Source organism: Odocoileus virginianus, chromosome 3 (genome assembly GCF_023699985.2).
Source record: "Odocoileus virginianus isolate 20LAN1187 ecotype Illinois chromosome 3, Ovbor_1.2, whole genome shotgun sequence".
NCBI lineage: Eukaryota > Metazoa > Chordata > Mammalia > Artiodactyla > Cervidae > Odocoileus > Odocoileus virginianus.
Window position 1 is genome coordinate 4,478,234 of NC_069676.1, and position 109,191 is coordinate 4,587,424.

A 109,191-nucleotide genomic window follows, 5' to 3' on the forward strand; every position below is an offset into this window, starting at 1 on the left:
CCCACATGCTGAGCAGCAGCTAAGCCCGTGCGCCACAGCGACAAGCCTGTGCTCTCGAGTCTGTGAGCCGTAATGAAGCCCAAACGCCTTCAAGCCTGTGCGTGGCAACAGGAGAAGCCACTGCAATGAGAGACCCATGTACTGCAGTGAAGAGTAGACCCCAGCTGGCCGCAACTAGAGAAAGCCTGCATGCAGCAACGAAGATCCAGCTAAACCAAAAATAAATAAAATTATTTTATAAAATCTGTGTAGAAGTGAACCCATGCAGTTCAATCCTGTGTTGTTCAAGGGTCAACTGTATTAAAATTATAAAAACATCATAAGACTGGCTGCAAAAAAAGGGAAAGCTGATCATTTCTCTGCCCCTGTGAGTCAGGTTTGCCCAATCATTTCAATATTCCTGATCTATAAACCTGTTTGTTCTTTGAATATCTGACCAGTTGCCCCTCATAAATCATGAAATAAATAAAATCTTTAACATGTATTCATTTTACACCAGCATGAGAGCCATGACTTTTTCCCCTTCTTTGAAACTTTTCCTATAACATGCCCTGTTGTTCTTAGATGCCTCAGCCTGGGACTCTAACTCCAGATCTTGTTGCTGTCTGGGTCTTTTCACACTTGTTCCCCTTCCCTGGAGCTCCATGACTTCTCCCCAGTGAACATATTCTTTCAAATTCCCCAGACAAGCTCACTGCCCCACCTGCGGCCTTGCATGACTCCAGTTACCACCTTCTGGCTTAACCCATAACACCTAGTGTGGGGCGGCGAAAAAGAGTAGCTAGGGATGTGTGTTGATGTAACAGATATAGTTTCTGCCTAATGAACTCCTAGTCACCCTTCAAAACCCCAGCCCTAATGTCCCTCCTTCCTATGAAGAACCTTCACTTCTCCTCTGGGCTCCTCTAGTGCCTCCCTCTCTGGCCCATCCCTGCCCCCATGGGACTAGGGTTATCTGTCTGGCTCCTCATCCCCGGGACAGGGAGGTTCTCAGGGGTCCCAGCATTGCGCAGATCTGAAAAAAGGAGATTTGCTGAATCACAAAATCCAGAAGTGTTTATTAAGTGAGTTTTGATGTAGCACCATTCACAGTGAGGCAAGATTCTTTTTTTTTTTTTTTTTTTAGGCAAGATTCTTGATCCTGGGGCAGAATTTTGAGAATAGGTAGAAGTAGTGGCTTTGCTGAGTCAGGGATCAAAAAACAAGGACAGGTGTGATTTCGTTCTTCTTGCACCAGATCCCTCCCAGGACACCGGCTGTCAGTCACTTGAAGTGGACTTGCTTGGACAGGTGAGCTGTGGGTTGGCAGACATCTGGCTTCTGGCCCTGGAGAAGGTGGCCGTGAGTTAGGGTCCTGAAAGGAGACCCTACCCTACCCCTGCCAGCCAGATCCCTCCATTCCCTGCCTAGCTTACCTGGTACAAGCGGCAGACAAGGGGTAGGAGATGCTCATCTTCTTTCATGTGTTCCTGAACAAGCAAGACACGGGGTTAACAGTTCCACTGGCCCCCATTCTGGCCCTTGCCGCCCGCCTCCCAGATCAATGTACACGCCCATCAGCCTGGTTCCTGCCTGGGGGCCCCAGGAGTTCTTACCCCATTGACGACGACCCAGGGCACGTATGTGTGGGGTGGCCGCAAAGCATCCGTGAGCTGAGCATATTTGTGCAAGAGCTGCGTGCCACGGTCCCCTAGAGCACACTCCATGATGGAATCCGGGGACACCTTTGGCGCATAGATCTGCAGGCACTGACAGCAAGTGGGAGCTGGTCAGCAGGGGCATTGCCTCAGCTTCCTCCCTGTTATCTCCCCAACAGTCACCCTTCTAGCAACCCCCACTCCCCCAAGCCCAGTTTCTGCTTCCTCACTGACAACAGGAGACAGTCTGGTTTCCAGGGATGCAGCAAGTGCTTAATACATGTCTGAGTGGAGGCCCCCGGGGCAGGGACTTGGGCTGCTTCTGCTCAGGCTGTCTCCCATAAGACCAGACCTGCAGCTCCAGCTCTGCAGGGTCTTATTTTCCCCAGAGCATCCGTACTTGCTGTTCCCTCTGCCGGGAACACTTTTCCTCCTCCTTCCTCTGAGTCTCCTGAGTGTTCCCTCCTCCTTTGCACACCCCCCAGCCACACTATGACTCTGCAGGGCTTGGAGGTGTCTCAGGGAGGCTTCAGGTCTCTTGGGTGGCCCAGATGCTTGATGAATAAATAAACAATCAGGGCAGATGAGTCACCTTTTGGAGAGTTATTTTTCATAATCCTCCAGGGAGGGAGATGGGCCAGGTGTATCCTCTCCATACCCCAGAGAAGGATCACTGTCTGTGTCCCTGAATATTCCTGTTCAACCAAGCCCAGCTCAGAGGCACCTCGTCCAGGAAGCCCTCCCTGATTTACCAGGCAGGCCCACAGAAGATCTTGGTTCTCTCCATTCAGAGACTGAATCTTTGAGAAAGGACACTGTATTCCTGGGACTGCACAGAGAGTGGCAGCCAGGGCCAGGACTCGAGCCTGGGTCTGTCTGGATGCAGGGAGGCCAAGGGCCCCCAACCCAGGCTGAATGAGGGGTGTTACTCACTGGCTTCAGATTTTGCTCCATGTCAGTCATTTCCTCTAGGCAGACAATGGTCAGGAAGGCTGTTTTCGGCTCCAGCTGGTCCAGCAGGCAGGCCTGGGGGTGGGGGCAGGCAGGCAAGGATGTGAGTGGCTCAGAGCACCCTCCACCCCAACGACCACCCCAGGAATAACCACGAGGTGTCCACCAATCAAGTGGAGAACAAAGACATGATTAAAAGGAGGCTCACAGGCAAGGCGCAGAGCTGTTTGCAATCCCTTCTGAGTCACGATCTATCAGGGCAGTGGCCCCAGCCTCTGTGCCCCTCCCTTGGGAACTGGGAGAGAGGGGAGCTGCTCACCTCCACTTTGTTAAGCTTGCACTCCCGCTCACCATGCTGGCATGAGAACTCCCACTTGCCACTGACGTTTCTTTCCTGAAAAGCAACGAGGTGAGTGTTGGCTGCCCCCTCCCCCAGACCTCCTTCCCGTGGCCACGTAACTCCGTTTCCCCGGTCCCCAGGCACCTGAGCGTTCCCATAGGGCACCAAGGTGATGTTGAGGATTTCCCACACCATCAGCCACGTCGGGAAGAGCTCTCGCATCAGGAACATCCGGCAGCCAGGGCACAGCGCCTCATAGTAGAGGCTCACGTTGACCAGGGGAACTTTAGGCTTCTGGGGCGATGCCTGCAGGCACAGCTCACCGACCTGCACAGGAGGAAGGGGTGTGAGTCAAGTTAAACTCTCGCAGGAAGGAAGCTGCAGACAGCAGGTGCTCCATCTCACACTCCTTCCCCTCCTTGTCAGGTGGGAGTCTGATGCTGAGGCTTCACCCAAAGCCTAAATCTTCCTAAAGATCAGATTGCAAGATTGATGTGACACAGATTTGCAAACAGTAGGCAGTTAATGGAGGCACAAGGTTTGCTTTCCTCCAGAAGTGAAACTTCTCACCCAGGGGGCGACAGGGTGGAAGAATTCCTGGCCTTCACCCATCTGGGTCTCCGCGGCCAGCCCTGCCTTCCGGCGGTGCGCATCACCCCCGCGTGCTCCTCTGTGGCCCCTTCATCCCCTCGAGCCGCGGCCTCGGGCTGAGCAAGGCCGCACCCCGCACTGACTCCTTATTTACTCTTCCTATCCACCAGTCCCTTGAACTCCTCCCAAGGCTACCGCGGAGGCGGCGCCTAATAGGTGCTGACTTCCGTCTCCAGCTGAGGGGTGGCGGGCGCTCGAGTCTGTGAGCAAGTGGTTTAGCCTCCGGGGCATCTGCTTACTCCGGACCAGAAAAACGCGCGCTCTTCCCGGAACGAAACGCACCCTCGATGAGTGCCCGTGGCCAGCGGCCGGCAGCTCAGCTGGTCTGGGCTTCCTTCCCCTGGCCTAAAAGAGGAGACTCTGATTCTCGCTCCAGATGTACACAGTTGGTGCTCAGTGCATCGTGGGGGGAGGAGGGGGTTGCGGGAGGATGGGGTGGGGGACAGCTGAGGGACTCGGACTTCAGATAGGAAAGCGAAAGGGAAAAGAAAGTATGGCCAAAATGCAGGATTGAAGGGTGGGGTTGGGGAGGGGGTCGCCACCCCCTGCCCCCGGGTAGCATCCTTTCCGGACCCCGGTGGTCCCCGTCGAAGTGGAGGGCGGTGGGAGGAGAGGAGCGGCCGGCCCCCGCCCGGGGCGCGGGTCCCCGCTGGCCCGCCCGCTGCGCCGCAGACGCTACCTGGCAGGGGGCCGCCCCCTCGGGGAGTGCTTCCAGCGAGGACCACCGCGTTGCGGCGGGGACCTCCGGCGGCAGCAGCAGCAGCAGGAGCGGCAGCAGCAGGAGAGGCGACGAGGCCATCACAGCGGCGGCGAAGGCGCGACGGCGGGGAGCAGTGGCCCCGGGAAGAAGCCGCCTTTAACTCGGCGGTGGCCCGGCCCCCAGGCGGGACCCGCCTCCCGGTGCCCACGCCCCTCGGGGGCCCGGGCTGGTGCCTCTAGGTGTCTCTACTTTTCTCTCTGGGCCTTTCTTCCCATCCCAGCCCCACCCCAGCCCCATCCCCCCGCCCCCCCCCCCCCCCCGCCAGGTGTTGGGCCCCCAGTCACCTGAACAACGCGCTGCCCTTCCGTCTCCCCCAGCCCTTCCCCGCAATCAGCCCGGCCCAGTCCTGTGAAGCTGAGGCTGAGCACTTTGAGCAGAGGTGAGGTCGGGGCTTAGAGACAGAAACAGAGAGATCGAGAGATAGGAGGTCTCTATGCGCCCACGGAGCCCTCTGAGGGCCGTTAGAGCAGTCCCGCCCCGCCCCCACCCGCTGGACCCGGCGCTCCGACCTCCCTACCCTGTGTTCCCATGGGAGGTGACCCTTTGCCCCGCCGTGGGCAGCCAGGCCCCTCTCATTCCCAAGCTTCACCCTTTCCCTTCTCAGGCTCCCCAACCCTGACAGCGTCCCGTGGAGCTGACTCAGGCTTGACCACAGCAGGGCCAGAAAGCAGAAGCCAGTGCAGGGAGGGGCACCCCCATCCCTGGCTGGGGGGCGGGAAGAGAAAGCTGGTGTTCCTTCTTGCTGCTCTCCCGGGCTTGAGGAGGGGTGCACCCCTGCCCTCTGCCAGCTCCTTTGGTAGAAGAGAAGCCTGGGTTGGAGCAGTCATTATTTGAAACCTGTACAATATACATGGGATGCGGGACTAGCCCTGTAGAACCCAAATCCAGGGGAATCAGGCAGACCCAGGTTTGCTCCAGGTGTGCTGGACACCTCAGGTGATGAAGCCCCAACTTCTTCTTCTATAAAGTAGAAGTGAGGTTTAGGGACTAAAGCTATTATGAATGGCTCAGAACAGAGGGAGCATTGCCCCAGGCTGGGGGCAGGGTGGAAGGTGTTCGCAGGACAGCTAGAGCGGGCAGAGAGAATAACCCAGATAAAGGCTTGGAGGGTGGGAGTGTTGGGGAAGTAACTGACACATTCAGACTTCGCAAGGCAAAGATTTGGGCCCCACGGGAGGGAACGCTCCCCACTCTTACCTGGAAATCAGCCCAGCCCCAGCTCTACAGCCCATGTCCCCCTCCAGTTCTGGGGAAACCCCAGTCCACATGGCCACATTCAAATAGCAGCAGGTTCCGGAGCTGGGATTCCCCTGAAGTCCCCATAGCTGGACGATCCCCCCTCATTCTTTTGAACCCTTCACAGAACCCCTTTCCTTTGTGAAACCTCTGCAAGGCTAAGCCACGCGGCTTTGGGGAACTTAGTCTGTACTCCGTCCTGTACTGGGCTGAAAAAATAGCAATAAATATAATTGCTACAATTTTTCCGGTGGGTATTAAGCACCAGCCGTATTTGGAGGAATTCCTAAAGGTAACCTCACCCATTTGACCATGAAATCCTGAGATGCCCAGTGGCGGCAGCAGTAGAGTCTGTTGGCCCTACTTGGTAAGAGAAAATGGGACTGGAGACGGGAGGTGGTGTTCCCAAGGAGACACAGTTGAGTGTGGAGACCAGCTAGAGGCTATGTGGGACGTTCTCTTCTGTGCTCAGGCTCCACTCGGCGGGGCTCACGGGACTGAGAAGGTGAGCTTTACCCTGCTTCCACTCGCACCGTGGGTGAAGACCTCAGTGGGGGCAGAGTCTGGGCTGGAGTTATTTAGAGGGTCAGTCACTCAGGTGGGGTCAGTGCTTGGGGAGGGCCGCAGCTTTGAGGCCAAGGAAGGGAACCCCTGTCCCTCTAAGCGCCCAGGGGAGATGGACCAGATAGCGCCTCCTTCATCCCCTGGGGGCTGTCTTAGCCGCTTGGGTCCTGACAGGTGTGGTGGACTGGGGAGGAGAGGAGGTTCCAGCCCTGGGGGTGTGTGAGGGGAGGGTTGAGAGACAGGGACCCTGGGGAGGGCGGCAGGGAATGGTGAATAAGAGTCCTGGTCAGTGACACCATGAGGACCCAGCTCCGTGTCTCTAGAGCCACGGCAGGCTTCACCGGGCAGGTGTGGAGAGAGGGGGTCAGTGGAAGAACAGCAGAGGGGCTGACACGGGGGATCCAGGACACGGGAGACCCCTCTGGGTGGCATGGGAGGGGGTATGACAGTCTTTTCTGCCTGGCTGTGAGGAAGCTGCACATTAGAGGAGTGGCGATTTTCTGGGGCCAGGGATGGTGGCTGAGCGTCGGAAGTCAACATCAAAACTGGGAGCTATGGTCTGGGGTCCCCGCAGCAGAGGTTGGGCTCTGAGCCTCTCTGCTGGGTGACATCAGGCAGGTCTCTAAATTTCTCTGGACGTGAGCAATCTAGACTGCGATGGGGAGGGAGGTGGGGGAGGAGGCAGGGGTTGGCAGCCTTTATTTGGCAGCCCAGAGCTAAAGAAGCCTGTCACTGAAAACAGAAGCATCCATCGAGTTCAATGTTTTATATCCGTATCAGTATCAACGTACCATACAAAACCCGCCTGCCAGCGTAGCCAGACAGGCAGGAAAAGGGGGGTGGGGTCCGTGGGTGGCATAGAAAATCAGGGCTCTCGTCTCAAAACAGGAGAGAAAAGAGGGCTTTAGGTATACTTAAGGAAAAATAAAATCAGAGCCCAACATGATGGGAGAAGCCTTGAGTCTGCGTTGACTAGGGTGCTGTGGGCAGCGTTATGTGCTGGCTGCCCCAGAGGTGCTGGTGGCCTCAGTTCCTGGGAGGCCTGGGGTCAGCCTGTGAGTTTATTTTTAATTACTTTCTTTTTCAGGGGTACTTCTTGGCAGCAGCCCCATGGTGGGGACAACCCGGGGCCGGGTTTCACTTCAGGGTTTGAAGGGGAAGTTGGGGTCTATGGGGCAGGTCCCGCCTGGCCCCAGACGTCACGGCTGAGGTTCTTGGAAGTGGCCAAGCGAAGTTCCTTCCTGCCCTGACCCCAGGTCTATGGCTTAAAAATCGGGGCACCTGGCGGGGGCCTCGCAGCCCAGGGGCCTCTGTAAACACGGCAGGTGCAGCCAGCTGGGGCTCTGGGGACCCCCGGAGGCCTGCGGGGGTCAGGGCACAAGGCTGTGGGTGCCAGAGCCGTTGGAGGGCAGTGATTGTGGGGCAGGGCGTGTGGAGGTGGGGAGGCGGGACCCCCAACACAGATACACAGAGACGGGGAGGGAGAGAGAGAGCGAGGACGGACAGAAAGAGCTAGAAAGAGACAGAGTGACAGGGGGGACAGAAAGATGGAGAGAGAGGCAGACCCAGAGGAAGACAGAGACAGCACTGCAGAGAGAAAGAAACAGATACACCTGGAGAGATTCACAAAGGAGAGAGGCGGATCAGACAGACTCGGACGCGGTGGCAGCCCAGCCTCCGGCCGGGCGCTGGGGCGTGGCTCCGCGCTCAGCGCGCCGCGGGCGGCGGCCCAGGGCCGGGGGCGCGCACGGGATGGGCGAGCGTGACGGTCAGCGCGTCGTTGTGCTGCACCAGGGAGGCGTGCTGGTAGTGCAGCACCAGCTCCTTCAGGGACCCGTACAGGTTGTAGGGCTCCGCGAAGCCGAAGCCCGTGGCCGTGCGGTAGATGACGCAGTGCTTCGTATCGCCGTCCACCCTGCGGGGCCGGGCCACAGGCTGGGTCAGAAGGGCTCCCGCCCTCGCAGGCTTTCCCGACTTCGCCCCAGGCTCCTCTCAGGGGACCCTGCCTGGGGCCCCTACTTCCCCACCTCCTGGGTGCTGGCTGCCGACCTGGCCCCGGCCTTGCCATCTCCTGCTTTGATCCGGCCCCAGCTTCCTCCCCTGTCCCCGAGAACCCAGGGCTTCTCCCTGGCTGTCTCCCAAGGCGGAACATACAGGTGGTGCTCAATGAGAGCCCTCAGAAGGAATGGGTAGATCCCCCTCCCAACACTCAGCCATTCTCGGTTCCCTGGCCAGGCACTCACACTACAGAACAGGCGTAGCAACCCCGCTGGCTGCTCTCGCGGATGAGGAAGGTACCGTCCCGCTTGCCACTCAGCATTTCCTCAGCTTGGGTGCGGTTGATCTTGCCTACATACCACGTGCGTTCCTCGTGGTGGGGGAGGTCATCCTCATCCTCCATCAGTGAGTACTGGCTGTGGGGGAGGCAGGGAGGAGCCCTGGTCACTTACTCACCACCCTCCAAGGCCTCCGTCACCTGGACAACGCTCCCTCTCTGGTGAACTCCTATTCACCCTGCAAAACCCACACAAAACGGCCCCTCCCCTAAGAACACCCCTCCACCCCCCGCCCGAAGCGGTCACTCACTCCTCAGTCTCGTTCTTGATCCCCAGCCATTCGTTGATTTTCTTCTGCCGGGCACCTTTCTGAGTGAGCCACCTGGAGGGAAGCGGAAAGGTGGGCTCCTGCTGCTTGGCTGGGAGGGGAACAGCCGCTGCAGCATAGGAAAGGCAAGCGCTCCGTGGTCCTGGGCAGCCAGGCTGGAGGCAAGGGCTGACCCGAGGAGGTTCTGGGTGCAGTACCCCCGGATGCCACAAGGGGTCAGCCTCGGCCCAGGCAAGGACAGCTTCAACTCTGGTGGACTGCCCAGGCTCTCCTGTATGTTTCTGTTCACACTTTTTGAGACCCCAGACTGTGCCAGGTACAAGGTGTTATCAGCATCGCAGGCTCAGTCCAGAGGGCTGCACACTAGTGTGCCTTTGCACACGGCAGCTGTCTGTTCTGAACCTGTTTCCCCCACCTGCAAAAGGGAACGGACGGTATTTCAGAGGACCAAGTGAGCTCATGCATGCACGGTGCTCAGCACACACAAGGTGCACGTAAGCGTCAGAGGCCCAGGTGGGAAGGGGAAGCCTCCATAGGTCAGCAGGCAGAAGCGGGACCTTGGGCTCAGGTTGGGCACTGCATGCCGGGTCACGGAGTTGGCATTCATGGAGTGGATCCTGGCGGGGGCTCCCAGTGACTCAGCCGTGTAACAGCAGTGCTCCCGTCCCACAGCTGAGGCTGAATGAAGCTGCTGTTCAGGGAGCCCTTTTTTTGGCAGCACCAGGCTTAGTTCCTCGACCAGGGATCAAACCCGTGCCCCCTGCCATGGAGGCACAGAGTCTTAACCACTGAATCACCAGGGAAGTCCAAGAGCCCTTCTGAGCGGGCCAGGAGGGGCTGGGTCAAGAGGGAAGGGGGCTGGTGGACAGATGAGGGGGTAGGGAGATAGATGGGACTACCTGGAGGAGAAAGTGGAGTGAGACACATGCAAAGGTCACGGCTCCAGACGCGCCTGCATTAACAGGGCGGGGAGGGGGGGCCCACAGGCAAGCGCAGAGCCGGGCACTCACACCAGGTACTGGTCTCGGATCTTGCGCAGCTGCATGAGGTCCGGCTTGAGGCTGTTCATGCGCTTGTCGATCTCCCGGTTGTCGGAGGCCTGTGCCCGCAGCTCCTGCTCCAGCTTTGTGCGGCTCTCGTGGATCTCGGCAATGCGGGACTTGAGCCGCTCGGAGTTCAGCAGGATCCTGAGGGAGAAGTGGCTCGGAGGCCTCAGACTGGCTCCAGCCTCGAGGCCTCGGGCAGGCTGCTCCCCTGAGTTCGCTTTCTGGCAAACTCCTATCCATCCTTCACAGTGACCCTCTCTCCCCACCCGGAACCCAGGCTGCCCACTCTGTTTCCTTTCTTTCCCCACTTGTGCTGTGTTGGATCAGGGTGCGGTAGGGCAGAGAAGAGGAACTGGACTCACCTCTGCATTTCTTTCTCATTGCCCTCACGTCGGAAGCGCTCCAGATATTCCTTGCTGCACTTCTCCTGCGTCTGGCCCTGCTCTTCAAAGATCTTGATGGTCTCATTGAAGGCTTCGATGGCTGTGCGCTTCATCTGCAGTTCCTGGAAGAGGGGGTAAGTCTGAGCACCTCCTGGGACTCCCGGCAAGTCCCTCATGAGAGGTAAAGGCAGATCCCAACTCTGATATGGAGACATTGCTCAAGCTGCTCCCTCCACCAGGTGCACTGTTCCTCCAGCTCCAGCTGCACCAAACGAACTCCTATTCAGCCTTCAAAGCCCACATACCCCAACCCACTCTTCTTTTAGATTTTCCTTTGGGCATCTTACAAAACAACGGGGTGCATGAGCACTGCTGAGAATTAATGATAAATCTGGTTGCTACAATTTGTGGGGCTCCTTCTCAGGGTAGATGCTGCACCAAGCCCCTTTCATGCATCCTCTCATCAAACCTCCCAACAGCCTATGTAAAGTCAGAATTGTTAATGGGGAAACTGAGGCTCCGGAGGCCTAAGCCATTTCCAAGGTCATGATGCTCCTAACTGATCCCAGACAGTTGTCCTGTCCACTCAGAACCTCAGGTGACCCATCTCTAGAAAGGAGACAAGAGAGATTGCTCAGAGACCACAGGGGAGACAGAGAAACTCCCTGATGGAGATGGGATGTTCAATCTGAATCAGTCGCATTTCAACTTACAAAAGAAGTTTAACATAGTTCTGGAGTGATAAAACCTTTCCCCACTTGCTGGTCTTTAAAAGATACTGCTCTTTTCCATGACCTCCTGACCCTCTGTCTTAGGCAACTCTTGGTGAGGTGGTTACCACCATTTTGATAACATCCAGGTTGAAGGGGATGGAGAAGGAAAGGAACTAAACTCATGGTTCCAGTTTCCAGGTGGGGAGACTGACCCAGAGACTCAACCAAGACTTCTCCCGTGGCTGAGCCACTCGCGAGGCTGCGTGGTACCTCCTCATCTGTGTTTTTGTTTGTTTTTTTAGAATCACATATATTGATTTCTGGGCTTCCCTCATAGCTCAGTTGGTAAAGAATCTGTCTGCAATGCAGGAGTCACAGATTCAATTCCTGGGTCAGGAAGATCTTCTGGAAAGGAAATGGCAACCCACTCCAGTATTCTTGCCTGGAGAATCCCATGGACAGAGGAGCCTGGCAGGCTATACAGTCCATGGGATCACAAGAGTCGGACATGACTTAGCAACTAAACCACCACCGTGTTCATTTCTCTGTTTTCAGGGCAGTGCCTGGTGCTAAGAGCCTGCTCTGTGACCTAGAAGTGGACGTCTGGCCCTGTGACCTGAGCACTGCCCTCCGTGCCTAGGCCTCCCTGGGGTGTGTTTGCCCGTGGTACCTGGGAGGTGCGCGTATACTCTTCGTAGAGTTGGTCGTACTCGCGGCTCTTGTCCTGGTACTGCTGGTGGTAGACCTTGAGCTGGGCACCCACCGCCTCCACGCTGTCCTCCTTGACGATCTGGTCCTGGAACACCCGGGGCCATCAGGCAAGCTACCTGGGAAACTGAGGCCCAGTGCCAGCCGGGCACCACCAACCCCCACCCCCAGCGCCCACCCCAGCCCCCGACCTGTTGATACTTGGACACTGGGTAGAGAAGCCGTGTGTCCAGCTTGGCGTTGTACTGGGCCAGGGACTCGTGGCGGTAGTGGGTGATGAGGTCCACGACGGAGCAGAAGGTGAGCGGCTCTGAGAAGCCATAGTGCCCGTCTCGGTGGAAGACCTTGATCAGCTTATTGTTTCCGCCTTTCCTAGGGGTGGGTAAGAGAGGGCGTCAGTGCCCAGCAGCAGATCCAACACGTGTCCCACTGCCTGTGCGACCCCCAGTCCTCTGACCTGAGTGTCCTCCCTCCCACCCCTCAGCCCTGGTCTCCCTGAAGCCACAGGCCCCCACCTGAGGGTCAGCGTGTACTCTCCCTGGATCTTGCTGGAGGCATCTCGAACCAGGAAGGTGCCATCAGGTGTGTCCCGGAGTTTTTCGTTTACCTCCTCCCTGTGGAGACAGCCAGGATGGGGGAGGCCCATTGGGAGACCCTGCCCCTCGGCTTCTGTGGCCCTGCCCAGCAGTCCTACCTGGAGATGTCACCCCAGTACCACTCGGCATCCTGCAGGGAGGGCGGGCTGCCCCCATTGGCCAGGCCTGTGGGGGCTGGCTTTGTCTTGGGGGGTTTTGGTGGCAGTGCTGGGGGACAAGAAAACAAATACGCATTGAGCACCAACTGTATACCAGGGTGAGCTCCCCTGGCAACTGAGCCTGCTGATACTGGCAGGGCCCCGAGTCGGCATTCTCATCCCCAACAATAAGAGCTAATCCAAGGGGGTGGGGGTCACCTGGAGGGGCCACCTCCTGCTCCTCCAGATGTTCCTGAAGCAGCTTCTCCACCAGCAGCGCAGGAAAGTCGGGGGTGGGCTCGGTCCTGGGGGAAGGGGAGTGTGGTGAGTGCTGGTGTGCGCTTGCACACCTGGCAGGGGGTACGTGTGAAAGCACGCGAGTGGGAGAAGAGTAGATGCTGCGGGCAGGCGTGGGAGACCCACCACTGTTTCTGTATATGCAGCAAGGGATGGGCAAGTGCTCATACAACTAACACCAGGAGTCCAGCACGTGGGGTGGGGACGCAGAGAGGAGGTACAGACACAATCCACTTGCCTGCTCTCTGGTCCAAGCCCCTTCGCCTTGTCCCAAGCCCTGATGGAGTCTTCTTGGAGCTCAAGTCTCACCCCCCGTTATCTTTCCTAGCCCGCCCATCACGACAGCTCTGGCCTCTTCCCCATGGGGCCCTCATCCACACTCCGCTCTCCTTTCTAGACCCCACCCTGGCTACGTCTCCAGCCACACCTTCCTCTAGAGCCCCACCCCTTTCTGCTCCGGCTCAGCCCCGCCCCCCAGCAGCGGCCTCTCACCCGTCGGGCGCGCCCCCTGGCGGCGGAGAGGGCGGCGGCGGCGCGCGCAGCAGCAGCGGCCCGAAGGTGGCGCCCAGGGCACGGACCGCGGGGCCCGGGGCTGGGGCGCGCCGGGCCACCCGGCCCAGGTGCTGGAGCAGGAAGCGCAGCGTGAGCGCATGGTGCAGTGGCAGCGTCGGGGGCTCCAGCGCCGGCCCCACGGGCCCCGCAGCCTCTGCGGACAGATGGCCAGGGGGAGGGTGAGCCAGGGCCTGCGCCAGCCTGCCCCAATGCCTTCCTGGGCTTCCCGCCAGATTTACCCCGCAGGGCTCGGTGTGCCTCGGCCGCGGCCTCGGGTGTCACGAGGGGCGCCGGCAGCGCCAGCAGGAAGCCTTTCACACCATCTGACAGGGCTGCTGCATCCCACTGCTCCACATCACTCAGGGACCAGTCTGCAGGTGCAAGGGGAATACCTCGGTCCAAGGCGGGCGCAGAGAGGGGACGCATCCGGCCAGGGCAGGCTCCTTTCCCACTCTCACCCACTGAAGCTTGCCCTCACCTGTGCGCACGGCGGGTGGCTCAGGCCTGTAGCTGTCCAGCCCTGGGGGGAAGGGATGGGGTAGGTCAGGGCCACCCTAGGTGCCAAGGCCAGCTCTTAAATGCTGCCCCCACCCCAAGTGGGGTCTGGGGTGGCTACTCAACCTCCCAGAGGTAAGGAGGGAAATGGTAGCAGGGGCATGGCACATGCTATGAAGGGGTCCACATTCCCTAGGGAGTTACTCCTTCCCCAACTCAACATGGAGACCCAGAGCATCCAGACTCAGCCTCTCCATGCAACCTGAGCCCAGGGAAGAGGAGGAGTTGCCCATCCCCAGAGGTGAGCAAGCAGAATCCAGGGGCTGCAGCCAGGTCAAGGCTCACCTGTCCGTTCAATGGCCTCCACCAGCTTCACCAGGATAGGGGGAGCCACATCAGGGGGGGAGAACTGCTCGGGTAGGTCAGGGAGTGTAAGGCCTGGCAGGAGGGGACACAGTGTTGGCAGGGTCCCTAGAAGGACCCCAGCCCCATCTTTGCCTGCTGCATCTCAGCCCAAGGGCCTGGCATCTGGATCAGCACCCTGGGGGAGACAGAAGGCCCAGGTGGTGGAGCTGGGAGGGCTGAGTTGGTGGGAAACAATGTTCTGGGTTAAAATATCAGTTCACACAACTTTAGACATGAGGTGGAGTGGGTTGACCAGTGTCAACCAAATGGGATGTCCACTTCCTAATCTCTCAGGTATAATTAAGATAAGGATTTCACAATGAGACCATCTTGGATTAAGGGTCCTAAACCCAAGGACTGGTGTCTTTATAAGAGAAGGCCATCTGAAGAGAGAGGCAGAGATTGGGGTGATGTAGCAATAAACCAAGGTATGCCTGGAACCCCTAAAAGCTGGAAGAAGCAAGGAAAGCTGCTCCCTTAAGGTCTCTGGAGAGAGCACAGTCCTGCCCACACCTTGGTCTTAGACTTCTGGTCTCTAGAACCACGAGAGAACATGCTCCCGTTGTTTGAACTACCACTGGTGTGTGGTAGTTCATTCCAGCAGCCACAGGAACTCATGCAGCAGGGTTAGGACTCCGCCATTGCCTGCTGGGCAACCTCCGGCACAGGACCTACCCTCTCTGTGCCTCAGATCCTGCAACTGAGCAACTGGTCAATGGCATCATCCCTCCTTTCTTAGCAGGAACAACAAAGCAGTTGAAAAGAATACAAGGAAAATATCTCATGGGGGTCAGGACATCTCATCCCAAGAAAATTTCTCCTTTTTCTAAGTCATTTTGTTTAAAAAAAAAAAAAAAAAACAATGTCCCCCCTTTTAAAAATGGTCACCCCTTTCCCTGTCCCAGCCCCCTCCTGGCCCCACGTCTCGCCCCACCCAACCTTTTGTGTTCAGGCGCTCTCTGCCGGCACAGCCACCATTTGATGCAGCTTTGGCCCTTGGCGGGGACGCCCTGGCACACAGCAGGGGCAAGCCAGGGCCTGTGGGGCCTCCCTGAGTGATGGGCCAGGTGGTGCTTGAGCTGCAGAAAGGCCCAGCTGTGTCAAAAATGAAAAAAAAAAAAAAAAAAAAAGAGCAAACAAGGGGAGGTGGGTGACATCCAGCTGGTAAGGGGGCCACAGTTCCGAAACTCCACTCTGAAATTTGCCTGTCTGCAACGCAGGGAGGGAGATCCCATTAGAATAGGCGTCACCCCCCATTTTACAGATGAGAAGCCGAGGTTCGGGAAAAGAGCAACCTCCCCTAGATGCACAGGCCGGTGGGAGCCCCAGTGACACCAAGGCTCGGCACACGGCTCCCCGTGCGGAGCTGTGTGGAGGGAAGGCAGGCAGCTGCAGCGTGGTGCCTAGTGGTCCTCGGAGGGTCTGGGCTTGAACAAAAGGACCAATACCCCCCATTTCCAGATGAGGAGACTGAGGCCTGGAGAGGGCTGGTCCTAGCCCATGTCACGTGGCCCTGGGAGATTGGGAGGGCGGAGCTGGGTGGCCGCCTGGGAGTGGGGATGTGTGTGGTGGCTGGACCCAGGCCAAGCAGAGGAGGGAGGCGGCTGTTACCAGGGGGAGAGGCAGACTCTGGCGGGGAGCCCGGATGGGGCCGCCTCCTGCTCCTCCAGGCTGAGGCGGGACGCAGGCACAGGCCCTGGAGACACCAGATGCTGCAAAGCCCAAGCCTGCAGCATGCCACCTCGGCACCCCGCCATCCCACACCACGCTGTGGGGGCTCTGGGCTGACCCTCTTTGGGCATCAGAGTCCCTTGGGCACAGACCCGGCCGGGCCACCGGGTGGGGCCGCGGTGCCTCTCAAGGCTTTGGCCTTCACTGGGCGACTCCCTGAGTGAGTGGTTTGACCGACTCCCTGGCACCTTGTTCTCCCCATGTGTACACGGGGCCACGCTGGGCCACCGAGTGTCAAAGCAGACCATGCTGGGTGCTTAGCACTCATCAGCCTCCTTCCTACAACTTGTGCCTCAGTTTCCCTGCCCAGCATACAGCCCGGCGTGCAGTCACAACGTGTGTTCAGTGCCCTAGTTCTCCACTCCCAGCATGCTCTTTGGAGTAAGGGGTGGCCGAGGGTCTCTGAAAGGGATGGCTCATCCTCACATGCCACTGCGCTATGTGGCCTCGACTGAGTAGCCCACCTTTGGGCTTTTTGGCTCCCATCGTTCTGGAAATCAGAAAACCAGGGTTACAACAAAGTTGGGGGGGGGGGTTTCTCAAGGGATTCCATCTGCAAACCACAAAATGAAGTTACATTGAGCCTCTGAATCTTACTAGACACTCCCTATTGTCTTCAAAATCAACCCCAAGAAATCCAACCCGGCCCCTTCCTCACTCTGCTCCACTTGTCAGGGCTGGTTCCCTGAACCTGCTGTGACATTCCCTCAGGGCCTTTGTCTTTGCTATGCCTGCTGCCTTCTCCCCCTACTCTCCGAGAGGCTTCTTTCTCTTCGCATCTGTCATCACTTAATCACCTTCTTCACACCTCTTGAACCAGAAGCCCTGCTCTGCTTCTGGGTGCCCAGCCACGAACTGCACCCAGCCCTCCCTCGCAATGTGATTGATACCTGCCAACCAATCAGATAGCCTTATTCCTCCTCTCCGGGGAGATGCACCTCATGGGAAGGAAGAGGAAACTGAGGGTCTGAGGGCACTCCCGCTTTCCCTCGTCCCTGCCTGGGGCCCAATCTGCTGCTCACCTGGCTCAGGGGGCCCATCTCGGGGCCTGGCGGGCAGTGGGCGGGGGCCTCGTGGGCGAGGGCCAGGCCGGGCCAGGGCCACAGGCCCCAGGAACTCCACGTAGGTGCCAGGGAAGTCGCCGCGTTGCCGGGTACGCTCGTTGAGGCCAGGCATCCAGCCGACGCTCTGCGGGCAGCGCTCGTTGCCCTCGGCCACGCCCAGCGCCTGCAGGGCGGCCCTGCTCACCACCAGCACATCACCCGGAAGCAGCTCCAGGTCCTCCGGCCGCTCCCGGCGGAAAGGGTACAACGCACGGTATTGGAAGCCCTCAGGGCCAGCCATGGCTGGCAGGGTGGGGTCTGGATGGTCAGGTGGCTGCTTGGGGCCCCAGTGGCCCCATCAGCCCGGGGTGGGGGGCCGGGAGGGTCCACGGGGCGGGCTTGGGGACTCAGGCTTCGATTTCCGCCAAGAAGTTACAGGTGACCACGGGATGCTCACGCTTTGCTTCCCACCATTATTTCAAGACCCTAACAAGGGTCCCTCGTTGCTTGTTCCACCATTCGTCAACTGGTGGGAGGGGGTCGGCAGCCTGATCTCAGGTCACTCAGCTGCTGCGTCCCCCCTCAATCCGTAGGGCGGGGCCAGGTTGCTCACTCCCTCACGTGGGGGGCCATCGGCTCCCGAGGCTGGCGGCTCTTCCAGCTGCGCCAGGCGAGGGGGCCGAGGGCACAGGCTGTCACCATGCTCGGCTCGGGACACCAACCTAGGGGGAGAGGGGTGGGGCATGAGTCGGTTTGAACTCCTGCCACCCTCAACTCAGAGCTGAACCCAAATCCCAGGTTGGAATCCCCTGACTAACTGGGTACCCTTGGGTCAGTCCCTGCACCTCTCTGGGCTTCCGTTTCCCCAGCTGTAAAATGGGTGAATAGCCCTCCCTTGGGGTTGTTGGGGGCAGAGCTCCCAAGAATCTGCCCTGGGCATACTGCAAGTTCAGTAAACAAGCTCTTCTTCGCCCCTGTTAAGAGATGGGGAAACTAAGGCTCAGAGTAGGCAGGTCTTTGTTGGACCATTCATTGGGCCAGGAAGCCAGGACTGAAAAGCTCAGAGCTGCCCAGTTTCACAAGGCCCAGGATGCATCCATCCCAAATGGCCAGTTAAACCCTGAATGCTCAGGGCGTAATGGGTGATGATGCTCAGTGTGCTGTGGAGCCCTGAGCAGGGGCTGGGATGGCTGAGCACAGTAAGAGGCAGTAGGGGTCAAAAGGGATAGGGAATGAAGTCCAAGCAGAAGTCATAATTTGTGAGTCCAAGCAAACGGATCTCTGATCTCTGCGGGGGGAGAAAGAGGCAGGGGCGTTCCTGACAGGTCTCAGCTTCAGGCCCACAGTAGGTACTTAAAACAGAAGAGGGTTGGTGGGAGGCCAAGAGGACCTTAGCCCCAGAACAGACATGGAGCTGGGAAAGGGCAGAAGGAAGGAGGGCACTGCAGCTGCCAAGGGGGTGGCTGCTCTATGCAGGGGGCAATGATCACCCCCAAGGATCACCAATCTCGCGAGACACAGCCCAGCACAGTCACATTCTCACTCATGGCCCTGCAGGTTGGATCTTCCTGAGAGACTGGGGGTGGGGTGGGGTGGGGGGACGGAGCTTTTCCAAAAGGCAGGTCCTCACAGAGGACAGGAGGAGCACTGGTCAGAAGGACTAATACAGGCAAAGGCTTGACAGCAAGAAATGCTTGTCAAGAGTTCAGGGCGGCCTTAAGAAAGCCACAGGCCATGCAGGGCCTTGGGTGCCAGGTAGGGGGTCAGGCTTTATCCGTCGACCACGGGGAACCGCAAGAGGTGTCCAAGTACTGGGCACAAGCTCCACATTACAGGACGCCCCAACTTATCTGCTCCTGGCCCCTGGGCCCCCATTCTACAGGTGGGGAAACTGAGGCCCAGCGACAGGGACGTCCAGAAAACCACCAGAATCCGCTTGCCTGCCCGCCTCCGCGCCCCGCCGTGCACACGTTTGCACACGCCCCGGTGTGCGCGCCTGGGAACCAGCGCTCCCCGAATCCAAGAGGCGGGGTGGAGGGGCCAGGCCTGGCTGGGGGCTTGGCGGGGGACGCAGGGCCTGCGCGCTCACGCGTGTGCAGACGCGCACTCGGGCCTGTGTGGACCCCGAAGCCCAGCTCGGGGGCCGGAAGCGCAGTCTACCCTCCACCGTCTTGCACCCCACCACCCCACTATGCCCTACACAATGCCTGGGCGCCCCCTCTTTACTGCTCGACGCCCCACTCCCGGCAGGGCCTCCCTCAATTCAGGGCCGCGGCTCCAACCCCTTATTTCTGCCTACAGTTCGCTGTTCCACCCACATCTTCCAGGGCAGGCTGCACCAGAGCCAGGTCGAGCCCGAGGCCTCCCGCTCCCTGCGGCCCCCAGTTCCCGCGGGGCCCGATGCAGCCCTGCTCGCGTTCCGGCTTCCACCGCGGCCCCACACTCTGCCTGGGCGCCCCGCATCTGAGCGCACCCCCAACCTGGCCTGCCACGCGGACAGCTCGCACTTACCTGGTCGTGGCCGCCACCGCTGCCGCCGCGACCACCGTCACGCCGAACCGAGCCAGACCCGTGGCTTCACCGCGGCCGCCGTCGCCGCAGCCGCGGGATCCCCGCCTCCGCTGCTGCCGCCGCGGTTCCGAATGGTCGGGCCCGCCCCCCGGCGGAAACGGCCGAGTGCATTCGGGTCGGGCGGGTGAACTGGAGCCGAGGGTTGGCCAGAGGACGCCCGAGTGCTTCCGGGAAGAGCCGAACGTACTCCCGCGGGACTGGAGGTTAACGTTGGGGGAACGTGCCCCGAGACAGCCGATCATTTCCGGAAACAGCCGAGCACATTCGGGTCAGATGAGTCATTCGGAGGCTGGACTCGGCTAAGCTCGGCTGTACAGAGATGCCCGAGATTCCGGAAAAGGCCGAACGCTCTCCAGCCGGACCCGCAAAACAGGCTGGGCCCCGAAACTTCGGAAACTTACTGGGAAGAGCCAAGTGTGCTTGGCCCCAAATGAGGCCCTGAGAACTTAGATCCCTAGGCGACTACCCAACTTCCGAAAACTGCCGAGGCAGGGACGGCTCCCGAGAGCAAGTGAGGTGGCCCTGAGCTCAAGGAACTGAAGGTGGCACTTAGCGGGAAGGGGCTCGCCACAGAAAGCTGAGCTTTTTAGGAAACAAGCTGAGGGCCGAGAAGGGATCAGGCTTCAAAGCCGGGGTTTCCATGGTAGCCCACAGCGTCTAGAAACCACTGAACTAACTCGCGGGCGGGGAGAACTATCGGAATGCGGGCTCACAGGCGTACGACTGCTTCCGGAAATAGCCGAAAACACTCGGAAACAAGGGGCGTGGCCAAAGCTTTCCGACCTTTCCGAATACTTTAGAAGTAACTCGGACGTGCTCAGGCTGGGTTCCGACGCGATGCAGGAAGTTTTAGGGCACAGCCCAAGCGAAGACCAGTATAAAAAGGTCACAGAGATGGTTTGTTTTATTATCACAGCTTCAAGGCCCAGACGGTGTCTGTATGAAGCTTTTAGGGACAGAGCCCATGATAGGTACTCAATCGGGAGAGGGTAGCAGGAGCTCTGGATCAGAGAAGGCATCAAGAAGGATCTCAATGGTCAACTCCCAGCAGCCTTCAAAACCCACTTCGGGCGACTTTGAGTCAAGGGTCTATTTTCATCCCACCCCCACCCCACTCTTCCCTTACCCTTTTCTCGGCCCCTCAGAAATCCAGACATCGGACCTCCTCTTTGTAAATGTGAGCTTTTATTCACTGTCAGCTCCAGGATGGAAGGCGGGAGCAAAAGTCATGCACAGCCTTGATCTAGCTCCACCACCAGGCAGTGCTGTGTGGGTGTCTCCGGAAGGAACGCAGAGTGGGCTCCAGAGCCTGCAAAGTGCCCTTGTCATGTGGGACACAGCCGTCATGTTAGCCATCTCCCAATGAAAACGGAGGCTCTGAGATGCCCGGTGGGTCACACAGCATTTCAGGGGAGAGGGTTGGAGCTGGAGTCTGCTGTATCTGACAACAGATTCTCCACAGCTCCCTTGACAATGCCCAGGACAGGGGCTGGCTGCATGACTCTTACCAGGAAAGCGTGGGGCATGTCTCCACCCCTTGCCAGGCCTTAGTTATGGGGAGGACAACACTACCTCCAGCCTTCTCAAGGCTGACTGAGGGAGAAGCCACAAGTAAAAGCGCTTGGCATACAGTAGGTGCTTAATAAATAGTCATTAGTATTAGTTTTGTAAACACAAGGAGACTGAGGCACAGAGTGGGGAAGCCATTTTCCCAGAGCCAGTGAAGCCAAGATTTCAACTGGGGCCTCACTGCCCCCAGTTGGATTTTCTTATTCAGATTCCATCCCAACAAGGCTCTGACATATCGAGGGCACTTCCCAGGGGGTGTTTCAGACACATCATGGTCAAGTTCTCACCCTGGTAGGCATCAAATACAAAAAAACCTTGTGTCCAGGGTGGACATTCTTCCCCTACTGGCAGTGCCCTTTGAGGCCTCTGCCTCCTGGGGCACAGTGTCTGCCTGTGAGGTGGATGACTCCTCTGTCTATGTTTAGTGAACTTCTACTCATACATCGAAGCCCTAGTTCCCACAACCCCTAAGCCTATAGGACTGGAGGCAGACTCTAGCAAGGCTGGCCGAGAGATGGAGGCCATGATGGTGGGAAGTAGCCTGCAGAATCCAGTCCATCACCAGAATTACTTTGTTTTGTGGTGGAGGGGAATTGTTTACAGACTCTCCAAGTCATCCAAACTGGGCCTGGACTGATAAGCTAGGCTGCATCCCTTCAAATGTATGGGTCTTGAGTCAGGGATGGGATCGAGTAACACACACATACAAAACTTTAAAAGAACAGAAAACCATAAAACACGAACACGTGTTGACTTGTCCAAAGTGCTTCCTTCTCAGCCCAGGTGGGCAGGGTTTACAAATGGGTCCCAGGTGCCTGGGGCAAGACCCGGGCAGCCGCCTTAAGGGTGGCGACTCAGTCTGACTATCGCTTATAAAAAGTAATAAATTAGTTGCAGGGATTTGCTGCTATTTACAATGCCACCCTGGTCTCCCATTCCTGCCCCTACGGGCCCCTGATCGACCAGCTCCAAAACACGAAGGAGGCACTGTCTCCGCCTTCCGCCAAGATCTGCGGTGGCTTCTCTTCTTTCAGGTGTCAAAGGCTGGTGGCTCACTCTCCATCCGGGTGTCAGTTATGGAAAACACATTCCACGGAAAACGCATTGACTGCCAGGCCAGGGGGAGGCCAGGTAGATTAGTCTTTCCCAGAGGGTCCAAAGGCTCCTGACACAGCCTCAGCGCCCTCCACGGCAATCTGCGGCACCAAGGTGGGTGGCCCAGTGGCTTCTTCCAGTGGCTCATCAAAGCTCACCTCCTGCACGGCCTCTTGCTTCTTGAAGGAGTCTCGGCGCTCAGACAGATGCAGCCGTCGCATGATCACCAGCTCAGAGTCCGGCCCGCGGCTGCGGCGCCCCAGATCCCCGTCCAGTCGCTCACCTGTACCCAGCTTGTCAGCTGACTGGCCTCGGCGCAGCCTTGGGGATCGGGCAGGCACGGGTGGGTGCCCTGGCAGGGGTGAGGGTGAGCGGGGTGGGGGCGCGGGCACAGGTGGGCAGGCCAGCGGGGAGGGCGGGATGCTGCTGGTGGACTTGCGGCGGCCGGCTTTGGGGCGAGGTGGCCCGAGCTTGGCGGCCAGGCCGTGCAGGGAGCTGGGGCGGGTGTGGCCAGCGGCAGCTGGAGATGCAGGGCTGCTGGAGCTTGGGGATATGCTGGGTGGAGACGCTGTGTCTGTGGGTGACAGGGGAGAGTCAGGCCACCAGTCTCAATGTCCCAGCCTTGAGGTGGGGCCCTGGGACTGACTGCAAAGCCCACATCACTTCCAGGCATGTGGTCACCTATCAGGCCTGGTCTTCCCTTTGTTTGCACAGGTTCTGCCTTTGGCTTAGATCTGGTAAACTCCTATTCATTCATCAAAGCCCTAGCACCTTTTCACCCACTTCTTATCTAAATGTTCCACCAAATCATTTGGCCAAAGGTACCTGTCCATTGTCCATCCGTCCATCCCATGAGCCATCTACCCACTGGTTCAGGAAGTTATCCAATAAGGGCCCTGCCTCTGCCTGTACCCACTCTCCACCCCTAGGCCTCAGCCTCAGAGGATGTCTGGTCTAAGGAGGGCAAAGATGGCCCAGATACCCCCAGCCCCTTGAGGTCAGGGTAGGCTAGAGGGAGAGATAGCAGTGGGTTCCTCAGAAGGCAGGGCGGGCTTCCTGGGAGAGCAGCTCTGTGGCTCTCCTCTAGGATGCCTTCCTTCTCTGTGGATTGCCCCAGCCTCTCTCTCCCTCTAGACTGATGTTAACCCAGTGGAAAATAGGGGTGTCCATCTCCGGCTGTCTCTCACAGACTGGGGAACCTCAGGGTTGAACGAAGTCACCATCCTTTCCTGCTCTAGAACTATCCTTCCATATCCTCTCTGGCTCACTCTCTGTGGCTCCCTATTGCCCGCCCCCCCCCCCCCCCCGCCCCATTTAAGCCCAGCTCTTTGGCTTGATCCATCCCCCAATCCCCTCTCCCTAGCCTCCCTCTAGCTTTCACATCCCTCTTGTCTAGATCTCCTTTGCTTATGATGTTCCCTTCTGCTGGACACACCCTTCCCTGCCCTTACACCTGCCCTGCCCACTCCAGGCTGCCTTTGAGGCTGTCATTCATCATGTCACTCCATCCTTCCAACTCTGTTCACCCCCCTCCCTGGGCCAACCACTGCAGCCCTGTGTGGCCCTTCTTCCCAGGGTGGTCCTGGGGTGTGCACCCACCTGCTGGGGCATCGGGAGCCGGGCTGCGGCAGGGTGTGGTGGGGCTGGGGGACAGGCTGTGGGTGGGGGAGCCTGGGAGGCTTTCACTGGACGACAGGGACTGGTGGAGACCGGAGGAGAAGCTGCGGCTGGTGTGCAGCACGGAGGACTGTTTTGAGATCTTCTTGAAGAGCGATTTCCGCCTAGGGGTTAGAAACCAGATTCTTCACAAGTCCCATCCCTGTGCCCAGGACTGCCCAAGCACATGGTGCATCCCGCATCAGCCCCCGTGGGGGCCGGCCCCCTGCTCACCGGTCCTGCCTCCCGCATCAGCCCCTGCGGGGGCCGGCCCACCACTCACCGGTCCTGAGTCTCCCGCCGGCGACTCCGCTTGCTCCTGCGCGCCATGCGGCCCTTGGTCACGTTCTTCCGGGCGGGGCCCACCTTGATGGACGTGTTCTCCAGCGCTGTGGTCCGAAGGGCGATCTTGTTGCCACTCTGCAGGAACGATGGCGAAGGGTCGCCAGTGTGCCTCCTAGCCAGTGAGCCCTCCACCCACCTACTCGTCCATCAAAAGCCCTGGATCCTAACCACCCATTTTTCAACTAATGACCTCCCCACTCACTGGGCCAAAGATGGATGTGTGCCATCTGTCCATCCATCCAATGAGCCACCGACTCACCCACTGGTCCCAGGAGCTATCCAATCAGCGGCCTGCCTCCTCACCTGTGCCCACCTTCCCTCCTCTGGGCCTCAGCCCTTGAGGAGGCCAGAGGCAAAGATGGCACAGATACCACCCCCCCCAGGGTCAAGGTGGGCCAGAGGGAAGGTCAGGAGTGGGGCCCCAGGGGGCTTCCTGGAGGAGTGGCTAAGAGGGGTGATATAAGGGGGCTAAAGAAGGAAGCTGGGACTCTCCTGGCTGTCCAGTGATTAGGACTTGCAATGCCACTGCAGGGGGTGCGGGTGTGATCCCTGTTCAGGGAACTAAGATCCCGCATGCCACTTGGCCAAAAAAAATAAAAAAGAAGAAAGAAAAAGAGAAGGAAGCAGAGGGGAGGAGGAACACAGGGCCCAAGTGAAATACTGTGGTTGGAGGGGGAGAACCACACAGAATCTGCAGCTGAGACAAAGGGGAGGGGACGGAGGTTACAGGATCAGGGCGGGGAGATCAGGGTGCTCTGAGGATGGACCAGGGGTGGGGGCTTGGAGTCCCATGGGGAGGCCGGGGCGGGGGGCGGGGGGTGGGAGTGGTGGGGGGAAGGGCTGCACCTTCAGCAACAGCTCCACGACATCCATGTGCACCAATCCCAGGACGGACTCCCCGTTGATGTGGGTGATCAGGTCCCCGGCTCGAAGGCCCGCCTCCTGGGCGGGGCTTCCTTCCTCCACACTCTGGGGTGGGGGTAGCGGGGGGTCAGTGGTCCAGGCCCCACAGACAAGAGACCCCAGCCCAGCTGAGTCAGCCTTGGGCCCCCAGCAAGCTGATGCTTCCACGCTGCCTGGTTTCCCCGCTTTCCCAGACTAACAAACGCAGCTCCGCAAGGGAAGCCCCCCGCACCAGGGCAGCGCGGACTCCAACCAGGCCCGGCTGTTCCTGCCCATCCCAGGGCCAACTCACCCACACCACGTGGTGCACGGTGTAGACGTCACTGTCACCCATGTAGACACGGATCGCCCGCAGGTTGAAGCCGTACTTCTTGCCTGAGCTGTGGATGACGATGGGCGGCCGCAGGCTGCCACACACGGGGGAAGGGTCTCGGCTTGGAGAGGAGTCGCGGGACGATGGGTTAGAGGACAGTGAGCGTGGGGACAGGGGGCTCATGAGGGGGCCACCGCTGCCATCATCTGCAGGGACAAGGTTCAGGGAGGGGGTCACTGCCTTGGGGGGCCCCTCACAAGGCACTTTCCCCTCCCCCTCCACACTGATCGCTTAATGTTTCTGTTTTTTGATCACACCACGCGGCCTGTAGGATCTTAGTTCCCTAACCAAGGGTGGAACCATGCCCCCTCTAGTGGAGCAGAGAGTCTTAATCACTGGACCATCAGGGGATTCCCATACTGATCACTCTGGCAGCTCTGCTGCTGCTGCAGTGCCCCCAGACACCTTCTCCCTCCCCTTCGAGTCTTGGCACGTGCAGTGCCCACTGCCAAGAATGCCAGCCCCTCCCCTGCTGCTTCCCCTCTCCCAGGCTCAGCCCTCAACAGCAGCCCCCACATCACCTGGAAGGACCCCTGCCAGCCACCTCCGGCCAAAACTGCCTCCACCCTGTGGTTAAAAATGGACGTGGGCAGGCACGCCAAGACAAGGCTGGGCCATGGGTGTTACCTGCGGTGATGATGAGCGACAGGGCAGACACCGAGGCTGACTTGGGCACACGGCCTCCGCTGGGGGAGGTCCTGGATTTCTCCGGGGCAGAGTCCCTCGAGCTCCCGAGGCGGCGGCCCCGGCCGGCATCCAGGGCCCGTGGCGTGGAGTGTCGTGCACCGGTGCTGTTGCTTCGGAGGCGCGCGTGGCTGAGGGCGGCGGTGTCAGCTGTGAGGGACAACAGGGTCGGGGATTAGTCTGCCCCCCCCTCCAGCTTACCATGTGGCCCTTCTGACCTCAGAAGGCAAAGCCCCTTCCTTCCTGGTCAGCGTGCACACAGTCCAGTCTCCTGGCTGTTACACAGGCCGTTCCCTTTTCTTGCACACCCTTCCTGCACTGCTCTCCCTGGGAAGCTCCATTCTTCAGGTCCCCTCCTTCACGAAGCCTTCCCCTCACTCCAGTTAGATCCCTACTCCCACTCTCAGAGCTCCCCAGTTCAATTCCTCTCTCCTGATCCACTGAAGCTGAGGGTATCATCCCTAGACTGAGGCCTTTGTTAGCCAATGACTGTTCTCTCTGGAGAACTCCTACTCATCCTTTAAAACTCATCTTAAATAGTCCCTCCTGTGGGAAATTTGCCATAAGACTACCCCTCCCATCCTGGATTCTACCTACCAGAAAGGCTGGAGGGCTTGGGTATCACTGGGGTGGCTTCTGGGGGAGCATCGGGCTCCCCCAGAATGAAGACGGGCCTTTTGGGGCCCACAGGACCAGGGCCAGCTCCCTCATCCTCTGATGAGAAGGCAAACTTGGGCATTGTGTCCAGGCTGATGGTGTTCAGGAGAGATGGGCTAGGGCCCCGCTCAGGCTGGGAGGAGGATGAGTGGCAAGATGAACCAGAAGATGTGCAGGATCTCAGCCTGTAGTGGGGAAGAGCCTGCGTCACACTTGCCAGATGCCCTCACCCCAGAGCACCCAGTCTCCCCTAGTGGCTGCATCTTAACCCTCAGCCTAGAGTCAGAGGTAGTCTGTAAAGACAAAGTGAGTGCTCCATCCTCTGTGACTGCCCAGAAAACTCCTATTCGTCTTTTAAAACCCAGCTTCCAATACCCCTCCTCAAGCAGATATTGATCATTCGTGTTGAGTCTGGACTCTGACAGATGAACGAGGCTTTGTGAGCAGGAGCAAAGGGCATTCTGGGCAGAGGAAGCAAGCAAAAGCCGACCAGCGTGACGGTGCATGGCTGCCTTGACCTGCAGTGTGGTTAGGAATGCAAATCCACAGGGAGTGATGATAGAGGCCAGGCTGGCAGGGGTCTGACAGGCTGGCCAATGTGTTTGACCCTTTTCTACTGGGCCACTGGGCAGCTCTTTCCAATATTAGGCTTGGTGGCTCCACTCCCCAGCCCACCTACCGGACCTCGGTGGTGCTCAGCCGGCGCCCATAGTCCCCCTCGTTGCTGCGTTCCCACCCTTCCTCCCGGTCCTCACTGAAGCTCCGTTCAGCGAAAGTTGGGGTGGGCTGGGCGGCCAGGAACTCAGAGCTGCTATAGACCTGGGAAGCAATTAAAAATAACAGTCACAACAACTGTATCCCTGGGGGATGGCTTAGTTGAGTACTTCCTACATGCCCAACGCTTCTGAGTCATTTCCTCAAATCTTTTCTCACCACTTCTTTAAAGACACAGTGTCTTTAGCCTACTGTACAGATGGAGGACTGAGGCTTGACAGGCCTGGTTACCAAGGGGCCACAGCTGAAGTTTCCCGCCCGTGGGGCCCAGGCCCATAAACAGTGCAGGTTTTGGGGGGGTTTTTGGTCATGGTGCACGGCATGCAGGCTCTTAGTTCCCCCACCAGGGACTGAACCCATGCCCCCTGCAGTGGAAGCTTGGTGTCTTAACCACTGCACCGCCAGGGAAGTCACTGTGGAGGTTTTTTGATCCAATTATAAACAAAGGAAGGAACTTAAGTGAAGCTGATGACGCTGTAAAATAACACCCAGCATGGCAGGTCTATTCACAATTGCCCCAAAGTGGAAAAAAACAAGATGGTTCATCAACTGATGAGTGGATAAACAAAATTGTGGTCCAGTCATAAAGTGGAATATTACTCAGACATAACAAGGAGTGAAGTACTGACACGCTATCGCATAGATCAGTCTTAAGAAGCCAGAAACAGCCAATTCCCTAGTGATTCAGTGGTTAGGACTCCCGAGTTCTCATTACTGCTGGGTTCAATCCCTGGTCGGAGATCTAAGATCCTACCAGCCATGCAGGGAAGCAAAAAAAAAAAGCCAGGGGCTTGGCTGGTGGTCCAGTGGGTAAGACTCTGAGCTCCCAATGCAGGGGGCGCAGATTTGGTCCCTGGTCAGGGAACTAGATCCCACGCACTGCAACTAAAAGCCCACGCAGCCAAATAAATAAATATTAAAAAAAAACCCAGCAGCAGCCAGACACAAAAGCCCACAGAATGCATGGAGTAAAATGTGGAAAGCGGCTGCGGAAGGAATCCCTCCTGAGGTGCTGGGGTTTCTCTGGGTGTCGGGATCTCAGGATCCAGCCGAGGGAAGATCAGGGCCTAGGTCCTAGCCCTAGCTTGGTTCCCCTCGGGGCTCTTAAACAATGGCTGGTTTTCCCCTCCCATCTTTGTGGTTCTGCACTGGCCAAGTTTGGGTTCATAACTGGCCCACGGGGTCATGGCAGGTGGGGACCAGCAGGGCTCAGCCAGCGTCTGCAGGAGGCATCCATGAAGTCAAGCAACACCCGTTCTCCTGGACGCTGGACTGGGCGACACATGATGTGTGTCACATACACATATCATGTATGTGATATGTGCAGAGCAGGTAAATGCAGATGTTACAAACGCAAATGTTACCTGCAGAAACAGAAAGCAGATTACTGGTTGTGGGGGTGAGGGAGGGGGAAATAAGGAGTGACTGCAGACAGGTACAAAGTTGCCCTTTGGGCATGATGGAAATGTTCTGGAACCAGATAAATGTTGTGATGGTTGCACAACACTGTGAATGTACTAAATGTCACCGGACTGTACAGTTTAAAACAGTTAAAATAGTGTTATATGTATTTCACTGCAATGGAAACAAAAATTAAAAAAAAAAAAAAAAGCCCAAATAGGCCTCCCCTGATGGTCCAGTGGTTAAGAATCCGACTTGCAATGCAGGGGGCATGGGTTTGATTCCCAACTTGGGGAACTAAGCTTCCATATGCCTCAGGGCAACTAAACCCGTGAGCAGCTGAGCCCGTGCACCTCAACTAGAGATAAAGCCCACAGGTTGCAATGAATATTCCACATGCCGCAACTCAGATCTGACGCAGCCAAAAGAATCAAAACAACTCCAAACAAACATCTTGCCCTGTTTCCGGAGTGCCAGCGACACACACCCAGGATCCCAGGCTCACCTTGCTGAAACGGTGGGAACAGGACGAGAACTGGGGGATCTCTGCGGATGACTCCTCATCGTTAGTCTCGTCATCTTCAGAGCCCAGGTGGCGGTAACGTTCCGAGCGGGCTATAGGGGGAAAAGGCATCGCCCACCTGAGGCCTGGCGTGGACGCAGGGCTGTGGGGTGATGTGGGGGGGGCTCCTGGGCAGGCAGACACTGTCAGGGCACAGGCACTGGGGTGGGATGCTGCCCGGTATGTTTAAAGACAGATTTGGTTGCTCAGTGGTGTCCGACTCTTTACAACCCCATGGACTGCAGCCCGCCAGGCTCCTCTGTCCATGGGATTTCCCAGGCAAGAATACTGGAGTGGGTTGTTGTGTCCTCCTCCAGGGGCTCTTCCCCACCCAGGGATCAAACCCATGTCTCCTGAATTGGCAGGCGGATTTTCTACCTGTGAGCCATCAGGGAAGCCCTGGCAGATTTAGTGCCTGGGAATAAATCCCAGGTGTGTCCCTAAAAGTTGTGGGGCCGTGGATGGGAATTCCTGTGTCTCAGTTTCCTCACTCTTGAGATGGGTCCCCTAGAGCTGGGTAACGCTGCACAGCTCAAACATAAAAGATGTTCCTCATTTTACAGAAAAGGAAACAGATGTTCAGAGAGGACCTCTGACATGCTCCAGGTCACACATCCAGTTCTGGAGGAGGCGCTGGAAGCCAAGGGCATTACTCTGGGATTGGCCAGAGCCCCATGTAGGGAGAAGGAGATTTGTCTGAGCCCACCTGAAGTGCTTGAGGGGACCCCCTCCACCCAAGCTGAGCAAGGCAGCCCACCCTCCTGTGTGACAGGCAAGGTTCCATGCCTGGTCACGGCTGAGACTCAGGAGGCCGAACCAGCTGGGGGATCCCAGGAAACAGTCTGCCACCCTAAGTAGCTTGGTGTCCCCCCCGCAACCCGAGGGGGTGCTGCAGTACCTGAGCTCAGGTGCAAAGGAAACCCTAGCAGGGGTGTCTGTGGGGGGGTGGGCTGGGGGGGGCAGCCAGCACACACATGCCCAGAGTCCTGGAAAGCTCAGGAAGTCAGCAGCTCCAGGCCCAGGGTAAGGCATCGAGCTGGGATGGGGACCCCGGCAGAGACATCTTACCGCCCTCGGAGAGGGTGGGACAGCAAAGCCCGTCTCCTGGGTCCCCGCTTACTGTCGAAGTAGCTGGTGTCGTCCTCTGCTTCAAGCTGCGGCACGAACTCGGCCTTGTGACGCAGAAGCCCGGCCCAGTCCAGCGTCCAGAAGAACGGGTGTTGCTTGACCTCATGGGTGCCTCCTGCAGACACGGATGGCTGAGCCCTGCTGGTCCCCAACCCCCACAGCCCCCCGGGACGGTTATGAACCCAAACTTGGCTAGGGCAGAGCCACAAAGATGGAAGGGGAAAATAGCCGTCATTTAAGAGCCTGGAGGGGAACCAAGCTAAGGCTAGAACCTAGACCCTGATCTTCCCTCGGCTGGATCCTGAGATCCCGACACCCGGAGAAACGCCAGCACCTCAGAAGAGATTCCTTCTGGGGCCCCTTTCCACATGTTTCTACCCCAAGGAGCAGAGCTGACTGCACAAATGTGTCCTGTTCCCCGACCTCAGCCCTCGTGGTCCTCTCCAACGGCTAAGTTTCATCCTGAAAGTGATCCGTAGTGGCCACATACTGGGTGGCTGCATCAGTATTAAATAATCCTTTTATCCCCATTTTGGTGGCTGGGGAAACCTGGACAGTGGGATCCACTGAGCTGGTCCTTGGGGAACTTAGGACACAGCCCAAGGTGACCTGGCGGGCTGCCACACACAGCCTCAGTGCCCCGGTCTGCACTCAACCCAGCTGCTCTCAAAGTCTTATGCAAGTTCCTAGTGAGCTTATACGCATCCTTCAAAACCCCAGCTTCAAGTCCCCCTCCTCTATGCAGCCTCTCAAATAGAGCTCATGCTTACTCCAGCCTCCAGCCCACCCACACCGACATACCAGTGCCCAGGCGGTCGAGTGGGCTCTGTCGGAGCAGCCTGGTGATAAGGTCCTGGGCATCAGCTGGGAGGGCCTCCTCTCCCTCTGGCCACATGATCTCGTCTGAAGTGAGAGGAGGGAGTGAGGAAGCGGGGCTAGCGCTTCCTAGCATCTCCTAGCACTTCTGCTTTCTGCGCTCCAAGCTGTCAGCCTGCTCTGCCCCTTCAGCATTCCAGCTTTGGTCCCTCACAGCCTTTGCTCTGGCCATGCTCTCTGCCTTGAGCACCTTCCTTTCCTCCATCTCTGTGGCTCCCTCTTGTTCCTTTAAAACTTTGCTCACATGTCCCCCCAATGTTCTCTGTGACTCTTTTAATACAGCTCCTCTACCCCACACCTGGGGCTTCCCCCCACTGCAATACAGGAGACCCAGGAGACCGAGGTTCAATCCCTGGCTTGGGAAGAGCCCCTGGAGGAGGAAATGGCAACCTACTCCAGTATTCTTGCCTGGGAAAATCCCATGGACAGAGGAGCCCTACAATCCATAGGGTCGCAAAAGAATCAGACATGACTGACTAACCACCTACACCTGCCACCCCGCGCCCTCCCTTCTTCCTGTTTCTTTTCCTCCTCTGCATTTTTGCGTCTGATTGTTCTACAGTTTTTTTGGGGGGGCCACACCAGGGGGCATTCGGGATCTTGGTTCCCCGAGAGGCATCGCACCCCCCACCCCCACACCCGCACAGGAAGGTGGAGTCTTAACCATGGACCACAAGGCGAGTCCCTCCATAGTTGGCTTATTTATCTCCCTTACTGTCCCTCTTGCCCTTGGCTATATCTCCAGTGCTCAGCCAGGCCTGGCATGCCAAAAGTGCCCAATGCATCCACACATGGGGCTGCTCCCCTCCCTGACACAGGCAGAGGGCCCAGCGAGCAGAGCCAGAGTGGGGATTAAACCTGGGCCACGGGGTGGGGAACGCACCACTGACCACCTGGCCAAAGAGTTCCTCGGGGGTATCGCCGAAGAAGGGCACGCAGCCCACCAGGAATTCATAGAGGACGACGCCCATGGCCCACCAGTCCACTGGCTTCCCGTAGCCCTGGCGGAAGATCACCTCGGGGGCGATGTACTCCGGCGTCCCGCAAACCTGGGCCGGGTGGGACGGGGAAACTGAGGATGGCTCCCAGCCGGGGAAGGAAGGGTGGGCAGAGGGAGGCAGCGCTGCCCACCTGCTTGTCCACGAACTCCCGGGTGTCTTTCTCGATGTGGCCTTCGTAGAGGTTGGTGGCCATACTCATGAGCCCAATCTTAGACAGGCCGAAGTCAGTGAGCTTGATGTGGCCAAGCGAGGTGATGAGCAGGCTGTGGGCAGGTGGGTGGGGCGCTCAGGGCTGGGGGGTACTTGGCTGCTCCTGCTGCCCCCCCATCATGAACTTCGTCCCATCCAAGGTGGCCCAACTCCACCAAGGATCAGAATGCACGTCCTGTGCATGATTACATTACGGAAAGAAACAGAGGTTCTTGGGGAACATTACAAATTTGGCAAACATCTCTGTGCGCCTTCTGGGTGCATCGGGTATTACTGTTGAGCACCTACTGTATACTTTGCTGTGCAAAAATTAAGTTCCTAAGAATCATGGCATTTCCCCACTGGGCAATGAAATGCCTCCTGAACACCTCCTAGCAGGAGAGCTACAGCATATTTTTGTACCTACAGCCATTATTTTTAACAAACTAGATATTGTGCAAGCACCTACTGTGAAGTGAACATGTCTTTAGCACCTCCTGTATACAGAAATATTTGAGCTCCTCATGGGTACACCAGTTGTTTAAAAATCACACACCTATCATGTATGCTGCTGTTCATGTTCTCTTGCAAGTTTAAATACATAAATATTTTAAGGGATAAAAATCACACGTATCAGCTTTATAAAGTCATGTTTTCATGCACCTCCTGGGTACACCTGCCCATTTAAAAATAAATATCTGCAGGACTTCCCCAGTGGCCCAGTGGTTAACGCAGGGCAAAGGGCATGGGTTCAATCCCTGGTCTGCGCTGAGATTGCACTACCACATGGTACAACCAAAAATAAATAAATAAAATGACAAATAAATAAACAGGGGCTCCCCTGGTGGCTCAGTGGTAAAGAATCTGCCTGCCAGTGCAGGAGACACAGGTTTGATCCCCGGTCCAGGAAGATCCCACATGACATGGAGCAGCTAAGCCCAGGAGCCACAGCTACTGCAGCCCGTGAGCCCTAGAACCTGTGCTCCGCGACAGGGAGCCACCACAAGGACAAGCTTGAGCACCACAGCTAGACAGTAGCCTCCGCTCGCCGCAACTGGGGCAAAGCCCACACAGCAACCAAGATCCAGCACAGCCAAAAATAAATAAATAAATTTATTTTTTTAAATATTTTAAAATAAATAAATTTCTGGAGAATTCACTGTCTGTATCCAAGTTGTCTCAGGAGAGACTTGCGTATCTCAACCCTAGAAAGAAACAATTCTGTGTGCCTATTCTATGCCTCTGCCGCTTTTTGTTTTTTTAAATGATGCTTCTTAAGCAACTACTGTGTATACCAGCTGTGGAAGAAACACTTTGGCGTAACTACCAGCTAAGCCAACTCCCTCCAAAAACCAAGGCCTCGTAGCAGACCTTTGGCCGCCCTCTGCTGAGACAAACCAATGTTTCCTGAGCTCCTATGGGCACATCCCTGCCTTAAAAACGTCCACTTCCCGGGACTTCCCTGGTGGTCTGATGGGTAAGACGCCACGCTCCCAATGCAAGCTGCCCGGGTTCGATCCCTGCTAAAGGAACTAGATCCCACAAACTGCAACTAAGACCCAGTGCAGCCAAATAAATAAATTAAATAATAAATAAATAAATCTTTTTTAAAAACTTCATTTCTTGAATGTTGACTACATGTGTATTTAAGAATCTGCTTCCTTGTCACAGAGAAAATGAGACAATGCCTGGAGTTTGCTCCAGCTCACCCAGCGGGGAGGACCCAGGGGCCTGGGAGGAAGCAGGACTGGGTGAACGGTGGGAGCTGTGGGGGAGGGGCGCTGCACCCCTCTTCCATGATGGACTGAACTGTGTATCCCCCACCTTCACACACGGAGCTGCTAACCCCCAGGAACTGTGGTGTTACAATGTCTGGGGACGGGGTCACTGCGAGCGTCACTGGTTAAGATGAGGTCACTCTGGAGCACGCAGCTGCTGTGGGTGCTATGCTGAGTCGCTCAGCTGTGCCCAGCTCTCTGCGACCCCAGGGGCTGTAGCCCGCCAAGCTCCTCTGTCCACGGGGGTCCTCCAGGCAAGAAGACTGGAGTGGGTTGCCATGCCCTCCTCCAGGGGATCTTCCTGACCCAGGGACTGGACCTGCGTCTCCTACGGCTCTCGCATTGCAGGCAGACTCTTTACCTGCGGAGCCACCAGGTGGCCACTAATCCAACAGGACTGGAGTCCTTATAAAAAGCGGGGATTTGGACACCAACTTTCACACAGTGGGGGACACCATGCGAAGATTAGAATTATGCCGCCACAGCCTAGGCACTACCAGAAGCCAGGAGAGACACCTGGAATACATCCTTCCCTGGTACCTTTGAAGGGAGCTGACCCTTTGATCTTGAACTTCTAGCCTCCAGAACTGAGAGAATAAATTTTTTTTTAATTTAAAGTAATTAATTTATTTTTGGCCACGCTGTGCAGCATGTGGGACCTTAGTTCACCAACGAGGGATCGAACCCACGCCCACTGTAGTGGAAGCGCAGAGTCTTAACTGGGGGACAGCCAGGGAAGCCCTGAGAATAAATTTCTTGTTGTTTTTAATTGATTGTTTTAATTGATTTAATTAATTGACCTCAGTTAGGGCAGCCCTAGCAAATGAATGCACCTTCTCTTGGCTTGGGGTGTACTTGAAATTTTTTGAACTGCAAAGGAAAAATTATTTTTCTCCGGCACCAATAGTGGGGGCCTATCCCTCCCTGAATCCTCTGGGGCTGGAGCCCTTCCCATCCCATTTTGCAGATAAGGGTAGTGAGCACGGGAGGGGCCGGTTCTGCCTCGGGAACGCTTGGAATACCCCAGTCCAGGATGAGCGCAAAGAGGCCTGACGGGCACACAGCAAGCAGCGATAGCACACGCAGCATGGAGGCCCAGGCATACAACAGGTGCCAACTACACGTCTGCTTGTTTCCTAAGCCAGGGGTCCCCAACCTCCGGGACCTAATGCCTGATGACCTGAGGTGGAGCTGATATAGTAATAGAAATAAAGTGTACAATATATGTAATGCGCTGCAATCATCCCAGAACCATTCCGTGCCACCCTGGTCCGTGGGAAAATTGTTTTCCATGAAACGGTTCCCTGGTGCCAAAAACGCTGGGGGCCGCTGTTCTAAACCTCCAGCAAACTACAAGATGCTCTGAAAGCATGCAGGGCTCTTAAGGCTCCGGTTCACAACTCCACGCGGCAAGCACCTTCATTGGAGAAAGGGACCCCTGCCCCGGTATACAGCAGGTGTTCATTCCATGCCGACCTCAACATAAAAACTTCATATAAAAGGACAGTTGCAGTGCTCAGGGCCTGACACGCAGTCCTTGCTTCATAACACAGTCATTAAGCAGAGGTGCTCTGATCACCTCTACACAGCTGGTGCCCAATAAATACACACCAGCAAAAAATGTGCTTTAAAAATTCAAAAGTCATCAGTGTGTGAGGAGTCAGTTATACTGCCATCTGGGCTCCTTAGAATCACAGCACTGGCCCAAGGTAGACGGCAAGTGCCAAACACATGTGCTTTGTTTTCTAAGCCACTTGCAAAATATAAGATGGCCTGCAAACATGCAGACTCTCATAATTAATTAATTATTGGCCACACCGCGCAGCACAGCATGTGGGATCTTAGCTCCCCGGCCAGGGATTGAACCTGTGTAACCTGCATTGGAAGCGCCGCGTCTTCACCACTGGGTCACCAGGCAAGTAAGCCCTAAAACATGCAGACTCTTGATGCTTATGTTCATGTCTCCACACACAAGTACCTGAGCGCTCACATGTCCTGCCTGATGTCCAGAGGCTACTTGATATAAGAGCAGCCCTCTCCTCTGTACACATAAGGTGCTCAATTAATGCAGGAAGCGAGTGCTTTGAAAATTATGGAGGGGTTACAAAGCCTGAGGGGTTATTCACACTCACACTCGTGTTTTCCAGTCACTCACAGAGGACCTGGCACTCAATAGATCCTTACTAGGTGCTAGAGTAAAATAAACAGCCTGAGAGTCTCTTCCCTACACTAACACACAGCAGGTGTTCAAGACGTGCACAGGCCCTTTCTTCACACATGAGGTTTTGCAAAGTGCATGGCCCTGCTTTTTGTAAACAGCTGGTGCCTCAGACAGTCAAGTTCACTTCCATCACACTGTAGCAGCGCTCTGAGCGCACAGTCCTTTCCTCTGTCTGGTCTGGGCACCCTCTTCCATAAGTGCGCACAGCAGGAGTCTATTAATTATCTGCTCGCCGCTGGGGCCCCATGATGCCGGTGGGATCCAGATAAAGGTGCTCCAGAGCAGCCCCAGACCCACCCTGAGGCCCCGCCCCCAGAGGCCCCCGTCACTCACTTGTCAGGCTTGAGGTCGCGGTGGACGATGCCATAGTTGTGCAGGTATTCCAGTGCCAGCACCGTCTCGGCGAAGTACATGCGGGCCATGTCCACAGGCAGCGGGCCCATGTTCTTCAGGAGCGTGGCGCAGTCACCACCTGCAGAAGCGCAGACGTGCTCGCAGAGATCCCTGGCTCTGCAGCTGCGCCTAGACTTGTGCCTCCCCGCCCTCCCCGCCTCCTGCAGTGTCCCTAGTCCATCCTGAATTGGGGTGGGAAGCTGGCAGGGACGGGCGGGTGTGCAGAACCGACTTTCTGATCTGCCCTGGGCAGGGCAGCAGCTTTGCTAAGTGCACGGTCCCTTCCCTTGGACAGAGCTGGTGCCTCCTAAGTGCACGCTCCTTCTCCTTGCCTGGCAGCTACCTTGGTAAATGCTTGTTCCTGCCATTACCTGAAGACACTACTCTTTCCTGAGCTGGAAACCTGATCCTACAGCTCCTCAGCCTGGCCTCCAACCATCCCAGTCCTTCCAACCCATGCTTGCTTTTATTCTAGTCTCCAAGCTTCCACCCACCAGTCCCCTCTGCCTAGGCTGTCCACCCTACCCCTACCCTAAACCCTAGGGTTCTGCCTTCACACTCGTCTTTGGGCTTCCCCATCTCCAACCCCACTGCTGGGTCCCCCACTGCAGACTGAGCCCTTCCTCTCACCAAGGCAGGCTGGGACCCCATGGAGGACAGAGCAGACTCTAGACTGTCTCCTGGATAAGGGGTGAGCTCCCCATTGCTGGAGGCACGCAAGCCCTCGTGACCACACCTTCCACATACTCCATGACCATGCACAAGTGGCGCCGGGTCTCGAACGAGCAGAACATGCTGACCACGAATGGGTTCTCGGCGAAGGTGAGGATGTCGCGCTCCACGAAGACCTGCTGGATCTGGTTGCGCAGCATCAGGTTCTGCTTGTTGATCTTCTTGATGGCAAAACGCTGCCTCGTTTCCCGGTGCCGCACCAGGTAGACGGCCCTGGGGTGGGGTTGGAGCGGGGGTGGGGGGTTGCCAGAGCCCCGGCAGGCACCGGGACGTGACCTGGGTCCAGAACCCCACATGCCATGCCTCGGCCTGTGCCCTCCCCCCAGGCAGCCACTCCGAGGGTTTAAGCCACACTCCCTGGTGTCGTATCAAGAGTCAAAGATGGCTCCTAGGTCGTTTATTTCTTCACAGCTAACTGAGACCCGTTAGTTCAGAAGCCTCGCCGGCACAAACTCAAATTGTGTTCATTATAACTCAAATAAGCAGATTTTTAGCCATTTAGAGCCTGTTGGTTTTGCATACCCTCAGATAAGGTAAATGCTGGGGCTATGAAAACCCCAAGCTGCTTCCGCCTGATGGAGCTCTCTGACTCAGAGACTCCCCACCGCGGTGCCGACACTTAAGCCTGGACACATAAGCCCCCTCTGTAATTCCCCCCTCTGCCCTCCCCCACATGACAGTCTTATGCTATGAGGGATCCCTCCCTACCACCTCCACCAAAGCAAATCTTTCAAAGTGGCGTTTAAATAATGCTCGCTGAATATGACTGCCATCGCTTGCTCAGCCCCCAAACTCCCAGAACCCTACACTCGGGGCGAGGAAGGCCCAAGATCACGGATGACCCCTGCCAAGCCATGTCCCTGCTGGGTTGTGCCTTTGCTTCCCTCTGCCTGTCTCTCTGTCTGTCTCTCTGTCTACATAGTCAGGGGCTGTGTGGGCCTCAGTCATCCCCAAGGCATCTGAGAAATGGGTCTACGGGGGCCCGAGGACTCACCCATAGGCCCCATTGCTAATGAGCTTGATAGTCTCGAAGTCACTCTCACACGGCTTCCTCCGTGAAGGGCCGACCAGGGCACGACTCTGGGGACGGGGGAGGGCAACAGGGGTCAGGGTCCTGCCCCAGCTCAGAGCAGGCTGTGTTCTTCCTGCCCCCAAGTCCTAACTGGCACCTAATGCTACTTCTCCTGTACATACTTCTCAAACTCACCCTCCAAGTTTGAGATTTTAGCTGAAGCCATGCATGCCCTCCTAGCAGAAAACTCCTACACAGCCTGCAAAACCCCACTTTCCAGGGCCCCCTCCAACCTTGCCCTGCCCAACCTCCCCAGCAGGGCAATCTCACCTGCCCCCACGTTCCCCCAAGGTCACAGGCGTTCATTAAGCACCTACTATATACAAAACCTCGGCAAATGGCAAACCTAGCCCCTCTCAGGGCCACCGGGTCTACCATCAAACGAGACAGGAGGGGGCGCCAAGCTCTGTGCTGTCCTACCTCGGGGGCGTCCTCGGGCGCTGGCGGCTGTCCTCCACTGTCGTCCAGGTGACTCAGAGGCACCATCTCTGTAAAGTGTGGGAGGAGCCTCAGACGGGGTTTCTGAGCCCGGCCCCTTCACCAGTCAGAGACTTCCTGAGGCCTCCAGGGCTCATCTTGGGCTGGGGAGAGAGTGCCTCCCCTGACCAGCTCCCATGACTCTGTTGTTGAGTCCCCACTGCGTCCAGGTTTTGGTCAAATCCAGGAGGCTGGACTGAGCAATGACTGAGGAACCTTCCAGAAGGGCGAGTGGGAAGCCCAGGTTCTGATTGCTCCGGCTATCTTGAATCCTGGCTCCAAGTCTCGGGGCCGTGAACACCCGCTGCGACGCAGGCCCTCTAGGTGGGGGCTGACACTCTCCTCAGCTCAGGGCAGGGCCCGGGGGAGCCCCCTTACTTTCCAGCCTCAGCTGGGGTTTAGCAGGGGCAGTCCTGAGTGATAGTGAGCGGCTGGTGAACATTAGTGGTGACGGTGACCATGAAGACAGTGTCTTGTGGTCACAGAGCAAGGCTGAGACGGGGCAGCACAGCCTCGGGTGAGCGAGGCCCGGGTTTGGATGCAGCCCCTCCCGCTCTCAGAGGGCCCCCTGCAGCGCTGGGCAGGTGATCTGCACTCAGCCTCAGCTGCCACCCGCCTGCCCAGCCACTTCCCGTTTCCTCTGACACCGGGGGCCCCGCCCCCGCCACAGCACCGCCTGCGGAGCAGTCTCGGCCAGACGGCTAGTCTGAGCGTGATCTGGCCTCGGGCACACCTGGACCTGAATCCAGCTCAACGGCATAGAGCCTCAGTCTCTCCAGCTTTAGATGGGACAATGGCAGCCTGGTCCCCCGTGGATGCCGGCCACTGCGGCCGGGTCCTGCTGACCCCGTCACCCCTCCTTCCTCAGCCACACCCCTTCCTCGCTGCTCTTCCAAAAGGCCGGACACACACCCATCTCACGACCTTTGCCTTCACCGTTCCCACTGCCTGGTGCACTTCCTCTCTGCCCCAAATCTGCATCTGGTCACTTCATCCTCCAGGCCCCAGTTTGAATATAATCTTTCCCCAGAGCTCCCCTGATTACCCCGAGACCAGGCCAGGTTCAAGTTCAATGCTTCCCCCAGCACCATGTCTTTTTCCCTGTCCTGACTGTTTGGGGGAGGTTCCTGACCATTTCAGCTGTGCCCATGGATTGCCCTGTCTGACTCCGTGTCCCACTTCCCAGGCCACAGTCAGAAGAAACTGGGAAAGTGCTTTGGAATTCACACGACAAGAGAATGCCACTGCTCAGGGTGGTTCCCTGGCTCCCTGGCCCAACTCGATTTAGCATTTTGAGGACACTAAGGCTTCAAGGCAGCTGGCAGGTCAGGCAGTCCAACTCTGGCCACCTTACCCTGGAATCCTGAGCACTTTACCCAAAATGTGCCCTGCAGGTGGCTGAGGACAGAGCCAAACAGAGGGGAAGGACAGTGTGGCATACTCCAGAGTCACATGGACACAGGCTGGAACCCTGGCTCCTCCCCATTTTCATGCCAGTTTCCTCTTTCGGCCCCACCCCCACTCCAGCTCACCCTGGAGTGGATCCTTAGCCAGGCCCAGCTGCCCAATGATGTACTGTGGCAGGTCAGTCTTGATGCCCTGGCCCTCTCGGGCCTGGCCCTCGGCAGCCTCCAGCAGGTGGTAAAACTCCTCGGGGTCAAACTCCTGGGGATGCAGAGGGATTGGTCAGTCAGGGCCTGGTCCCACCTTCAGGCCTTTGCACAGCCACCTCCCTCCGTCTGAAGCCTTCTCACCAGTGGCTCCAACTCATCCCCGGGATCCTAGCTCCTGGTCCCTCTTCTGGGAAGCCCCCCCGAGTCTGGTGGCCCCCAGTGTTCCTCTCAAAGCCCTACATGATGGGGACTGTCTCTTTTTAATCTCAGCAGCACTGCTGAGGGCCTGGTCTGAGCCTTGCACCCGGCCATGTGCCAAGACACTCACCAGGCACTCGAGGAGCCTTGCTGGCCGCGAAATGATGATCAGCAGCTTCCGGACGAGCTGGACAATGAAGCCAACTTCCTCACTGTCTGAGCGCTCGTGGGCCTGGGAGCAGATGGGTGGTAGCATCATACACTAGCCCCTGGTCCCGCCCTGTCCTGCCTGGGGACCCCGACAGCCTGTGCCCACTCCCACCCCCCCACACCCCCACCACGCACATCCTGCAGCAGCCGCTCCAGCTTCTCCTGCATCTCCAGGAAGTAGCGGGAGGTGACAAGCGCCTCTCCAGACTTGGCCAGGCAGTCGCGGGCCAGCTCGATGATTTGGTGGTGGATGAAACCCAGGACGCCGTCAGCCAGTGCCAGCCGGGCGCCAGGCGAGAAGGCGGCCAGGAACTCCTGCAGACGGCCCTCCATCTGTGCTGTGGCCTGGGCAGAAGTGGGGGCGGGGGGGAGATAGGGTGACTTGGTCATTGGATGGGGCCTGGGAGCAACGTGTGCAGATGGGGGCGGGAGAGAGAGAAGATGTGATGATGGGGTCCAAGGATTGGAGGGGAAGAAGCGATGTGTACAGATGCAAGAGGGGGTGGGGGGGGTGCAGGGAGAAACAGAAACGCACAGATGGGGGCGGGACACAACCACGAAGTCAGCGCGTGCCATGGAGGGACAGCAACAAGGAGCGGAGCTGGGGCTGGTCCGGCCGCCAGGTGCTGCCCACCTTGGGGAATCTCTCCCGGTACACATGATTCATCATTACGATCTCATTGTCGAAGGTCCCTGTGGTGCGTCCAGGGCTGAAGGAGGTGACAACTGGCTTAAGACATGGGACCCAAAACAGCCCAGGGAAGGGTGGCTGAGCCAGGACTGAGGGCCCAGGGCCAGAGGCCAGGCTCGGGTGGGGTCAGGACGGGAGGTGGAGGAGGGGCCAGCCCGGGGAAGGGCTGGGGCCGGGGTTAGAGGTGGAGGCCCACCTGAGGCTGCGGGAGCGGGGGCGGAGGCGAGGTGAGCGGTGGCCGCCCTCCTCATCAGCCACACTGTCTGAGCTGCGGAAATGCTTGGACAGGAAGCAGAGTTCGTCCGGTGTCGGCTGGAAAGGAAGCTGGTGGAGGCGCTCCCGAGAGGATGAGCTCGACTGGCAGGAGGGGGTATCAGGGCCATGGGTTCACGGTCAGCACCACAGCCAGGACCCCAGCATTATCCTAACTCTCAAGGCCCAGTCTATTGGTCATCATGGTAACTTTCCTGCCGCTCTCCTGTGCATCCTTCAAAACTCCAGCTTTGATGTCCCTTCCTCCAGGAAGCCCTCGCTGCTCCCTTGGCAACTCCAAGACCCCCTCTGACCAGATCTTCCCTGACCACACAAGGATACAGATATCTGTGTATACCCGACCAGGAGCCCTTTGGGCCAAGGCTGGGTCCTTTCAGGGACCCCCACATTGCTCAAAATGGAGAACAGAGGGGGGAAACCAGGATGTTTTGCCGACTAGACAACTATTCAACACCTTAAAATAACCAAAACAAAACAAAGATGTGTCTCCCCCACCCCCAACCTGGCACTCCCTGGTCTGCCTGCCAAGGTAAGACTTTGGGTACCGAGACAGTGGAGCTGGGCGTGTTGGTTCCATAGCCAGAAGATGGGAGCGACGCGAGGGACCATCTTCTGCCGTCGGCCCTGGGAAGGAGAATGAGGCGTTGGAAGGGAGGCATGGCCCCTGCGGTTTGTGGGGACCAAGGGCAGGCACTATGGCTGGCAGACCCAGGCCCCGCTGGAGCAAGAACCTTCTGCAAAGGCCCAAGAACAGGAACATAGGGTGAGCAAGTCCACTGTGTTTTTCTCCTTGTTCTCCAGACACCTCCTCCAGGAAGTCCTCCCTGATGCCAGCTGCCATCAAAGCTGCTCTCTGAGTTGCAGCGGGTAGGGTACATGCTGGCCACTCCCACCAGCCTGAGGATGCCCTGAGGGCCAAAGTCCAGCCTCCCATTCCTCAGTCCCCCAGCGGAGGGCATGGCACCCAGCAGGAACGCAATAAACATTGTTGAATGAATAAGTGACATTTAAATGCCTGGCACACAACAGCTCCTCCGCCAGCTCTTGTTAGGTGAATTAGTAACTTTCAGTGAGTGAGAGATTCCTGGCCCGGGCCATGCCACCCCCGCCCCCACCCCCTCCCCAAGGGCTCCTAGAAATTACCTGTCTGTGCGTGCGATGTGGCTGTAGGTCATGCATGCATGCGTTTGCCAGGGGCGGGAGCCAGAGGGGGGACCACCGCAGGGCAGAGGCCAGGGGAGGGGGAAAAGGCTGATGAGGAGGCAGGTCCAGCCACCAAGTGCAGGCCCCTGCCTGGCCCCTTGCCCATGGTATCAGCCACCATCCCCCAAGAGTGGCAACCACTCACCTCCGTGCGAAAGGGAAGTTGATGGCAGAGGCAGCTGAGAAATTCCGAGGACTATCTAAGGGGCTGCTGCCTGCTGAGGAGGAGGTGGGGAAACTGAGTCAGTGGGAGTGGAGACAGGACACCTCCAACCCCACCCCGCTTGCCCCCCGCACACACCTGTTGGGATGGACAGTGGTGACAGGGGCCGAGAAAGGGTGGGTGAGGGCGTTCCTACCACCAGGCTCTTGCGGTTCCCGCTGCGGCAGCTATTGGGGGAGGTGGGGATAAGGTCAGACCCGGGCCTCCTGGCTCAGAGAACCACATGCCCAACCGGGAGCCCATGGGTGGCAGCTTCGGGGGCATGAGCATGCCCTCTCTGCTCCCCAGGTGGACTCCCCCATGGCCCTGAGTTCAGCCTGGGAGCCCCTGGCCCTGCTTCTCCAGCTTCTGTGTTCACAATCCCACTCCCAGCGCTTTGCCAGGAACACTGGCACACAAGGCAGAGGGTGGAGAGGACCCTGGAACCCACAAGGGGTGGAGGCAGACCCCCTACTCCACATTCAGCATCTCTTCCCAGGACCACGGCTCCAACCTCCTGGCCAATCCCCTCCCCTGAGGTCCCCCTAAAATGCCAATTTGACCCTTGGAAACCCTAAAGCCGGCATCATGCACAGTTGCATCTTGTTCTGCCAAACTCTGGCCCACATGTTTTCCTCCCTTCATCCCAGCTCCTTCCTGGCCACCAGATCCCTGGCTCAGGCCCCTCCCTCCTGCCCTTGCCCAGTTTCTCCCACCTGGGCCCTGGCCCCAGCCCCCGCCCTGGCAAAGGGAAGTTGGGAGCAACATGGTTCCCCCCCACAACCCTGGCAGTCGCCTGGCAACGGCTCTGCTCGCCCGACAAGTGCATCAGCCCACGCAGCCAGAGCTGCCAACGCAGCCCGGCCTCGCGGAACTGCGTAGAGAGGGAGAGATGAAACGCTGGGGCCTCACGGGGCCAGGAACGGTGTCCCAGGCAGAAGGCACAACGCAGGCCACGGAAGGGAAGGTCAGCTACCCACTCAGGAGACTGAATGCACGGGCAGGAGGGGTTCAGCCTACCCACTGCTGTACACGCCCCTGCCCCTCGGAGCCTCAGCGTCCCCATCTGTATACCTTGCAAGGTGCATACACAGTACTCAGCTCTGGGCGGGTAAACTGTGGCAGGTACGTACACTGCCATCTTTCTCTCGACACTGCTCACAGGGCTTGGTGCACGGTGGGAGAGAAGGCAATGACTCGCCAGAGAAATCACCAACATTCACCAATACCAATAAGCCCAGAGGAGGGAGAGACCAGCTACACCCATTTCCCAGCCCGGAAAATTGAGGCCACGGATGTCACCAGCCACAGAGATTGTCCTCTAGTCTGAGGTGCAGAAGCAAAAGTGAAACCCACAGGTTCCTGCAAAACTTCCTGTCAACCCCCCACCCCAACACACACACACACACACACACACACACACTCCACAGCCCACATCCTCTTCCAACGCCTCACTGGACTCTTCATCCCGATGCATCATTTTTCATTTCCAACAGCATTTGGGAAAAACACTTGGCCTCCTCCCTCTTGCTCTCAGGCAGGGCCTTCTCAAAAACAGCTACATCTGAGCTCTCAAAAGGGAACTGGGCATTCTCTGTTCAATTCCCGAGCATCTGTTGAACACCAACTGTTTGCTCAGTCCTTCCTGGAGAAGGCGCAGGACCCCGAGAAGCTGCCTAGTTTTTCAATAATCACCCTTGTGTTTCAACAGAGTGAGAAGTAGGTCAGAAAAGAGGGGCCTGAGGTCAGTTTCCGGCACCTGGTCCCTGAGATGCCCATGAGCCTTCTGCATCCCCGGGTTCTGGAAGAAGAGCCTGAACCCTGAACTGGGCATTCAAGACCCTTCAACAGCTGGTCCCATTACTCAGCCTTTGTCTGTGTTCCCTCTGGGGATGCCTAGACCACGCACATGCCCTGCCTGAGGCCACATACCCTGACACTGGCTGAGCTGGAATTTCCACGCAGGTCCAGCAGGGCTCACAGCCCTCACTTAGCTCCTCTGCTTTTCAGAAGAAGAAACGGAGACTCCACTTTGCTCTGTATACAACAAAGTGATTTTTTCCTCCCTGATAACCGACATGCACACCAGCCTCTTGCAGCAAATATTTACTTCTGAACCAACGTTTCCGCTGACTGGGCCCCAAGGACCAAAGAGCCTCAGTTTTTCCAAGAAGCTCCTCCCCAGGTCTGGCCAGAGGACTGACCCAGGTTCGAATCCTGATTCAGTCCTAAATCCCTACAGCCTCTGAGCTGATCCTGGTGGACAGACACTCCAGTCTGGGTAAGGAGGGGTGAGAGGAGGGTACCTGGGACCCCAGGGGACACCTAGATCCCAAAGCATCCTCCCACTTCCCCCTACCGCCGCACACTGGGGCCCTCGCCACGCTGCCGAGACGCACTTTCGGCAACTCGTGTCTGCTCGGTCGGCCGCCGCGCCACTGGGTAGGTCCGCGCGAAGCCCCTACCTCTTGGAGCGCTGCAGCAATGCGCCCTTGGCCAGGCGGCTCCGGTGGCCGGGTGCCGCCACCGCCGTCCAGTAGCTGGGGTCGGACATGCTTCTTCCCTTTGTGCCGCCGCCGCCGCTAGAGGCCCGAGAGGCCCAGGGGCGCAACCAGCGGCGGCGGGGCGCGAACCTTCACCGTGGAAACTGCTCCCGGAGCCCCACGGTGAGGGGCGGGGGGCGCGCCGCGGGGCTGGGGTTATGGGGAGAGGAGGAAGCGCGCGCTGGGGAGCGAGGCCGGGAACCCCGCCCAGGACCGCGCGGGGGCGGGGCCTGGCCTGGCTGGGAGGGGTGAGCGACGCGGAAGCAAGGCCGGCGGACTCGCGTGCTGGCGAGTGGGCGTGGTGTTGCCATGGCCGCGGGCGGAGGGGCGGGACGTTGCCAGGGCCGCGGGCGGAGGGGCGGGACGTTGCCAGGGTTGCAGGCGGCGGGGGCGGGGCGTTGGCGGTACCTGGATGCAGGGATTTGGAACTTGGCTCACTTCCATTAAAATGTAAATACGACCGCTTCTCCCTCTACCCACTCTTTAGGCGTTAAGCCCTTCGAGAGTGTGGCACTCAGACCCATCCAGTGGCCTGGTTCAGCTCATGCTACCGCGCCCACGCTGGCTTTCCTCTGGAATGCCTTTCCTGTCTGGCAAAATCCAGTGTCCCCCTCCTCCAGGAAGACTTCTCTTGTGTCTGTCCGGCTCTGTCTTCCCCTGGCTGGGGCTTCTTTGTCCCAGCATCTTCCAGTAGTGGGCGTGTTTGGCAAACTGAGTCAGAGCACCTGACACACGCTTCCTGTCTGTATGACAGGAAAGCCATCAGCCTGGCTACTATCGGGAATCAGACACCTGATTTAACTTCTCAAGCCTCAGTATTCTCAACTGTAAAATGGGAGGAATATGGGGCTGACACGAAGATTACTTTGTGTCTCCAAGAGTGCCTGGTAAACATTTGATAAGTGTTAGCATTAGGTAAACTTCCAGGCCTCTGTTTCCTCGTCTACACATGTCCATTTGTGAAAATGCAATAAAAGAGCTGACTCATTGGAAAAGACCCCGATGCTGGGGAAGACTGAAGGCCAAAGGAGAAAGGGCCGACAGAGTATGAGATGGTTAGATACCATCACCAACTCAATTGGACATGAATTTGAGCAAACTCTGGGAGACAGTGGAGGACAGAGGAGCCTGGTGGACTACAGTCCATGAGGTCCCAAAGAGTCGGACAGGACTTAGCGACTGAATAACAATGAAATCAGAGGCACAGAAAGTGCCTGGTACAGAGCTGGGGTACAGATCATCTTCATTATGTAATGTGTCACACAGTAGTCTGTGAGTTAATGCTTCCTCCTTTCATGACAGCTCCCCCCCAAGGAAATCAGGGACAGTGTCACCCTGAAGGTGAACCCTCCACAGGCCATACAACACTTTGGGAACTAGCCCAGGCAGGACTGACCTGGAGCCTGACTCCACATCTGAGAAAACCGAGGCATACAGAGGGCGTTGCTGCCTGGTAGCTAGCCCTAACCCTGTGCATCCATCGTGCCACTGATTTTGCTTCTCAAGTCTCTCTCAGACTCCCCACCTTGCTCCCTCCGAGCCCAGGGTCACCTTCAGGTGGCCCAGACATTGCTGAGTGTCTCCCCAGGCCCTCTAGACTGAGGCTCAAACAACCCATACCTAGCCACTCGTTCACTCAAAAAAACACTGAACACCTACCCTTTGTACTGAACACTGGGGATGCAGGACACAAATAATCCCTGCAGCCAGGGTCCCCAGTCTGGTAGGGGAGGCAGAGAGTATACAGGAAACAATTACATGAACAAGTTAATTTCTGAAGTCAAGGAAGGCAAAAAACAGGGGTAGCAATGGCAAAGGACAACTTTAGCCTCTGTGAGGTGACACTGCAGCCAGCCACACACGGAGAAGGCAGTGGGGCCAGCCATGGAGAAAAAGCATCTCAGTCAGAGAGCACAGCTTATGCAAAGGCCCTGGGGCAGGGCTGAGAGGAAGATACCAGCAAGACTCTCCATACAGGCCTTGTGGGCTACAGGGAGGATGGCAGTTTTACTGCAGGGCAATAGGGAGCCATGGAGGATGTGTGAGCAGAGGAAGGGTGTGATGTAAAACATCCTCCCTCGTGTCTGCCATGGGGAACAGGAGCTGTTGGGGCAGGAGTGGAAAGTGGCAGCACGCTAGTGAGGAGCTGTAACAGGGCCTGGGAGGGGGATACTGAGGGTTGGACCAGGGTGGGGCCATAGAGTGAAGTGGGTAAGTTCTGGATGTATTCTGAGGCTGAAGAAGAGGTGCTGTTAAGGGGTCAGATGAAGGGATGAGGATATTCTCAGGTATTTAGCCAGAGCCACGTACAGGGAACAGAGCCTCTTGCCTGGGAGGAATTCAGGTCCCATAGGTCTAGGAACTCAAGTGGGGATGAAGTCATGGTCTCATGCACCATACACTAGCACGCAGTATCCACAAGCTCCTCCCCGCCCCCCCCCCACATGTGCCAGGGACACTTCTGCACACAGTTAGGAAAGGAGCTACCCATCATTCCCAGCCTGCACCGCCTGTCTGCCTCCCATTACTCCCACGACGCTGGCATCCCCAGCAGCTGCTTCTCCCACGCCCATCTGGCCTCAGTTTCCTCCTCTGCAGACCAGGCTACAGCTGGTCTGTAGCCCATGGGGGCCCATGGCCATGGAAAAGACCTCCCGTGAAAGGCTAGCTGAGCCAGCAATCTCCAGCACCAGCCCACTGCCCACCAGAGCAAGGTCCTCCCCTGCTCACACACCCTCCACGGCTCCTCATTTTACAACAAATCCGCACTCCTGGGTTAATCCCTTTCCTAGAGCTCGGATCCTAGCTTTGTGCCTAGGGCTTTGCCTCTGTCTGCCTGTGCCAGTAACTGTGTAAACAGGAAAGCCCTCGCTGGACATACAGACCCCCATTCCTGACCCCACATTGGTCGGACCATCACAGCCCCTTCTACCTGCTCATGAGCTGTCCACACCCCTCCAAGCCCCGTACCTTGTGGGGTTCCCAGTACCCTCAGTAGAAAATCCAAAATCTTCCTGTCCTTAGTATCCAAGGCCAGAGGGAACCCTCCTCTGACAATGCTGTTCCTGCTTGCAACAGCCTTTTTGTTGTGCCCTTGGCCATAAGGACCCAACTCAAGACCTTCCCTTCAATCTGCTCCCGGTACCCCAAAACAGGTGGGGCCCTCCCAGCCGCCTCCTATTTGTGCCCCAAGCATTAACTGAGCACCTGCTGTCTACCAGGTTGTGCCTGAGGCTATAGGATGACCAGGACAGATGAAGTCAGGCCCTCAAGGGGCTCCCAAACCTTTGGGTGAAAAAAACCAACTCAATAATCACACAAGAAAACAGAGGGACTTGCCTGGTGGTCCAGTGGTTGAGAATCTGCCATCTAATGTAGGGGACACGGGTTTGATCCCTGGTTGGGGAACTGGGATCCCACATGTTGTGGGGCAACTGACCCCGCCCCAACTACTGAGCTCACATCCTGAGCCCAAGTGCCCCAGCTAGAGAGAAACCTGTGCACTGCAACGAAAGATCCTGCATGCATCAACCAGGAGCCTGATTGTTGTAACTAAGGCCCACCACATCGCACTCATGGTGGGGTCAGGATGCACAACATGAATGTAAGTGGGGCTTGGGGCCCTTATGGTGGGGCAGGGGCGGGGAGGGTTGGTCAGGAAAGACTTCCTATCTGAGAGCTTGACAGAGACTTGACAGACGAATAAAGGAGTAAATAGAGAAAATGGGGCTCTGGGGGGCGGGGGGGCGCAGCAAATGCAAAGGCCCTGAGGCTGGACCAGCTTATACTCTGGCAGTCCAGGAAGCCACATGAGTAGTCAGGTGAGCTCTGGAGAGAGAGGGATGGGCGGGGGTGGAGAGGTGCATCACTGTGTCCACCTAACATCTTCCTATTTACACAGTTACTGGCACTCTGTGGGCTGGACCCATAGGGCTTTGGAGGCTGAGGAGACAAGTGTGGGCTTATTCCTAAAGTGCTCAGAGCAGAGGAGACAGGGACCCAGTTCTTAGCCTGGCGCAAGGCAATGTAGCTCTGCTGCCCCCTAGTGGCGAGAAAGGGGACCAGCGGACTCAGCTTGGGCCCCAAACTCTCTGCCTCCATTTCCTCCTGGTAAAACTGCCTTATCTGCTTTCAGCAGGTCCCTCCCCTCATCCGGTCCTCAGCTGGGGTTGAGGCCAAAGACTCAAGAGTCAGATCTGGCCTGATACTCTCTCCCAAGGTGCCCCTGGACAACACACTCGGAGGTCCTAAGCTGTAATCTCCTCCTCTGCTAAACAGGGGGCGACACCATCTCTGCCTTCCGTTGAGGCACCCCAGCCTGGTCCAGACCACACCATCTCCTACCTGGATGTTGCCCTAGCCACTTCCTTGCCTCTGTCACCTCCATTCCTATCTCCTGTCCCCAGCCAATCTTTCTTCCCCCAAGGTGGCCACAGAGGCTATAAAAATCTTGGTCCTGAGACTTCCCTAATGGTCCAGTTGTTAAGACTGTGTGCTTCTACTGCAGGGAGTGTGGGTTAGATCCCTGGTTGGGGAACTAAGATCCCACATAGTGCGGGGAGTGTGGCCACAAATAAATAAATAATAAAATAAAAAATCTTGGTCCTGCCTCAGGACCTCTGCATATGCAGTTCTCTCTGTTTGGTGCCTTCCTTCCCCCAGCCCTGCTCAGGCCTTGGCTCAAACACCACATTAAGAGGTCTCCCTCTGAATGTGTCTTGTTTGCCCACCCCCTTGTTCATTGCCTACTGCCTGAGAAGTGCCTGAGAGCCCCAAGAGGAAGAAACTGCTCCTCTTGTTCACAGCTATGCCCTTAGCACCTGGCACACAGTCGATGCCTACTTAATGAAGGTGTCTGCCTGTTGCCCAGCACCTTGTGTGGGCTCCAAAGTGTTCTCTCTTCTCTCCATTGAAGGCCCAGGGAAAGAGTCCTAGCAGCTCATTCCTACTAAGGTGTAAATGGTTGATAGGCCATCAAATTCTAGACATCACTGACCTGTACCTCTGTCACCTCCCTAAATTTTGCCCAAGCTGTGCCAGGAGCCCACTGTAACCTTGATGTTCTTTCCTGTACAGGGGCAAGACCCTGAGATGCCCACTTCTCCAGTTACAGAGGGTAGTTCAGAGTCTTAACAGACTCTGATGGCAAAGCTGATCCTGACACTTAGCCCCCAGACATAATGAACCAGGAGAACTGATGTCTCCTCTCTGAACCTCAGTCTCCTCTGCTCAGAAATGGGATCAGAAAGGGTGCTTCTCTCCCGAGGTTGTGGAGGGAAAGCAGGCGTTTGGTGGGGAGCCGCTGCTCAGTCAAGCCGGTTCTTTTCTCCCTATGCCACTCTGCCTGGTTACGTTCAGTGCCAGGGCTCCAGTGGCGGACTCTCAGCCTTAGGGGTGGGTGAGTGAGTGAGTGAGTGAGTGTGTGTGTACATTCAGAGGGAGTTTTCAGGCCAGCTTCTGCTGGGTCACAGCCCAGGAGGCCAGGCCAATTCATCAAGGCCTTGAATAGACTGGGAACCCAGCACCTGTCTTGAGGAAGTCCTTGGGCAACAGCTCAAGTTCTGGCCTCGCCCTGGCCATGTGCCAGAAGGGGGACCTGCTGGCTCTGACTGAATATGGAATTTTCCCATCATGGTCCTGGTGTGGTTCACAGTGTCATTTTATGGAGGGGTAAACTGAGGCCCAGAGAGTCCATGTCACCAGCCCACAGTACCTTGGGGGAGGGAGCTGGATCTGGGCGGCCTCCAAGTCTCTGGGGTGCCAGGGCAATGTCCGCGCCCCGCCCGCGGGCGCTGTCACTTACCTCCAGGGGTGCAGGCCCAGCGAGGGGCTGCAGGGGCTGCAGGGGCTGCTGGGACTCAGCAAGGACGGGCTCTGGCTGCTTGGAGACAGACTGCAAAGAAAGAGGCCGGGGACGGTGAACCTGGCAACGGCCCCTGCGTGTGGCTGGAGACGGGACCAGGGTGTGGTTCCCTTAGGGAGAAGGGGCCTGAGGCTGGGGGTACTGGGTCTACCGTAGGCCACGAGGGCGGGGCCAGACCGATGACCCGGGAGGGCTCCCGGAGGCGGTGGTGCGATTCGGGGCGACTTGAACAGAGACGCGGAGGAAGGGTGGTTGTCAGCCTGCCCCTCTTCCCCTCCCTCTCCCCTTCCAGGGTCAAGCACTCACTCGAGGGTCAACGCCGGGATGTGCAGCTTGTCCCTGCGGGACTTCATGCCGAGGCCGCGTCTATGCGACCGCGACCGAGTACTGACGGCCCCTTCGTGGCCTCCCTGATCGTGTCGCAATCGGACGGACAGACAGGACGCCAGGACAGCACGCCTAGCAGGCGAGGCGGACGCGGAGTGGGGGCTGGGCTGCAGGGGGCGGGGCGGGCGGGCTCTCTCCGCCCAGGGGCGGGGCTCCGAGCCCTGCACCTACGCGCAGGCCCAGCCAGGCAGGAAAGATCGGATTGCGGGAGGCAGGAGGCACCGGTGCCACCTTCTCCCAGGAAGGGCCGGCGAGGGTACCGGGCTTCGAGTCACTGAGCTGCACACCGTAAAGGAAGGGCGGTCACTGCCTTCTCAAGCGGGTTCATTGCTCCATCAACTGGCCCCGCCCCTTCCCGGCTGAGACACGGCGCTCGTCCAGCCCCGCGCTCGGGGGTTGGAGGGCGGGGGGGCGGGGGATGTCTCTCCACTCGGGATTGAGCGTGTCTCGCCCCTATCCCCCCACTGGCCACCGCGCGGGGGCTCAGCCCCACGTCCCTAGCCACCCGCAGCCGCTGTCAGCATCTGACACCGGAGGTCCCGACCACGCCTCCGGGCCTTTGCTTCCCTGGGTTCCCTCTGCCAGGATCGTCATCGCCCTCATTCATATCCGAATTCAACCCCACCAGCCTCCCTAATACAAGTGGACCCCCGGCGCTGCGAGCCCCACCCTCCCTCCTGCCCAGCCCAGACTCCCGAAAGTCTGGGGGTGTCTGTGTCCGGCCGCAGCCCCCTGGAAATCCTGGTTAGAACGAGTCAGGCACACCGCAGGTGTCTAAGAGTAGACAGCCTTCAGGGAGTGTTTGTCCTGGTCCTACGCCGTGGTCCCGGACTCTGCCCTCTGCAGTTTGGACTGATTCACCGCCCACCACCCTGCCCCCAGCCTGGGCAAAGGCTGGGGACAGTGCCGGCCTTCCCGGCGGCGTCCAAGCCCCGCCCCTACCGGGGCCCGCAGGTCCCTCCCCACCCGCTGCACTGCCCTCCGTCCAACCAGAGAGGGTCTGGACTTGGGGGCCACTCTGACACCAGCCCCACCACCAGACCAAACTCTCATCCAGCCCCCAGGATCTACGCCTTTTCCTCTCTCTCCACCCCTATCTCCACGCTGTTTCTCCAATACTAAGCTAGTTCACACCTCAGGACCTTCCACCATGCAGTTCTCTCTACCTGGAGTGCTCTTCCCCCTACCCTTTTCTCTTCCAGGTCTAGTCTCAAATGTCACTTCCTCTAAAGCCACCCTCCAGCCCCCTCCTGTGTGCCTCTGATCTCTCCCCTGTATAACATCCCTTCCCAGCTGGCACAGTGGTAAAGTATCTGCCTGCCAATGCAAGAGACCAAGAGACAAGGGGTTCAATCGCTGGGTCAGGAAGATCCCCTGGAGGAGGAAATGGCAACCCGCTCCAGTATTCTTGCCTGAAAAATCCCATGGACAGAGGAAGCTGGGAGGCTATAGTCCACGGGGTCGCAAAGAATCAGACATGACTGAGCGCGTGCGCGCGTGCACACACACACACACACACACACACACACACACACACACACACACACACACTCGCTATAGAACATCACTTCATCACTTTGCCCAAGAGAGTGCAAGCTGCATGACAGAGTCCAGCATTGACTTCTCACCCTGTCGCCTGTGCCTGGAACAGAACCTAGTACACAGTAGATACTCAAAAGAAGTTTGCTGAGGGAGTGATTTCACTGAGGCGCAAGGGAATTGCCACCCTCAGCTCAGGCAAACACAGCTGCCAAGCCTCCGAAGAGGGAGTGTTTGCCACCACACTTCCCCAGACCACCAGCTCAAGGCAAACGCCTCCCCTTCCTGGGTTTTGCTTTTCCCACCGGTGCTGCTAAGTGTCCTAAGTGGCTTCACTTGTGTCCAACTCTTTGTGACCCCATGGACTGTAGCCCACCAGGCTCTCTGACCATGGGATTTCCCAGGCAAGAATACTGGAGTGGGTTGCCATTCCCTTCTCCAGGGGATCTTCCTGACCCAGGGATCAATCCTGCGTCTCCTCTATTGCAGGCAGTCTCCTGCACTGCATGCGAATTCTTTACCAACTGAGCTACCAGAGAAGCCCCCATAAACCTGTGTAAACCTGGGGGCTCCCCAGGTAGCCCAGTGATAAAGAATCTTCCTGCCAATGCAAGAGACCCAAGAGATGCAGAGTCAGTCCCTGGGCCAGGAAGATCCCCTGGAGAAGGGCATGGCCACCCACTCCAGTATTCTTGCCCAAGAAACCCTATGGACAGAGGAGCCTGGTGGGCTACTGTCCAGGTGGTCACAGAGAGTGGAACATGACTTGGAGACTAAACATCAACAAACCAGTGAAGACACTTAACAAATCTTCTTGGAGTTTGAGGGACCTCACAATGCCAGCCACCAGGAACATTAATGTGACCCCGAATTGTATGATTTTCCACCGATGTTCCCTGAAATAGAGTAAGCTTTGTCATGGGAGGCATGCAAGCCAATTCCAGGACACCAGACTGGAATTCTATAGTCTGGACCCTGGATACCACCCTTTCAAGTTGGGTGCTCTTGAGCCAGTGATGCAACCCTTATGCACTTCAGGTTCCCGTTTGCAAACTGACATGATTTGCACCTCACCATCCAGCCTGTGGTGAGGTGCCTGTGAAGTACTTTGCAAACACCAGGGGGGAAAGGGGGCAGGGCAGGATCAAGGTGAGAGCTTTGTAGTAATTATTAAATAAATTCACAATTCAGATGCTGCTGCTGAAATATCTGTGCCCAGGACCATAGGGCTCCACCCAGCCAACTGGCCCCAGGTGAACTCACCCACGTCCCCGGCGTGGTAGGCTCAGCTCCTTCTGAAAAGAAAACAGGAGTCATTCCCAAGGAGACAAACCCCTCACTCCCCTAGCCTTCCACTCACCCAGCTGGCCCCTTGTTCACCCTGTTCCAACCAATGCCTCTTTTCTGCTCATCCCGTACACTGAACTCAGCCCTGCCTCAGGGCCTTTGCACCAGCTGTATCTTCTGTTAGGACCACTTTTCCTCCCTTCTGGTGCTAGTTAATTGAAGTTCATCCCTCAGGTCTCAGCTCAAACACCCTTTCCTCCAGGAAGCCCTCTCAGACTCCTTACATTAAAAATATCTTCATTATTTAAAATAAATTAGTTTATTTTACCAAGAACTCTATCAGTAGTGGCTAAATATTAATACTAATATTCTATTGAGGAAAGCAGACTGAGAGCCGAAGAACTGATGCTTTCAAACTGTGGTGCTGGAAAAGACTCTTGAGAGTCTCTTGGACTTCAAGGAGATCAAATCAGTCAGTCCTAAAGGAAATCAACCTGTGGATATTCATTGGTAGGACTGATGAGGAAGCTGAAGTTCCAATACTCTGGCCACCTGATGCGAAGAGCTGACTCATTGGAAAAGACCCTGATGCTGGGAAAGACTGAAGGGAAGAGGAAACGAGAGTGGCAGAGGATGATGAGATGATTAGATAGCATCACTGTCTCAATGGACATAAATTTAAGCAAACTCCAGGGGATAGTGAAGGACAGGGAAGCCTGGTGTGCTACAGCCCATGGGGTCGCAAAGAGTCAGACACAACTTAGCGACTGAACAACAATTGAAGAAAGGGAGATTTCTGCATCATCCTTACCCTGTGCCCTCTCAGATCTGAAAGCCATTTTTGCTCACCCTCTGCAGAATCCAGGCAGGTTTGGGTCCTGGTCATCAATGGGGCTGGGGGCACAAACCCTATTGAAGGGGCAGAGCTCCGCAAGCTGATCTGCACCAATCCTGGGTGTCCTTACCATATACAAGAAACACCTATGATTGGGGTCCATTGTGATCCCAGAGTCCACCCTCAAACGTGGTTTGCCCAGGAGGACTTTTTAATTCTCAAAAGGCTGTGTAGCACGAGTTTAGAATCTGAGGACACTCAGACCTGGGTCCAGATCTGTTATCTCTTCTTTCCTGTCCGTGGGATCATGAGCCAAGTGGTTGGTATCCCCCCTGGGCTTTGGTTTCCCCATGTGTAATGTGGAGATCACGTAAAGCGAGGTCTGGGGTAAAAGTCATCAGAAATTATTACCGTCGCGTGTTATTGTTGTGTTATTTTTGAACTTAGCAAGGGCCTTCGCAGACTATCGCAATACCAGCTAAATTTGACTCACATTCACCGAGTCGCTACTACGCACCAGGAGCAGAGGCCTTTTTACAGGCAGGGTAACTGAGGCGCGGAGGGCAGCAGCTGCCCACATTTCTTGACTGAGGTAGGGTCGGGAATCCAGGTCTCTGGACACCACACACAAACACACACGCTGGGGCGGTAGCGTCGAGGATGCACAACTATTTTTATCTTGGTGGGTTCAGGGCTGCCCACATCTAGAGTTGGGCGTTCGTCATGGCAACAATGACGTCATCAGCCCCCGCAGCCAATTGGAGGGGGCCGGAAGCTGCTGGGCACGGGGATGACAGGGCTGGGAGGGATCGACAGGGTCTCCAGGCAGAGGAAGAGATGGATCTGCGGGGGTGGGGCGAAGCCCCGATGCTGGACCCCAACTACCTTGAGCTCAGAAAATCAAGTCAGAGACCTTCAAGATGGGAGGAGGCTCACCTGCCAACCCGAGGTCTCCTTGTTTGCTTGAATACCTCCGGGGATGAAGAGCTCAGTACCGTGCAGGGCAGCCGGTCCCAGACCCACCACCATTAGGGGCTCCACTGGCCCCCTCCAGTTGTTGTGAGTTCTTATGCCAGCTTCCTCCTTCCCCTACTAACCCACAAAACAGAGAGGAGCTGGGATCTGAGCTCAGGGATTTTTGCTGTGCCCACACGGGTACACACACACACACACACACACACATACACCCCATCCCAGCCATTTCCTTCTAAAATCCTGACAGTCCTTGGTTCCCAGCCTGGCTCCCCAGTCTGGGCTGTATGATCTCCGCCAAACAACTTCATCCCTCTGAGCCTCAGTTTCCTTGTTTGGAAATGGTCCAGTTACATGGGGCCCTGAAGGAGTCAAGCAGCAGGCTCAGGGCCTGATGCTGGGGGAGGCTTTGATAAAAGGAGCCAAGACAATTATTTTGTGAGGTTGATAACTCAGAATTAATCCACAAATTTTAATTTACTTCCAAAATACAAAAAGATGTAAAGTGGCAAAGAGAGATGAGGGAAGGTCAGTAGCCCCCTGCAAAGGCTCAGTGGAACGCTGGGCCCACATGGAACTCTCCCGGAACCACCCCCGGACCCTCTGCTCCCTGCACCATCTGCTTCTGCCTTCAGCCTCCTCTTTGCCAGCTGTTCCTCAGGGAGTGGTGCTCGCCTAGAAAGGGGGTGGAGGTGGGGGGGGTCCAACCCCCTGGAACCGCCCTTTAAAGATAATATTTATGGTATCCTGTTCTGGGCTGGGTGATGCTGCCTCTTCACCAGAAGCCTCAGCTCCACCTGGAGGAATCCCCAGTCTGAAGGAGACAGGGGAAGGCATGGACACCCCCCTCCTGGAGGCACTAGCAAGGACCCAGAGGAAGAGAAGGGGCTGGAGGGAGTGGGGAGCCAAAAGACTTCCTGAAGGGGTCTTCAGGTTGGACCAGCAGGCTAGTGGGAAACAGGAGGGTGGAGGTGGGACTCAGCCCAGTGGGTACCAAGTCCCATGGGAAGATAGCAGCTGGAGTCGAGAGAGAGAGACCAGTAGGGACCACATGGCATCAGCCAGAGGACTTCCTGGAGGAGGAGAATAGTTGGAACTGGGCCATGAGAATGCCAGATGGTGCTTTCAGGGAGCTTCCCCAGCAGCAGCAGAGACAAAGTCCAGACACAGACTGGCCAATTTCTCTGTCCCCGCATGCTCTGTTTGGGGATCTGGTGTTATAAAATTCTGTCATTTGTGAAGCAAAGGGCCAAATGGGAAATGAAAATAATGATAGAATAATAGTGGTAGTAATCCTACTAATAACAGCTTATGTTAACTGGCGCCGACAATCGCTACACAGAAGGCTGAGCTTAACCCAAACCAGGAAGGGCCAGTCTCCTCTTCCCTTTACCCACAGCCAAGGCAAACTGGTGGCCCGCGGGCCAAGCCAGGTCCTATTTATGACCTCCTAGTATTCAGTCAGGCTTCCCTGCTGGCTTAGCGATGAAGAATCTGCCCACCAATGCAGGAGACAAAGGCTTGATCCCTGGGTGGGGAAGATCCCCTGGAGAAGGAAAGAGCAACCCACTCCAGTATTCTTGTCTGGGAAATCTCATGGACAGAGGAGGCTGTTGGGCTACAGCCCATGGACGTGCTAAGAGCTGGACACACTTATCAACTAAACAACAACAAAACCACTCAGCCAACAGCATACCCTGCATTGCCACACTCAGATTAGCCAGGACACCTCCATGTATTGTCTGGACTGGCCAATCAGCTCATGATTTTCTCAAACTTTTATGAATTGACTCTTTGACCTATGGCAAAGATTAGCCTTAGGATAAATGATTGACTCTGATCAGCAGGCTGCCCCCTGATTGGGGGCGGGCGGTGGGGGGGAGACAAGGCGCTCAGGGCTCCAGTTAAAGGAATGTGTGACTGATGCCCCAAATCGAAGCCCTCAACATCTTTGCACTCTCAAGTGCCAGACCAGTTAGAATTTCAATTCTGGCTTTCTGGCTGTTACTTTCCCTCTCTGAGCCTCAGTTTCCCCCTCTGATAAGCTAATAATCCCCTGGGCTGTTGGAGACTTAAATGCATGCTTGCTGCTGCTGCTGCTAAGTCACTTCAGTCATGTCCAACCCTGTGCAACCCCATAGATGGCAGCCCACCAGGCTCCCCCTTCTCTGGAATTCTCCAGGCAAGAACACTGGAGTGGGTTGCCATTTCCCTCTCCAGTGCATGAAAGTGGAAAGTGAGAGTGAAGTCACTCAGTCGTGTCTGACTCTTAGCGACCCCATGGCCTGCAGCCTACCAGGCTCCTCCATCCATGGGATTTGCCAGGCAAGAGTACTGGAGTGGGTTGCCATTGCCTTCTTAGCATTTAGCATTTGTAGGTGCCCCATAATGTGAGCAGTTATTTACACTTCTACTGTTATTTTAAAAAATATATATTTTCATTGTATCTCCTACTTTGTCCTTTACTGTAGATGCTTTCCTTGTTTCTGGCTCTTTTTTAGACCCCCACCTGCTCCAGAGGAATCTTTCAAAGCTCTCAGATCTGACATGACCTGCCCTGCTCCAGCACCTTCCACAGCTCCTAATCACCCTGGGGAGAGAGTCTAACCTCTTCAACATCAGCGCTAGAAGCCCTGGAAGTAGATGAGTCCATCTCACATGCCCAGGTCCAGTGCTAAGAAACGGCCTCTGGCTGCTCCATAAACACACATGTCTGCACACCTCTGAGCATTTCCACATGCTGTTCCCTCCGCTCAGGTTGCCCTCAGTCACCTGGGCAATCCCTACTCGTCCCTCCACCTCTTTGGATGGAGTCCTGCCAATGTGGGGTTGGTCTGGAGGGACAGCCAGGTCTGTGTGGGTTTAGATCCTGACTCTATTACCCACTGGGACACCTGGACAGAGCCTATGATTCTATCAGCCTTAGTTTCCCCATTTGTAACATGGGATTCGTCCTCAGAGAATGGGTACCTTCTCCCCATGGAACAGGCCCCCACTTTCTGACGTCAGTTGCACCCCCACTCGCCTACCCGAAGGCAGTTTCTCTATTTTAAGAGGCTGCGGGCGGGGCTGAAATCTATCTGGGGCTCCGGGAGGGGCCTGGTTCCCCAGTGCTGCTCACTAGTCCAGCTGCACCCCTTCGTCTATGCTCAGGCTCCCCACCCCGCCCCGCTCTTGCCTTGGCAATGACCCCTGCCCTTCTCCTGCGCCTCCTTCCCCATGCCATCAGGATCTCTACCTTGCAGCTCTACCCATACCCTCCCTGATCCCCAACCCAAATCCAGGTGACAGCACCCCCCTTCACCTTCAGACAAGTTCACGGTCTAGCAGCCAGGTTCAAGGCCTGCCTTTCCCCATTCTCCTCGGCCTCAGTGTCCATTTCCCTACCCCTGTCCTTTCTGGCTTCTCTCAGCCTCATTCATTCCCCAAACACCAACCCCCTGCCCTGCCACCAGGGACTGCCTTCTCTGTCCCAAAGCCACTGGCAACCATCAGTTCAGGTAGGTACCTTCTCCTGGGGTGCCTGAGGGTGCCCCATGACACCTGACTCCTCGGCGGGATCCCTGCTGCTCAGATATTCATCTCCCCCAACAGGCTGGGAGATCCAGGAGGGCAGTTCCAGGGGTGAACACCCCTCACCACCACCACTGCCTCTTGGAGCCAGGAGACTACAGGAGGCACTCAATAAATGTTTGTTGGGTAAATGATGAATCCCGGTTTCCCCACTTGGAACTGGTGGCTTCTACATGTGTGGTCTAAGCTCGAGGAAAAGGGCTAGATTGTCTAAACTCCCATTGAACAGACGGGTAAACTGAGGTCCAGAGAGATCAAAGGAGTTGCCACCCGAGGTCACCCTCTGCTAGCTATGATGCCTTTTTTCTTATCTCCTCGTGGCGCTGCCTCCCCAGCACAAATCCAAACCCAGGGGTCAGAACAGGAGGGCCCTTATAGTGAATGGGGAAACTGAAGTCCAGAAACGCAAGAGTGCCTCCCACCACCCCTGCCCCCACTCCCCAGGCCACACAGCCAGTTGGCAGTGGCTGGTGCACCAGAGAGCTGGTTAAGGGTGGGCAAATTACATTCCGCTGGGCGACCTCGGGATTGCGACTTTCTTAGACTGGAGCCTCAGTTTCCTTGTCTGATGAAAGGGCTGCCTGACAGTCCCAGCCTCCCCGTCTTGCCTTATGGGTGAGCTGAGACAGGGGTGCGATGGTGCTGCGAAGGCACGAAGCACGTATTAATACACATTAATTAATAACATTAATTAATATTACTCCATCCCTAGTAAAAAGATTAATACAACACATCACTAGTAAAAGGATTAACACCAACGACATGAACATAGATGAGCGCTCAAAAGCTGTCGTTGCTCGTATTATTAGAGCTCCTGGTGGAGAAGGCGAAACCCTCAGCCCCTTTCCCCCAAGGAGCCTCAGTTTCTCCATATGGCAAATGGGCATACCCTCCTCTCATCTAGCGAAAAGCACTTGGAGATGTGAGTGCAGAAGCGGGAGCCCCCGGAGCGCGCCCCTCCCTCTGCCTCGGCTTCTCCCCGGTCCGTCCAAGCCCCGATCCCGCACCCAGGCAGGTTCACTCCACCAGCGACCTCTGCCCGCTCTCACGGGGCCTCACCTGGAGCCCACGGCGCCGCAGGAGGCTCGGCTCGTCCATCGCGGGCTAGTCCGCACTGCCGGCCGGCGCCCGGCCCCGCCTCGGCCAGCCAGGCCCCGCCACCCCGCGCCATTGGCCAAACAGGTCAGCTGACGAGGCCTGACCCCGCCCCTCTCGAGGAGCCGGTTACGAAAGGCCCGCCCCTTTCGGGAGAGCCTGCCCCGCCCTTCCAGGCCCCGCCCCGCCCCTAGAGCCTAGAAGTAAACACTTTTCAACACATCTTCCCAGAAGAGAGAATTATCCCCATTTTGCAAATGAGGAAACTGAGGCTCAGGATCCATGTGCCTGGGGCACACAGCAAGGTTGAGATGAGTGCGGTATTCACTGCTTTGCAAAATTTAACAAGGGCTCACACATACAAGAAAATCCTTAAGATACACAACATTTTTAAAACAATAGTGTAAAGAAATCAAAGCTAACGCAAAAATGCATGATGAACTAGACATCAACATTTTAAATACAGGATCAGAGTCTGCCCTTCCATGACCCTGACTGCTTGCCTCACTCCAATTCTGGCCCTTGTCCCAATAAAACTTTATTTAGAAGCATAAGCAGTTATCAGGTTTTTTTTGATGATGACTGCCTTTGCTGAGTGTCAACTGAACACCCAACTAAATGCTTCGTGAGGACCTCCCCTCATAGGTATGCGATGGTGATTGTTCAACCTGACTTTGCAGAAGGGAAAGGGAGGCTGGAAAAAGCCTGAAGTCCCAAGGTGGCATCTACATTCTCTCTTTCCCTGGAACTCCCACTGTCTATGCAGCTGCAGCTTCCTTCTTTTACCTTAATGTTCCGCCTGACATGACCGTACATTCTCAGGTTGGAGGCGACCTGGCTAATTGCCTGTGAGGTACCATAAATTCCCACCAAGTTATGGTAGCCAGACTGAGCACATAAAAATATAGGTTGTTGTTTAGTAGCTAAGTTGTGTCCGACAATTCGCAACCCTGTGGACTATAGTCCGCCAGGCTCCTCTGTCCATGGACTTTCCCGGACAAGAATACCGGAGTGGGTTCCTGTTTCCTTCTCCAGCGGATCTTCCTGACACAGGGATCAAACCCAAGTCTCCTGCACTGCCAGGTGGATTCTTTACCACTGAGCCACCAGGGAAGCCTGTTAAAGAAAAAATACAGGACTCCAAGACAAAATTTGTTTTTCTCATACATGTGTTGAAACTGGCATGTAATTTGCCTACCCTAAAATTTATCTTTTTAAAGTATACAATTCTGTGGTTTTTAGACATAGTCACAGAGTTGTGCAATCAGCACCACTATCTAACTCCACAACACTTTCATCAACCCCAAAAGAACCCCTATACTAGTGAGCTGTCACCTCCTACTCTCCCGCCCCTCAGCCCCTGGTAAACACCAGTCTGCTTTCTTTCTCTGTGAATTTGCCTTTCCGGACATTTCACGTAAATAGAATCATACAATGTGTGGTCTCTTGTGTCTGACTTCTTTCACTCAGCACGTTGTTGTCAAGATTCATTCACATTGCAGCAAATGCCACTTCTTTCCTTTTTAGGGATGAATAATATTCAGGGATGAATAATATTCCATTGCATGGATAATGCTTTGTTCATTCATTTATCCATTAATGGATATTTGAGTTATTCTACTTTTTGCTTCTTGTGAAGAGTGCTGCTGTGAACATTCATGTATTACCTGTGTTACAAGTTTTTGTGTGGACATGGATATGCTTTCAGTTCTCTTGGGTATATACCTAGGAGTGGAATTCCTGGGTCCTATAGTCACTTGTGCTTCCAAGGTGGTGCTAGTGGTAAAGAGCCTGCCTGCCAATGCAAGAGATGTAAGAGACGCAGATTTGATCCCTGGGTCGGGAAGATCCCCTGGAGGAGGACATGGCAACCCTCTCCCGTATTCTTGCCTGGAGAATCCTATGGACAGAGGAGCCTGGTGGGCTACAGTCCATAGAGTGTCAAAGAGTCAGGCGCAGCTAAAGGAACTTAGCACGCATGCTTGGTAACCCTGCTTTTAAATATTTTAAAAAAACTACCAAACTGTTTTCCGCAGCAGTCACTGTTAGGGGTTGATTTGTGTTCTCCCCAAATTCGTAAGTTGAAAGCCTCATCCCCCAGTACCTCTGAATGTATTTGGAGACAAGGCCTTTGAAGAAGTAATTAAAGTAAAATGAGGTCATATGGGTGGATCCTAATCCAATGTGGCTGATATTTTTATAAGAAGAGGAGGTTAGTATACAAATTCGTATGAGGGAAGACAATGGAGGACAGGAGGAAAAGATGCCATTTTCAAGCTGTGGAAAGAGACCCTGGAAGAAATCAAACACCTTGATCTTAGACTTCTAGCCTCTAGAACTATAAGGAAGAAAATTTCTGTTGTTGAAATCACTCAGACTCTGATGCTTTGTTATGGCAGTTCTACCAAAGTCATACAGACACCTGATTACATTTCATTTCAGATAAACAATAAATATTAATTCAGATAAACAACTCTCCACAATAATTGGGATGTAAGTATGCAAAAATCTCTCTATTAATTATCCGATTCCCCGATAACTCAGTTGATAAAGAGTCTGCCTGCAATGCAGGAGACCCCAGTTTGATTCCTGGGTCGGGAAGATCCGCTGGAGAAGAGATAGGTCACCCACTCCAGTATGCTTGGGCTTCCCTTGTGGCTCAGCTGGTAAAGAATCCACCTGCAGTGTGGGAGACCTGGGTTTCATCCCTGGATTGGGAAGATACCCTAGAGAAGAGAAAGGCTACCCACTCCAGTATTCTGGCTTAGAGAATTCCATGGACTGTATAGTCCATGGGGTCCCAAAGAGTTGGACGTGACTTTCACTTTTTACTTTCATTTATCTGGGATTCCAGTTTAACTGGGGGTCACGTATTTTATCTGACAACCCTACACTAAATGGGCTTCAGTTGCAGCTTGCATACACCCAGGTAATCGTAAACTCATACGCTAAAAGAGCCAACTTTCTGTCTCTGGCCAGTTCTGCCTAAAAGTTCTACTGTAGTCCAGGCTGGGATGGACATGTGACCTAGAATCTTGCATCCTGCCACTGTGATTGGTTCAAGATGGAGATATGACTCAAACTCAGTCAGTCAGTATCTTCCCTGGGAATTTGGCCGGAATCCAGAGGAGGAGAGGTTCCCTGTGTGAAAGGTTGCTGCGAGCTGTGTATTACACCAGGTTTCGTGACCTCCAGAGGAGAGGATTTCCATTTGGGGTCAGAGATGAGGCTTGACTACTTGAAGCTTTTTGTGTAGCCAAGTTTTATTAAAGTATAATAGAAATAGGGAAAACTTCTGACATAGACATCAGAAGTGGACAGAAAGAGTGCGCCCTTGATAGCTTTTAGCAAGGTGTTTTATGTCTGTTAGAAAAGTATTGATCAGATGAGAGAGGCACCTCAAGGCTGAGGGAGTTTCACCAGGAACCCCCTCCCACAATATGCATTTTCAAGATAGGATGGCAGGAGACATGTCATCCTCCCCCCACCCTCCGCCCCCGCCATAAAACAATTGACAGGAATACTGGCTTGTTGAGCCATTATCAGCCCAAGATTTGAGAAGAGTTAAAAGAGCTAGTCTTAGGCAGATAAAGAAAGGCAGATTCCAAAACAAATACATAGTTTCATTAACATAGCTTAAGAAAAACATCTCTGTAAGAAAAATGCATTGGTTAGGTCAAGGCAGAACCAGGTGTTATCAACACATAATTAAAAGAAACCTCTTTTAATTTTGTGTAGAGAAGGAAAAAAATGTCTGCCACTTGCAGTTTATTTCCTCCTGCCTCTTGGGGACCTCTGGCCTTCCTACCTGTTACTCTCAGGTACCAGAGGTGGTTGGGTGGACAGATGAGAAGCTAGTGGAGGGGAGGCCACCAGAGAGGTCTTGATGTCCTTGATCCCTCTGAAGAACTCCTTCACAAAACTCCTCCCCCAAAGACCACTTCAGTGGGCAACAGAGAGCATTTGTTGACTGACAGACTGATGGACTGACTGAATGCAATTTTTCCACAGTGAACACCTATTCTTCAAAATCCACTTCAAATTCCCTTTGAGAAACATCAGAGATCATTTATTGAATGGACATAATTTTTTTTCTTGCAATCTTATGCACATTCATCAAAACCCTCCTCAAATGTCTCCATGAGGGACATCAGGGAGTGAATGATATGTATGTAAATGGGCATCCCTGGTGGTTCAGATGGTAAAGAGTCTGCCTGCAATGCAGGAGACCCAGATTTGATCCCTGGGTCAGGAAGATCCCCTGGAGAAGGGAATGGCAACCCACTCCAGTGTTCTTGCCTGGAGAATCCCATGCACAGAGGAGCCTGTGGGCTACAGTCCATAGAGTCCTAAAGAGCCAGACACTACTGACGCGACTTAGCAGGCACACACATGCCACTGCTAAGACCGATCACGTGCTGCGCTTAGTCACTTAGTCGTGTCTGACTCTGCAATCCCAGGGACTGCAGCCCCGCCAGGCTCCTCTGTCCATGGGATTCTCCAGGCAAGAATCCTGGAGTGGGTCGCCATTTCCTCCCCCAGGGGATCTTCCCGACCCAGGGATCTAACCCGCATCCCTTGCATCTCCTGCATCGGCAGGCAGGTTCTTTACCGCTAGTGCCACCTGTGTCTGCTAAATAGCTCTTTGTGACACCATAGACTGTAGTCTGCCAGGGGGAAGCCCACTAAGGCCCAGGGCAGCCAGATAAATTAAACAAATGTTGTTTAAAAATTGAATAAATGTTGACCTACAGTATCATATCAGTATATTATATATATATAATATAATGTATATTAGCTCAATATTTCTATACCTTACAAAATGGTCACCACTTTGTATCCTTTAAAACATCTTCAAATGATCCTCTGGAAGCATCAGAAAGTCCTGGCTGAGTGAATGAAAAATGCTCTTATTGGTGAAAAAATGTTCTTATTAATAAATGTGTTTGTTAAATGAGCTAATGGATCATTTCCTTGCCAACTCCTACTCATCCCTCAAGATCCTCCTTAGATAGCCCTCAAGGGCATCCGATCTCTTGACCGCATGGAGGGAAGCTCAGCTCTTCTCAAGCTAAAGGTCACTACCCACCCTCTCCACAGAAGACGGAAGCTGAGGGGGTGGGGAAGTTCTGTGGTTCCTCCTGTTACCATTTCCTGGGCAGGGGGGGCCCATGACCTTATCCTTCCTGCCCCTCCTCAGTTTGTGGGGCATCTGAAAGTGGGACGGGCCTGGGGACCTATCTCAGTTTTGCTTCTGGGGCAGCCGGGAGGGCTTCCTGAAGTAGGTGGCAGGCAGGCCAAGAGAGGTGGGCGTGCAAAGATTTGACACGGGGAAGGTGGGCTGCGGTGAACCTCAGGGTGAGCCTCCAGCTGTGACCTCAATAAGGGTAGAATCAACACCTCACACGTGGCTGGAATCCTGCTCATACTGCTTCCATCGTTCCCTGGGAAAAAGCCCAGCCCTGCGGCCCAGCAGTCGAGGCTCTGGGCCACTCTACCATCTTCATCTCTCACATGGAGTCCCAGACCTGCCAGTTCATCTTGGTGTTCCCCAAAGCGTGTCCCCCCGACTTTTGCCTCTCCTTTGACCTCTGTTGGGAATGGCCTTTAACTCTACAAAGCCAGTTTAAGACTTCCCTTCTCTGGGCAGCCCTCTCTGGTCCCGCTCAGAGCCCCTCAGCCTCTACGCCTCCCTGCAGCCAGCCGCTAACCCCCAAGGAGCTGGGAGCATCTGTGTCCAGCTCTGCTTCACCCACTTGATGTTTTTTCAGTGGTTGCCCTAACTTTGGGGGGATGGGAGAGAGGTGTGATAAGAGCAGAGGTCACTGAGAGCCCCCGAGGAATGACAAATTGTACTCGCTATCTGGTGGGCAGCAACCCTTGTTTATCCTTGGGCTCAGTCTTCATGACTGCAGCCCACCAGGCTCCTCTGTCCGTGGGATTTTCCAGGCAAGAATACTGGAGTGGGTAGCCACCTCCTTCTCCAGGGCATCTTCCTGACCCAGGGAAGGAACCCGCATCTCTTGTGTCTCCTGTATTGCTGGTGGATTCTTTACCACTGATCCCCTGGGGAAGCTCCGTTTATCCTCACTCTAGCCCATTTGCAGATGAGGAAGCTGAAGCTTGGGAGGCCTGACTTTCCTGGGGCTAGGAGGTAGCCTTAGGGCATGAGCCTTGCTCATGGATGCTCAGCCCCACTGTGTGGGGGGCTCTGCCTCAGGGTTTGCATCTATGTCTTTACCTCTGGCCAGGGCCCTGAGTAGGCTGACTGTCTCTAGACTCAGTTTTTCCATCTGTGAAATGGGGCACCTGGGGTAAGAGTCTCAGGATCATTGAGAGGGGGCCCATTGATTTACCCCATCTCCAAGGGTCTCTTCCATCTGTACGTGTCTCTATCTTTGTGTCTCTCATTTCTCTCTCTGTCTCCGCCCCTCCCCAGACCTCAGAGCTACTCCGCCCGTGGCCTGGCCTGGGCCCTTCTGCCAGTGAAGGCTGTTCTGTGTAGGATCACAGGGTCCCCGTCCCCACTGTGCCAGGCCTGGAACACTGCCTCTTTGTTCCAGTGGCTCTGACTTCATGGCCTGCTGGGCGCCTGACCCTGGCCGGCCCAGCTGCCTCTCCGAACTGGCTCTCAGAAAAAGTGCTTCCTCCCACCCACCTCGGGCCTCAGTTTCCCCAGATGCTTCTCCCCAGGAGAGACCCTTATCCTGTTTTTTGTCTACCTGGGTTCTGAGAACAGCTTTTTTTTTAGGTGAAAATCACACAACATATAATGAACGGTGTTAATATATACAATTCAGTGGCACTTAGAATATTCACTGCATTGTACAATGATCACCTCTATTTAGTTCCAAAACATTTCCAGCATCCCCAAAGGCAAACCCATCCCCATGGACAGTCACTCCTCATCCCCTCCCCCAGCCCCTGGCAATCACTATTTTACCTTCTGTCTCTGTGGATTTACCTGTTCTGGAAGTTTTCTATACACAGAATCGTACAATGTGTGGGCTGCCAGGTCTGACTTTTTCCACTCAGGATGTTGCTTTGGGGATGCTATCCACTTTTTGTAGCATGGATCTGCTCTTTTGCGTGGACATTTTGGACCTTTGTTGACAGTGGAGAGAGAAGATCAGAAACTGAGACAACTCCATCCCCCCTCACCCCCGTTCCCAACCTCCCCATCTCTGGCCGAGAGACAGACACAGAGAAAAGACTAAGTTGAATCTAAAGGAAATTCTTCGGACACGGTACCTAGGATGCCCTGAGTTTGGGAAACGATGAGGTGGACCCTTTGGGGGTGTCCAGCCTACAGAAAGCACTTCATAACAATTTGTCAGGAGAGTGAACTCGGACGTCCAAAGGCCCCTGGCCTCTCATTTAGCTCCAGGATCTCAGAAGTGGGCCAGAGAGGGCTGGCTGCTGCTGCCGCCAAGTCACTTCAGTCATGTCAGACTCTGTGCGACCCCAGAGACAGCAGCCCACCAGAGTCCCCCGTCCCTGGGATTCTCCAGGCAAGAACACTGGAGTGGGGCGCCAATGCCTTCTGCAAGAGAGGGCTGGAGACCTAGCCAAGTACACAGAGCCCCAGGCAGCCCACGAGGCTCTCACCTGGAGCCAGCAGAGAAGACCCCAGACCCTCGGGGGTCTAGCTCAGGGTCTAGGGCTCAGGGGGGTTTGTGGCCTAGATGAGGCCACCACCCCCAAGCTGACTTCCTGGGTTTCTCTTTCACTTTGACTTGCCCTTGGGAGGGGCCAGTTCTCATAACCTTTTTTTTTTCTTTTAATCTCCTTAGTCTTTCTTTGTTAGTTTCAGCGTGCTCCTAGGTGAGGAAGGACCTGGTGGCTGGGGCCTCGCCGGCAGCACAGACGTTCCTCTGCGACTGCTGAGGTCTTCCAGGACCGGATGGGGCAGTGGGTGTTCAGGCTGGCTGCCCTCCTTCTGCTCTTGCTCCGCAGACAGGGTGGTGAGTCCCCTACCCTGACAATTCACCTCTTCTCACTGGGGGATGGTGGGGCTGTGTGCATGTGGAGGGCTGTGGACTGGGGTCCAGGGTTGGTCCTGTGTCTGCCTCGGTCTTCCCCTCTGTCAAATGGGACGTCAGTGATTATGGCTTCTGATGTCAGACTTGAGCATTTCCTCCTCGGTCTTGATTTTGTCTTCTGTACTTTGCGCTTAGTCACTCCGCTGTGTCCAACCCTTTGTGACCCCAGGGACTGTGGCCCACCAGGCTTTTCTGCCGCTGGGGATTCTCCAGGCAAGAATTCTGGAGGGGGTTGCCATGCCCTCCTCCAGGGGATCTTTCTGACCCAGAAATCGAACCAGGGCCCCCTGAATTGCAGGCAGATTCTTTACCAGCTGATCCACCAGGGTGGAGTGGGCTAAATCTCTGAATCTTTCCCACTTCCCAGAGTTTAGTGAGGCGTAGGTAAGGAAGGGATAAAGAGCAAGGATGTGTATGATAGATATGTATCTAGTGTGTGTAACATCCTACTCTCTCTCCATCCTGTGGAATCCAATGGGAAAGGACTCGGCCCTTTCTAAGAGCCGAGCTTGGACTCTCATCCCAACTCTGCTGTTGCATAAACTTGGATAACTTTCTTGTGCCTCAGTTTCCCTCTCTGTAAACTGGAGACCAGCAAGGTTTCAGGACTTTTGGAGGTCAGGCGGGTCTAGAGACCAGCAAAAGGGAGGGGGCAGAGGACTCTGAGTTGCTTTAGAGGAACAGTCTGAGAAGCAGATGGGTGAAGGGATGGATGACTGGATGGGCAGATGAGTGGATGGATAATGGATGTGCGGGTAGATGGAAAGAAGGATAGATGGCTGGATATGGATGGATGGATAGAAAGGTGGATGGATGGATGGGGGGTGCATAGATGGGAAAGCGGACAGGTGTGTGGATGATCCCTGGGTGAGCGCCTCTCCCTCTGCAGTGAGAGGCTGAGACTGTCATTATCTCTTCATTGCCTTTGCAGCTGAAGCCTGCAGTACCATCGGATGCTGTTTTCAGAACCCACCATACCCAGATGCAGACTCAGGTCTGGGCAGTTCCCCAGCGTGGGGGGAGGGCTGGTGCTGGGCTCTGACTGAGCCATCCCTAGCAGCCCCTCCCTTAACTCCTTCCTGCTCAGCCAAAGACTGGGGTCTTGGGAGCCCCGACCTGACATCCTGACAGCCTGTCCTCATCAAACTCAGCGCAGTCATCCACCTCTGTAAGCTTTGTCTGCTCCTTAACAGAGTCACAGGACTGTATGTGTCTGTCCTAACTGGTCAGCATGTGGGGTCACGCAGCTGTTAAACATTTTGCCTCCCCTGAAGCAAGCATTGCTGGAACACTGATGCTTATAACAAATTCACTAATCTGCCCCAGGCAGGTGTTTCGCCTGTTCTTTTGTTCAAGAGATATTTACTGAACAGTTACTATGTGCAGCCATGGTCCTGGATGTGAAGGAGTCAGCTGCGAACCCCGCTGTCCTCCTGGGGTCCCAACCTAGTGCCGCGGTGGACAACGGTCACACTAATGTGTATCCTGTGTATAATGATGTGCTATGAAATAACCAGAGCAGAGTGGGAGGTGGAGAGGGAAGGGGCTGCTTCAAATAACCTAGTGTTTGAGGTGTTGACTCTGAAGGAGAAATTGGAATGTGATGATCAGGGGCAAGGGCGTTTCAGGCAGAGGGCACAGCGCTTGCAAAGGCCCCGAGGTAGGAGTGAGTCTGATATGTTTGAACACCAGGGAGGAGGCTGAAGTGGCTGGAGCAGGAAGTGCAGGTGAGATGGCAGGAGACAGGTGGGAAAGGCAGTGGAAGGCGCTGGAAGCCACAGTGCATTTAAGCTGAGGTCATGCTGGCTTGCATAAGTGTCACAAAGATGCCTCCCTGAGTTGTGTCAGTGTGGGGACACCCCCTCCCTGACATTGTAGCCTGTTCTCAAACCTCCAGGCTCAGCTTCAGGCCCCCGGGACCTGAGCTGTTACCGGGTATTCAGCAGCGCTGGTTATGAATGTTCCTGGGAGTATGAGGGCCCTGCAGCTGGAGTCAGCCACTTCCTCAGATGCTGGTGAGGATGCTACCCTCTGCTCCGCGATCCCCGCCTCTGCTCTCAGGGTCTGTGCCCCTTCCTGGGCCTCAGCTGGGGCTCCGTGTTGTGGGCGCTCAGCACGGGTGGGTACCCAGTTTGGGCGGCAGTTAGGCTCCCTCTGTCCTTCATCCTCGCTCTCTCACTTATTCGTACTACTATTCACTCATCCACCCATTCATTTCTTCCTTCCCTCGTGACAGGCCTTGTTAGGAGATTCTGGGGTCCTCCAAAACCCTTAGTCCCAGGCTGATCCCCGAGAAGCCCCCAGGCTGGGGAGGAAGGCTGAAAGGGGCAGGAAAGGACAATGGATGTGACGTACGGCATCCTCTGCGGCCTCTGAGACTCAGCACCACACCTTCCTTCCCGCAGCCTCAAGTCAGGCCGCTGCTGCTACTTCGCCACAGGCTCGGCCACCAAGCTGCAGTTCTCCGACCAGGATGGCATATCCGTGCTCCATAATGTTACTCTCTGGGTGGAATCCCGGGCCGCCAACCGGACAGAGAAGTCCCCCAACGTTACCCTGAATCTCTACAGATCAGGTCAGCACCCTGTTCCCCTCCCCACCACCCTCTCCTCACCCAGAGAAGCTTCTGGTCCCCAGGCCAAGACCTGCGGGGGGATTCTGGGCCCCTGGCAAGGGGTTGGATAGTGCCAGCTGTTTTCCCATCCAACACTGCCCTGTGACTTGGCAGAGTCTTTCATGGTCCCCTTACTGGTCCCCTACTGCTGGCCATTTAGGTAGCTTCTGATTTCTCCTTGATACCATAATGCTCCCAAGATCGTGCTGGGTCTTTAAAATCTGTTTTTGTTAATCAACAACACACTCTTGGTTTAGATGTATTGAGTTGCCGCTGTGTGCCTTGCTCACTCATAAAGGACATGGACAAGGCCAAAGGAGGTCAGAGCCCAGGGCTGGGACGAGGGAGGGGTGAATGAGGCATCCTCCTTGACCACAAAATTTAAGGTGGGGGCAGTGGCAAAAAAACCTCTTAGTCAAGATAAACAGTATCATGATGCAATGTTTAAAAAAATCAATATTGATGCAAAAAAAAAAAAAAAGAAGCCATGATGAACAAAATATCAAGATTTTAAATAAAGAGAGGATCTGACCGTGTATTTGTACAACCCTGCCTCACTCTCCTCACCCTAATCCCGGCCCTATCCCTGCTTCATGGAGCCCAGATTCAAGTAGGGTGATGGACAAGGCATGACCATTACACATGATGAGATACTGCTGGCAGATCAGGAAGGCCCTTGGCTCAAGCTGAGCCTTTGAAGGATGAAAAAGGTCCAGCAGGAATAAAGGTAGGGAAGTGTGGTCCAGGCAGCAAGTCCCAGGGCCCTCAGGCAGAATCAAACACCATATGACCAAAAGACAGGAAGGGTGGCAGATGTCTCTCCTTAGGTCAGGCTCCCTGAAGTGAGTTTAAAAACTTAGCAAGAGTTCCCCAATAGTCCTCCGGAAACATAGAACCAGTTAATTACCCTCTCATCAGCAATTTACAGAAGTATGTCTCACCATAGCTTTGCCAGCAATGAGTATTAATATTTTAAAGATATTTTTACTAACAGGATCCTGTGTATAAATCTTGACTCTTTGACTCATAGAATCCCAGGCGTAGATGGGACTTGCTAGGGTGGGCCTTGGGGGCTTCTCTGGACCAGGAGGATCATGTGCAGGGTTTCTGGGATTTTCAGGACCAACAACTCACACATGTGCCTTCTTCTCTTCCCCAACCCCCACCTCTGCTTCCAGTTAAATATGACCCTCCCCCAGGAAACATCAAGGTGTCCAAGTCGTCAGGGAAGCTGCGTATGGAGTGGGAGACCCCAGCCCGCCAGGATGGTGCTGAGGTGCAGTTCCGGCACCGCGTACCTGGCAGCCCGTGGAAGCTGGTGAGTTTATTCCGAGATCAGCGGTTTGCACAGGGCACAGGGCACCTTCACATTTCCCCCATCAGCTTTGCAGTCTCAGCCTCTATCACCCCTTCCACCTGGCCTCCACTCTTGCCCCATATTTAGCCTCTGGGGTCTGTCTCTGATTTGAAGATCTGATTATGACTGCCCTTGCTCACACAAACCAGGGATTGAACCTGCATCCCCTGAGTTAAAAGGCGGGTTCCTAAGCACTGGATCACCATGGAAGTCCTTCATTTGCTTTTCTGAGGATGTCCTCTTGCTGTTCCCAGATCCAATCCAGGGTTCTACGTGGCATTTAGCAAAATAATTGTTGAAAATTTCAAAAGAGTTAACTAATATTTTCAACACCAAATGTAAAATCATGTATAAATATGATCTCATTTTAGGGTGACTGTGGACGTCAGGATGATGCTGGCTTTGGTGAGAATAATAATGAACAATGACAGCAGCAGCAAGTTAGCATTAATTAGGCACCCACTGTGTGCTGTGCTAAGTCACTTCAGTTGTGTCTGACTCTTTGCGACCCTATGGACTGTAGCCCACCAGGCTCCTCTGTCCATGAGATTCTCCAGGCAAGAATACTGGGTGGATTGCCAAGCCCTCCTCCATGGGATCTTCCCAATGCAGGGATCAAAACTGCGTCTCCTGCAATTCCTACATTGCAGGCAGATTCTTTACTGCAGAGCCACTGGAGAAGCCCCGACTGTGTTTTAGGCCCAGTGTTGAATTCTTTGCAGACTTGGTGTGTGCCTCTTTGTAGTTCAATATTGGATGATTCCCATTTCACAGGGGAGGAGACACAGGCTTGGGCTTGAGAAGCCATTGGCCAAGGTCACATCCCAAGGAATGGTATTGCTAAGACTCGAACCCCAGACAGTGTAAGAAGTGGGTGATCCTTGAGGCCCCAGAATGCAGGACCTGTCCTATTCTGACTGTCCTTGTCCCCAGGGTCTGGCACACAGTTAATTCTCAATAACTGCATGGACACAGTTGATGCTCAATAAGTGCAGATACAGTTGGCACTTAATATGTACATGATGGCTAAGTGACCATCCCAAGCTCCGGGTACTCCTAGCTGTGGGACAGCCCCTTGGCCTAAGGTTTGTTCTGCTTCTCCTCAGAGTCATGCCTCTGCCCCTTGGAGATAGACATGGCCCAGGAATTCCAGCTGCGGCGGCGTATGGGGCCAGGGGTCCCCGGAGGTCCCTGGAGCAGTTGGAGCAGCCCTGTGTGCATCCCCCCTGGTGAGAAAACCCTGGGGGAAGGGAGACAAGCATCCGAAAGATGGGTAGTGGGATTAGGAATAAGGTGATGGGTGTTAGAAATAAGGTGGCGGGAGAAATTAGGGGAAACTGGTGCCAGGTGACAGGGCAGTGAGTGAGTTCCACTTTATAGAATGCAGTCAATCCACAATCTAAAAAGAAAACATTTCTCAGTCCTTCTCTCCTTCCAATTAGTTTGGTGGGTTTTGTCCTCTGAAAGCTGAACAAGGAGTTGATGGGTGCAAGTGGCTGTGTTGTGAAGATGGATTTTCCCAAACAACACAGGGCGCTGGAGCCTGGCAATTCCAGAGGGGAGATGTAACCCAAGGTGGGGGGTAGAAGGGGGAGATGGGGTAACTGTCAATATTTGGCCCCCAGCCTCTGAACTGGAGCTTCCTCCTGCCCGCCCAAGAGTGTATCTGCTGGGAAACGACTCCAGTAGTTGCTTCCAGATTTTTAAAAAAAATTTGTAGTATTAAAAAAAAGGACATTATATAAAATTGACCGTTTGAACCATTTTTAGCCAATTGCATCAAGTATATCCACCCTCATGAGGTGGATCTCCGTGTTTGCAGATTCTGAAAACTATGTAACCCACGGAATCCTGTGTTTCATGGGAGGGAGGGAAAAGCTCCCATGTCTCCATCCAGGGTCTTCAGGAGGTTGTGAGCAAGGGAACCACCCCCAGTGTCACCGTCTTGCTGTCTCGTTGCAGAAACCCCTCCACAGGCTGTGATGAACTTCTCAATAGAGAATCTTCGCCCAGATGGGAGGAGGCAGGTGACCTTGCAGGAGCAGGTAACAGGGTTGTCATTGGGCTGTGGGTTAGCCTGGGAAGAGAGAGAAGGAAACAAGAGGCTACAGTGGAAGTGTGTAAAACTCAGGGAGATGTACTGTGAAGGTGATTGAGACCGGAAAGGCTGGAGGTTGAAATCTGAAGGTAATGGGGAGCCGTGGGAGGTGTGTGAGCTGAGGAACATGGCTGGACTCAGATGTTCACAGGCTCCCTCTGGTGGCCATCAGGAGAATAAATTGTGGGGGGCTCGGGTGGACTCTGGGAGGCCAGGAAGTAGCTGACTGTGTTGGTCTGGACGGGAGATAATCTCTTTGAAGTCCCCCAAACAACTCATTAAGTATAGTCAAATGCACCTGTTTCACAGAGGAGGAAACTAAGGCACAGAGGAAAAGTTTCCTGCCTGAGTCAGGGACAAAAACGTATGTTTCAACCCCTGATTTCACCATAATTGATTCAGCCAGATCCCCAGTGACTTGTTACAGTAAAGTTATAGGGAAGCTCCTTCTCTTCCTAGGTTTCCTATAATTTGAATTCTTTTTCTTAGAAAAAATTTCCAGTCTTGAGGTAACTGGGTTCAAAGATGGAAACTCTTTTTCCCCTGGCTTTCAGTGGGCTTTTCCAAATTATTCTTCCCCCAAACCAATGATCAGTGAACGTGTCAGTTTCCCAACAGTGCTGCCAGCCCTGAGGTTTACTAGTTTGTAAATTTTTGCTCAAGTCATCATGTGGGCCTGTGGGTGAGACTGTGCTCACGGGCTGATTCCTGATGTCAACCCATGGGGACAAGGAGCATGTTCAGGTCCCCAAAAAACCATCTCTCACGCTCACAGCTGCCCCAACTGGAGCTCCCGGAAGGCTGCCTTGGGCCTGACTCCGGCGTGGAGGTGACCTACCACGTTCAGCTGCACATGCTGTCCTGCCCATGTAAGACCAAGGCCAAGAGGACTCTGCGCCTGAAGAAAAAGCTTGTCCTCTCGGGTGCTGCCTATAATCTGGCCGTCGTTTCCCGGAATCGCTTTGGCCTTGGCCCCAACCAGACGTGGCACATTCCTGCCTGCACCCACTCAGGTGCCTTTGGCTGGGTGGTGGGAGGGCCCCTTGGAGCTGAGCACATACCCTGAACCTCAGCTAGACTAGGTGAGGCAAGCGAAGCACAAAAATTTAAGGGGGTGTCTAATTTAGGAGTGTATCAAAAGTTAGTAATCAAAAATGCATAGTGCTTTTAAAAAGGCATAGTGTTATGATGTAATAGTTCAAAAAATAATCTCACGGGCAAACTACAGCTCAGGTCAAACATTTGTTTTTGTAAATGAAGTTTCATTGGGACCAGGGGCAGGATCAGGGTGTCAAGTAAGGCCGGGTTGTACAAGAACAGGGTTGATCCTGTCTTCACTTAAAATCTAGGCAATTTGCTCACTTTATATACAGGCATATGTATGTTAAGGGCTTTCCAGGTGGCACTAGTGGTAAAGAACCTGCTTGCCAACGCAGTTTCCATCCCTGGGTCGGGAAGATCCCCCGGAGGACCGCATGGCAACCCACTCCAGTATCCTTGCTCAGATAATCCCATGGACAGAGGAGCCTGGCAGGCTATGGTCCACAGGGTCACAGAGCTGGACACAACTGAAGCGATTTAGCATGCATTCATGCACATACATATATTAAATATATACATATATTTACATATAATGAAAACACCAATGGTGATGATGTGGATGAAAAGGAATCCTTGCACAGTATCGGCAGGAATGTAAGCTGGTGCAGCCGCTGGGGAAAACAGAAGGCAGATTCCTCAAAAGATTGAGACTAGGACTACCGTGAAAAGTGAAAGTGTTAGTTGCTCAGTCGTGTCTGACTCTTTGCGACCCCATGGACCTGCCAGACTCCTCTGTCCATGGAATTCTCCAGACAAAAATACTGGAGTGGGTAGTTATTCCCTTCTCCAGGGGATCTTCCCAACCCAGGGATCAAACCCAGGCCTCCTACATTGCAGGCAGATTCTTTACCATCTTTGCGCTATATGATTCAGCAATTCTGCTTCTGTGTATTTATCCAGAGCAACGAAAAACGTAATTGGAAACAAAGTTCATGGCAGCGTTATTCACAATAGCCAAGATATGGGAACATCCTAAATGATCGTCAATGGAGCAAAAAGATGTGGTGCATGTATACAATGGAATACTGCTCAGCCATAAAAAAGAATGAAATGCTGGCATTTGTGACAACAAGCATGGATCTTGAGAATATTATCCTTAGTGAAATAAGTCAGATGGAGAAAGACAAATGCGCTATCATTTCTCTCAGCTGTGGAATATAAAAACCAACCAACAAACCAAACAAACTGATTAACTAAATAAATAAGTGGACAAACCAAAACAAACATGTAGGCAGAGAGAAAAGAGTAGTGGTTACCGGAGGGGAAGAGGCAGAGGAGGAGAGGGGTAAAGAGAATCAACTCTATGGTGACAGATGGAAACTAAATTTTCTACGGTGAGCACACAGTAAGCTACTCAGAAGTTGAAATATAATGTTGTTATATTATGAACATATATGAACATATGAACATATGAACATATATGAACATGAAACATATACTATTATAAGCCAACATTGCCCCAATAAAAAGTAAATCTAAAATTTTAAAAATCGAGATCAATTTGTATGCATATACACAAATATTTTATTGAGGGAAGGTTCACATATCAAAATGAACCATTTTAACAAGCACAATTTGGTTGCACTAATTACATTCACAGTGTTATACAACCATCACCTCATCTAGTTCCAGGACATTTCATCACCCCCAAAAGGAGACCCTGTTCCCACTAGCAGTGACTTCCCATCCCCTCCCCCAGCCTCTGATGATCATTAATCTCCTTTCTGTCTCTGCATTTTCCTGGACTTTTTCATAGAAACTGATCATACGCTTTGTGATCTTTTGTGTCTGGTTTCTTTCACTCAGCCTGATGTCTCCAGGATTCAACCACATTGTATCACATGTCATGCTTCATCCTTTTTTATGGCTGAGTAATATTTCGCTGTGTGGATGGGCCACATTTCATTTATCTGTTTTTCCTCTGATGAACATTTAAGCTGTTTCCATTGTTTGGCAATCCTGAATAGTACTCAGTACATATTTTTCCATTCATTTCTATTTTAAAAAAATATTGCATTAAAAGAGCATTGATACTGATGACTGAATTCTTTGACACCTCCTTAAATTTCATGCCTGAGATAAGTGCCCTGCTTGCCTCACCCTAGTCCTGATCCTACTGAGCACCCAGCAGGGCGGTTACGATGATGCCCATTTCAGAGATGGGACAACTGAGGCTCAGACAAATGCAGCCACTTGCCAGAGTGGCACATCAGGGGGTCTGTCAGTTCCTGGTCTGGTCTGGGCCATGGCCTTGCTATGTGACCTTGAGTTGGTGGCTCTCTGTCTTTGAGCCTCAGTTTTTATATCATTGATATAATTTGATATGATGTGGCATGATATTGATATGATTTATATCATTGATCATGGTGACTGTAAAACAGCCCTGGCCTGGTGCATACAGTCAGAACTCAGTAAATGATAGCTGTTCTCTCTAGAACTGGAAGCAGTACCCACCTCTCAGGTTGGTGCAGATACCCTTGTTGTAGGGAGTGGCAGAGACGAGCCCAAGACGGCTGAGTGGGTGTGTCCTCGGAGCGCTGGTCCGACGAGGACGCCCCTCCCCCACCACAGCCACCCACGCCCGCAGGGCGAGGCGGGTGGTGGGTCGCCAGGCATCTGCTGGAGCGTCGCTTACCAGCCTGGCAGGGTAGAAGTGGTAGCATAGGGGCCTCTGATGGTGGGCATCTTGGCAGAGAACCCGTGGTCAGACTGGGGGAGGACTCGATTCATTCAAACGGCCACTGCTGTCCCCTTGGTGCTCAGACCCCAACTCGGCAGCCCCCAGCGTGGGGAGACAGTCAGATACAAACACTGCCGGCCCCTGGGGGTTAGAGTTTGTCAAGAGAGTGGGATGGGGCTCTCAGAGCCTTGGGTGGGTGGGTGGGGGCAGGGCATAAGATCGCTAGTCTGATGTGCCTCCCTTGTTTTCTTCCAGAACCAGGACTTCTGAATATCACTGCCGGAGCCGACGGGACCACCATACGTTGGCCAGCCCGGGCCCAGGGGATGAGGTACTGCATTGAGTGGCAGCTCCAGGGCCAGGAGGAGAACCTTGCCACCTGCATCGTGACGGCACCCCAGGACCCGGACGCTGCTGGAATGGGTACCGTAGTTTTGGTTACCCTGCATCCTCCATTAGAGCTCCCAGTCAACTCAAACCTATAGGCATCCTCCACGTGGGGTATCTGAGGCCCAGAGAGGTCTTGCTACTTGCTCAAGGTCACACAGAAGTGGGGACGGGCCAAGACCTGTCAGACCCTCCTACCCGCGCGGAAGTCTGGAGTTTCCTGCTGCAATCCTGGTTTGCCAGGGCTCAGCCCTGGGCAGGTTGCACCCTGGCAGGAAATGAGTCTCACGTCCCAGGGTGTTTGTTAAACACTCACTGGTGCCAGGAAAGGTGGCAACTAGCAGGATGCTAGTGGCAAATTAATGAGGCCTCTGGAGGGAAAGAGGGGGTGCTGAATGGCCCAGGCAGCCTCTTGCTCTCTGCCCTGGTCTTGGCCGTGTCCCCCAGAATCCTCAGTCTTAGCCTGGCCCTCCAAGAGCTTCCAGCCAGGGGAGACAGGCTGGACACAGACACCCCTGGCACCATGGATTAAGAGCTGTGCTGGAGAAGGTGGGGATCCTTTGGGAGAGGGCAAAAGGAAGGAATCCTGGAGGAGTCCTGGAGGAGGGGACATTGGTGCAAGGGTTTTGAGGCATGAGTAGGAGTGCTCTAAAAGTTCCTGGCAGATTGCACAGGTGCAAAGGTGGGGATACAATCTATTTACTGGCCTGGCCCTTGCTTATCCTTCCAGCAACTCACAGCTGGAGCCAAGAATCTGGGGCATTGGAACAGAAGGCATGTTACCGCATCACCATCTTTGCCTCTGCACACCCAGAGAAGCCAACCTCATGGTCTACAGTCTTGTCCACCTACCATTTTGGAGGCAATGGTGAGTGGCCCAAACCTGCAGGGTGCTCTCCTCTGGGGATTCAGCAGTGGTCCTTGGGTATAAGGAATGGGAAATACCATTTAGAGGCACCTACTGCCTATCAGGTGCTGGCCAAAAGCCAGACACTTAGAAGTCAGCTCAGTCAGGACATCCCTGGTGGTTCAGTGGTTAAGATTCTGCTTCTACTGCAGGGGGTGTGGGTTCAATCCCTGGTCAGGGAACTAAGATCCCACATGCCTCATGGAGAGGCCAAAAATAAAAGTCAACTCAATCGACTTCTAAGACACCCCAAGAGGCACTGCCCCATTTTATAGGTAAGAAAACTGAGGCTCAGAGAGAAGTGATGGTACCAGAGTAGTGCAGCCAGGATTTGAACCCAGGCCCACTTGACTTGGTGGTCACGGTTCCCTGGGCTTCTGGACAGTACCAGCTGGGCAGGCAGAACATGCTGAGCCAGCACCCTTGGAAATGACCATGGCAGTGGTGTGATTGCAGCCTCAGAGGCCGGAAGCCCACAGCACGTGTCGGTGAAGAAACTCAGCCAGGATTCGGTGTCTGTGGACTGGACAGCATCTCTGCTGAGCACCTGCCCTGGCGTCCTGAAGGAGTACGTTGTGTACTGCCAGGAGGAGGAAAGCAACCAAGTATCTGGTAGGTGAGGCAGCACAGGCCTGGCTGGGGGAGGAAGGGGTCTGGGCTTGAGTCTGCCTTGCTGTGTGACCGTGGGCACCTCGCTGTCCTTCTCTGGGCCTTGGTTTCCCCACCTGTAAAGTGATTGAGTTGGACTCATCGTTTGATTGGCCCTGACGGCAACTCCCATGGAGCAGGAATGACTGTCCCCATTCCACAGATGGGGAAACTGAGGCCTGCAGAGGGATTCACGTGCCCAAAGGTTAGGCAAGCCTGGATTTGAACTCAGGTGCCCCTTCCTGCCCCATAAGAGGGAAAGAAATGAGGATGTGCAGGGCAGGTCTCACCATGGCTGGATCTTCCTGTCATTTCCTGCACTGGGAGCCTCATTCTTCCACTGGTTAACACAGTCTTGCAGATACAGCCTCAGCCATCCATCTCCTGCAGCCACAGGCCAGGCCAGCAAGACCATGGGTTTACTTCCTGCCTTCTCTGCTCAAGCTCAGCACAGGGCAAGGCATGATGCCCGGGGTAGGGGAGGGGGGATGGGGGGATGGGGGTCATGGGGGCCCTCCAGATTCAGACATAGACATCCTGCCACCAGTTTGGTCATCCTATGATGCTTAGAGGGAGCGTGTGCATTCGTGCATGCACTGTCAGTCACTCGGTCATGTCCGACTCTTTGCGACCCCATGGACCATAGCCCACCAGGTTCCTCTGTCCATGGGATTCTCCAGGCAAGAACACTGGAGTGGGTTGCCATTTCCTCCTCCAGAGGATCTTCCTGACCCAGGGATGGAACCTGAATCTCTTGCATCTCCAACAGGTAGATTCTTTACCTACCTGGGAAGCCCCTTAGAGGGGATAAATGAAGCCTAATGGGAGGTGGTGACGTATTCAGGCACAGCCAGAAACAGCCCCGTTTGCTGAAAACCAATTTGCCAAAAGCCAAATTGCTGAAGATTCATGCACCAATTGCCCATTTGGCCAAATGTACCAACTTCCTTGAAATTTCTTTTGAAGAATATTCCTCTTGGATATTTACAAAGAGTATGGACTTACGGTTCTAGGAAATTTTTTTTCTGGACAACCACCACCAATTGTATTCTCATTTTAAAGATTTTTATAAGGTGCTTTATTTTTTAAGTCAGCCCATTCCACAAACACTTGTTGAGGTCCTACTGTGTGCTGAGGTGGTGGGGACCCTGGGGCGGGGGAGCAACTCAGACAAAGGTAACCCTGACCCTGACCTGAAAGATGGGAAAGAGGTGACGGAGGAAACCATGCAGTCATCTGGGGAAAGGGTAAAGCAGGCCAGGGAATCAGCCAGTGCAAAGGCCCTGAGGTTGAGAATGGAACCTGATGCCTTTAGGGAGCTCTGAAGAGAAGGCACATGCGGCTGGCAGAGAGTGGGCTAGGAGTGAGGGAAGGGCGAACTGGTTAGAATTTGAGAAAAACAGCATCATGTGCTGAATATTTTGATGAAGAATGTTTTTTCCAAATAAACTTGAGGTGAATGGGTGCATTGAGGGAAGAGTTTTCCACAAAATGACCGTGAGCCCCCACCCCCACCCTAACCTCCCAGGGTGGAGCCCAGAATAAAGGGGGCCCGGGGCTCACGGCTGCCTCCCGTCCACAGAGCTGCACGTGGAGCCCACAGAGACCCAGGTCACCCTCCAAGGCCTGCGGGCTGGCACGGCTTACCGGGTGCGGGTCCGCGCAGACACGGCCAAGTGGCGGGGCGCCTGGAGCCAGCCCCTGCGTTTCACCATCGGTGAGTGAGTGACAGACGCTCAGGCGTGTCCGACTCTCTGTGACCCCGTGGACTGTAGCCCGCTGCGCCTCTCTGTCCGTGGGCTTCTCCAGGCAAGAATACTGGAGGCGGTTGCCGCTTCCTCGTCCAGGGGATCTTCCCGACCCCGGGGTCAGACATGGGTGTCCTGCATTGCGGGCAGATTCTTTACCATCTGAGTTACAAGGGAAGCCTGAGTGGAGCAGGGTGGGGGGTGGACCCTGTATTTACCCAGCATGCGTTGCCCCACATCCCACATCAACAAGTATTTCTGCCCCGACCCTCCAAATTTCCATTGCTGCCCATGAATCTCCTTCAGGAGCCAGTCACAGGCTGACCTGCCCCCACCTCCTTCACCGGCTTCCCCTGCTGTAGCCGTTTCTCACACTCCCACTTTCTTGCCCTTGCAGGCCTCTGCCTCGAATGTTTGATCTCCTTGCCAAACTCCTATTCACCCTTCATGACTCAGCTCAAAAGCTCACTCCTTCAGGAAGCCTTCCAGGCTTCCTTCTGGGGCATCCCCTTCCCCTCCAGCTATGACTGCCCCGCCTACCTGGCCTGACACCTTGGGAGCAAGTGGGGGTGTCTTTCTGGGCTCTGCCTCCCCCAACCTTGGAGCTATTGGGGAGAGGGAGGGAGCAGGGGTGGGTATTTACTGAGGGAATGAATGCTCATTCATATGAACATCTCTCATCACAAGCATAAGGAAGTCGGTGGGCTCTGTCGTCTTGGGGCATGTGGAAGTGGGAGATTTGGGGACCGAATGACCCCTGTTCTTGCCATAGTCCCTACCTGTTGTCCTCACAGTGAAATCTGGTTGTAAGAGAAGCAGTGAGTCAGATTAGGTGTGTGGTGAGCAGGTCTGGGTCCAGGGGAGCAACCACATAAGCCCCCGCTGCAGGTGATTGGAGCTACCGTGTCCTGAGCACTTAATAATGTGTGCCAGGGCTTTATGCCATAGTCACAGGGTCCCACTTCCCAGAGGAGGAAACTGAGGCTCAGAGGGGCTCATGTTGTGTCAGGGTCAGCAGTGAGTTGATGGAGGGCCCGCCCCTCCCAGTTCCCTCCTCAGTGAGAGGCAGAGGTGTGTCTCCCTCAGCCCAAGCTCTTCTGCTCCTAGAAGTCCAGGTTTCTGAGTTGTCCGACTTGTCCATCTTCCTCGCATCTTTGGGGAGTTTCGTGAGCATCCTTCTCCTGGGAATCTTTGGGTACCGCGGCTTGAACAGGTAACTTGCACCCCTCCCCTGAGATGATCTGTAATAGTGATAGTATGAATAATAATAATTGTTAACCCCAAATAGGTTTTCATGCCCACTTTCAAGATGAGGAAACTGAGGCCCAGATAGTCGGGCCCAGGGCATCCAACAGTGCTGGAATTTCAACCTGGGTCTCTCAGTTTCCCTCTCCTCTGATCCTTTAGCTGCATCTTCACTCCCCATATTGTAACCTAATGGAGATGAAAATAATAAGTCAGAACAATTAAAACGTGAGAACAAACAGAAGCACTGACCAGTCCCCCTCTCTCCCCAGGGCTGTACGGCACCTGTGCCCACCCCTGCCCACACCTGGTGCCAGCACTGCTATCAAGTTCTCTGGCAGCCAGGGGAAGCAGGTAAGAGCCCCTCTTTCTAATTCCAGGTCTTCTTTATTGGGTTCATATCTGGATTAGGGCTCTCAAGAGTAATGGCCATGCATTAACTCATTTTATTCTTTCCAAACCATTGATGCAAGGACTCAAAAAAAAAAAAAAAAAAACCCTACCTTATTTTATAGACAAGCAAATAGAAACCCAGAGTGACCCTCATGTGGATCATTTCCTAGTAGCAGAAACAGAACTCAAGTGACTTCACAACATAACCTGATGGAAAAAAATTCTAAGGTCGCGGGCTTCAGGCATGGCTGGATCCAGGAACTAGGACTCCATCTCTTTGGGGTGCTAGCTTCCCTGCAGGCTTCTTTTCCAGGCGGGTTCAGCCTTCCTCTTGTGGAAACAGGGTATCCCTTTTTCCCATTAACTGCAGCAAAATCCTGCACCATCACTGATTGGCCCAGCTTGGGTCACATGCCCATCCGTGAGCCTATCACTGGAACCAGGGGGCTGGAATGCTCTGATTGACTGGGCCAGGATCACATGCTGATGGCAAGAACCAGCCTGGGGCTACTGCCCTGCCCAACCACATCACTCATCAGAGGAAGAGAGAGTTTTCCAAAGAGAAATGGGGAGCCCTTCATATTGATCCTTGAATTGGCTTCAAGATTTTAAAGAATTTAGCCAGAAAGGACCTGGTCCACTCCATCCTTGTGCAGATGAGAAATAAGGCCCCTCCCACAGCCTTGACCCTACCCTCCCTCTCCAGGTTTGGCAGTGGACCAGCCCAGCAGACTTCCCAGAGGAGGTGTCTCCACAAGAGGCCCTGATGGTGAATACATCCTGGGAAAAAGGCGAGGGAGCTGACACGGGCACACTTGGGCCTCTCAAGGAGAAGATGGAGCTGCCTCTGCGTGCCTCTAAGCCAGCCCTGGACACTTTGCTCTTGAAGGACAGGAAACAGATGCAAGGATGTCCTGAGACTGGGGCTTTGGGGCCTGGCTGGCAGGACAGTCTGGAGGAGAGTTTTGCCCAGGTGGTTAGAGTCCCACTGCTGCTCCTGGGGGACCTACGGCAGACCCCCAGGTTCGGTTCCCAGGGAGAAACAGGAACATCTGCCTCCTCTTACAGAGAAGATTGATGATTGCCACCATGACGGCTGGTTATTAAGTGTTTACTGCATACTCAGCCTGTTCTTTCCAGACACTCACGTGATGCCCTGAATCCCCGTGGCCACCCTGAGTGACATGGCTGTCCTATTGACCTATTTCAGTGAGCCTCAGTTAGGTTCAGAGAGGGCTAGTGGCTGGCCTGGGGCCACACAGCACACGCAAGACTCTAATCTAGGCCGAGTGACTCAGACTCCATCTTCACTCCCCAGGCTTTGGAGCCACTGCCCTCCACAGATGCTGACTCTGCCCAGCAGCAGCTGCCACAATCCTATGGTGGGAACCTTAAAAACCGCCTTGAAACAGAAGTTGCTGCCCAGGGCCAGGGCCTGGCATCCATGGATTAGGGTGCTGTAGTTGGCCTGTTGAGGGGGTGTGCAGGATAGACTGAAGCGGGGCCCAAAGAGGCTCAGGCTGATCCCAGATCCTGGGCTGGGCGTCCTGTCTGAATGCGGAATCTGGGTGCAGAATTCTCTGCTGCACTGCAGGGTCTCCAGGCTTGGACGATCCAGATGTGGGGAGAAGAAGGCTAAACACTCTGAGGGAGGTGATGGCCCCTCCTTTGCCGCAGATGCCTCGCCAGTAAAGTGGGGGTGAAAACATAAAATAAAAAAATGATAAAATGGGGAGGTCACCGCTACTGTCACTATATCTCATTACAAAACTGCTGAGCAGTTCCAGAGGTACTTGGAAAGGTTGGGGGTGCTGGACATACACGAAGAACCAGAGAAACCTCAGAGTGCTTTGGATTGCTTTTAAAGCATCACTCGGGAGCTGCTACCCCAGAAAATCCAGAAATAGAGCTGCTTTGCCTAGAACTGGAAAAAAATGAAAGAGAAATATGAAGTTATTGTAGGAGAAAATGAAAAACTGAAAACAAAGGAGAAAATTGAGTAAACATAGGGTGGAGAGGAAGAAACTACCTTGCTATAAGCCACAACATCTTTAGGAAGATATAGATTATTGAATTAGAGAGAGTGCAATGCAGTCATGAATGGGAATTAAGTTTTAGTTTTCCAGTCATTTTAAAGGTTTAGATAAAAAGAGCTTTCACTAGGTTTGATTGTATTAAATATTAAAAATCATTGAGTGGTTTTGAAAAAGATAGGATTTAAAAAAAAAAGGTAGGATTTTAAACTTACTGAATCAGTAACTAAGTTTAATAGTTAACTGCTTTTGTTACTATCCAGTTTTCTTATCCCATTTAGAATAAAATTTACCTAAACTCCAAGAATTTAAAAATAAATAAAACAAGGGTGATGATCATGTAGACCTCACAAGCCGCTGGGGCGGGGGTGTCTAAGGCTTCATAAATAAATAACAGGAGGAGGCTTGGTTGCCCCCAACGCCATTCCTCTGTCCAGGGCTCAGGCGGAGACCTGGGATTCTTTGCTCATCCTAACACCGAACACCCGCAGCAGAATTTTTACTCCCCAGACACACCCTTGAAAGCACGGCTTCCTCAACCTTCCCCGCCAGACCTTCCCTCATTCTTCAACGAGTTGGTGCTGACTCCCTCCACGGCCACCAGGTGGCGGCAGCGGCCGTGTCTCCCACGCCCAGTCCGCCCAGCCCCCTCCCACCTCCCAGAGAGTCTGCAAAACACACTCTTCCGGTTTCAAACGGGGACAGGGTGGAGATTAAAACTCAGAACCACTGAATTTTGTGGCAAAAGAAGATGAGACCTCTGGCTGAAGAAAGTCTGGCGGCCTATAGGGTCGAGAATCAAGATGTCCTGGCCTTCTCCTTTAGGGTCTTCTGTTTCCCCATCTGGATGGGGAAACAGAAGACTTGGTTCAAGTACTCAACCTGCGCGCTCCTCTAGATAAACCCTCCCCTAAAGATCAGCCCTCCTCATTCCTGAGGGCTGGGCTGCAGCCTGAGGAGGAGGCCTGGATAGTGGCAGGACCAAGTGGACAGGGCAGAGGGGATGCTGGGTCAGCAGCCTCATGAGAAAGACCAGAGTGACCCGACCTCCAGAGGCTCTGAGCCACCCACCTCAAGTCCAGAGTTCCCCTCTCCCTCACTCAACATACACGTGTACACAGTGGGACCTTCAGGGAGCTAAATGCCCCCGTGCTGGCTGTCCCAGTATGGGACCCAGGATTGGACCCATCAATAGCACAGCACCCACTTAGGTGGCCCTTGGAGTTGGCAAACTCACCTCCTGGGTCCATGGAGTTAGGAGTTTGATATTTGTGGAGCACCACTGGAAATTCTTGCTGAAATGAATGGAGAAAATGGACACCTGCTTCTGTTGGGGGAAGGCTGAACATGCCTGGAGGAGAAGCTTGCAGAGAGGACAGCAACACAGAGAGATGGCGCCCTAGTTCCTGGGTCCAGCCACGCCTGAAGCCCCAAATTCTGGTTTTTCTTGTTGTTAAAGGCATTTTGAGCTCTGTTTCTGCTGCTAGAAAATGACCCATAAGAAGTTCCTCTCTGGGCCTCTACTTGCCCACCTGTATAATAGGAGAGGGTTCAGGGCACTGGATTGAGGGCCCTACCTCCATGGGTTGGGCAATCCTACTTAGCAGAGCCGAGACTCTCCCTCAGCTGCTCCCAGCAGCTGCTCCCAGCGGTTCCAGGAACCGAGAATGTGGTAGACCCTGTTTCACAGTTTCCTTCCTTCCTTGACTCAGGAAATCAGTATCAATCACCTACTGTATACCGGTTCCTGTTCATACACAGGTCAGATTTGGTCCAGTCACGAGGGGCTTCTGGTTGGGTAGGGAGGACAGAAGCTAATCTAATCATCACAAAGAGAGTTACAATAAACCTGGGTGAGTGACAAGTGAAAGTGTGAGGAACAGAAGTGAGGGAGGGCTTCCTGGAAGAGGTGGTGCTGGGGCCAAATGGTGAAGAGAGGCCAGACAGCAGGAGCAAAGGCCCTGTGGCAGATGTGGTCGGTGGGGAATAGGTGAGAGTGGGGATACAGGTCACAGCCTCCAGCGGCCTGGGACCTAAGAGTTTTTATTTTTAAGTTTGTAGGGGATTGGAGGGGAGGTTCTGGAGCAGGAGAGGTGGAGGGTCTCAAGAGACAAAGAGACTCATCCCCCTATGAGTCAAGATGCATGTTTCCATCAGGGAGGCAGGCTGTCTCAGTTTACCTCCCCAGATAATCTGCTTCTTCTGTCGCTCCAGCAGCCTCTGGGTAGTTTGGTCATAAAGAGATGTCTCTGCCTCTTCCCTTGAGCCAGGATGGGGCTGGGATATCAGGGATCTCTGGAGTGCAGAAGGTGACACAGAACAGCCAGCCCTGGCCTGGCCTGTTATGTGACCCTGCCCTCAGCCTGCAGATGCCAGGCCCTTGGCCTGAAATGAAATGCCCTTCCCCTAACTGTGCATCTTTGTCCATTCATCTTTTTTTTTTTTTTTAAGGCTGTATCCACATACCACACTATTCACCCTTTCACTTAGGGCTTTCTCGAGTTGCAGTGCTCAGAGGCTGCTCTTCACCTTGGCACCCAGGTTCTCAACGCAATTGCTTCCCTCGTTGCATAGCACAGGCTCTAGGCACACGGGCTTCAGTAGTTGCAGCTCATAGGATTTTGTTGCCCGTGGCATGTGGAATCTTCCTGGAGCAGGAAGATCGAACCCAAGTCCCCGGCATTGGCAGGTGGGTTCTTTATCCACTGCAGCACCAGGGAAGTCTAACCTCCTTTCATTTCTTAAAATTTATTTTTTAATTTATTTTTCGGCCTCAAGGTATAGGAGATCTTAATTGCCCAACCAGGGATTGAACCCCTGCAGTGGAAGCACAGAGCCCTAACCACTGGACCCCGGGGGATTCCCTCACCGTTTTATTGATTGATTTCTTTTTTAGCTGCGCTGGGTCTTTGTTGCTGTGTGAAGGCTTTCTCTAGTTGCGGCAAGTGGGAGCTACTCTGTTCCCCTACACGGGCTGCTCATCACAGTGGCTTCTTTGCTGCGGAGCGCAGGCTCTAGACACACAGGCTACAGTAGCTTCGCCAAGTGGACATTTCAGGCTTGAGGGCTCCAGACTGTGGGCTTGGTAGTTGTGGCTCTCAGGCATAGCTGCTCTGAGGCATGTGGAATCTTCCCAGACCAGGGATCAAACCTGTGTCGCCTGCATTGCAGGTGGATTCCTATCCACTGTACCACCAGAGAAGTCCCCTTATGCTTTTAAAGTGAAAAATTCAGTGGCATACACAATGTTATGGAACCATTATTACTATCTATTTCCAGAGCATTCCCATCACCCCCAAAAGAAAACCCTATCCGCATGACCAGTTACCCTCATTCCCCCTCCCCCAGCCCCAGGCCACCACTGATCTGCTTTCTGTCTCTATGGATTTGCCTGGACATTTCATATAAATGGGATCGTATAATATGTGACCTTTGTGTCTGTTCTTTTGTTAAAGAAACTCAGCTTGGTGTTCTTGAGGTTCATCCATGTTGTAGCGCATATCAGAACTTCAGTCCTGTTTTTTTTTTTTTTTTTTTTTTAACCTGTACTGCAAGGTTTGCGAGATCTTAATTCCCAGACCCGGGATTGAATCCAGGCCAGCAGTGAGAGCTTGGAATCCTAACCAACTGCCAGGGAATTCCCCACCTCATTTTTTTTATGGCTGAGTAATATTCCATTGTATGGATGGGCTGCATTTTGTTTATCCATACATCTACTGATGGACACTTGGGTTATTTCCACCTTTTGACGATTGTGACTAGTGCTGCTATGAACATTGTGTACAAGGGTTGGTGTGAATACCTGTTTTCAATTCCCTTGGTAAATGCCTAGGAGTAGAATTATTTGATCACATTGTAATTCTGTGTTTAAATGATTAAGAAACTGCCAGATTGGTTTCCAAAGTGCCTGCACATTTTTCACTCCCATCAGAAGTGTGTGAGGCCTCCTTATTTCCCCACATTCTCATCAACACCTATTATTTCCAAGTTTTTTTTTTTTTTTTTTTTTTTAGTCTGGTCATCCTAGTGAGTGTGAAGTGGTATCTCAGGGGGCTTTATTTCCATTTCCCTGAGGACTAATGATGCTGAGCATCTTTTCATGTGCATATCGCCATTTGTACATCTTCTCTGGAGAAATGTCCATTCAAGTATTTTGCCCAGTTTTCACTAGGTTCTCTTTTTACTATCGAGTTATGAGTGTTCTTTGTACATTCTGCATGTTAATCTCTTGTCAGGTGTATGGTTTGCAAATCTTTTCTCCTATTCCCTGGGTTGGCTTTTCCCTCTCGTTAAGTGTCCTTTGTCAAAGAAAACTCTTACATTTCACAGAGTCCAATATTTGTGTTTTCCTTCGGTCCCCTGTGCTTTAGGTTCATATCTAAGAATTCTCCTTGTCTTTGACGGCCCCCTCTTGCAGGCAGGGGCTTCCCAGCTAGCTCAGTGGTAAAGAATCCACCTGCCAATGAAGGAGAAGCTGGAGAAGCAGGTTGGATCCCTAGGTGGGGAGGATACCCTGGAGAAGGAAATGGTAACCCTCACCAGAATTCTTGCCTGGGGAATCCCATGCGCAGAGGAACCTGGGGGTCTACAGTCCATGGGGTTGCAAAGTATCGGACACAACTGATCCACACACACACACACACACACACACACACACACACACACTTGCAGGTGTCTCTCCCCATCCTCGCCGCTGCGCAGCCTCTCCCTCTGGCCAGCGCTGACCTCCCCACCACCACCCCCCATCAATTCCGGTTGGGGCATCAGCCGTCCAACCCTGTCTCCGCACTGGGAGGCCTCCTGGCAGACACCGGGCAGCTTCCATCAGTGCTTAATAACGGAGCGCTCGGAACCTTGGCAGCCACGCGGGAAACCCCGCCCGCAGGCATCCGCCCCTTGGCCACATCGAGCGCCGCTTCCCCATGGCCAGGCGCGGGGGCCCACAACTTTCCAGGTGGGGAAACCACGATACGGAGGGAGCAGGAGGGAACCTGCCTGGTGTGATGGCGGAGGTCGCCCCCCCCAAGCTGCTTCTGGCTCTGGTCCCTGCCCTGGGCTGACCCTGGCGGGCGGGAACCGCCTGCGGGCAAGGCGGGTCCGGATGAAACCTTAACAGCCAGGAGCAGAGAAGAAAAATACTCTCTGGGCGGGCGAGCTGGGCCGGGAGGGTGGGGAGGGGGGGGACCGGCGGGCCAGGGAGGAGGGGCGGGGCGGGTTTCTTTACCAGCCTGGGTGTGCTTTCAGGTGGGAGGCGGGAGGGATGGAGTCTCACAGCAGACGGAAAAACGTCTTACAGGTCCAGCTAGCTCTGCAGGTGGGGGCTCTCCAGCCTCCGTTTCCCCATCGGTGGGATGGGGGTAGTTACTGGTTCAGACAGTAAAGAATCTGCCTGCAATGCCAGAGACTCTCGTTTGATCCCTGGGTCAAGAAAATCCCCTGGAGAAAGGAATGGCTACCCTACTCTAGTATTCTTGCCTGGGAAATCCCAGGGACAGAGGAGCCTGGTGGGCTACAGCCCATGGGGCTGCAAGGAGTCGGACACAACTGAGCACCCTCCTTGGGTGTTGTGAGAGGTGAAGAGGGTGCCTGGCTCTGGAAGCACACAGCTTAGGAAGCTGTCCCTAACCTCATCCTCAATAATATGAAAGTCATGGTTTGTTCAAAAGCACATGGAGATTAGCTCCACCCAGGGGGCCAGACGGGGGCACCTGTGTCTCCCTAACTGCCCACCTCCCTCTCTCTTTTTGTCTCTGTCTCCCCAGCTCTGCGGTTTCTCACCCTCCTCCTCCTCCTTTTTTCTTAGTTGCCACGTGGCATCTAGTTCCCTGACCAGGGATCCAACCGGGTCCTCCCGCCCCACATCAGGGTCCCAGATGTGGTCCAGCCACTGGACCACAAGGGAAGTTCCTCCCTTTCTCGTCTGTCTCATCTCTCCCTGTCTGTTTCTCTCAACCTCACTTCCCTGGCTCTCACTGTCTCTCTCTATCTCTCACGGTCTCTATTTTTCCCTAAACCCTCCTCCAGATCCCCTAGATTAGGCCTGCATCAGCCGGCTCAGCCCAGGCCTGACCAGTGTCTTAAGCCCACATTTCTGTGAGTCAAAGTCCAATCAAATCTCCCTGAAGCCGGCCCCACTGTGGCCTCAGGGTGAGGATCCAGGCAGTTTGGGGCCCTCACTTGCTGCCTGGAAAACCCAAACAGCGTAAGAGTCTCTTTCTAACCCCCGAAAGAACAACAGATCAAAACCCAGAGTCTTGAGACACACCGGTTCCCCCTCCCCCGTGATTCATTTAGATGGGGAAACTGAGGCCTGTATAGGGCTTCCCAGGTGGCTCAGATGGTAAATGAGGGAGACCTGGGTTAGATCCTGGGTCGAGAAAATCCCCCTGGAGAAGGGAATGGCTACCCACTCCAGTATTCTTGCCTGGAGAATCCCATAACAGAGGAGCCTGGTGGGCTACAATCTGGGGTTGCATAGACTCGGACACGACTGAGTGACTGACTATAAGGCCTGTATCATGAAGACTTGTCCAGAGCCGCCAGCTCCAGCGCCATCACTGGTCGTCCTTGTCCAGCCTCCAAGGTCTGTGGCTCTCAGGCAGCCTCCCAGACCCCCTCCCCCTCCACCTCTTCACCCCCGCCCCTTGCCTGCTCCATAAATGGTGATCGCTCCGGTTCCACCCAGACAGGCCAGGCAGTGCCACTCCCACCTCCTAGAGCTGGTTTCCCGGTGGCAGACCTGGCCGATGGCCCAGGCTGTGTCCCAGTGGCACTGGCAGCTGCCTAGTGCCAGCAGGAAATGGGGACCAGAGGGTGGGGTCTGAGGTGGGCCCCACAGTGTTCCCACTATTGCTGGCTTTCATCATGGTGTGTGCGGGGGTGGGGCAGGGAGGGAGCCACTTTTCAGACTGAGGCTCCCTTCTTCTGGAAGCATCTCCCACTGCCTCCCAAACCCCTGGGGACTCCCAGCTCTGAGTACGTCCCTCTGGGCTGGCCTTGACCCTGTGGAACCATAGGTACCCCTGTGGGGGGTATCTGTGATGAACCGGGACTGTCTCAAGCTGGGGCCTTGAACACTGACCCACATAAGGCAGGCACCTGACTGCGGCCCAATGAGCAAATGAGTGAACAAACACATGATTTACATGCATCCCAGAACCATAGAAACGTGGGCCTGAACACTGAAGCTGGAATTCTTAGCGTCCCCCCCCCACCCCCAGGGGCTCCCACTGTAGCCTGCATCTGAAGCCTGAAGTGAATAATACATTCCAGGGAGGGAAGGACATTTGATGGTGTGTGTCTGCACCCCCGGGCCTCCCACATGGCGCAGCGGTAAAGAATCTGCCTGCCAAGGCATGAGATGCGGGGGACACAGGTTCCATCTCTGGGTTGGGAAGATCCCCTGGAGGAGGAAATGGCAATGCACTCTGCTATTCTTGCCTGGAAAATTTCATGGACAGAGGAGCCTAGTGGGCTACAGTCCAGGGGGTCACGAAGAGTCGGACACAACTAAGCCGGCAGCACACACGAGCCCGTCTGCAGCCCACCCCCACTCCAACTCAGGTAGAATGTGATCCCAGGCCCAAGTTAGGCTTCACATCTAGCCTCTGTCACTATTGACTTGGATCACCATTTTGCTTCTCAGAACCTCAGTTTGCCGATCTGTAAAATGGGAATGGTGCCCTTGTTTCAGGGTTGTTGGGGAAGTAAGTGAATCTATATGAAGCTGGGTCAGGCCTGTCTTCAACTGTGAATGATAAGCCTCCTCCTCTGACAAGGTTTGAAATTATAGAGATAAAATCTGAGCCCGCAAGAGAGTAGGTGCGTCAGAAGGAAGCTGGTGCCCTTGGTTGGGAGAGGAGGGTGGGGTGTAAAGCTCTCTCCCAGACTCTGTTGCCTCTTGACTTTCTGCTGACCCTTTCAGCCTCTCCTTTACTCAGATCAAGAGCCTCCTCAGTTCTCCGTCCGTGAAATGGGACCAAGCAGGCATCCTCGACTCTTCATCCCCCACCCCCGTGCACCAGCGAAGTTGCTCCAGAATCGCCCCCTCCTCCCCACCTAGTCCAGCCCCGTCACTGACAGGACCTGTGCAGGCATCCCCGTCCTCCCCGCTCCTGCCGTCTTCCGCTGTAGTCTCTTGTCTGTGTGGTGACCCGAGTCAGACGCATCCTGCCTTTCTTCAGAACCTCCGTGACTCCCACCTCCCTCAAGGTAAAAGCCGACGTCTTCCTTGAGACCACAAGGCCCTGCTGGTCTTGCCGCTCCCGCTTCCTTTCTCCTCTTAACCTCGATTGAGTCACATTGTGTAGTCGCTCAGACGTGTCCCAGTCTTTGCAATCCCATGGACTATAACCTACCAGGCTCTTCTGTCCGTGGGATTCTCCAGGCAAGGATGCTGGAGTGGGTTGTCATGCCCTCCTCCAGGGGATCTTCCCAACCCAGGGATCGAACCTATACAGGTCTAAGCAGATTCTTTATTGCTGAGACACCAGAGAAGCTCTGGTCACATTCGGCCTCCTCAACACCCCTCCAATAAGTCTGGCATTTTCATGCCTCAGGGACTTTGCACATGCGGTGCCTCCACCCGGGACCATCTTCCTGGAGTCACCCAAGTGTCTTCTGAACCTCCTTCAGGTCTTGGCTCAACTCCGGCCCACCTGCCCTTTCTTCCTCTCCTACCTTCAGAAGTCTCGGTTTTCTTCACAGCAGTGTCAGGCCAATGAGCTCACAACTCAGATGCCTACTGTCAGGCCCTGGGCTGGTAGCTGGGGACACAGCTGGGGACAGTGGACACACCCATGCTCTTGTGGGACTCAGGGTCTGGAGGAAGGGAGAGAGATGAACACTACAGATAAAATGGGACACAGGACCAGAGAGAGGGTCTTTCCAGAATGAACAGTCACGGAGGGCCTCCTGGAAGAGGTGACATTGGGGTCCAGGTCTGAATGAGGGGAAGGAGAGAGCAGGAAATGTGGTGAGAAGGTTCCAGGCAAAGGCAAAGACTCCGACCTGGGAATGAGCTTGTTGGCAAGGAGGCTGTGGAGTCAGATAATGGGGGAAGGGCGGCAGGGCTGGACCTCATGGAACCTTGAGGGCCATGGGGAGGTTGCTGGTCTTTCCCCCCCCCCCTTTTTTTTGGCCACACCGCACGCACAGCATGTGGGATCTTAGTTCCTCCACCAAGGATCAAACCCGCACCCCCTGCCTCGGAAGCTCAGAATCTTAACCACTGGACTGCTGGGGAAGTCCCAGGGTGATGGTCTTTACCTTAGAAACAATCGGTGGCGACTTCTCTGGCCCCAGTGGTTAAGTCCATTCTTCCAATGCAGTGGACACAGGTTCAATCCCTGGTCAGGGAGCTAAGGCTGTGCATGCCACACAGTGCAGCAAAAAAAAAAAAAAAAAGCAATCAGGCACCCTGGGAGAGTCTCAAGGGGCAAGAGCAGAGGACTTGATTTTGTCTCCAAGGTAAAGACGTGACCGCGTGTGCTCACTCTGGCAGCAGGGTATTTCTCACCCCTTCACAGATGGAGAAATAGAGGTTCAGAGATGTGAAGAGAAGCATCCCTAGGTCCAATCTCCCTTGCCTGGAGCCTGCAATCCCCTCCCCTGCCCCACACACACCCCCACCCATGCGGCCCAGTTGCAGATGGGGAAACTGAGGCACGGAGGTGTTGTCCCCTGGGAACAGAGTCCGCCCCCTCCAGGCTCCCTGCCCTTCCACCGAGGAGCCTCACCAGGGATCTTTCTCATGTGGAGGAAGCAGCAGCAGCTGGTTGCACAAGTGGGTGGCCAGAGCTTCAGGTCTGCCTGGGTTTCAATTTGCAAATATCGGCCGGCTCCAACTGCCTGCTGCAGCCGAGGAGCTTGGCTGGACCGCTGCCTACAGGACAGTATCTGAGCTAACAGGACACATAACCTACTGGCTCAGAGAGGCAGGGTGCTGCCGGGGCCTGGGGGTGGTCAGGGGTCAGGAGCCTGGGGGTGCACTGACCCCTCATCCTCATTTAGCCTCGATCACTCATTCAATCAACAACTGTCGCATACTTCATGCTTTGCTGTATTAGCGTATTTTATTTTCCCAGTGAGCATCTATTACATGCATACCAGCCTGTGTACCAGGCATTCACTCATTTAAACATCATCCCACAATCCTCTGGGGCAATGTTTGAGCTCCCGTGGCGGCTCTAGACCTGGTTCTTAATACAATAACCATGTATTCTCTGGCAGTTCAGGAGGCCAGAAGTCTGAAACCAAGGTGTGGGCTGGAGTGGGGGATGCTTTCTTCTGGAGGTTCTGATGGAGAATCTACCCCTTGCCTCTCTCCCGGCTGCTGGTGGCCGCCAGTAACCCTTGGCATTCCTTGGCTTGCAGCCGCATCCTTCCAGCCTCTGGCTCCATCTTCTCCTCTGTCTCTCTTTGTCTTCTCCTTTTCTCTCTCTTACGAGGACACCTGTCATTGGATTTAGGGTCACCCTGGCCCAGGTTGATCTTTTTAGAAAAATTATGCACTTACATATTTTTTGGCTACACCGGACCTTCGTTTCTCTGCATGGACTTCTCTCGGGTTGCGGGGAGCGGGGGTTACTCTCTGGTTGCAGCACCTGGGCTTCTCATCGCAGTGGCTTCTCCTGATGCAGGGCACCGGCTCTAGGTGAACGGGCTTCAGCAGTTGTGGTGCACAGGCTTCGCTGCTCTGCGGCATGTAGGATCTCCCCAGATCAGGGATTGAACCCCTGTCCCCTGCATTGTCAGGCAGATTCCCAACCACTGGACCACCAGGGAAGTCCCTAATCCGGGTTGATCTTGTCTCAAGATCCTCAATTAATTACATCTGCAAAGACCCTTGTCCCCGATAAGGTCACATTCAGAGGTTCTGGGTAGAAATATTTTTGGGGGACCATGATTCAACCCTCTCCAGGCAGATATTATCAACTCTATATGTCAAAGAACTGAGGCACAGAGATATCAGGTCGCTGATTTGAAGGACTAGGACTTAAGCCCCAGTCGGTGGGAGCCTAGATCTACTCACTTCCCTGTTCTGGAATCATCTCCTGTTTGCTCTGTGCCAAGTCCTGGGACACAGAGGGGAACAAGAATTGCAGTGTCAGGGACAGAGCTTTTGAACCTCAGGCTGATGGTTGTTTCATGTTAGGGTGTGGTCTTAGGATTGAGAGTCTCCCCTGAGCCTCGGAATGGTTATCCTCTGGAAGACGTGTCTACCTGGAACCAATGAATGGGACCTTATTTGAAAGTAAGGTCTTTTCAGGGTTTCCCAGGTGGCTCAGTGGTAGAGAATCTGCCAGCCAGCGCAGGAGATTCAGGAGACAAGGGCTCGATCCCTGGGTGGGAAAGATCCCCTGGAGTAGGAAATAACAACTCATTCCAGTATTCTTGCTAGGAAAATCCCATGGATTTTCCCAGAGGAGGCTGGTGGGCTACAGTCCATAGGGTCTCAAAGTGTCAGATGCAACTGAGCAACTGAGCACAGATATAATTAAGGTAAGGATCTTGAGATGAGCTCATCCTGGATTAGGATGGGTCCTAAATCTAATGACAAATGTCCCAATAAAATGAGAGGAAGGAGGGGAAAGAGACAGAAGAGACATCCATATGAAGACAGAGGCAGCGCCTGGAATGATGCTGCTATAAGCCAAGGGATGCTAAGCGTTGCTGCCAGCCAGTCAGAGGCCAGGAGAGAGGCCTTGGACAGATTCTCCCCAGGAAGCTCCCACACTCCCCCTCATCCAAATAATTTGCTCCCTATCTTCCCACAGGTCTCCCAGCCCTGAGACAGGGGTGCCTACCCCTGGGGAATTCTGGCCTGGAGTAGGGAGGCATGCCCAAATGTCTTTTGTGCATTTCAGGGTTGTAGAAACTCCAGATGGTTTCCTAAAGTGTTGGAAAGTCTGAGTTTCTTGTGAATCTGTGACTTGGGAAACACCAGTTTTGTTGCTTTTGTAGCTTTTGTCAATCAAACAGCATCTCACTGAAGTTTCAGTTTGCATCTTCCTTATCTCCTATTGATTCTGAACATCTCACCACATTGGTTTCCTCCTTGGCTTCTTCCTACTATTTTTGATGAGTCAGGCATGCATGCATGCTAAGTCACTTCAATTGTGTCCGACTCTTTGTAACCCTATAAACTGTAACCCACCAGACTCCTGTGTCCAAGGGATTCTTGAGGCAAGAATACTGGAGTGGGTTGCCATTTCGTCCTCCAGGGGATCTTCTCAACTCAAGGATTGAACTCATGTCTCCTGTGTCTCCTGCATTGGCAGGCAGGTTCTTTACTACTAGCATCACCTGGGAACCATTTCTATGATTAGTCATAGGAGTTCCCTATATATGTTCGATACTATTCCTCTGTCAGTTGACTGTATTGCAGATATCTTGCCCTTGTTTACAATTTGTCTCTTTATTTTCTTCAAAGTACCTTTGATTAACATAGAGTCTTAATCTTAATATGTACAAGCTGATCAATATTTTGTTGTATAGTATACAATGTCTTGGGTTTCCCTGGTGGCTCAGATGATAAAGAATCTGCCTGCAGTGCAGAAGACCTGGGTTTGATCCCTGGGTCAGGAAGATCCCCTGGAAAAGGGAATGGCAACGCACTCCAGTATTCTTGCCTGGGAAATCCCACAGAGGAGCCTGGTGGTCTACAGTCCTTGGGGTCGCAAAAGACTCGGAAACAGCTGAGTGACTGACATACACCCAGAGTGCCCTGGAGCTCTTTATGGGGAAATCTTTCTTTACTGAAGTTCACCTATATTTCCTACCAAGACACTCAAGCTTTATTCAAGCTCTTTTTTCCCATGTTGTCCCTTCACCCACATGAAGCTGAGTTATGTGTGAGGTAAGGATCCAACTTCATTGGACTCTCACTTCCCAGATTCTTTTATGAGATACTCTCCCCTACCCACTACTAGGACAGACCTTCTGCACTTTGGAACAAAATCTCTGACCTGCATTGGCTGTATGAAGGCATTTAACTCCAATCCATTGGTCAATGTGTCTCCCCCTGTGCCAATATCCCTCTTACTCAATTATAGGTTCTGTAATGGTTCTCAGTATCTGGTAGGGCAGGTAGCACCACCCTGTTCTTCTGTAGAAGCATCCTTGCAACTCTCTGTTCTTCTAGATAAAAATTTGACTCATCAGGTTCCAGGGGAGAGTCACAATCCTGTTGTGACTTTGACTGGGGCTGTTAAAACTTCAGATGGGGAGAATCAGCGTGTTGAGCCTCAACCTCACTGTCCATGAATATGGTACACCCACCATCCCTGTCACTTCCTTAGAATCTCAGTACAGCTGTCTCTGTTTCCCTGAAGGGCTGAGAACACCAATTGTTTCATTTATTACTCTTTCCTGATGCAGGGGGTCCTCCATCTGATTTTGTTTTACTACTGCATACTTATTTTCACTTTGAGGATTGTTTTCATACATGGTATTTTTTATTGTCTGTTTCTTTTCTGAATTTTGTTTTGTTCTGTTCACATGGGCCCACTTTCACATGGCTGGCTTATTTTCCTGCCCGGTTTGAGATGCATGTCAAGCTCATTTTAAGCTTCTGGCCTATCTGTCCTTCTGTTCTTGCTCTCATTGGAAGCCATGGTTCAGAAATTTTTCCTGGTGAAATAATGGGTTTCTCCAAATCTGATCTTTTTTATTCTAGCCCATTTTCTCAGGAACATCAATGATAATGGTGGCTTAGATGGTAAAGAAGCTGCAATGTGGGTGACCTGGGTTTGATCCCTGGGTCGGGAAGATCACCTGGAGAAGGAAATGGCAACCCACTCCAGTATGCTTACCTGGAGAATCCCATGGGCTACAGTCAATGGGGTTCCAAAGAGTCGGACACAACTGAGCACTTAACACTCAATAATAAGGCCAGCTCCAGTACCCGTCTCAGATAATGAGATGAGTCCCCAAGTCCCCTGAAACCTTAAGCCATCCCTTCTCCCTTCCCCTCCTTCCCTAGTTCCAGCTTCCCTTCCAGCATCTCCCAGGGAGGCAGCTGATGGGAGGTGGGGGAGCCACTCTGTCTATCGCAAATGCCTCCCCCGGGGTGAGGAGGGGCGTGCCCTGCTCAGGTCATTCTGCCAGCAGGTGTGGGAGTGTGCATCATGTGTTTTTGCGATGGCCACAGCGGGGGTGGGGGGATGCCAGGAACAGAATTCCCAGCCACCCCCTCTAGGCTGTCTGGCGCCTCCATCTCAGGCCTGGATCATTCTCAGAATTTTCTCGGCATCCCCCACTCTGGTGCCTCTGGGCCAGTCTCCAGGAAGAGCTGAGATTTTCCTTGATCCTGGACATCAGGCCTGGGATCAGCCTCAGGAGCCCAGAGGTCATTTAAAAATGCTCTGTGTCATGGAAACTTTCAAACATGCCCTGCAGTTAAGAATGCACAGTGACCCGAGGGCCATCCCCAGAGCCGCAGTGACCCAGGCTACACTCTGCCCACGCCCATGACACTTCCCACTCCTGCCGTGACCTTGTAAGGTTCCTGTTTATCCCAAGGTCATGCCCTTCATCCAAGATGTGAAATTCTTCTTACAGGACAAGCTGACCCCTGAAACTCACCGAAACTAGGGTAACTTTCATTCCTTGCCCCCCAGCCTTTGGGGTCTTACCTGCACCTCTCTATCCTGAGGGTTCCAGCCTATGTCACAAGCTGGGGACCTCGGATTCCCCGTCTCTATGTCAAAGGGACACCAGCCTGGTTGTGGGTGGGGAGGGGTCCACAGGCCAGATGCGGGAGGGTGGGATCAATGCCCCCAAATCTCTCTCCCCACCCCCTGTCTTTCCTACTGTTTCTCTATCTCTTCTTCTCTGTGTCTGTTTTTTTCCGTCTCTCCACCATCTTTTTCTCTCACTCTCTCTGTTTCTCTATTTCCATTTCTCTGTCTCTCTTTATCTCTGTCTCCCATTTCTCTCTTTCCCTGTGTCTCATCCATATCTCTCTTCCTGTCTCTCTCATCTTATCTCTGTGTGTGTCTCTGTCTCTCACTATCTTTGTCTCACTCTTTCTGTGTCTCTCTCTCCCTATCTCTCTTTCTTTTTAAACATTTTTTTATTGGCATAGAGTTGATTTAAAATGTTAGTGAGTCAGCTATTATTATTGTTGTTCAGTCACCAAGTTGTGTCTGACTTTGCGACCCCATGGGCTGCAACACACCAGGCCTCCCTGTCCCTCATCATCTCCTGGAGTTTGTCCAAATTCATGTCCATTGAATCAGTGAGGCCATCCAACTATCTCATCCTCTGTCGCCCTCTTTTACTTCTGTCTTCAATCCCTCCCAGCATCAGGGTCTTTTCCAATGAGTCAGCTGTTTGCATCAGGTGGCCAAAGTGTTGGAGCTTCAGCTTCAGCATCAGTCCTTCCAATACGTATACATATATCCACTCTTTTTCTAGATTCTTTTCCCACATAGGTCATTACAGAGTTTTTTTTTAATTTAATATTAATTTATTTGACTGCATTGGGCCTTAGTTGAGGCAGGCAGGCTCTTCACTGTGGTGCGAGGGTTTCTCTCTAGCTGTGGTAAGCACCATGGCATTTGGGAATCTTGATTTCCCCACTAGGGATCGAACCCGTGACCCCTGTGTTGATTGGAAGGCGCTCCCTCTTTTTCTGTATCCCTGTCTCTCTCTTGTCTCTATGTCTCCCTCTGTCTTTCACTCTCTGTCCTGCAGGTTTATTGAGTCCACTGTCTGATCTCCTTGCAACCCTTGCCTCTCCCCTGGGACCTCCAGTCTGAGCTGAAGAGAGACGGGTGAGCTCTTGTTGAACCTCCAGAGAATGGTTGATAGGCTGGACTTTCTGATGAGGTCAGAATTACACACACTGGGCCTAACCTGGGCCTGGCCACCTTGCCCTGACCTGTGAAACCCCTCCCCCACCCTGCTGGCCACACTGCTGAGTCCCCAGAGCCGCCTCCCCAGGTCCCCTTGCCAGGCCAGGAGCTCCCCCTCTGGTCACCCTGAGTCCAGCTCCTGGTGATCCAGAGACTCCAGGATCCCAGGACACCAGCCTGGGGCTCCTCACCACCCCCAGGATTCTTCTAGAATAGCAGCAGCCCCAGGACTAGACCTTGGTCACGGGGCAGCTGTGCGCTGGGGTGAGGCTGGGACAGTGCGGCTGCATCATCAGGGTGGCCCTGACCTCGCAGGGCCTGTAGATTAACAGTCTGAGCAGTTGAGCAATGGTGAGATATGTGAGCTAGACTTTAAGTTGACTTTCATTAGTATAAAATAAATAAATGCATCAGAAAGATACTCAATCCAACCCAGGCTTTATTTACCCTATCCTGATGGCACCTACTGCATCACCCCCAACCCACCTGATCCCCACAATGGCCCCACACAGCAGATGGGGGTCATTACCCCCATAGTACAGATGAGAAAACTGATGTAGCATCTCAGGGCAGCCGTGACAGTTACAACGTCTCTATTTCCAAATGGATTGCTTTTTAACCTTTTTTCTGTCTTTATATTATGGTGTGCTCACTTGTCTTTCACAAATGCTTCATATATAGCATGTTTTTATTGACATAGCTTAAAATACAGATTTTTGAAAAACTATTTATTTATTTGGCTACACTAGGTCTTAGTTGTGGCCTGTGGGATCTTTAGTTGTGGCATGTGGGATCTAGTTCCCTGGTCAGGAATAAAACTCAGACCCCTTGCATTGGGAACCTGTAGCCACTGGACCACAAGGGAAGTCCCATATGTCTTTTATTTTGAAGGGAGAAAGAGAATATTTGCTTGCTTGTGATTCTTACTATAGTAAGAAATGGAGTACAAATGCAGGATACTGGAAACGCATTTGAAATAAAGAGACCAGAAGTTTAAAACAATCATGGAGACATAGAGACTGCTGTATCAAAACCTCATGGTAACCACAAATGAAAAAAATCTAGAATAGATAAACACACAGAAAAGAAAAAGGAATCAAAACACAACATGAAAGGTAGTCATCAAATCACAAGAGAAAAGAACAAAAGAGGAAAGGAAGAAAAGAGACCTACAAAAATAAATCCAAAATGATTAACAAAATGACAATAAGAACATACACATCAACAATTACCTTAAATGTACAGCAGATTAAATGTGCCAATCAAAAGACACAGACTGTCAGAAGTGATACAAAAACGAGACCCATATGTATGTGGTCTGCTAGAGAGCCTCTTCAGATCTAGAGACACATACAGACTGAAAGTGAGAGAATGGAAAAGGTATTCCATGCACATGGAAATCAAAAGAAAGTTGAAGTAGCAATACTCAAATCAGACAAAAGAGACTTTAAAATAAAGATTGTTAGGAAATTCCCTGGTGGTCCAGCACTTGGGACTCCAGTCTTTCACTGCTGAGGGTGCAGGTAACTAGGAACCTGCAAGCCACTCAGTGTGGCCCATAAATAAAATAAAATAAAATAAAAATACTGTTACAAGAGATACAGTAAGATATCACTTTTCTTCCTTACAGAGACTTCCAAAACAGGAGACTTTGTATAATGCATTTAGATTTTTGTTCTTATGTTGCCTTATCCCCCCGACCCTGTTCCCCATCCCCAAAGTCTCAAAATAAAATATATACCCATTTTTAAAAAATCCATTAATTCTTGGCCGTGTTGGGCCTTCGTTGCCACATCGGGTTTTTTCCGAGCTGTGGCAAGCAGGGGCTCTTCTCTGTTGCAAAGCCCGGGCTCCTCATTGCCGCGCTTCTCTTGTGGCTCCCGGCCCTAGAGCACAGGCTGCTTAGCATGTGGGATCTTCTCAGATCAGGGATCAGACCTGCGTCTCCTGCCTTGGCAGGCCGATTCTTTACCACTGAGCTACCAGGGAAGCCCATCATATACCTATTTTTAAGGTCTGCTTCGTTAGGTTGTAATCCACATACCGGAGAGTACAGTTAGATGAGTTTCGACAAATGCGTAGTCTTAGAACTGTCAATCTGGATGTATTTCCACAACCCCAAAAGTTCCAATGGGCCCCTTTTATAACTAACTCCTCCCTGACTGCAGGTATACAATAAGGGATGAGTCCTGAGTGAGCTCATTCATCTTTTCCCGCTGGATACAGAGAGTCAGAGCTAAAGAATCAACTGGAGGGAGATGGGGACTTCTCATGCCGCAGTCCCCCTTGGCTGAGCCCAGAGTGAGCCCAGGGCCTGGGGTGAGGGGTCTGCCTGCAGACAGCCGCAGTTGGCCAAAGTCCCCTTTTATAGCCAGTACTACTGAGGCTAGAGACAAATGCCTCAGTGGGTCCTGTGGCCTCAGTTCTGGCCCTGGATGTTGGGTTTTCATCTCCTCATCTCAAAAGTGAAAATTAAGAGACTTCCTTCGTGGTCCAGGGGTTAAGACGCCTTGCTTCCATTGAAGGAGTTACAGGCTTGATCCCTGGACAGGGAACTAAGATCTTGCATGCTGTGTGATGTGACCAAAAGGAAAAAAAGATGATTAAAGGGAAAGGTAGAGGGACTTCTCTGCTGGTCCAGTGGCTAAGACTCCAGGTTCCCAATGCAGGGGGCCTGGGTTCCATCCCTGGTCAGGGCACTAAGACCCCAGTGCTGCTACTAAGACCTGGTGCAGCCAAATAAATTCATTAAAATAAAATTTAAAAGAATTTTTAAAAAAGGAAAAGTCAGTGTTGCTATACACTGAATGTTTATATCCCACATACACGTGTGTTAGTCACTCAGTCATGTCTGACTCTTTGTGACCCCATGAACTGTAGTCCACCAAGTTCCTCTGTCCATGGAATTCTCTAGGCAAGAATATTGGAGTGGGTTGTCATTCCCTTCTCCAGGGGATCTTTCCAACCCAGGGATTGAATGCAGGTCTCCCACACTGCAGGCAGATTCTTGACTGCCTGAGCCACCGGGGATATATGCCCCCCAAACCCATAAACTGAAACCCTGATCACCAGAGTGTTGCTATAAGGAGATGAGTCTTTGGGAGGTAATCAGGCCATGAGGATGCAACTCCCATTGACGGGATTAGTGCCCTTCTAAGACTTGAGCGAGCCTGTTTTGTCTCTGCTTTCTGCCATGTGAGGATGCAACAAGAAGGCAATGGGTTTTCACCAGACTCCAGATCTGCTGGTACCTCGATCTTGGATTCCCCAGCCTCTCAGACTGAGAAATAAATGTCTATTGTTTAAGCTCCCCAACCTTTGGTATTTTTATCATAGCAACCCAAACTAAAATCTGCTGCATCCTGGGGTCAACTCCAAGTCCTCAGCCAGCTGTTTCTTCCTCTGGATCCTGTTTCCAGCTGATGGGGCTTTTTTAAAAAGTATAGTTGATTTACAATATTGTGTTAGTTTCAGGTGTACCACAAAGTGATGCAGTTATATATGTATGTTTCAGACTGTTTTCCATTATATGTTATTAGAAGACATTGAATATACTTCCTTTTGCGTGCATGCTCAAGTCATTTGCAGACTCTGTGGCCCCATGGACTGTAGCCAACAAGGCTCCTCTGTTCTGGAATTTTCCTGGCAAGAATACTGGATCAGTTTGCCATTTCCTCCTCCAGGGGATCTTCCCAACCCAGGGACAGAACCCACATCTCCTGCATTGGCAGGTGGATTTTTTCTACTAGCTCCACCTGGGAAGCTCTATAGTTTCTTATGCTATACAGTAAATCCTTATTGCTTACCTATTATAGCTTATCTATTTATATCATAAAGTCCTATACTTCTCATATATCACTCCCACCCTCCCTTTCCCTTTTGGTAACCATAAATGTGTTTTCTATGTCTGTGAGTATGTTTCTGATTTGTATATAGATTCATTTGTATTATTTTTGATATTCTGCATATAAGTGATACCATATAATATTTGCCTTTCTTTGTCTGACTTACTTCACTGAGCACAATATTGTCCAGGCCCATCCTTGTTGCTGCAAATGGCAACATTTCATTCTTTTTTCTGGTTGAGTAGTAGTCCACTGTGTATGTATCTTCTTACACCAGTCGTCTCTGGACAGTCACTTGGGATGTTTCCGTGTCTTGGCTGTTGTGAACAGTGCTGCTGAGAACATCAGGGTGCATGTGCGTTTTCAAGTTAGCTTTCATCTCTTCCAGATACATACTCAGGAGTGGGATTACTGGGTCATATGGTGTGTGAGTGCGCTTGCTAAGTCGCTTCAGTCATGTCTGATTCAGACTCTATGGACTGTACCCCACCAGGCAAGAACACTGGAGTGGGTTGCCACACCCCCCTCCAGGAGATCTTCTCAACCCAGGGATCAAATCCGCATCTCTCACACCTCCTGCATTGGCAGGCATGTTCTTTACCACTAGCACCACCTGGGAAGCCCGGGCCATATGGTAGCTCTGTGATTTGGGGGGTTTTTTTTTGTTTGTTTTTAAGGAAGCTTTATACTGTTCTCTATAGTGGCTACACCAATTTATATTCCTATTCCTGATGGCTTGGGGGGGTGGCTATTGGCACTCACAGGTGTCAACAGGTACTGTTACTATTATAGGGGTGGCTATTGTTGCCCCCCAGCCCTGGTTCTTGTCTCTGAGACCTCCCAGCTGGACACGCTGAAGCTCTTCTCTCTCCCTCCTGACCCCACTTAGCAGCCTGTGTCCCATCCCATTCCTCCTGCATCTTCTGAGGTGGCCAGGACATCATGGGAGAGCAGGGTATGCCCGGAAGGCAGACAACTCTGGAAATTCCAGGGCAGAGGCAGCACAGGGTGCTGTTTGTCTTGCCCTCGCCAGGGCTGAGTTTGTTCCAGGGCTTTCATCCTTTTCCATGTGGGCAATTCAGGACACAATGTCCTGCCCAACTTGCCTCTCAACCTTGGTGATCCTAAACCTAGCCTTACTGACTATCTGTGGGAGTCTGCAAATTGTCAAAAGGAACTGTGGGTGGCATGAAAAGAGCCCTTGAAATCATCACGTTCCCGCCCACTCCGGGACCTTTGCACAGGCTATGCTCTCTGCCTCCAACTCTTCCCTCTGTTTATAGCTATATATCTCCCTTTCCAGGTCTCTGTCAGGTCCTCCTGGAAGCCCTTCTGGAGCCCATGCTGGTGGTCCTAGCACCTGGCGGGTGGGGGGGGGGGTGGTGTATTCCTTTGGCAGGTCCTGTCCAAGTTGTAATTTTGCACTTATCCATCTCTTTGTTTATGAGGAGTCCTGGGCAGGCAAGGACCGGGGTACTTGGCAAATAGTAAGTATTCAATAAAGAGTGATGGGATCAATCATTGAATTTGATAACTATTTATTGAATCCCATCTTCCATTCATTCAGTAACTCTTTCCTGAGCCCTGCAGGGCACCAAGCCAGACTGGCTTCTGGGGGACATGGTGAATGAAGAAATTTGGACTCTGGGAGATGGCGAGGGACAGGGAGGTCTGGCGTGCTGCGGTTTCATGCAGACGCAAAGATTCAGACACAACTTGGACCCCCAACCCTCCTGTGGACCCCTGTGGCCCAGAGCCTCTTGCAGATAATTCTAGTGAAACTCTTGAATAATGGAGCTATTCTTGTCACCCAGGCTCTGGTCCTCAGAGACAGATGATGTATTTATGAGTCAATCATCAAAACAGATCCATTCCCCGAGCGCCTAGGAGAGACAAGGATGGTGAACCATCAGTGGTACCACTTTCCCTGTTTCTGGCCTGGGATCCCCTCAGGATGTTCACAAACTCCAGTGGTTTAAGCTTCATCAAAGGGAGGTCAGGGAGCCCAGCAGTTAGGACTCAGGACTTTCACTGCTGGGTCCCTGGTTCAGTCCCTGGTTGGGCAACTAAGATCCCGCCAGTCACATGGCAAGGCTGAAAAAGGGAGTGAGGGGTCAGGTTTAGCAAATAAACATCTAGGCACTCAGTTAACTTCAAATTTCAGATAAACAACTGAAACTTTTTTTTAAAGTATAACCCCAAATATTGCATTGTCTATATTTATATCAAAATTGATGTTTTTGAGCTCTGGTGCTAGAGAAGACTCTTGAGAGCCCCTTGGACACCAAGGAGATCAAATCAGTCAATCTGAAAGGAAATCAACCCTGAATACTCATTGGAAGGACTGATACTGAAGCTGAAGCTCCAATACTTTGGCTACCTGATGCAAATAGCTGACTCATTGGAAAACACCCCGATGCTGGGAAAGATTGAAGGCAGGAGG

At 54.0% G+C, this 109,191-nt stretch overlaps 4 protein-coding genes and 1 long non-coding RNA gene across 24 annotated transcripts; 2 read left to right on the forward strand and 3 right to left on the reverse strand.

Annotated features, from left to right (window-relative positions):
* Positions 1-1,029: 1,029 nt before the first annotated feature.
* IFI30 (IFI30 lysosomal thiol reductase) lies at positions 1,030-4,929 on the reverse strand. Of its 3 annotated transcripts, XM_020884460.2 has the most exons (8): positions 4,857-4,929; positions 4,624-4,730; positions 3,073-3,255; positions 2,908-2,982; positions 2,571-2,663; positions 1,596-1,748; positions 1,416-1,469; positions 1,030-1,326 (listed from the first exon to the last, which is right to left on the reverse strand). In XM_020884460.2, the coding sequence occupies exons 1-8, from the start codon at positions 4,867-4,869 to the stop codon at positions 1,264-1,266; spliced, it is 741 nt and encodes a 246-aa protein (XP_020740119.2). In that variant the 5' UTR covers positions 4,870-4,929; the 3' UTR covers positions 1,030-1,263. The 3 variants fall into 3 exon arrangements, with proteins under 3 accessions (XP_020740119.2, XP_020740118.2, XP_070317993.1); XM_020884459.2 differs by lacking the exons at positions 4,624-4,730; positions 4,857-4,929 and adding an exon at positions 4,259-4,416; XM_070461892.1 differs by lacking the exons at positions 4,624-4,730; positions 4,857-4,929 and adding an exon at positions 3,499-4,148.
* Positions 4,930-6,890: 1,961 nt separating this feature from the next.
* On the reverse strand, positions 6,891-19,528 carry PIK3R2 (phosphoinositide-3-kinase regulatory subunit 2). Of its 2 annotated transcripts, XM_070461868.1 has the most exons (17): positions 19,361-19,528; positions 16,829-17,571; positions 15,015-15,170; positions 14,016-14,108; positions 13,654-13,695; positions 13,415-13,546; positions 13,116-13,329; positions 12,546-12,631; positions 12,288-12,396; positions 12,109-12,207; positions 11,785-11,965; positions 11,556-11,681; positions 10,152-10,294; positions 9,754-9,930; positions 8,726-8,797; positions 8,383-8,553; positions 6,891-8,054 (listed from the first exon to the last, which is right to left on the reverse strand). In XM_070461868.1, exons 2-17 carry the CDS (start codon positions 17,148-17,150, stop codon positions 7,847-7,849), a joined length of 2,331 nt encoding a protein of 776 aa, XP_070317969.1. In that variant the 5' UTR covers positions 17,151-17,571; positions 19,361-19,528; the 3' UTR covers positions 6,891-7,846. The 2 variants fall into 2 exon arrangements, with proteins under 2 accessions (XP_070317969.1, XP_070317980.1); XM_070461879.1 differs by lacking the exon at positions 15,015-15,170 and having other exon boundaries at positions 19,361-19,523.
* A 1,060-nt stretch (positions 19,529-20,588) lies between these two features.
* Positions 20,589-61,845, reverse strand: MAST3 (microtubule associated serine/threonine kinase 3). Of its 14 annotated transcripts, none has more exons than XM_070461835.1 (29): positions 61,755-61,845; positions 55,292-55,323; positions 52,043-52,132; positions 43,796-43,884; positions 43,640-43,712; positions 43,435-43,455; positions 42,837-42,915; positions 42,215-42,375; positions 41,962-42,037; positions 41,463-41,672; positions 41,248-41,349; positions 40,839-40,971; positions 39,250-39,317; positions 38,752-38,837; positions 37,762-37,970; positions 36,966-37,104; positions 32,575-32,707; positions 32,327-32,492; positions 31,369-31,470; positions 30,560-30,682; positions 29,383-29,492; positions 27,382-27,521; positions 26,643-26,887; positions 25,989-26,195; positions 25,281-25,507; positions 24,932-25,054; positions 24,024-24,160; positions 23,684-23,865; positions 20,589-22,658 (listed from the first exon to the last, which is right to left on the reverse strand). In XM_070461835.1, exons 1-29 carry the CDS (start codon positions 61,791-61,793, stop codon positions 22,126-22,128), a joined length of 4,035 nt encoding a protein of 1,344 aa, XP_070317936.1. In that variant the 5' UTR covers positions 61,794-61,845; the 3' UTR covers positions 20,589-22,125. The 14 variants fall into 14 exon arrangements, with proteins under 14 accessions (XP_070317936.1, XP_070317940.1, XP_070317933.1 ...); XM_070461839.1 differs by having other exon boundaries at positions 55,292-55,320; positions 61,755-61,808; XM_070461832.1 differs by lacking the exon at positions 61,755-61,845 and adding an exon at positions 56,668-56,745 and having other exon boundaries at positions 43,640-43,709.
* Positions 56,957-60,833, forward strand: LOC110131682 (uncharacterized). Its single transcript, XR_002312249.2, has 2 exons — positions 56,957-57,209; positions 59,624-60,833. It is a non-coding gene; the product is annotated as an uncharacterized lncRNA (long non-coding RNA).
* Positions 61,846-69,555: 7,710 nt separating the features above from the next.
* IL12RB1 (interleukin 12 receptor subunit beta 1) lies at positions 69,556-86,743 on the forward strand. Of its 4 annotated transcripts, none has more exons than XM_070461898.1 (16): positions 69,557-69,754; positions 70,764-70,826; positions 71,730-71,847; positions 72,238-72,407; positions 73,646-73,764; positions 74,175-74,208; positions 74,910-75,032; positions 75,766-75,848; positions 76,677-76,914; positions 79,938-80,105; positions 80,800-80,937; positions 81,433-81,588; positions 83,207-83,341; positions 84,480-84,585; positions 84,890-84,971; positions 85,717-86,743. In XM_070461898.1, the coding sequence occupies exons 1-16, from the start codon at positions 69,694-69,696 to the stop codon at positions 86,086-86,088; spliced, it is 2,166 nt and encodes a 721-aa protein (XP_070317999.1). In that variant the 5' UTR covers positions 69,557-69,693; the 3' UTR covers positions 86,089-86,743. The 4 variants fall into 4 exon arrangements, with proteins under 4 accessions (XP_070318003.1, XP_070317999.1, XP_070318001.1 ...); XM_020884503.2 differs by having other exon boundaries at positions 69,559-69,754; positions 73,625-73,764; XM_070461900.1 differs by lacking the exon at positions 71,730-71,847 and having other exon boundaries at positions 69,558-69,754; positions 73,625-73,764.
* Positions 86,744-109,191: the final 22,448 nt, after the last annotated feature.

What these genes read in the sequence shown, in the direction of transcription:
- MAST3 (XM_070461830.1), bottom strand. Translation starts at nt 56,730, where the DNA reads ATGTGGGCAGCTGCTGCCCTCCGCGCCTCAGTTACCCTGCCTGTAAAA. An exon ending in AACTTCCCTTTCGCACGGAG is followed by an intron (nt 43,456 to 43,639) that starts GTGAGTGGTTGC and finishes CATGACCTACAG; the next exon opens with CCACATCGCACGCACAGACA. An exon ending in GGGAGTTCGTGGACAAGCAG is followed by an intron (nt 32,493 to 32,574) that starts GTGGGCAGCGCT and finishes CACCCGGCCCAG; the next exon opens with GTTTGCGGGACGCCGGAGTA.
- PIK3R2 (XM_070461868.1), bottom strand. Translation starts at nt 17,150, where the DNA reads ATGGCTGGCCCTGAGGGCTTCCAATACCGTGCGTTGTACCCTTTCCGC. An exon ending in ATCAAGAACGAGACTGAGGA is followed by an intron (nt 8,554 to 8,725) that starts GTGAGTGACCGC and finishes CCTCCCCCACAG; the next exon opens with CCAGTACTCACTGATGGAGG. An exon ending in TGCTACGCCTGTTCTGTAGT is followed by an intron (nt 8,055 to 8,382) that starts GTGAGTGCCTGG and finishes CCGGCCCCGCAG; the next exon opens with GGTGGACGGCGATACGAAGC.
- IFI30 (XM_020884460.2), bottom strand. An exon ending in AAGGGCAGCGCGTTGTTCAG is followed by an intron (nt 3,256 to 4,623) that starts GTGACTGGGGGC and finishes CCTCCTGTGCAG; the next exon opens with GTCGGTGAGCTGTGCCTGCA. An exon ending in TGCCCTATGGGAACGCTCAG is followed by an intron (nt 2,983 to 3,072) that starts GTGCCTGGGGAC and finishes GTTGCTTTTCAG; the next exon opens with GAAAGAAACGTCAGTGGCAA.
- IL12RB1 (XM_020884503.2), top strand. Translation starts at nt 69,694, where the DNA reads ATGGGGCAGTGGGTGTTCAGGCTGGCTGCCCTCCTTCTGCTCTTGCTC. An exon ending in ATACCCAGATGCAGACTCAG is followed by an intron (nt 70,827 to 71,729) that starts GTCTGGGCAGTT and finishes TCAAACCTCCAG; the next exon opens with GCTCAGCTTCAGGCCCCCGG. An exon ending in GGGTACCGCGGCTTGAACAG is followed by an intron (nt 84,586 to 84,889) that starts GTAACTTGCACC and finishes CTCTCTCCCCAG; the next exon opens with GGCTGTACGGCACCTGTGCC.